Here is a 127,799-nt window from a genome sequence, read left to right as displayed (position 1 = left end):
GTTAGGACTTTCTCACTGCCTGGCTTCACTCACCAGGACTTTCCCACTGCCTGGCTTCACTCACCAGGACTTTCCACACTGCCTAACATCCCAGTTAGGACTTTCCCATTCACCTAGCTTCACTCACTAGGATTTTCACCTGGATTCACTCACCAGGATTTCCCGACTGCCTGGCTTCACTCACCAGGAATTTTCCCCGTGCCAAACTCCCTGTTTGGACTTTCCCCGTGCCAAGTCTCCATACTTGGACTTTTCAGGTCAACCAGGTCCACCTTGACCTAGGGTTGCACCCATAATCTCCCAACCATCTATTCTTGTCTCACATCAAGAATAGAACTCCCTCACGAGTGTCAAACATCAACATGCAACTCAACTAGGTCAACCTTGACCTAAAGTTGCATCAACAATCTTCCCAAGTCAAACATCAAAATACAACTCGAGTCAAGTCAACTCGAGTCGGGTCAACCAGGTCAACCTTGACCTAAGGTTGCACCAACAATCTCCCCCTTTTTGATGTTTGACAAAATCATAATCAAGTTAGGTTAACCCGATAACCTAACTTAGGTTTTCAATCATCTTCCAATGTCCAATGTTCTTTCCTTGAACATTCTCTGGACATTCTCCCCTTAGGTTAACCCGATAACCTAACTTGGGTTCTCTAATAATTCTCCCCCTTTTTGACACACATCAAAAAGTATTCCAATGTTCTTCCTCGAACATTCCTTGACAAACTTCCCCTAGCTTAGGTTAAACCGATAACCTAACTTGGGTTCTCCAATAATTCTCCAATGAACACTCTCCCCTTTTTGACACACATCAAAAAGAATAAGGAGGGTATCAAGGTCAAGAGTTTCTTCCTAATGAAAGTCCCATACCTTTCATTGAAACTCTTATTTTCCCCTTGATACTAAGCTCAACAGTCCACTTAGTGATAATCCCATATCACTAATCCTCAAGGAGTAAAAACTCCCCCTAAAAGTCAACTCCCCTTGACTAATAGTTAAAACTCCCCCTAAAGGCCAACTCCCCCTTGACCATTGCACCAACAATGTCTTGGAGAGTTTCAAACCTTTAGAAATCTAAAAACCAACTTTCAGCCGAAATTTCAGACATGCAGTCGAATTTCAGCACATTGGCACGCTATCAGACCTCACTGGATCGGTCACCAGACCGATCCACAGCACTCTGGATCGGTCCAGTGACCGATCCAGCCCTCCCTGGATCGGTCCAGCGACCGATCCAGACACTGATCAGGGATTTCTGATTTTTCCTCTCCCGAAATTCAGAAACCCCTAATAAATTCCAGAAAATTCGAAAAATTGTGAAATTTTGAGGATACATTCCTCATATCATACACTACCATGGAAAAATAATTTTCTATGAAAATAGTTTCCATTTTCAAATCTTGATACAAAGTTCAAAAACTTTGAAATAGTTCAAGTTTTAACTCAACTTTGTATCACAATGTTCAATGATGAATGCTATCACTAGGAAAGCTTCATCAAGGTTTTCCAAATCAATTTTAAAATGGTTTTAAAACCCTTTAATTTGGGACCACAATCTTAGGGCTATATGTACATGACTTGTACACAAGCTTTCCCTATGATCCCCCATATCTTGAATTAGGCTCATCTAGGTACAAGAGCTATACACCTTGATCCTAATTCATGATCCTAATATCTCACACACATCTAGAGTGTATCAAGCACATCCATGTCAATTTTGATGTGAGATATGGGTTTAGGTATCTTAGGCTAAGGTCTCATGCATTTTCTAAACACAAATTTGATCTCAATATCAAAATGTGTTTTTCATCCTTAAATCAATTCAATTGATTATTAATGCAAGAGATGATGACATGGCATATAATGATATCATAAGTAAAAACATGTGCCAATGTCATGATGTCATGGCATAAAGTTTGAAAACTTAAATAAAGCATGACATATAAACTAGCCTAGCACTATCATGACATTTCAAATGATGATAAAACTAAACATGATGTCATGACATGTCATATGGCAAACAACCATGGTAAGTTAACACAAATAAAATTCCTAGATTACCTATCTAAGTATCCTTAATCTCTTAGTTAACTTAAATTCTAATCCTAGATTGCCCATATATCCCTAAGAGAAACCAAAATCCCAATTATGGTTTTCTCTAGGTTTTCATAAATTGTGCCAAATAAGATTAAAATATTCTCACTTTGGCACACTTTACTCTTCCAAGGAGTGAATGATAAAGATTATCCCCTTTCATTTTCAAAGGTTCCCAAAACCTTGAAAATGCTCCTTGAGTGTCAATTTCCTCAAAGTTGGGTTAACTACCCTTCTTATTGGAGTTGACACTCTCTAACCCATCTATGGGGTAGAAAATGCTCCTAGGAACCCAATACCTACTTGAGCTCATTGGGTTCACTAAAAATTCACTAGGGATGACTTCCCTAGCAACCCTCCTAATGACCCTCTTAGGCTTTAAAGCCTTGGTCATTTGGGTCTCATCAAGATCAACTCTAGGGGTGACTCCCCTTGTGACCTTGGTGGTGATCTTCCTAGCCCTAGGTTTTATTCCATAATCGAATGGAACATTGTGGTAAGTGGGCTTGACCACTTGGGACTTAGGTTTGTGACCCAAACCTTTCTTGTCCTTGGGCTTTGGTTTTTGACCCTTAAACCCTAGAGATGACTTCTCCAAGTTCTTAAGAGCCTTTTCCAAAGTATCAAGTCTTGACCTCAAGACTTGATTCTCCTTCTCTAATACCTCAATTTTTGATTTGTCATTTTTCTTTGAGGTATTCCTAGGCATGTGTCTAGTTGTTTTGGGGTTTCTACCTAGGTTCTCCTTAGCCTTAGATGAGTTAATTCTAGGGTTAGCATTTCTAGAATTGTTCTTATCTAGGCTAACATGTTTGGCACCTAAGCATGTGTATCGATTTCTAATGTTATCATGCTTATCATTATTGACTAGTGCAATAAAATTTCTAGCATGCATCTTACTAGTATTGCACGAATGAGACTTAAATGGTACCTTAGGGTTTGCCTTAGCTCCCCCTATAGAAGTGCTCGGTCTCTTGCCCTTGTGATGTTGCCTCCCCCTCGGACAATGACTCCGATAATGTCCCCTTCGCTTGCATTGGAAGCATACCACGTGCTCCTTGCCTTTGCGTGTCGGGACTCCGGCTCCCTTGACTTTTGGTGCCGGTGGAGTCTTCCTAACCCTCCTTGGACACTTACTCTTGTAGTGCCCAAACTCCCTACACTCAAAGCATATTATATGTAACTTATTTGAAATTACGATGCTTGAGTTACCTAGGATTGAGGATGAATGGATGTTCTCTTCTTCATCCCTCCCGGAGGTAGAAGCTTCTTCTTCGTGCTCCGATCTTGAAGAAGAACTCACTTCCTCTTCTTCCTTGGATGTTGAGTAGCCCTCAACTCCCAACTCGCTTCCTCCATGATGTGAGCTACTTGGCTCACTAGGCTCCTCTTCATGGCTTGAAGTGGAACTCTCCTCATGGTACTTGGCCAAGTTATCCCACAACTCCTTGGCATTGTTGTATTCACCTATCTTACGCAAAATATTAGTAGGTAATGAAAATTCAATTGTTTTAGTTACCTCATTGTTGATCGTTGATTGATGGACTTGTTCCTTTGTCCACTTGTTCTTCTCTAGAGGCTCTCCTTCTTTATCCATTGGAGGAGTAAACCCTTCTTGTACACAAAACCAATTCCACATATTAGTCCTAAGAAAATACATCATCCTTACCTTCCAATATGCGAAGTTGTCGTTGTAGAAGGGTGGAATGGTGATGTCTTCTCCGAATTGATCCATCTCTAGCGCTTGTGCTCCCACGGGTGTGAATCCGATGAAGAGCGACCTCGCTCTGATACCACTTGTTAGGATCTTTCGTACGGCTAGAGAGGGGGGTGTGAATAGCCGCCCCAAATTCTCGCGTTCTTCCTACAGTTAGGGTTAGTCGCAGCGGAAATACAAGGAAGAAACTAAGGAGAAGAAAAACAAACCGATGTAACGAGGTTCGGAGATGAACTCCTACTCCTCGGCGTGTCCGTAAGGTGGACGAAGCCTACCAATCCGTCGGTGGATGAGTCCCCGGAGAACCGGCTAAATATGAGCTCCTTATGGGTGGAGAAACCTCGCCACAACTACTTCTTGCAACAGCAAGATAAGGAGTACAAATACAAGAGAAACAAGAAGTAAATACACAGCAAATGTAAACAACCCTTGCCTTCTTGTCGACTGTTGAAGAAGCAACAGCTTCTCAGACGCCAACCACAGCAGCAGCTCAGTCGGAGTCCCAGCCGAAGGAAGAAGCTCACGCGAAGCTTGCGAAGAAGAGCTCAACAAAGCTCAAGCACCAGAACAGCAGCTCTGTAGCAGAAGAGAAGAGGAAGAAGTAGATGCACAGAAGATGCCCTCGTCTCCTTTATACCTGCGAAGAAGAAACAGCGAAGAAACTAGCCGTTGCGTTGCAACGGCTAGAACCCTGATCGGTCTGTGGACCGATCAGGCCCTGCGCTGATCGGTCCCCAGACCGATCAGTCAGTGCACAGAGACATTCTGTGCGTACTCTGATCGGTCTGTGGACCGATCAGGCCACAGCTGGATCGGTCCACAGACCGATCCCCTTCCTTTCCTTCTCGCGATGCTCGTCTCTGATCGGTCCACAGACCGATCAGGACATGGCCTGATCGGTCTGTGGACCGATCAGCCTGCCTTTCTTTTCGCCTCTGTTCGCTTGCTGATCGGTCACCAGACCGATCAGTAACCGAACAGAGAGTTTCTGTTCGGTATCTGATCGGTCACCAGACCGATCAGAGCAAACAAGGTATCACTGGATCGGTCTGGTGACCGATCCAGAGCTTGGTTTTTGCCCAAACCAAGTCCCAAGACTTCCAAACCAATATCCGGTCAACCTTGACCTATTGGTACTTCATCCCTAGCATCTGGTCACTCCCTTGACCTGCTAGAACTCCCTGCCAAGTATCCGGTCAATCCCTTTGACCTACTTGGACTTTCCAACACCAGAAGTCCGATCATCCCTGATCCATCTGGATTTTCCCTTGCCTGGCTTCACTCACCAGGACTTTCACCTGGCTTCACTCACCAGGATTTCCACACTGCCTAACATCCCAGTTAGGACTTTCTCACTGCCTGGCTTCACTCACCAGGACTTTCCCACTGCCTGGCTTCACTCACCAGGACTTTCCACACTGCCTAACATCCCAGTTAGGACTTTCCCATTCACCTAGCTTCACTCACTAGGATTTTCACCTGGCTTCACTCACCAGGATTTCCCGACTGCCTGGCTTCACTCACCAGGACTTTTCCCCGTGCCAAACTCCCTGTTTGGACTTTCCCCGTGCCAAGTCTCCATACTTGGACTTTTCGCGTATCAGGTCAACCAGGTCAACCTTGACCTACGGTTGCACCAATAATCTCCCAAACATCTATTCTTGTCCCACATCAAGAATAGAACTCCCTCACGAGTGTCAAACATCAACATGCAACTCAACTAGGTCAACCTTGACCTAAAGTTGCATCAACAATCTTCCCAAGTCAAACATCAAAATACAACTCGAGTCAAGTCAACTCGAGTCGGGTCAACCAGGTCAACCTTGACCTAAGGTTGCACCAACACATTCAACGCTTCAATCAAGTGGCCATGGACATCCCCTCGGTCTCGTCCGAGACCATGATGAACGCCTTCACCTAGGGGCTCGCTGAGGGAGATTTTTTCTGGTCACTCATCAGGAAGCCACCCAGGGACTTCGACGACATGCTCAAAAAGGCCAACGAGTATATCAATGTAGAAGAAGCCCAGACGGCCAGAAGAAAGGAGGCGTCAACCGAGCATACGGTACCAACCGAACACTGACCGTCAAGCAGCCATCAGCCACCCAAGGGGTTAAGGGATGAAGGAGCACGATCACACCAAGAGACCAGAGCATATGTCGTACAGCATGTGGCGTCTGGTCGGCCTAAGGCATCGAAGGGCAAGGTATTGACACATATTTTTTTGTTCATTCCACCAGTCGAAGACTCACAACACGTGGAATTTCCGCAAACTAACACCAATCGTTAGCCGACCGGCCCCAAGAGGATACTGCCACCGATCACCTTCCCCCGATCGACAACAGAGCCATAGATCTGCTGAGCGACGAGAGGATGATAGGAGGGTGCCCGAACGCCATCACCAACATCAGCGGAGGGGGGACACCGATCACACCTGAGTCTCAGCCGAGCGAAATAGGACATCCGCTCAGGAAGAAGAAAACTGGAACAACGCTTCCCGAGGAGAGATAGGCATGATAGCCGGAGGGCCGATCGGCGGCAACTCCAACCGAGCCAGGAAGTCACATGCTCGGCGGTTGGAGATCCACGCCGTGGGATGCAGCAAGGAGAAGGCCAAAGGCCCCCAGATCATCTTCGACCCTAGAGACTTGAAGGGAGTAGAGATCCCTCATGATGATGCTCTGATCATCCAAGCGGTGATCGCCAACTACACCATTCACCAAACCTTCGTCAACACGGGGAGTTCGGTGAACATCATCTTCAAGAAGGCATTCGATCAACTGCAGATTGATCAAAGCGAGCTACTGCCCATGGCAACCCCGCATTACGGATTCACAGACAACGAAGTTTTGCTGATCGGCCAAGCAAGGTTGGCCATCTCGCTGGGACAAGAGTCGTTGAGAAGGACCCGGACCACGAACTTCGTAGTAGTCGACACACCATCGACCTATAACGTCATCTTGGGCTAACCGACCCTCAATGAGTTCTGGGCAGTGGTGTCAACTTACTGCCAGAAGATAAAGTTCCCAGTGGACGATCAGGTGGGCGAGGTCAAAGGCGACCAACTGGCCGCTCGGCGCTGCTATGTGGAGATAGTCAAGACCGAGGCAAAAGCCACTCGGAAGGCTCCGCCACTGGAGGTAAACACAATCACTGAGAAACCCCCTACCTTGGTATACGAAGAAAATGAGGAGGTTCAGATCCACCCCAGCCGAACGGAGGCAACAACCTTCATCGCCGCCGACCTGGAGGAGGAGAAGAAGGCAGAGTTGGTCGCCTGCCTTAAACAAAATCACGACGTATTCGCCTAGTCGACCCATGAGCTTCCTGACATCTCCCCGAGCATGGCTCAGCACGAGCTTCATGTCCGACCGGACGCTCGACCGGTAAATCAAAGGAAAAGGGATTTCAACGCAGAGCAGAAAGTGATCATCCGGGCGGAGATAGAGAAGCTACTGGAGGCCGACCATATAAGGGAAGTCCAATTCCCAAGTTGGCTAACAAATGTTGTGCTAGTCTCCAACCTGGGCAACAAATGGCAGGTCTACATAGACTTCTGTGATTTAAACAAGGTGTGCCTGAAGGACTTCTATCCACTACCTAGGATAGATCAAATGGTGGACTCAACGGCGGATTGCGAGCTGATCTGCATGCTCGACGTGTGTCAAGGGTACCACCAAGTGTCGCTCGCCCACGAGGACCAGGAAAAGGTCAGCCTCGTTACGACCGACGGAACATACTGCTACAACGTCATGCTGTTCGGACTAAAGAATGTCGGAGCCACCTACCAGAGGCTGATGAACAAAGTGTTCTGACGGCAAATCAACCGTAATATAGAGGTATACGTCGATGACATACTGATTAAATCCCTCCGAGCTGCTAACCTAAGCGTAGATATCAACAAGACTTGCCGGACACTGAGGACATATGGAATAAAGTTGAACCCGAGCAAATGTCTGTTCGGCGCGAAGAGTGGCCGCTTCCTATGCTACATAGTCACCAAGCGGGGCATCGAAGTCAATCCGAGCAAGGTCCAAGCTTTGCAAGACATGCCCCCGCCTCAGAACTTGAAGGAAGCTCAGAGGCTGACCGGTCGGATCACGGCGCTATCCAGATTCATATCCAAGTCGTCCGATCGAAGCCTGCCGTTCTTCAAGGTGCTTCACCGAGCCACGAAATTCCAATGGGACGCCGAGTGCGACCGGGCGCTGGAGGAGCTGAAGGAGTATCTGAACTCACTGTCTATATTGACCAAGCTGGTTGTGGGTAAGTCACTGTGGATTTATTTGTCATCCAACGAACATGTCGTTGGATCGGCTTTGGTTAGGCAGAACGATCAAGATCAGTAACCTATATATGAAGGCAGATCTAGAAATAAGAGAAGGATTGGACTAAATTTTGAGTGTGGAAAAATGAATTAAGTATAAATACAATTAAAAAAAATTAATTTTTTTTTTTTGTCAAATTATAGACTATAAAATATAATTTATTTTTTGGATAGGATCAGAGTACAGGACAATCTTATGTTTGCACTAAAATGAGTTGAATTTTTTTTTAATATACAGATATATATTTTATTTCACACCTAATGAGATTTATTTATTTTAATACATATGATTAATTTGACTTAATAAATTCTTCTTATTTATTCTTTTATATTATACTCATATTTTTTACCTATATTTTATATTCATTAAAATTTATTTTTGATAAATTTAATTGAGATTGATTAGATTATAGATAATATCGGATTACCTTAAAGATTGATTTATTTATATATTAGGATTTCTAAAAAGAAATCTTTTCATTAATATAATAAAAATATATAATTATAAAAAATCTATTTTAGTAACGTTCTAAATTAAAAATATTAATAATAAAAATACTTTATTAAATTTAAATAAGATATGAGGTAGGGATAGTTAATGCAAAATCTTTCTCATGTATGATTTGAACGGGGCAAATGAATGCAAGATTTTTTATTTCTTTTTATTTTCTGTGACACTTTTTGTGATTTGAAATAGATGATTATCATAGATGACTAAATATGTAAAATAAAATTTTTAGGCTAGGCTTATAGCCTAGGACGGGCCAAAGGTAAATCCGTCTTTGCTGTATATTTCTGAGTCATATATTGAAAGATGTTGAATATCGCTACACCGGTCTCGAAAAACTAACGTACGCTTTGATTCTAGCTGCTCGGAGGCTTCGTCCGTACTTCCTAGTGCACACGATCATCGTGCTGACTAACAATGCCCTGGGACGAGTTCTTCATAACCCAGAGGCATCGGGAAGGCTAATCAAATGGACGACCAAGCTGAGCGAGTTCGACATCAGTATCAACCCCGAGCTGCGATCAAGGCTCAAGCCTTGAGAAGTCTAGAATGGCGAGCCGGCAACAAAATGGAAGATATATGTGGATAGCTCGTCCACTCGGCAGGGTAGTGGGATCGACATATTGCTAATCTCACCGCGGGAGGACTGGATGCAGCTGTCCATTCTGCTGGACTATCGAGCCACTAATAACGAAGCAGAGTATGAGGCGCTAATAGTCGACCTACAGGCATCTCGGCACATGGGACAAGTGAAAGTCCTCATCCACTCAGACTCCCAACTCGCTGCCCAGCAGCTATCCGGGATATTCGAGATAAGCAATGCACGGTTGAGGCTCTATGCAGAGGCTTTCGAGAAACTGAAGGTCAACTTCCAAAAAGTCATTGTACAGAAGATCCCTCAGTCGGAGAACCAAGCGGCGGATAAGTTAGCGAAACTAGCCAGTTCATTGACACCGATCCTCATCGGTCAGCTGATCGAACAAGTCTCGCTTGTGGTGCACATTGACTGAACGGAGGGAATAACCTTCCCGAGCGACTAGAGGACAACTCTGATGGAGTTTTTGCGTTCGGGAGCTACACCCGCCGATCCGGAGGAAGCCAGCTTATTGAAAAAGAGGGTTGGGCGGTTTACCTTGATCAGCGATCGGCTTTACAAGAGAGCCTTCTCCAGACCCCTCCTCAAGTGTGTCATATCGGTGGACGTCAAGTACATTTTGAAGGAGGTGCACCAAGGCTCTTGCGGAGGTCATCTGGGGGGTCGTGAATTAGCCCGTAAGATGCTCTTGGCCGGATACTTTTGTCTGACCCTCCAAGAAGACGCCGCTCGGACGGTGGCCACTTGTTTGTCCTGCTAGAAGTATCACAACATGTCACACCGACTTACCGAGGAAATGAAAGCGTCCACGTTATCATGCCCGTTCGACCAATGGGGCATGGACATCATGTTGGTTGCTACCCGGAATATCGTACTGGTCCCCTTGTACAAAAATTTTGTACAAGCCCCGAACCATTCCTAATAACCTATTGTGTTATTTAGAAATTAAATTTGGAATCGCAAACAAAACTTAACATTTTTTATTCCAAATTCAACTTATCTGTTCTTAGAGATTTAGACTTGAATTGCAAACGATGCTTAACATTATTAATCCAAATCCACCCATGTTACAAAGTTGATTAAATATTTATTTTAGAAATCGGCTTACAGGTTAAACATGGTGAGGCACTAGGCCTTCTTGGGTATGAGATCATCCACCACTTCCTAGACAAAGCATTTCAACGAAATTCAATATTTAATCTCCTTACAGTAGCTCTAGGTTTAACCATTAAGAACAATCGAATCACAAGATCGAAAAACAAAAGAAACACAAAATCGAATCATAAATCCAAAACCTAGAATCGTTAGCCTCTTGTATTTGGTATTTCAAGATCTAAACAAAAGAATAAACTAGTTATGATGCGGAAACTAATAACTAGTTATACCTTTTATAGCTTATAGACCTCTTGATCTTCTGTCGTATTTCTCTTCTTATCTCGGACGTCGTGTGGGCGACGATCTACCAAGATGAGAATCCACCCAAGCCTCCTTCTTCTCCTTGCAAGTTTCGCCCACCAACAATCTCCTAGAGATGAAGAACTTCGGCCACCAACTAAGCTCCAAGGGATGCTAAGATACAATGCCTCCTATCTGTTAGGATCCTTCGTACGGCTAGAGAGGGGGTGTGAATAGCCGACCCCAATCTTTCGCGTTTCTTCCTACGATTCGTTAGCGCAGCGGAAAATACAAAGAAACGAAAGAGAAGAAAACCAAACCTTAACACGAGGATGTAACGAGGTTCGGAGATTAGGGCTCCTACTCCTCGGCGTGTCCGTAAGGTGGACGAGTCCAGTCAATCCGTCGGTGGATGAGTCCCCGGAGAACCGGCTAATACAATATACTCCTTGTGGGTGGAGAAACCTCGCCACAAACGTTTGCAACAGCAAACAAAGAGTACAAGAACAAAGAGTAAGCAAGAAATACAATAAGAATACACAAGCACTCTACCAATCTTGCTTTCTCGTCGACTGGAGTCCGGATGAAGCAGCAGCTTCAAAAACTCTAACAGCAGCAGCTGTTCCAGTCGGTGAAGCTCACGCGAAGCTTTGGACGAGCTCAACAAAACTCAAGCACAGCAGCACTTAGCAACAGGAAGGAGGAAGAAGAGTTGTCGCACAGAAGATGCCCTCGATCCTTTTATACCTGCGAAGAAGACAGCGAGAAAACTAGCCGTTGCAATGCAACGGCTAGAACCCTGATCGGTCTGCAGACCGATCAGGTGTCGCGATCGGAGCTCTGATCGGTCTGTGGACCGATCAGGCCCTGCGCTGATCGGTCCCCAGACCGATCAGCCAGTGCACAGAACCTTCTGTGCGTACTCTGATCGGTCTGTGGACCGATCTCTCGATCGGTCCCGGCATCGATCCCAGCCTCCGCTCTCTCACGCATGCAGAATCGCACTCGTCTCTTGATCGGTCGTGGAGACCGATCAGCATACCTGATCGGTCCGAGGACCGATCAGAGCTCTTTCTCCGCTTCGATCGTCTGCGTCTCGACCGATTCGATCGGTCACTGACCGATCGTGGCAAACGCAGATATCCGGATCGGTCACCAGACCGATCCAAACTTCTCAGCCCTAAACCTAAGGCTTCCACACCAACATACGGTCAACCTTGACCTGTTGGTATATCATACCTAGCATCCGGTCACTCCCTTGACCTGCTAGCACTCCCCGCTAAGTGTCCGGTCAATCCCTTTGACCCACTTAGACTTTTCCACACCAGACGTCCGATCATCCCTGATCCATCTGGATTTTCCTCTTCGTGCCAAGTATCCGATCACTCTCTTGACCTACTTGGACTTTCCAACACCAGAAGTCCGATCATCCCTGATCCATCTGGATTTTCCCTTGCCCGGTTTCACTCACCAGGACTTCCACACTGCCTAACATCCCAGTTAGGACTTTCTCACTGCCTGGCTTCACTCACCAGGACTTTCATCCCTGATCCATCTGGATTTTCCCTTGCCTGGTTTCACTCACCAGGACTTTCCAACTGCCTAACATCCCAGTTAGGACTTTCCCTCGTGCCAAGCTCCCTGCTTGGACTTTTCCAGTGCCAAGTCTCCATACTTGGACTTTTCCCGTGCCAAGTCTCCATACTTGGACTTTTTTAGTGCCAAGCTCCCTGCTTGGACTTTTCCGTTGCCAAGTCTCCATACTTGGACTTTTTCCCGAATCAGGTCAACCAGGTCAACCTTGACCTACGGTTGCACCAATAATCTCCCAAACATCTATTCTTGTCCCATATCAAGAATAGAACTCTCTCACAAGAGTCAAACATCAACATGCAACTCAACTAGGTCAATCTTGACCTAAGGTTGCATCAACAATCTTCCCAAGTCAAACATCAAAATACAACTCGAGTCAAGTCAACTCGAGTCGGGTCAACCAGGTCAACCTTGACCTAAGGTTGCACCAACACTATCTCTCCTTCTTCCTCTAACAAGATCAGGCCACCAACAACTCCTAGAGATGAGATGTCGCCGGCCACCAAGGAAGAAGAATAGGGGAAGAAGAGGGTCGGCCACCACCAAGGAAGAGAGGAGAGGAATAATAGATGTGTTATCTCATGGGCAACCCCTCCCTCTCTTTTATAATCCTTGGTCATGGCAAATAAGGAAAGTTTTAAACATAATTAAAACTTTCTTATTTTCCTTGCCAATGACTAAAAAGAAAATTTTAATTAAAACTTCCTTTTAATCTTTCAATGGTCGGCCACATCATGTGCACTAAACAAGGTAAGTTTTAAACATAAAATTAAAACTTCCTTATTTATTTCCGAAATTTTTAAAATAAAATTTTCTCTTTTAAATTCCCTTCAAGGTTGATTATAAAAGGAAACTTTTATAAATTAAAATTTCTCTTTTAAAACATGTGGATTACAATTAAAGAAAGTTTTCTCCAAAAATTAAAATCGTCCTTTTAACTACAAATAAGGAAAGATATCAAACCTTTCTCTTAATCCTTCGTAGAAACTATAAAAGGAAAGATTTAATTTTTAAAACTCTCTTTTAAAACCATGACTTCCACATAAGGAAACATTTTTAAAAATAAAGTCCCTTATATTTTTTATGTGGTCGGCCACCTAAGCTTGGGCTCCAAGCTAGGTCGGTCACATCTTAATCCCATTCAAGGCTTGGTTTGGCCGGCCCTTGCTTGGGCTCAAAGCTTGGCTTGGCCGGCCACCTAAGGATGGGTAAGAAGGTGGGCTTTAGGTGGATATAAGACTTTATAATTAAGAGGTTACGGCAGGGACCGAGAGGAGGAATTGGTTTTGGTCTCCCGATGAACTTGAGCTTCCCGTGTTCGTCCCGAACACCCAACTCGAGTTCATCAATAATAACTCATACCACTAAAAAATTATTATTGAACTACCGCACCAATCCCATATTACTATATGAGCTCCTTCTTATCATGAGTGTGTTAATCTCCCTGTATTTAAGATCGAATGCCCATTAATTAAATGAGTTATTAACAACTCACTTAATTAATATCTAACTCCAAGAGTAGTACCACTCAACCTTATTGTCATGTCGGACTAAGTCCACCTGCAGGATTTACATGACAATCCTTATGAGCTCCTCAAGGGGACATCATCAACCTAGATTACTAGGACACAGTTTTCTTCTATAACCAACAACACACCATATAAATAATATTATTTCTCAACCTATCGGGACTTTTGATTTAACGAGCTAAATCTCATCCATTGATAAGTCAAAGAAATAAATACTAAGTATACGTGCTTGTTGTTATATCGGAATTAAGAGGACACACTTCCATAATAACTGAGGTTCTGTTCTTTTATGCAGTCAGTATAAAAAGAACAACCTCAAATGGTCCTGCTCAATACACTCATAGTGTACTAGTGTAATTTTATAGTCTAGATAAACTAATACCAAATTACACTACAACCACTCCAATGGTTTGTCCATTCTATCTTGGTTGTAAGCTACTATTTCTAATTTATAAGGATTCGATAACATAATCTTCTGTGTGTCTCCTCACACTATGTTATCTACAATATAAATTAAATGGACAACTACACTTAGCATAAATGTAGACATTTGACCAATATGATTCTTATTTCTAAATAAATGTTTATACAAAAAACTAGGCTTTTAGTATACATTCCAACACATCGTTAGACCTTTCCCCATGGCGACCGGTCAGCGGAAGTTTCTACTCGTTGCGATGGACTACTTCTCGAAGTGGGTAGAAGTCGAGCCACTGGTAAGAATCACCGAGCAGATGGTCATCAAATTTATTTGTCAAAATATTATTGGTCGGTTCGAAATCCCACGCTGACTCGTATCTGACAACAAAAGACAGTTCGTCAGTCGGGAGCTTAGAGAATGGTGTGAAGACTATGACATCCAACAAGCTTTCACCTCGATGGCCTACCCTCAAGGCAACGGGCAAGCTGAAGTCGCCAATTGGGAGAACCTGAGAGTCTTAAGCGCTCGGCTCGACCACATGGGAGGCAGCTGGGTCGACGAACTCCCTAGTGTGCTATGGGCTATCCGCACGACTCCGAAGGAGGCGACCGACAAAACCCCATTCCAGTTGGTGTACGACAGCGAAGCAGTTGTCCCTGTGGAAGTCGGAGTAGAATCTGATCGGGTGCAGCTCTACGACGAAGGGAATGCCGAATGGAGATTGATGGAGCTCGACTTAGTGGACGAAACGCGAGCAAAAGTTGTAGTTTGGCTAACAGCGTACCGACAACGAATGAAATAGAATGACAATCGGCGAGTGATCCCGAGGTCCTTCTAGGTCGGCGATCTCATCTGGAAGAAAATGAAGTCAATCGGCGACGTCGCCAAGCTTGAGGCACCATGGACAGGATCGTTCAAGGTCGTGCAGAAGCTCCGTTCGGGCGCCTACTATCTGGAGGACGAAGAGGGAAGGCAGCTCGAGAGGCCATGGAGCGCGAACCATCTTCAACTCTACAGGGCTGGATGAGAGGTGCGCGAGTGAATACTATGTACTATATTTCTTGTGTGTCTCTCGAGCATAGGACAAAATTTAAATAAAAAAGCAGAGGCCTCTTGAAGTGCATCTTTCTCAACGATCGAGCGATGACCATAAACCTAGGATCATGTCAAACCGTTGAGCGGCGATGTTAAACGCGAGTCCACATCAAACCGTCAAGCGACGATGTTAAACACTTGTCTCCACCAATGGTCGAACGACGACCTTAAACCCGAGACCACATCAAATCTTCGAGCGACAACGTTAAAACCTTGTCTCCACCAGTGGTCGAGCGGCGACCTTAAAATCGAGTCTATGACAAACCATAGAGCGGCGACGTTAAACGTGAGTCCACATCAAATCGTCGAGCGGTGACGTTAAACTCTTGTCTCCACCAACGGTCGAGCGACGACCTTAAATCTAAGACCACATCAAATCGTCGAGTGGCAATGTTAAACGTGGGTCTATATCAAATCGTTGAGCTGCGACGTTAAACGCGGGTCTACATCAAATCGTCGAGCAGTGACGTTAAACTCGGGTCTACATCAAATCGTCGAGCAGTGATGTTAAACTCGGGTCTACATCAAATCGTCAAGCGACGACGTTAAAACCTTGTCTCCACCAGCGGTCGAGCGGCAACCTTAAACCTGAGTCTACGACAAACTGACGAGCACCGATGTTAAATGCGAGTCCACAACAAATCATCAAGCGGCAATGTTAAACCCCTGTCTCCGCCAACGGTCGAGCGACAACCTTAAACTCGAGTTTCGCACATTCTGCACCAACGGTCGACCGACGACCTTAAACACTTGGCTCAGTGAGAAGACAAGCATCAGTTACTCAAAGGCCTAAGTCCTCAAAATACAGTGATCGTTCGACACTGCTCTTCAAAGTGTCCCCAGGACCGATCGGCAGTGCATAGAATTAGTGTGTCACTGAATTCGAAATGGATCGATCGGCTGGGTGGACTAATGGTGGACGATCGGAGTCACGAGGCCACGAGTTCGTTCAAAACTCAGAAAAAAGGAGTCGAAAAAATCATGCAAGGAGACAAAACTCGTCCGAAAGGACGAGCATTCATTAAAACTTATATTACATTTTACAGGGCTCTGCCTCACTCAAGATAGTCCAAGATGTCGTCGGGCAATGCGGCAGTGAGCTTGTCCCGACTGATGATAGTGCTGGTCAGAGTGATCGGCAGGTGGCCTCCCTCGCGGAGCTGATCGATCGTCCCGTCGATCGCCAAGTCAAATAGTCAAAGGGCCTGGTCGGTGACTTTGTCGCAGAATGCGTCCGAGCGGATGTAGGCTTGCTTCATGGCATCAAACCTACTTGCCTCGACATCCTGCTAAATCCTCAAGGTCACTCGGGACCCCTCCAGTTCATCCTTTACAGTGGATAGCTCCTTATCTTTATCGGTGAGCTGGCCACGAAGAGCAGTCTCCTCAGCTGACCGGCTATGCCGCTCGGCGACTAGGAAGTCCTTAACTTCCTGAGTGAGGGCCCGAACCTCTTTATTCTTCTCGTCGAAGTCGACGATGGCCCGTTCTTCCGCGCGTTGGCCGACTCAATCTTATTATCAAAAGTGGCAACCTATTTGTTAAACCACTCCAGCATAGTGACCTGCCCGGCGCTCTTGGCCCGTTCGGCCTCAAGTAGTTTGTCGCTCTTCTCCAGAGCAACCCGCAGCTTGGCCACTTTAGCGTTTGTTTTCTCCTGAGCGGTGGAGGATTAGCCGCTCGACGCCTTCTGTTGCTTTACTTCCTCCTCCAAAAACGTAAGTCTGTGGCACATGACCAGACTCTCCACCCAGTACTAAGGACCACAAGAAAACATAAATGACAATCGGGAGTGAATTATGAAAACGTAAGCTGAAACTTACCCCAGTGGACATTTGGGTGTGGTTGTTCGCGAGCGCACCCGGAGGCATCATCGTCGCACAAGATCGGGCGTCCTCCCAGATCTTAGCGAGCAGCCCTTGGATAATGATCTGGTGCTTGGGGCCTTGAGACTCAGCGCTCGGCTCGCTATATTCTTCAATGGGCAGGTGGAGGATCGTCGTGATATGACGCTGGCCGCTCGGGGCCGATTGAGCCGAGGTTGCTCGGTCGGCTAGTTGGAAGAAGGGCGCAGGACGGATGCCAGACTTTTTTACTTTCGAGGGCTTCGAAGGTGGTGGCATGAAGGCCACTAGCGGAGTGGCGAGAGTCTCCTGCGGTAGATCAGTCGAGGAGGGCATCCGATCAGACGACACGAAGGCCGCCGTTTCTTGAATCGGAGTTGGGACTTCCGGCCGAGCGACTATCCCGCTCGGCCCGACAACAGACAATACGTGGACAATGGACTTCCGGTCAAGCGGTCATTCCACGCGACCAAGCAACATACACAGCAGGCTATCTTTCGACATCATTTTGAGAGCTAGTGTCGCTGATAGGCGGCATGGTCAGATGGAGGATCATACGGCGGAAGCTTCCACGGTCACTTCAGCGATATGCTCGGCCCGTTAAAGTACTATGTCAGGGACACTTTACTGACACGTCTTTTTAGGGAAAACTTTGAGATGCATGCTCGCCTTGGGAAGCGTGAACGTGTGCTACCAAAGCTCTATATAAAGGGGGGTCCAAACATCGACGGAGGTATGCGATATTTACTGTTGCGCTATAGTTTTCTTGTTGCTCTGCTACTTGTTTCTTCTTCTTCGCTGGAGACTGACTTGAGCGTCGGAGGGTCATTGTCGGGGACCCCTTCCCTGGCTCGGTACTGACGTCAGCTGTGTTGTAGATCAAAGCAAGGGCCACAGGAGGTCAGCAGGAGTGTCACATCCTCAGCATCTATTTCACCGACTTTCGGACAGGATCACCTATAATACTTAAATCAAAATATATAGAAGATACCTAAAGCTCTAATATGGATTAAACATCTCTTGTTTTCATGTATTCACTTTTGGTTCTAAATTAAAAACCTTTAGTTTCCTTTTTTTCTCTCCACAAATCAAATTTCAAATGCAATCACTTACAACTTTAACAATTAGCATAATATACTTAGTAAGTTATCATTATCTCTAAGCATTTGATTTCACAATGCTTAAATTATTTCCTAGAAGAATGATATGTTGTTCATCTTATGGTGTACATCTAATGTATTTTTTTCACTTCCTAAATCTTAAAAACTATATTCTAAATTATAAACTCTAAATCCTAAACCTTAATGTCTAAACCCTAAATCCTATTTTTTTTAAAAAAAAAATAAAATTACACTAGGTGCTTGGATGTACAACATAATATGGACACCATATCAAAGTCTTTCTTTCCTATACATGTTTTTTTTAAATGCTAAATTTATTAGATATATACTTTTGCCACTTAGTGACGAATGAGTATAGGGCAAAACGAAAGGTCTTTAGTTCAATGTAGAGTGAGAACATCAATTTGTCTATCTTTTATTGTTCTTTTCTTTCATATTTAGACTTAGATTCTCTCCATGATATATATAGACTTTTATACCAAACCATAATAAATTGTTCTTGTTTATTTTTGTGTGTCCGATAAGTTTCTGATATGAAAATAATAAATTAGAGAAATCTCTAGCGTTGTCCAATGATATCACTAGCAGTTGCAATCTCAAAAGTTGTTTTGGAATCAAGGTTGTTAGGTCTAGAGCTTAATAGTCAGTAAAAAACTCCACATAGATGACACAAATTCTCAAAATATGATAGAAAATTTAGTGAACATTATAGAATTTTCTATTCAGAGGTTTGATAGGGTCTAAAGTATGCTGGTTTTCTAGGTAAGGTGTTATTTAGGGTATGAGATTATTTCTCTTGATTTTTTTTTTCAATAATAATAATAATAATAGAAATAATGACAATAGAATTCTTTTCTTCCTTTATCTCGGAGGAGGCAATAAGACATTAACATTTTAACAATGTCATCTCATGACAAATTTCTAAAAAAAAACTTAAAAATTATTTTATATATATATAAAAATAATAAATCTAGTTAGCATCATTAACAAGCCCCTGGATGACCTGTCCGGCCTCATGAAAATTTTTCACCGATCACTAGGATAAATCGGGAAGTCCTAGTGGTGGGCAGCCAAGAAGCCCAGCATGTTGGTTATTATATCTAATTTTGGTGGGCTTAATTGTAAATTGTGCATATGAGTATCCATTAATGTAAGCGCTCGTGGTGGGCTTAATTGAACCCATTAATGTAATCTAACTTAGTTTTTTTTTTAGATTTTGATTGTTGAATGTAGACCTTGTATATGTAAAACATATAATCATGCATCTATTATTATCTATGGGCTGATAATAAATGTACACTATATATAGGGACCTATAGTCTCGCATCTATTATCATCTATGGGCTGATAATAGATGTCCACTATATATAGGGTTGGTCCCCAAGAGTTTAGGGAATCATCTTGACCTAGTTTCTGTTGGGGATCGGTGACCTGCTAGAAGGGGGTTGAATAACTAGGTCACCCCCAATTTTAAAATTATATATATATATATATATATATAAATGATAAACCCAGTTAGTTTCGTTGACTAGCCCTGGGGTAACATGTCCGATCTCACATAATTTTTCCACTAGCCACCAGGTAAATCTAAAAGCACTCGTGGTGGGTAGCCAAAAAGCCCAGCATGTTGGTTATTATCTCTAATTGCTTAATTGTAAATTGTGCATATGAGTATAAATTAAATCCATTAATGTGATCTAACTTAGTTTTTTTTTTTATTTCAGTTGTTGGAAGTAGAACTTGTATGTGTAGAATCTATAGTCCCGCATCTATTATTATCTATGGGTTGATAATAAATGTCCACTATATATATGGATTTATAGTCTCACATCTATTATCATCTATGGGCTGATAATAGATGTCCATTATATATAGGGTTGTTCCCCAAAGGTTTAGGGAATCATCTTAACCTAGTTTCTTGTTCCCCATTGACAAAAAGTTTTATGGTGTCGTTATCCCCTAAGCCACTTGAAAGATCTTCCTCATTTGCTTCCGCTTCTTTTTCCTCAAGATCTTCTAGACTACGCTAAAGGAGAAAGACATGGCTCTTGAATCAGGTTCTTGTCATTATGTTTATGTATTTACTTTCTTATGTCTATGAGTTCTTTATGTTTTAGAACTCATGCAGCTTAGGTTGCGGTGGTGGTTGTTCTCATATTCAAGAAGGTCATGTGCCTCGCCATGCAGTCCTGGAAGCCAATTTTGGAAATTAATATTTATGGAATTAATAACTTAGGTAGATTTGAATCAATAGTGTTAAGTTCCGCTTGCGATTCAAATCTAAATCATTAAGAACAGATAAGTTAAATTTGGAATCAATGATGTTAAGTTCCGTCTGCGATTCCTAATTTAACTTCTAAAGAACACAATAGGTTATTTAAGGAAAGGTTCGACACTTGTACAAAAAAATTTTGTACAGTGAAACCGGTACGTTTTCCTAGGATTAACCAACACTTAGCATAAAGTTTTACGGCTTTATTATAGTAGATCCTCAATGGTCTGTCAATGCCATCAACGATTTGTAATGCTATGATGAAGTTCCGCAGTCAAATCCCGTGATTGGATGCTTCATAGCATGCTACTAACTCTGTCTCTATGGTAGAAGTGGCTACTAGCGTCTACTTGACTCTCTTCCAAAATATAGCCCCTCTATCAAGCATGAAGATATAGCCCGAAGTGAACCTTCTGCTATCCCAGCATCTAGCAAAATCAAAGTCTGGATATTCAATTACCTCCAGGTGATCTGATCTTCAATACGTGAGCAAATGTCCTTTAGTTCTTTGTAAATATCGCATCACTCTCTTTATCATTTTCTAGTATGACGGTCCTAGGTTATTAACATATATGCCTAACATCCCCACTATAAATGTTATATCTAGTCGAGTGCATACTTGTGCATATATGAGACATCCCACTACTATGCATATGGAAACTGTTCCATCTCTTTTATTTCAAGTTCAAGCCGTGGGCACTGCTGCAAGATGAACTTGTCACCTCTACATGCTAAATCTTATAAGCACCTTTTCAATATAGGCTTATTGTAAAAGTCCAAGAATGCCTCTTGATGATCACGATAGATCAGTATGCTTCAAACAAAGGATGCTTCTTCAAGATCTTTCATTTCAAAATTACCAAATAGAAATGACTTGGTTTGATGCATCAAACCCTTATTATTGCTTGCAAGTAATATATCGTCTACGTACAAAAACAAGTATAACAAACTTGCTCCCACTAAACTTGCATATATGCACCGATCAACGGGGTTTTTTTAAACCATATGAGGTAACCACTTGATTAAATGCTTGATACCACTGACGGGATACCTATTTTAAATCATAAATAGACTTCTTTAACCTACATAGTAGGTGCTTTGAGTCATTAGACTCAAAGTTCTCTGGTTGCAACATATATATAGACTCCTTTGTCTTCATTGAGGAATGTAGTCTTTACGTCTATTTGATGTAGCTCTAAATCATAATGAGCTATAAGTACCTTGATTACCCTAAGGGAGCCTTTCGTCGACACAGTTGAGAAAATCTCCTTGTAATCAATGTCTTCTTTTTGAGTGAATCCCTTGGCAACAAGACAAGCCTTATACTTTTTGACATTGCCCCTTGAATCCTGCTTTGTTTTAAATATACATTTACAACCAACGAGCTTCCTATCTTCAGGCAATTCGACAAGTTCCTAAATGTCATTGTTTGACATAGACTTCAACTTTTCTTGCATGACGTTAATTCACCTTTTAGGGTTAGAGCATTTTTTGACTTCTTGGAAAGATGTAGGATCACTTTTCAACTCTATATTAAAATCATGCTCTTGGAGATAAACATAATCACGAGAATTCATAGTTCTCCGTTCCCTTATGGATCACCTTAAATGCACTTGTATTTGAGGTGGTTGAGATACTTGCTCATCAATATGATGCAATACTTCAATTTCAGTGGTAGACTCCTCCAATTACATTGGAGATGTCATGGGAATATCTTAGTTCATTACGCTCACTGAATGTGTGATACCCATAATGTGTGGTATGGTAACCACACCACTACTAGTGACTACAAGAGGATTGCCAATGCATTCCTCAAAAGATTCTTCCCTGACCACATCACTCTAAACTTGGTGTTTCTCTTTTAGAAGAAGGATATATTAGAGGGATCATAAAATTTATATCCTCTTAACTTCTCAGAGTAACCTATAAAATTACAGCTAACCATTCTTGAGTCCAGTTTCCTTTCATTATGCTTGTAAGGTCTAGCTTCAGCTGGACAACCCTAGATGTGTAAATGTCTAATGCTAGGCTTTCTACCCGTTCACATCTCAGATGACGTTTTAGTTACTACCTTACTAGGTACTCTATTGAATAGGTAAACTACAGTCTTGAGTGCTTCACCCACAAAGACTTTGATAGAGAAGTGAAAGTCATTTTACTTCTTAACATGTCTTTTAGGGTATGATTACGATATTCAGCTACACCATTATGACTACGCGTACCAGACATGATATACTGAGGCACAATCCCACACTCAGTAAAGTAGTTCGCAAAAGGTTTTAGACATTGTTCACCTAATCCATCATATCGACCGTAATATTCACCTCCACGGTCGAATCGGATGACTTTAATTTTCTTACCTATTTGAAGTTCAACTTCGGCTTTGAAAATTTTGAACATGTCCAAAGATTACAATTTCTCATGAATAAGGTATAGATAGTCAAATCTGGAATAGTCATCTATGAAGCTAATAAAATATGTGTGTCTATTCCATGATGCCTTAGGGAATGATCCATAAATGTTCGTATGTATTAGCTCCAAATGTCACAACAATGGCTAGCATCTTTGTTCCTTTTGTTAGTGGTCTTTCCCTTAACACACTCTATGCAGACATCCAAGTCTGACATGTCAAGGGAATATAGAATTCCATGTGACATTAATCTTTTTAGGCGTTGTTTGGATATATGTCTTAAATGTCTATGCTACAACATGGAAGAATTCTTATCGGTCAATTTATGTTTCGTATCTATACTATGCATTATTACATTGTTAACTATAGAAGTAAAGATGTTCAATTTATAGAGCTTATCAACCATGGAGTTATTGCCAATCAATACTGAATTAAAGAAAATACTAAAAATTCAATTTCTAAATAAACAAGAATAACCTGATTTATCCAAACAAAAAATTGAAATTAAATTTCGTTGAAAAGATGGTACAATAAATTCATTTTCTAAATATAGAAAGATATTAGTTCCTAAATAAAGCCTAAAAACATCAATTAACTCGACTTTAGTCTTCTTTCCATTTCCTGTATAAATGTATCTTTCACCATCAAGCGGAAGTCGGCTCTTGAGACAACCCTCATAGTGATACTTAGGTGAGTAGTAGCACCGACATCTATCCACCAAGTGTCAGTGGGTACAATAGCTAAATTGACTTTCGAACTAACAAAGTTGAGAAGTTTACCCTTCTTTGCACGCTAGTTGGTGTACTTGAGGTAGTCTTTCTTCATATGACCTTTTTTCTTGCAAAAGAAACAAGTGGACTCCTTATCCTGCTTCTTGTGCTCCTTATGGCCATTGCCTCCAGAATCTACAGTTTATTTTTCTTTTTCTTTGTTATTGATCCTCTTTCACTTCTTGCTCGTACTTTGAGAACTAGATGCTAAGTGAGCACTCCCAGATGTCTCAATCTTTAGTCTCCCCTTCTCTTCCACGCATTAAGCAATGAACTCATTCAATTTCTACTTTTCTTTTTGAGTATTATACGATATCTTAAAAGGAGTGAACCGTATAGGCAGAGACATCAAGGTGAAATACACTAACATACCCTCAGACATATCGAGTTTTAGTGCTTTCAGACTTGTCACTATATTAGGCATCTCCATAATGTACTCCTTTATGTTTCATTTACCATTACACCATATGGTTACCAACTTTATAAGAAATATGGTAGTCTCGACCTTTCATTTGAGGTGCATCGATCTACCAATTGGTACAGGAAACTCCTAGCATGTTCTCTTTATATTATTGAGCTATTTATTGGTACCAGTATCGAAAGTCTCATGATACTTAGACACATGCAATTTGACTTCTTCGACAGCTGAAATTCAACTCTCTGCTCTATGGTGCTGACACTAGTCAGAGGTACAGGGCGATCATTTCTTAATGCATTGTCTAAGTCTATGCAGCCTAAGACTACAATCAAGTATTCTTTCCATTCAACAAAATTTGAACTAGTTAATGTTGGGATATTATTAATACCGGTTGATACGGTAAAGAGAAGAGGGCATTTTGGACATTTTGCATTAAATAGGTTTTGGCTTTAAAGGTGGCACGGTTCACCAGGGGTGAGGGAGAGTTTTTCTCGTGGTTGAGGGGAGCGCCGCCAGGGAGGGGAGTTCTCTCCCGCCCATGCCCTTCGCCGGAGCCGAGTAAGCCGCAACATCACAGAGAGGAGAGGCTTCTGCCTCGTCCTCGCATCTCTCGTCAGCATGAAGGAAGGGAGGTCTTCTTCCTCCCCATCTTGCACTGTTTGCCGGGGCCATCGCCGACCGCCGCCGCTTAGCTTCCTCTCCTCCCCCTCGTGACGTAGGCACCGCGCCGTCGCTATTATTTCCTTCCGGATGCCGCCGCTGTTGCCACCAGTCGGAGCTCCCCATATGCGGCCTTTCCCTGCCACCGCCCACATCACGGGTGTCGCCACTCCTAGCCTTCATCCCTTTCGCCGCCGAGGTATTACGGGTGCCGGCGCCACTACTGCCAGCGAGGGGCTCCGGACGCTACCTACTTTGCTGCTGGCAGCAACATTTCCGCTGCTCCACCTCCTCGCAACGCCACTCATAGCCACAGCGTCCAGCCGCCGAGTCCGGCGGCCACCGCCGTCGTGTGTAGCGACCACCGCGGCCTCTCCCGCTGTCCAGCGCCACCTCCTCTTCCGGCGGCGTCTCCGGCAGCAGGTATTGTTTCTTCTAGCAGCGCCACAGTGCCTCCGACGGCCGGCGCCTCCAGCGTCCAGCGCCGTCACCTCCGGTAGCCACTGCCGCAGCCACCGACACCTCCGGGCAGCCGTCATCACCATCCGAGCAGCCGTCATCTGACGGGCTCAGGTTTATATATTCTGGCCTTCGCGCCAAGAATATGTTCGGCTTGTGAGCCGATGTGGATTCGGCCATCGTGCCGTTGTGTTTCATTCTTAGCACCATTATTATGCTTGCGAGTCATTTGTATTATCCGGCCTGCGGGCCGTGTGCCGGCCTATGAGTCGCTACCATATCCGGCCTACGAGCCGTCTCTTGGGACCCTTGCTGCATTAGATCCTATGTCACCATACGATGACTCGATCAGCACCACGACCAGCTCACCGATCCATCCGAGGGCGCCCCCCTGGGCCAGGGTATGTCATTGCACTCGTTTCATGCTTATTTTATTGTTATACTATTATGCGGTTACTTATATGTCTGTGGGATTCGCCTCGAGCACCGAGGTACCAGAGACCGGGGGAACCCGGTCGCTGGATACAGGTACAGTTGACCGGAGGAGGACTTCTGACGATCTGGTCAACGTAGAGGACAGCTCACCACCGGGTCAAAAGGATGCGGTCAACCCTCCAGACACGTCATATCGGCAGGTTCGTCTTCTCAGCTTCCCGACAGGAACACCGGTAATTACAGATTGCATTGAAATTAAAGGGAGAAATTTATTTAAGTTCATGATTTAATTAAAACCAAGAATATGTATAAGATTATGCAAATAAAATAAAATTTTGAATGAACATAAATGGACTCTTTATGAGATACCAAGTATAACATAATGTACCTTCCTTTGGACTGACACATTATTTGTTAACGATATTCTCTGATATAACTCAAATTTTAATTAGCCACACAATGTGTCTTCCTTTGAGCCAACCCATTGTGCGCATAGTATGACACTTTCTATGAGTTATAAATTGGTCTATAGCTTACAACAACTTTAATCAGCCACATAATATGTCTTCCTTTGGGCCAACATATTTTGTGCATGATCTAAACAAAACAATGATTTTGTACTATAGTTGTAGACTATTTTGAGCATATATCTGGCATAAAAGTAACATTCCTTTAGGTCAATTATCTTAGCATAGATATACGTCTACCAATACAAAATATACTAAACCTATCTAAGGTGTCTTCCTTTGAGATGATACATTAGTTCAACTTAGTAGCACGTTGTGCAAATAAATTCAAGAAAACCCTAGGAACTTTATTTGAACAGAAATTACTTAACCAACCTTAACAACATAAAATTAGACTTATTAATCGATTGCTACCTTATGGTAATCGATTAGTATGATCCAATCTGTTATCCTAATCGATCCGAAAGTCAACTATGTGTGACTATATAATTATATATAGAATATTCTCTTAAAAAACTAAAGTTTCTTTGAAGTTCTATAATTAAATAGTATTTTTTAAATACTATTTAATGTTTACCGTTCACATAATTTTTTTTAATGAAATATTTTTTTAATCGATTAACAGTAAGTTTAATCGAATCAATTAAAAAAAATAATCTCAATAAATTAAAAAATAATTCTAATCGATTGATAATTAACTTAGTTACGAGTTTTAGGCCGTTAATTAATTGAATTTCAATTATTTTCATTCAAAATTTTAGACTTGATAATCAATTGCTCAACCAAAATAATTGATTGAACTATCATAATTTTACCTAAAATTAGATTAGATAATTTTTGTCGTTCTTCATTTTTTTCACAGAAATATAAAAAAATCGAAAAACAAGTCTATCCTAGTTTTCTCTTACATAATTTTTGACGATTAAAAATAGTATTATAATAGAAAAACTTAATTTAACATACAAAACAATAAATTGACAAAAAAACTTAAACTTTATTACCAATGAAAATGATGAAACAGAAATCTCGCTCTAATACCAAAGGAAAGCTAATATTTATTTCCTTAAATAACTCTAGGTTAACCAAAAAGAACAATCGAATCACAAATTCGAAAAAGAAGAAAACACAAAATCGAAAAATAAATTCGATTAAACTAGATCTAATTGCCTCTTGTATTTAGAATTCTTACAAAAAGAAAAACTAGCATGATGCGGAAAATAATTTACTAATTATACCTTTTCTTTGTAAGCTAATGATCTCGAGATCTTCTGTCGTATTCCTCGCCTCGCCTTGGACGTCGTGTGGGCGACGCCAAGATGAACACCACCCAAAAGAATCCTTCCTCTTCCTCTAGAATTCGGCCACCACCACCACCAAGGAGAAGAGAGCAAAGGGAAAGGGAGAAAGAAGAGGGTCGGCCACCAAGAGATCACCCAAGCAAAAGAATAAGAGTTGTGTCTCATGAAGCCCCCTCACCCCTTCTTTTATATTACTTGCCCAAGGCAAATAAGGAAAAACTTTTTACAAAAAATAAAATCATCCAAGAGATTTTGCTTTTCCCTTTTAATTTTTCTTTTTCTTTCCTCTTGATTGAATCAGGTGGTCGGCCACCTCATCAAGGGGAAAAAGGAATTTTATTTTTATAAAATTTTATAAGAAAAACTCTTATAAAATTTTACAAGCTCTCTTTCCTAAAGTAGGAGTTAAAAAAGGAAAGTTTCTAAAAATTAAAATCATGTTTTAAAATTTAAAAACTCTCTTATAAAATTTCCTTTTTTAACCTGATGATAGAAAATTTTAATTTTAAAACTTATCTCCCTTTTTTCTTAAACCATGAGGATGGTTAAAAAAGGAAAGTTTTAAAACTTTTAAAACTCTCTATTAAAACATGTGGCCAAATTCAAATAAGGAAAGTTTTTAAAATTAAAATCTCTCTTTTAAAACTTATAGTTTTCTACAAAGAGAAGATTTTAAAAAATTCAAAACAACCCTCCTATTTGAATTAATATTGGTCGGCCCCTACAAGCTTGGTCACCCAGCAATAGGGTCGGCCCCTATAAGAGGATGTGGCCGGTCATTGCTTAGTCACCAAGCAATGGTCCGGCCCCCTTCTTGGACACCAAGAAGAGCCTTACATTTGGATGGACTTGAGACTATAATGAGGCTACGATAGGGACCTAGAGGAGAAATTGGTTTTGGCCTTCCGATGAGCTTGAGTATCCCGTGTTCTCCCCGAACACACAACTCAAGTTCATCGATAATAACTCATTCCACTAGAGAGTTATTACCGCACTACCGCACCAATCCCAAATTACATTATGGGCTCCTTCTTATCATGAGTGTGTTAGTCTCCCTGTGTTTAAGATTAGAAATGTCCACTAATTAAGTAAGTTACTGACAACTCACTTAATTAATATCTAGCTCCAAGAGTAGTACCACTCAACTTTATTGCCATGTCGGACTAGGTCCACCTGTAGGGTTTAACATGGCAATCCTTATGAGCTCCTCTTGGGGACATTCTCAACCTAGATAACTAGGACACAAATTCTTTCTATAATTAACAACACACACTATAAGTAATATCATTTCCCAACTTATCAAACATATTGATTTATCGAGCTAAACCTCACCCTTTGATAAGTCAAAGAAATAAATATTAAATATATGTGCTTATTATTATATTAGGATTAAGAGCACATACTTCCATAATAACTAAGGTCTAGTTCTTTTACTAAGTCAGTACAAAAAGAACATACCTAAATGATCCTACTCAATACACTTAAAGTGTATCAGTGTAATTTATTAGTCAAGATAAACTAATACTTAATTACACTACGACTATACTGATAGTTTGTTCCTTTCTATCTTAGTCGCGAGCAACTATTTATAATTTATAGAGAACCGACAACATGATCTTCTGAGTGTGACACCACACTCCATGTTGTCTACTATATAAATTAATTGAACAATTATATTTAATAAATAAATGCAGATATTGACCAATGTGATTCTTTTATTTTAACAAATAAATGTTTACAAAAGCTAGACTTTTATAGTGGGGATGTTAGGCATATATGTTAATAACCTAGGACCATCATACTAGAAAATGATAAAGAGAGTGATGCGATATTTACAAAGAACTAAAGGACATTTGCTCACGTATTGAAGATCAGATCACCTGGAGGTAATTGAATATCCAAACTTTGATTTTGCTAGATGCTTGGATAGCAGAAGGTTCACTTCGGGCTATATCTTTATGCTTGATAGAGGGGCTATATTTTGGAAGAGAGTCAAGTAGACGCTAGTAGCCACTTCTACCATAGAGGCAGAGTTAGTAGCATGCTATGAAGCATCTAATCACGGGATTTGACTGCGGAACTTCATCATAACATTACAAATCGTTGATGACATTGACAGACCATTGAGGATCTACTATAATAAAGCCGTAAAACTTTATGCTAAGAACAACCGCAGTTCGTCACAGTCCAAGCACATCGACATCAAGTTTCTAACGGTTAAAGAAAAAGTTTAGAGTTGTTAGATCATGGTAGAGCACATTAGCACAGATTCCATGTTGGTCAATCCACTCACCAAAGGATTGGTGCCTAAGGTGTTTCATACGCATGTTGTGGATATGAGAGTCCTACTCATTGAAGAAAAACTCAGCTAGTGGGCGTTTGTATTTATTTATTCTATATTTGATAATAAAGGCAAACATTTTATTTTGATTATTATACGTACTTAAAGTTCAAAATATTAATGAAAATTTATATGTTTATTTGACACTCTGACTGTAATATCATCATTTACTACTGCTGTTTAGTATTTGGTGTTTATAAATATAATACAGATTCCTTTTGGAAACATAAAGTTGATCATGATTTGCTATTACAGTGTAGCATAAAGTATTTTGCATATATGATCTGACCTCTTTTGAGGTCATCTTAAGATCAGTTGAAAATTGACATGTACTGTTCACATTTCATGTAATTTTCATTCTATACATCTACATCTTGATCTATGTCGTTAATGACATGCATTGATATTGTAGTTACTATTAGGGCTTGTTACAATCATATGCAGTAGTTATAACCTCTTTAGTCCTATACCAATAAAGTTATAACCTCTTCATATAGGTGTTGCCTCAAAACAAAAACAAAAACAAAAATAAAAACAAAAAAAAAGCTAATCACACAAATGAAAAAAAAAACACTCATTCATCATAATCAAGACTTTACATTATCAATTAAAAAGTTTACTACAATGGAATGACAAATTTAAGAACATTTGTCATTTCAAATGGGCCATTACGAGTACTTTTGAATTTATCTTGACGATCAATGAGGAATTAGAATGTTGGTCATCTTCACGAATACTTCTCAATTTATCATGATGATTAGTAAAAAAATTTCGTAAGATTAGACTGGTCATCTTAAAGATTAATTGATTTGATTACAAAAATAATAATAATATACAAATAAATAATCGGGACTTTGCATGAGTAAACAAGTCCCAAAGTTGAAATGTCAAATTGAATTAGGAAAGCACATAAGGCAATAGCATAGATTCTTTTCAACCTTCAAAACTATTTTTATTCTTGAGTCGAACTTTCACCGGCTTGATGCTTTCTTTGCATTCATTAGTAGCCTTTTCATTGAGGCTAATGGCCACAATGTGAGGTTAGTAAGAGTTTGATCAACTTTGGAACACCTTGTCATATTCGCTCATACACAACGGTATGGATAAAATTTAAAGATGATTCTTCCTAGAGTGTGGATAAAACTTAAAGATGATTAGATTTATTACTCATTCGTTAGGTTCAAAAAAGGTTTGGTACTTTTGAGTTGCCTTGTACTAGTGCTAAAGGCATTTAAATAATGGGATTAGGGTTTTGATTGATCATAAAGTTTTTCTCCTAATTCATCTGTTGAGTAATGGATCTTAATCTAATGCAACCAAATTTAGCACTATAAAATTATTTCACATGGAACAAAATCATGATAATAACTCAGGGTTAAGGTATCACTAAAAAAAATTCAGAATCTCATCGAATCTTGTACCTTTAGACTTACTTATAGAACGATACTTCTGTGTAATTTATATACAGACGATTAAAATTATACACAGTAACAACTTGATCTACTATAAAATCTTTTGCATAAAAATATTTACAAAATAATTTCATGTTGCCCATTACCTACAAATTCGGCTTGCTTACTGAGTTGTGAATTAGAAAAATTGGAATGAGAAGTTAGAACCATGGGTGCCATGTTGGATCCATCATGCAAAGGTTCCTCGGTTCCAAGGCTGCTTCTACTAAATCAGTGACGCCTCTTTGTACAGACTGCGGGGGGTCAGTTGTGTTGTCGTCCTACAAAAGAGTGCAGTTCGTCGTGAAATGAAGTCATTAAGTTGAGGTCAAAGGCTAAAGACCTCAACTTAAAATGACAGACTTAAAATGTATACCTCTTCGGGGAAACATTGTGGTGCTATTGATTTAATACGTGAAACAGCATTCTCTACGTTGGTAGCCACTTTCTGCTCGAAGTCCAGTGGGTTGATTCCTCCTGCAGCAACTGGTGCAGGTGGAATTCCAAGCGGCCTTCTCCATGACCAAGAAAGCAGCTCATCTCTAAAGAACATAGCAAGATGATGCCATATATGTTGGGTTTGCTGCACAACGAAAATTAACAAATTTATAGAATTGAGACAAAGAGAGAGGAATCCATCTATATATATGCAAAGCATTGGGATGAAAGGAGCTAGCTACCTTTGGTGAAATTACTGACTGTGCAGCCGCACAAATTGCAGATATGATAGGACCCTCCACCCCAAACTGAGAGAAGAAAGTTTGCATGTTTCTGGTCAGTCTGAAGGGTACTGGCTCATTGAACTCGATCATCCCATTCACATCGTAAGCTTCAAGGCCATGAAGTGGAAAACAAATCAGTTCAAGCAATATTGAGGTTTAGCCATTTCTGTAAAAGTTGAATGACTTGAATCTTACCAGGATGAAAATCAATTTGAAAAATCTTGCCAGTGTTTTTAGCAAAGAGAATCTTATTGGGAGATCTGCCCCCAATCTGTAACATGTATGATATAAAGCATGAGAGCGCCAGCTGGACAGCAAATTGTTTCTTGAATGTCCAAAGATGGTTGCCACTTGGGAGGGTTTTGTACATGTATTGAGAAAATATGTTATCATTCACCACATTTTTGGTAATTTCATGATAAGCCTGTAAACGCAACTCGAGAACTGCTTCAGGTGTGAGTTGCCCAGAAATGGCTTGGTTAAGATGTTCCTTAAAAAGAGTGATGGGGATATCAGCCTCCCTATTATGGCGTGCACAATTAATCTCATAGACCTCGAGAAATGTACTGTACATCAAATCATCCTCCACCATCCTTACCTGAAAAGCAAGAGTCAGTTCTTGTACATGTATGCTGCAACTTGTTTGTATGCAAGATAACGCAAAAAAATCACATAATAACATGAGAAGTTTGATCAAAACAAGTACCAAAAGTCATGTAACTGTATCACTTTAATTGTTCAAGGAAAGTAAGAAATGAAGTGCAGAACTAGCTGTTTCACCTGTGACCAAACAGGTATTATTATTGGCGTATGGAGAGTGAGATGGCGGCGTCTTGATTCCTTGTGCTTGTCAAACATCCGATTAAACACGCGAAATAGCTGAAGCATGCGCTCATCACTCCGAGCGTTTGGAGTCAGTGATGTCTGAACAATGAAATGGCGTTGGAAACCATCAGATCCTATTAGAGTCAAGCGACGGCAACTGCTACCATGCCTACGCACAATTGGAATATCTGCTCCAACCCTGTCTAACTTAACTGTATGATCAGGTGCAACTTCCTGTAACAGAAAACAATATTTAAATATATGCTGCAAAAGATAGGTGATCTACAAACTGAGTTAATAAACGTTAAAGTAAATCTTAGCAAATTCATACAAACCTGGTCCGTGAAATACTGGCCTGGCATTTCAACATCAATGACATGGTAGTCATGCAATACTTTGCTTTCTTCTTCAAGTTTCAAGGCAGCAGGAAATCTGTCTTCAACATTACTCTGAAGAATATTCTTCCAATGCTTCAAGCGTTCTGTTAATTCAGAGAGAGTAGAGGGAAAGGTTGCCGCTCTCTCTGGATCAAGATCCCGCTCAAATTCCTGTTTATACTCTTTTACAAATTCAACATGTTTGTTAACAGCATCTGCTGAAAAACAGGCTCTACATACACCAGAAAGCTCCTTCTTCAAAGACTGTGGCACCTCACCAGTGGTAGCAGTAGGATATTTGTAACAACGATGAAGCAATGCATTAACCACTGCAAGAAGCCGCTCTTCAGGAAGCGTGACAAATCTTGAACCAATTTCAGAGAGTAAAACCTGAACAAAATGCCATAATCAGAATAAGCCAAATCATATTAGTCCAACCTGTTTAAATCTTAGTAAAATAAACTTAGGTAATCATCTCAAAACTGTGATAGACACACCTTTCCATCAAAATAATCAAAGGATTATCTTTAAGGAAGTGGATAATGATTCCCAAAAACACATGGTGCTTGGTAATGTAAGAAGTATATCAGTTTCATACATTGCAAAAAGTCAATAGCTAATATATTGCATGCCATTCTAAGAGCATCCAGATTAGATTCTGTATCCAAAATTTAAAATTTAGGGTAGAATTACTTTATTAATTTAGATATCCATTTTTCACTACACAGTACATCAACTTCCCTATAATTTACCCTATCTTTATTTTTTATTATTTTTTCTCTGTCCCTAATGTAATATCTACTTTTCATTACCCAATTCATTCCCTTTATTTTTTCTCTCTCAAATTAAATGATATTTTAATATTAAAGGAATGTATTTCATTCCCTAAATTTAGAGAAGTACTATTCATGAAATCTAAATTTAGGGAATAGATAGGGTAGCTGATGCAAAGGTTTTTTTTTAAGTAAAATGTAAAATTTAAGGTCAATTTTGTGTTTAGGGAAGTTGATGTGGGCATACCAAGTTGCTACTAAAATTGATAGCTTAACAAGCAGGTGAGCATGTGGAGTAAAAATTAAAGAGTTCAGACTGCCTTGATGACCATTGCTAACTAAAATCCACAATGTAACATAACAGAGCTTCTAAAAATAAGAATAGAAATGGCTAACCAAAAACAACTGTGATAAGGTTCTGAAAATCAGATTCATTGCTCACTGCAACAAAATATAGCATGGTTCTCAAATCAAATTCTCATGGCCTGCCAAATGTAGGTAATCTTGCATCAGTACAACAAGTCTTTTTTACTTGACTATATTAAAGAGGACTTGACATCGAAGAGACCTTTAAGCTGTGTTTTCTTTGAGAGAGAAATAGGAAAGAAAGAAAGAATGGTAGAGCTGGAAAATGAGAAGTTAAGAAAACAAGAGAGTTCTTTCTTGTTTTTTCCCCACGACGAAAGAGAAATATGAAAAGAAATGCTTCATAACAAAAAGGTCAGAAATAATTATGACAATGTAGAGGCTGAAAAGAAAGAATGAATGTGGAAGTTCTATGTCGAGCAGGGGTAAAATGGACATTGGTTCACATGAGGTCATTTTTCACTCAATTTGAACAGATTGGTCAGGAGAGAACAAAGCGGTCAAATTTCTTTCACTGCCTAATTTCATCCAAATAAATAGAATCTCCATACAACGAGATCCCTTCTGTTTTGAACCCCCTCCCAAACCTCTCCATTCCCATGCAAAGAAGGTTTTCTTTAGTGTTCATTTTATAATGCATTGGGTTTCATTTACAATGGAATGGTGTTAGGGACAAAGTTTTCAATTGGTTGCATTTATTTCATGGGCCAGCTTTGATTAAATGTGTTTTTTCTTTCTTTTCTCAAAATCTTTAAATTATAATGTATCAAAGCTATTAAATAAAATTGAGCATCATCCTTCCTTTAAATTACGATTTAAATATAACACTACAAATTGGGTCCAACTGTCACTGTCATTCCATCACGGATATGACATACTTGAGAAGAAAAGGTGGAAGAAAAACATAGAGCATGCTTTAAGAATGATCAGAGTTATCTCTTACCTCTAGTTCACTAGCCAAATTTTGATGTTTGTTCCTAAGAGTCTCCATTATATCTTTTGCTGCATCAAAAGCACTTGCAACGGAAGCCACCCAGCCAAGTCCACCATTGCGTCTTAAAGGAATATGAGCACCTTCAGCAGAAGTTGGATTTTGTGGAGGTTGGTCCTGCACACTGTTGGCATTACCTTCCATCGTTCCAGATCTTTCAGATTCTTGTCCTTGAGAATTTGCACCTTCATGTGAACCAACACTAGCAGCCGACTGGGAACCTTGATGCACCTGAGTTTCTGAAGTAACACCAAGGTGAGAGGCTCCTCGTTGACTTCCATCAACCAAGTTATGGGAACAAGCATTATTTGCTGTTGCAGCTTGTTGCACACGCTGCTGAGCTAATTGTAGCCTTCCATAATCAGATTTATTAGCAACATCACGACGCTCCATAAGATAGGTACGTAACCAGTAATACAAGGCCTTCAAAAGATTTCAAGACAAAATTACAAAAAAAAAATGTAATATTGATCAAGGAAAAATTATCAATGCCAAAAACTGTGCATTTCATTTGGAGTCAACCTGAGGATAAACTTGAGCAACTTTAAGAAGAACTAGCTTGCAATGCGGAGCTTCACTTCTTTGTAAAGAAAGCAAAAGTTGTGGTATCCAAGAAAGCCAAACCCAATGTGGTAACTGGTCCAAATACTTATCCAATACCTTCCCAACAGATTCATTTGGTGTATCAAAACTAAGAAGGTATAGAACACGCGCCAAATGACTCCTCGAATTGGAAACACCATATCTTATGCCTTGAAAGAAGCAGCTCACAGCATATTCTAACCACAACTCGTCATGTGTCTCTTTGTAAACCTGAAGAAGGCAAGACTGTAACTATTCTCACAATATCTATGCATAAATAAAACACACAAAGTTGACATACCATGTCACAGTGGTTTCCCCAACTTATCCAACCTTTTGGCAAATGCTTAAATAGACTTATTGCATTAGAATATGCAAGATTGGCGTTTTCACAGTCATTCATTTTCGATAAGAAATCACCTTTGATGCGAAATATTTCTGCTTTGTGTTTTACAGGAAAATATTCAAGGTTAGTATTGTTGATCAAATTAAGGCCACTGATTAGTTCCCCTTTCATTTCCAAGTAAGCCTTTGCTTGCTCTCTTATTTTAACAAATGCTTCCTGAAAAATTTGAAAAGACAGTTTGACACTAGAAGTGATTGTAAAAATATCATAACAATCATTTCAGAAAATTACCTGCACTTCCATTGTAGAATGTCCGTACATCTTCTCCAATATTTTTACACAAACATCATATAGGCCTTGCTTGCGAGCTACATGAGCGAGTTTATTAACATTCCAAGCCTTATCACGATAACCAAGATGATGAAGTTGTGGATTGGTTTGAGCATAATCTTTAAATGCATCTATGACAACATTGTACATCTCATTTCTCCACTGCTGTAGATCATACCAAACAGACATATTATCCCATTCATTGGGAGTACGTAGTCTCCAAGTCTCAACGATGTCTTTGAGCTCACCATATGCATTTACATTCCCACCTGAGCTACCTGAGGGTTGTTTGTTCCCATTTGCAATGTCCAACAGTATTCTTGCAGATTCTTGAACCTCTACCAATTGATGAAATTGCTGCAACAGAGGTGTTCGAGATTGAACAGAAAATTCAGGCAACTGCCACCATTGCTCCAATGCAAGCTCAACTCCTTTGGCCACGATGTTTTCAGCTTCACTGGCACCATTAGCATTGCGGTCATGGAGAGCAAAGAAGGCTTGAGCTAGGCGATACTTAGGAGTCTCCTCTACTTGAGCCTTAGAGATAACACTCTCTTTCAAATAAGTCCAGTCAGGAACCTTCCACAGGCAATCAAGAAGAATTTCATAATTCTCTATGCTCTTGCCAAAATCGGCCAAGGCATCCCATTGACTTAGCTGACTTGCACAGTAAAGCCATTGCTCTTCCCAAAGACACATCTCTGCCTTAGGAACTGTATTGTTGTATGTACCTTGTGTTGCTTTGATCATTGCCTGATGAAAAAGATTTTGGGCCCGCTGCCAATAACCATGTTGAACCAGTGATAATCCTGCTCTTGTTTCAGAAGTAATTGATCTTCTTTTCCACAATCCACACCTCATATCTTCTTCATTAAGAAGTCGATAAAGCTCTGCCAGTGATTCAGAGCATTTAGCTTCATTCATGAACAGCATGACATGACTCTCTAGTAAATTAAGTGAAATATGCCACGCATTGTAAGTTTTGCCAATATATTTGATAAGCTCACTTGGCATCCGTGGTTGTGGGTGGCTCAGATGCAGCCCTTCAAGTAAGGCTTGCACAACATTAGGTCTGCTACCTTGTTGCTTTTTGTGGTAATCTTTTGACAACAGAGTAATCATTGGCTTGGCAAGAGCAACTTGTTCATCTTTCTGTAAAGTCACCCAGACAATGGGGAAAATTAAGACCCACATGTGATATGCAACATTAGCATCTGCATACGATAATTCTCTTAGGGGGATGACAAGATCAGCCACCTACACAAGAAAGTTACAGATGAAACAAATATAGAACAAGGGGGTCCAAATAAGTATTATAGTGCCTTACAAAGTCGAAGGTACAAAACATCAACAAACAAATAAGCAAAATGTGAAGTTGCCCATGATCAAAACAAACCTGAAGTCTACACATTTCAGACAAAAATTGTGCATGTCTACACACAAGAGAATCAAAAGTAAGGGAACCCCCATCCGTATAATCTGATAGATCAGATGTGTGCTGAACTGCATATGTCTCGGGAAAACTTCCTGATGCCATTACTGGTGGCACTCGTGCAGAATTTGGGGCTAGCATGATAGGCTCTTTCTCTACTAAGATAGCTAACAGAAGGTCAAGTCCCTGTTTTAGCCAAAAAACATCACTTGCAGCTTCCCAATCCTGATTTTGGATGATAAAGTGTAATCTGCTAAACAGTGTTTTAGGAAGTGATTCATGGTATAACATGAAAAAATTTTGTCTGATTTCTGGATCTTTTGCTCTTAAACCCAACATGAACTGTCTTTCAACCTTCTGGAAAACTTCCTGGCAAAGGGGCAAAGGATATCTGCTAAGAATCAAAAAATTAGCCAACAACAAATGCATAATGGATATGGACAAGTGAAGAAATTGTGAGTCCATACTTGTTCGAGTCTGCACAAAGTTCATAGAGAAGTTGTAAATATTTCCTATCCCATTCTTCTTGTGCAACTGCAGGAAAGTTTTTCCATTCAACTAATGATAGCTTTTGCAGATAGGACACTATCTCCTTCTGAGTTAGAGCAGAACTTGATGCACCAGAGGAAGAATATCTGTAATCATCTTCAATCCACACCTTTACCGTGTCAAGAACACACAAAAGCACACTGAAATCTGTAGACTTCTCAGAAAGCAGAGCTTGCAAAATTTGTCCTATTAACCTTTTCCATTCATGTGACTGCATGACTCTTTCTGTTACAAGGTTCAAGACACATTTTATATTTGAAATGACAGAAGACGAGTCAGGTGTTGAACGTGCATTGATTAATGGGTCAACATCTGTCCGCTGTCCCTGAAAAATAGGCCACATTCTTTTTTATCACGATCAGTAAGGTCAGAAGAATCGACTCTAATCAATTCATTCTTATCCAAGGGATCATCACACATTCAAGTAATATAGCACTTTCTAATCAAGTAATGAGGGAAATCTAATATGATTTGATAGCCTAACCTCTTTGCTTTCTCTAGCAATTTCTACAGAAGCTAAACAGCAGCACAGTAACCCTTTAGATGTGGAATACCATAAGAACAGAGCCAACACTTAAAGGGGGTATAAATCAAATGTAAAGTAGTTAATTAAATGTAAATTCTTAAAATAAGAGCCACAATCTTCAGGCTGCATCGACTGTTTAAGGTACATTGCAAGTAACAACAAATTCAGGAAGTGGAGGCTACTGGTCAGTTTCAGGTCCATCATTGTCTCATAGGTCATTCTTAAGATAAAAGGTAAGTAAACCATTATTGAGAACTACAGTACAATAGCAACCACAAACCTTAAAGCAGCTTTTTGACTGAGAAACATATTTTAGATTATACAAATTCCAGTCTAGCTAAAAAGGGCTTAATAAACTAGTCAAGAGTTACACAAGTTATAATGAACTGAAGCTCAGTGAAAAAGCTGTTATGCATGTCAATAATTAACCAAGAAAAAGTTAGCGAGTAAGCTACATAACACATGTACATTATCTAAGGAAAATGATTGACTATACACAATCTCTAAATTCGAGATGCAATGATACTTAAGATTGTTAATGCAAATGCATACCTTTTACAAAAAAAATTTAAGTTTATATGCAATGATACTTAAGATCGTTAATGCATACCTTTTACAAAAAAATTTAAGTTTATTAAAGTTCTCATTAACTATTCATGCAGAGAGCCAAGGAATTGGTAATGCATGAATTGCCATGAAATGAGTTTCCAGCATTTCATAAGGAAAGATAATTGCCTTTACAACCATGTAAATTAACATAAATTCCTTGAAGTTAACTATGCATAAGTTCCTTAACGTGACCATGACTGTGAGCATACTTGAAATAAACAAATTCCAAGCTCTAAAAGCAGATTAGAGATCATGAACGCCACCCTTCAACATAATTTGGAAGATAGAAAATCATGATGAGAAGCAACACAGCCAATTCTTCCAGACCAAAATCTATCAATTTTCTTGTATTTCTAAATATATAGTAAGGCAGGGTTTTCTAACACAATAGGTTATTTAAGGAAAGGTTCGACACTTGTACAAAAATTTTGCATGTTGAAACCGGCACGTTTTCCTAGGATTAACCAACACTTAGCATAGTTTTACGGCTTTTTATAGTAGATCCTCAATGGTCTCATCAATGCCATCAACGATTTGTAATGCTATGATGAAGTTCCATGCATCAAATCCGTGATTGGATGCTTCAGCATGCTACTAACTCCTGTCTCTATGGTAGAAGTGGCTACTAGCGCCTACTTGACTCTCTTCCAAAATATAGCCCTCTATCAAGCATGAAGATATAGCCCGAAGTGAACCTTCTGCTATCCCAGCATCTAGCAAAATCAAAGTCTGGATATTCAATTACCTCCAGGTGATCTGATCTTCAATACGTGAGCAAATGTCCTTTAGTTCTTTGTAAATATCGCATCACTCTCTTTATCATTTTCTAGTATGACGGTCCTAGGTTATTAACATATATGCCTAACATCCCCACTATAAATGTTATATCTAGTCGAGTGCATACTTGTGCATATATGAGACATCCCACTACTATGCATATGGAAACTGTTCCATCTCTTTTATTTCAAGTTCAAGCCGTGGGCACTGCTGCAAGATGAACTTGTCACCTCTACATGCTAAATCTTATAAGCACCTTTTCAATATAGGCTTATTGTAAAAGTCCAAGAATGCCTCTTGATGATCACGATAGATCAGTATGCTTCAAACAAAGGATGCTTCTTCAAGATCTTTCATTTCAAAATTACCAAATAGAAATGACTTGGTTTGATGCATCAAACCCTTATTATTGCTTGCAAGTAATATATCGTCTACGTACAAAAACAAGTATAACAAACTTGCTCCCACTAAACTTGCATATATGCACTGATCAACGGGGTTTTTTTTTAAACCATATGAGGTAACCACTTGATTAAATGCTTGATACCACTGACGGGATACCTATTTTAAATCATAAATAGACTTCTTTAACCTACATAGTAGGTGCTTTGAGTCATTAGACTCAAAGTTCTCTGGTTGCAACATATATATAGACTCCTTTGTCTTCATTGAGGAATGTAGTCTTTACGTCTATTTGATGTAGCTCTAAATCATAATGAGCTATAAGTACCTTGATTACCCTAAGGGAGCCTTTCGTCGACACAGTTGAGAAAATCTCCTTGTAATCAATGTCTTCTTTTTGAGTGAATCCCTTGGCAACAAGACAAGCCTTATACTTTTTGACATTGCCCCTTGAATCCTGCTTTGTTTTAAATATACATTTACAACCAACGAGCTTCCTATCTTCAGGCAATTCGACAAGTTCCTAAATGTCATTGTTTGACATAGACTTCAACTTTTCTTGCATGACGTTAATTCACCTTTTAGGGTTAGAGCATTTTTTGACTTCTTGGAAAGATGTAGGATCACTTTTCAACTCTATATTAAAATCATGCTCTTGGAGATAAACATAATCACGAGAATTCATAGTTCTCCGTTCCCTTATGGATCACCTTAAATGCACTTGTATTTGAGGTGGTTGAGATACTTGCTCATCAATATGATGCAATACTTCAATTTCAGTGGTAGACTCCTCCAATTACATTGGAGATGTCATGGGAATATCTTAGTTCATTACGCTCACTGAATGTGTGATACCCATAATGTGTGGTATGGTAACCACACCACTACTAGTGACTACAAGAGGATTGCCAATGCATTCCTCAAAAGATTCTTCCCTGACCACATCACTCTAAACTTGGTGTTTCTCTTTTAGAAGAAGGATATATTAGAGGGATCATAAAATTTATATCCTCTTAACTTCTCAGAGTAACCTATAAAATTACAGCTAACCATTCTTGAGTCCAGTTTCCTTTCATTATGCTTGTAAGGTCTAGCTTCAGCTGGACAACCCTAGATGTGTAAATGTCTAATGCTAGGCTTTCTACCCGTTCACATCTCAGATGACGTTTTAGTTACTACCTTACTAGGTACTCTATTGAATAGGTAAACTACAGTCTTGAGTGCTTCACCCACAAAGACTTTGATAGAGAAGTGAAAGTCATTTTACTTCTTAACATGTCTTTTAGGGTATGATTACGATATTCAGCTACACCATTATGACTACGCGTACCAGACATGATATACTGAGGCACAATCCCACACTCAGTAAAGTAGTTCGCAAAAGGTTTTAGACATTGTTCACCTAATCCATCATATCGACCGTAATATTCACCTCCACGGTCGAATCAGATGACTTTAATTTTCTTACCTATTTGAAGTTCAACTTCGGCTTTGAAAATTTTGAACATGTCCAAAGATTACAATTTCTCATGAATAAGGTATAGATAGTCAAATCTGGAATAGTCATCTATGAAGCTAATAAAATATGTGTGTCTATTCCATGATGCCTTAGGGAATGATCCATAAATGTTCGTATGTATTAGCTCCAAATGTCACAACAATGGCTAGCATCTTTGTTCCTTTTGTTAGTGGTCTTTCCCTTAACACACTCTATGCAGACATCCAAGTCTGACATGTCAAGGGAATATAGAATTCCATGTGACATTAATCTTTTTAGGCGTTGTTTGGATATATGTCTTAAATGTCTATGCTACAACATGGAAGAATTCTTATCGGTCAATTTATGTTTCGTATCTATACTATGCATTATTACATTGTTAACTATAGAAGTAAAGATGTTCAATTTATAGAGCTTATCAACCATGGAGTTATTGCCAATCAATACTGAATTAAAGAAAATACTAAAAATTCAATTTCTAAATAAACAAGAATAACCTGATTTATCCAAACAAAAAATTGAAATTAAATTTCGTTGAAAAGATGGTACAATAAATTCATTTTCTAAATATAGAAAGATATTAGTTCCTAAATAAAGCCTAAAAACATCAATTAACTCGACTTTAGTCTTCTTTCCATTTCCTGTATAAATGTATCTTTCACCATCAAGCGGAAGTCGGCTCTTGAGACAACCCTCATAGTGATACTTAGGTGAGTAGTAGCACCGACATCTATCCACCAAGTGTCAGTGGGTACAATAGCTAAATTGACTTTCGAACTAACAAAGTTGAGAAGTTTACCCTTCTTTGCACGCTAGTTGGTGTACTTGAGGTAGTCTTTCTTCATATGACCTTTTTTCTTGCAAAAGAAACAAGTGGACTCCTTATCCTGCTTCTTGTGCTCCTTATGGCCATTGCCTCCAGAATCTACAGTTTATTTTTCTTTTTCTTTGTTATTGATCCTCTTTCACTTCTTGCTCGTACTTTGAGAACTAGATGCTAAGTGAGCACTCCCAGATGTCTCAATCTTTAGTCTCCCCTTCTCTTCCACGCATTAAGCAATGAACTCATTCAATTTCTACTTTTCTTTTTGAGTATTATACGATATCTTAAAAGGAGTGAACCGTATAGGCAGAGACATCAAGGTGAAATACACTAACATACCCTCAGACATATCGAGTTTTAGTGCTTTCAGACTTGTCACTATATTAGGCATCTCCATAATGTACTCCTTTATGTTTCATTTACCATTACACCATATGGTTACCAACTTTATAAGAAATATGGTAGTCTCGACCTTTCATTTGAGGTGCATCGATCTACCAATTGGTACAGGAAACTCCTAGCATGTTCTCTTTATATTATTGAGCTATTTATTGGTACCAGTATCGAAAGTCTCATGATACTTAGACACATGCAATTTGACTTCTTCGACAGCTGAAATTCAACTCTCTGCTCTATGGTGCTGACACTAGTCAGAGGTACAGGCGATCATTTCTTAATGCATTGTCTAAGTCTATGCAGCCTAAGACTACAATCAAGTATTCTTTCCATTCAACAAAATTTGAACTAGTTAATGTTGGGATATTATTAATACCGGTTGATACGGTAAAGAGAAGAGGGCATTTTGGACATTTTGCATTAAATAGGTTTTGGCTTTAAAGGTGGCACGGTTCACCAGGGGTGAGGGAGAGTTTTCTCGTGGTTGAGGGGAGCGCCGCCTGGGAGGGAGTTCTCTCCCGCCCATGCCCTTCGCCGGAGCCGAGTAAGCCGCAACATCCAGAGAGGAGAGGCTCTGCCTCGTCCTCGCATCTCTCGTCAGCATGAAGGAAGGGAGGTCTTCTTCCTCCCCATCTTGCACTGTTTGCCGGGGCCATCGCCGACCGCCGCCGCTTAGCTTCCTCTCCTCCCCCTCGTGACGTAGGCACCGCGCCGTCGCTATTATTTCCTTCCGGATGCCGCCGCTGTTGCCACCAGTCGGAGCTCCCCATATGCGGCCTTTCCCTGCCACCGCCCACATCACGGGTGTCGCCACTCCTAGCCTTCATCCCTTTCGCCGCCGAGGTATTACGGGTGCCGGCGCCACTACTGCCGGCGAGGGGCTCCGGACGCTGCCTACTTTGCTGCTGGCAGCAACGGTTTCGCTGATCCACCTCCTCGCAACGCCCCTCATAGCCACATCGTCCCGCCGCCGAGTCCGGCGGCCACCGCCGTCGTGTGTAGCGACCACCGCGGCCTCTCCCGCTGTCCGGCGCCACCTCCTCTTCCGGTGGCGTCTCCGGCAGCAGGTATTGTTTCTTCTAGCAGCGCCACAGCGCCTCCGACGGCCAGCACCTCCGGCGTCTAGCGCCGTCACCTCCGGTAGCCACTGCCGCAGCCACCGACACCTCCGGGCAGCCGTCATCACCATCCGAGCAGCCGTCATCTGACGGGCTCAGGTTTATATATTCCGGCCTTCGCGCCAAGATTATGTTCGGCTTGTGAGCCGATGTGGATTCGGCCATCGTGCCGTTGTGTTTCATTCTTAGCACCATTATTATGCTTGCGAGTCATTTGTATTATCCGGCTGCGGGCCGTGTGCGGCCTATGAGTCGCTACCATATCCGGCCTACGAGCCGTCTCTTGGGACCCTTGCTGCATTAGATCCTATGTCACCATACGATGACTCGATCAGCACCACGACCAGCTCACCGATCCATCCGAGGGCGCCCCCCTGGGCCAGGGTATGTCATTGCACTCGTTTCATGCTTATTTTATTGTTATACTATTATGCGGTTACTTATATGTCTGTGGGATTCGCCTCGAGCACCGAGGTACCAGAGACCGGGGGAACCCGGTCGCTGGATACAGGTACAGTTGACCGGAGGAGGACTTCTGACGATCTGGTCAACGTAGAGGACAGCTCACCACCGGGTCAAAAGGATGCGGTCAACCCTCCAGACACGTCATATCGGCAGGTTCGTCTTCTCAGCTTCCCGACAGGAACACCGGTAATTACAGATTGCATTGAAATTAAAGGGAGAAATTTATTTAAGTTCATGATTTAATTAAAACCAAGAATATGTATAAGATTATGCAAATAAAATAAAATTTTGAATGAACATAAATGGACTCTTTATGAGATACCAAGTATAACATAATGTACCTTCCTTTGGACTGACACATTATTTGTTAACGATATTCTCTGATATAACTCAAATTTTAATTAGCCACACAATGTGTCTTCCTTTGAGCCAACCCATTGTGCGCATAGTATGACACTTTCTATGAGTTATAAATTGGTCTATAGCTTACAACAACTTTAATCAGCCACATAATATGTCTTCCTTTGGGCCAACATATTTTGTGCATGATCTAAACAAAACAATGATTTTGTACTATAGTTGTAGACTATTTTGAGCATATATCTGGCATAAAAGTAACATTCCTTTAGGTCAATTATCTTAGCATAGATATACGTCTACCAATACAAAATATACTAAACCTATCTAAGGTGTCTTCCTTTGAGATGATACATTAGTTCAACTTAGTAGCACGTTGTGCAAATAAATTCAAGAAAACCCTAGGAACTTTATTTGAACAGAAATTACTTAACCAACCTTAACAACATAAAATTAGACTTATTAATCGATTGCTACCTTATGGTAATCGATTAGTATGATCCAATCTGTTATCCTAATCGATCCGAAAGTCAACTATGTGTGACTATATAATTATATATAGAATATTCTCTTAAAAAACTAAAGTTTCTTTGAAGTTCTATAATTAAATAGTATTTTTTAAATACTATTTAATGTTTACCGTTCACATAATTTTTTTTAATGAAATATTTTTTTAATCGATTAACAGTAAGTTTAATCGAATCAATTAAAAAAAATAATCTCAATAAATTAAAAAATAATTCTAATCGATTGATAATTAACTTAGTTACGAGTTTTAGGCCGTTAATTAATTGAATTTCAATTATTTTCATTCAAAATTTTAGACTTGATAATCAATTGCTCAACCAAAATAATTGATTGAACTATCATAATTTTACCTAAAATTAGATTAGATAATTTTTGTCGTTCTTCATTTTTTTCACAGAAATATAAAAAAATCGAAAAACAAGTCTATCCTAGTTTTCTCTTACATAATTTTTGACGATTAAAAATAGTATTATAATAGAAAAACTTAATTTAACATACAAAACAATAAATTGACAAAAAAACTTAAACTTTATTACCAATGAAAATGATGAAACAGAAATCTCGCTCTAATACCAAAGGAAAGCTAATATTTATTTCCTTAAATAACTCTAGGTTAACCAAAAAGAACAATCGAATCACAAATTCGAAAAAGAAGAAAACACAAAATCGAAAAATAAATTCGATTAAACTAGATCTAATTGCCTCTTGTATTTAGAATTCTTACAAAAAGAAAAACTAGCATGATGCGGAAAATAATTTACTAATTATACCTTTTCTTTGTAAGCTAATGATCTCGAGATCTTCTGTCGTATTCCTCGCCTCGCCTTGGACGTCGTGTGGGCGACGCCAAGATGAACACCACCCAAAAGAATCCTTCCTCTTCCTCTAGAATTCGGCCACCACCACCACCAAGGAGAAGAGAGCAAAGGGAAAGGGAGAAAGAAGAGGGTCGGCCACCAAGAGATCACCCAAGCAAAAGAATAAGAGTTGTGTCTCATGAAGCCCCCTCACCCCTTCTTTTATATTACTTGCCCAAGGCAAATAAGGAAAAACTTTTTACAAAAAATAAAATCATCCAAGAGATTTTGCTTTTCCCTTTTAATTTTTCTTTTTCTTTCCTCTTGATTGAATCAGGTGGTCGGCCACCTCATCAAGGGGAAAAAGGAATTTTATTTTTATAAAATTTTATAAGAAAAACTCTTATAAAATTTTACAAGCTCTCTTTCCTAAAGTAGGAGTTAAAAAAGGAAAGTTTCTAAAAATTAAAATCATGTTTTAAAATTTAAAAACTCTCTTATAAAATTTCCTTTTTTAACCTGATGATAGAAAATTTTAATTTTAAAACTTATCTCCTTTTTCTTAAACCATGAGGATGGTTAAAAAAGGAAAGTTTTAAAACTTTTAAAACTCTCTATTAAAACATGTGGCCAAATTCAAATAAGGAAAGTTTTTAAAATTAAAATCTCTCTTTTAAAACTTATAGTTTTCTACAAAGAGAAGATTTTAAAAAATTCAAAACAACCCTCCTATTTGAATTAATATTGGTCGGCCCCTACAAGCTTGGTCACCAAACAATAGGGTCGGCCCCTATAAGAGGATGTGGCGGTCATTGCTTAGTCACCAAGCAATGGTCCGCCCCTTCTTGGACACCAAGAAGAGCCTTACATTTGGATGGACTTGAGGCTATAATGAGGCTACGACAAGGACCTAGAGGAGAAATTGATTTTGGCTTTCCGATGAGCTTGAGTATCCCGTGTTCGCCCCGAACACACAACTCAAGTTCATCGATAATAACTCATTCCACTAGAGAGTTATTATCGCACTACCGCACCAATCCCAAATTACATTATGGGCTCCTTCTTATCATGAGTGTGTTAGTCTCCCTGTGTTTAAGATTACGAATGTCCACTAATTAAGTAAGTTACTGACAACTGATCACTTAATTAATATCTAGCTCCAAGAGTAGTACCACTCAACTTCATTGTCATGTTGGACTAAGTCCACCTGCAGGGTTTAACATGGCAATCCTTATGAGCTCCTCTTGGAGACATTCTCAACCTAGATAACTAGGATACATATTCCTTCTATAATCAACAACACACACTATAAGTAATATCATTTCCCAACTTATCAAACATATTGATTTATCGAGCTAAACCTCACCCTTTGATAAGTCAAAGAAATAAATATTAAATATATGTGCTTATTATTATATTAGGATTAAGAGCACATACTTCCATAATAACTAAGGTCTAGTTCTTTTACTAAGTCAGTACAAAAGAACATACCTAAATGATCCTACTCAATACACTTAAAGTGTATCGGTGTAATTTATTAGTCAAGATAAACTAATACTTAATTACACTACGACTATTCTGATAGTTTGTTCCTTTCTATCTTAGTCGTGAGCAACTATTTATAATTTATAGAGAACCGACAACATGATCTTCTGAGTGTGACACCACACTCCATGTTGTCTACTATATAAATTAATTGAACAATTATATTTAATAAATAAATGCAGATATTGACCAATGTGATTCTTTTATTTTAACAAATAAATGTTTACAAAAGCTAGACTTTTATAGTGGGGATGTTAGGCATATATGTTAATAACCTAGGACCATCATACTAGAAAATGATAAAGAGAGTGATGCGATATTTACAAAGAACTAAAGGACATTTGCTCACGTATTGAAGATCAGATCACCTGGAGGTAATTGAATATCCAAACTTTGATTTTGCTAGATGCTTGGATAGCAGAAGGTTCACTTCGGGCTATATCTTTATGCTTGATAGAGGGGCTATATTTTGGAAGAGAGTCAAGTAGACGCTAGTAGCCACTTCTACCATAGAGGCAGAGTTAGTAGCATGCTATGAAGCATCTAATCACGGGATTTGACTGCGGAACTTCATCATAACATTACAAATCGTTGATGACATTGACAGACCATTGAGGATCTACTATAATAAAGCCGTAAAACTTTATGCTAAGAACAACCGCAGTTCGTCACAGTCCAAGCACATCGACATCAAGTTTCTAACGGTTAAAGAAAAAGTTTAGAGTTGTTAGATCATGGTAGAGCACATTAGCACAGATTCCATGTTGGTCAATCCACTCACCAAAGGATTGGTGCCTAAGGTGTTTCATATGCATGTTGTGGATATGAGAGCCCTACTCATTGAAGAAAAACTCAGCTAGTGGGAGTTTGTATTTATTTATTCTATATTTGATAATAAAGACAAACATTTTATTTTGATTATTATACGTATTTAAAGTTCAAAATATTAATGAAAATTTATATGTTTATTTGACACTTTGACTGTGATATCATCATTTACTACTGTTGTTTATTATTTGGTGTTTATAAATATAATACAGATTCCTTTTGGAAACATAAAGTTGATCATGATTTGCTATTACAGTGTAGCATAAAGTATTTTGCATATATGATATGACCTCTTTTGAGGTCATCTTAAGATCAGTTGAAAATTGACATGTACTGTTCACATTTCATGTAATTTTCATTCTACAGATCTACATCTTGATCTATGTCGTTAATGACATGCATTGGTATTGTAATTACTATTAGGGCTTGTTACAATCATATACAGTAGTTATGACCTCTTTAGTCCTATACCAATAAAGTTATAACCTCTTCATATAGGTGTTGCCTCAAAACAAAAACAAAAACAAAAATAAAAACAAAAAAAAAGCTAATCACACAAATGAAAAAAAAAACACTCATTCATCATAATCAAGACTTTACATTATCAATTAAAAAGTTTACTACAATGGAATGACAAATTTAAGAACATTTGTCATTTCAAATGGGCCATTACGAGTACTTTTGAATTTATCTTGACGATCAATGAGGAATTAGAATGTTGGTCATCTTCACGAATACTTCTCAATTTATCATGATGATTAGTAAAAAAATTTCGTAAGATTAGACTGGTCATCTTAAAGATTAATTGATTTGATTACAAAAATAATAATAATATACAAATAAATAATCGGGACTTTGCATGAGTAAACAAGTCCCAAAGTTGAAATGTCAAATTGAATTAGGAAAGCACATAAGGCAATAGCATAGATTCTTTTCAACCTTCAAAACTATTTTTATTCTTGAGTCGAACTTTCACCGGCTTGATGCTTTCTTTGCATTCATTAGTAGCCTTTTCATTGAGGCTAATGGCCACAATGTGAGGTTAGTAAGAGTTTGATCAACTTTGGAACACCTTGTCATATTCGCTCATACACAACGGTATGGATAAAATTTAAAGATGATTCTTCCTAGAGTGTGGATAAAACTTAAAGATGATTAGATTTATTACTCATTCGTTAGGTTCAAAAAAGGTTTGGTACTTTTGAGTTGCCTTGTACTAGTGCTAAAGGCATTTAAATAATGGGATTAGGGTTTTGATTGATCATAAAGTTTTTCTCCTAATTCATCTGTTGAGTAATGGATCTTAATCTAATGCAACCAAATTTAGCACTATAAAATTATTTCACATGGAACAAAATCATGATAATAACTCAGGGTTAAGGTATCACTAAAAAAAATTCAGAATCTCATCGAATCTTGTACCTTTAGACTTACTTATAGAACGATACTTCTGTGTAATTTATATACAGACGATTAAAATTATACACAGTAACAACTTGATCTACTATAAAATCTTTTGCATAAAAATATTTACAAAATAATTTCATGTTGCCCATTACCTACAAATTCGGCTTGCTTACTGAGTTGTGAATTAGAAAAATTGGAATGAGAAGTTAGAACCATGGGTGCCATGTTGGATCCATCATGCAAAGGTTCCTCGGTTCCAAGGCTGCTTCTACTAAATCAGTGACGCCTCTTTGTACAGACTGCGGGGGGTCAGTTGTGTTGTCGTCCTACAAAAGAGTGCAGTTCGTCGTGAAATGAAGTCATTAAGTTGAGGTCAAAGGCTAAAGACCTCAACTTAAAATGACAGACTTAAAATGTATACCTCTTCGGGGAAACATTGTGGTGCTATTGATTTAATACGTGAAACAGCATTCTCTACGTTGGTAGCCACTTTCTGCTCGAAGTCCAGTGGGTTGATTCCTCCTGCAGCAACTGGTGCAGGTGGAATTCCAAGCGGCCTTCTCCATGACCAAGAAAGCAGCTCATCTCTAAAGAACATAGCAAGATGATGCCATATATGTTGGGTTTGCTGCACAACGAAAATTAACAAATTTATAGAATTGAGACAAAGAGAGAGGAATCCATCTATATATATGCAAAGCATTGGGATGAAAGGAGCTAGCTACCTTTGGTGAAATTACTGACTGTGCAGCCGCACAAATTGCAGATATGATAGGACCCTCCACCCCAAACTGAGAGAAGAAAGTTTGCATGTTTCTGGTCAGTCTGAAGGGTACTGGCTCATTGAACTCGATCATCCCATTCACATCGTAAGCTTCAAGGCCATGAAGTGGAAAACAAATCAGTTCAAGCAATATTGAGGTTTAGCCATTTCTGTAAAAGTTGAATGACTTGAATCTTACCAGGATGAAAATCAATTTGAAAAATCTTGCCAGTGTTTTTAGCAAAGAGAATCTTATTGGGAGATCTGCCCCCAATCTGTAACATGTATGATATAAAGCATGAGAGCGCCAGCTGGACAGCAAATTGTTTCTTGAATGTCCAAAGATGGTTGCCACTTGGGAGGGTTTTGTACATGTATTGAGAAAATATGTTATCATTCACCACATTTTTGGTAATTTCATGATAAGCCTGTAAACGCAACTCGAGAACTGCTTCAGGTGTGAGTTGCCCAGAAATGGCTTGGTTAAGATGTTCCTTAAAAAGAGTGATGGGGATATCAGCCTCCCTATTATGGCGTGCACAATTAATCTCATAGACCTCGAGAAATGTACTGTACATCAAATCATCCTCCACCATCCTTACCTGAAAAGCAAGAGTCAGTTCTTGTACATGTATGCTGCAACTTGTTTGTATGCAAGATAACGCAAAAAAATCACATAATAACATGAGAAGTTTGATCAAAACAAGTACCAAAAGTCATGTAACTGTATCACTTTAATTGTTCAAGGAAAGTAAGAAATGAAGTGCAGAACTAGCTGTTTCACCTGTGACCAAACAGGTATTATTATTGGCGTATGGAGAGTGAGATGGCGGCGTCTTGATTCCTTGTGCTTGTCAAACATCCGATTAAACACGCGAAATAGCTGAAGCATGCGCTCATCACTCCGAGCGTTTGGAGTCAGTGATGTCTGAACAATGAAATGGCGTTGGAAACCATCAGATCCTATTAGAGTCAAGCGACGGCAACTGCTACCATGCCTACGCACAATTGGAATATCTGCTCCAACCCTGTCTAACTTAACTGTATGATCAGGTGCAACTTCCTGTAACAGAAAACAATATTTAAATATATGCTGCAAAAGATAGGTGATCTACAAACTGAGTTAATAAACGTTAAAGTAAATCTTAGCAAATTCATACAAACCTGGTCCGTGAAATACTGGCCTGGCATTTCAACATCAATGACATGGTAGTCATGCAATACTTTGCTTTCTTCTTCAAGTTTCAAGGCAGCAGGAAATCTGTCTTCAACATTACTCTGAAGAATATTCTTCCAATGCTTCAAGCGTTCTGTTAATTCAGAGAGAGTAGAGGGAAAGGTTGCCGCTCTCTCTGGATCAAGATCCCGCTCAAATTCCTGTTTATACTCTTTTACAAATTCAACATGTTTGTTAACAGCATCTGCTGAAAAACAGGCTCTACATACACCAGAAAGCTCCTTCTTCAAAGACTGTGGCACCTCACCAGTGGTAGCAGTAGGATATTTGTAACAACGATGAAGCAATGCATTAACCACTGCAAGAAGCCGCTCTTCAGGAAGCGTGACAAATCTTGAACCAATTTCAGAGAGTAAAACCTGAACAAAATGCCATAATCAGAATAAGCCAAATCATATTAGTCCAACCTGTTTAAATCTTAGTAAAATAAACTTAGGTAATCATCTCAAAACTGTGATAGACACACCTTTCCATCAAAATAATCAAAGGATTATCTTTAAGGAAGTGGATAATGATTCCCAAAAACACATGGTGCTTGGTAATGTAAGAAGTATATCAGTTTCATACATTGCAAAAAGTCAATAGCTAATATATTGCATGCCATTCTAAGAGCATCCAGATTAGATTCTGTATCCAAAATTTAAAATTTAGGGTAGAATTACTTTATTAATTTAGATATCCATTTTTCACTACACAGTACATCAACTTCCCTATAATTTACCCTATCTTTATTTTTTATTATTTTTTCTCTGTCCCTAATGTAATATCTACTTTTCATTACCCAATTCATTCCCTTTATTTTTTCTCTCTCAAATTAAATGATATTTTAATATTAAAGGAATGTATTTCATTCCCTAAATTTAGAGAAGTACTATTCATGAAATCTAAATTTAGGGAATAGATAGGGTAGCTGATGCAAAGGTTTTTTTTTAAGTAAAATGTAAAATTTAAGGTCAATTTTGTGTTTAGGGAAGTTGATGTGGGCATACCAAGTTGCTACTAAAATTGATAGCTTAACAAGCAGGTGAGCATGTGGAGTAAAAATTAAAGAGTTCAGACTGCCTTGATGACCATTGCTAACTAAAATCCACAATGTAACATAACAGAGCTTCTAAAAATAAGAATAGAAATGGCTAACCAAAAACAACTGTGATAAGGTTCTGAAAATCAGATTCATTGCTCACTGCAACAAAATATAGCATGGTTCTCAAATCAAATTCTCATGGCCTGCCAAATGTAGGTAATCTTGCATCAGTACAACAAGTCTTTTTTACTTGACTATATTAAAGAGGACTTGACATCGAAGAGACCTTTAAGCTGTGTTTTCTTTGAGAGAGAAATAGGAAAGAAAGAAAGAATGGTAGAGCTGGAAAATGAGAAGTTAAGAAAACAAGAGAGTTCTTTCTTGTTTTTTCCCCACGACGAAAGAGAAATATGAAAAGAAATGCTTCATAACAAAAAGGTCAGAAATAATTATGACAATGTAGAGGCTGAAAAAGAAAGAATGAATGTGGAAGTTCTATGTCGAGCAGGGGTAAAATGGACATTGGTTCACATGAGGTCATTTTTCACTCAATTTGAACAGATTGGTCAGGAGAGAACAAAGCGGTCAAATTTCTTTCACTGCCTAATTTCATCCAAATAAATAGAATCTCCATACAACGAGATCCCTTCTGTTTTGAACCCCCTCCCAAACCTCTCCATTCCCATGCAAAGAAGGTTTTCTTTAGTGTTCATTTTATAATGCATTGGGTTTCATTTACAATGGAATGGTGTTAGGGACAAAGTTTTCAATTGGTTGCATTTATTTCATGGGCCAGCTTTGATTAAATGTGTTTTTTCTTTCTTTTCTCAAAATCTTTAAATTATAATGTATCAAAGCTATTAAATAAAATTGAGCATCATCCTTCCTTTAAATTACGATTTAAATATAACACTACAAATTGGGTCCAACTGTCACTGTCATTCCATCACGGATATGACATACTTGAGAAGAAAAGGTGGAAGAAAAACATAGAGCATGCTTTAAGAATGATCAGAGTTATCTCTTACCTCTAGTTCACTAGCCAAATTTTGATGTTTGTTCCTAAGAGTCTCCATTATATCTTTTGCTGCATCAAAAGCACTTGCAACGGAAGCCACCCAGCCAAGTCCACCATTGCGTCTTAAAGGAATATGAGCACCTTCAGCAGAAGTTGGATTTTGTGGAGGTTGGTCCTGCACACTGTTGGCATTACCTTCCATCGTTCCAGATCTTTCAGATTCTTGTCCTTGAGAATTTGCACCTTCATGTGAACCAACACTAGCAGCCGACTGGGAACCTTGATGCACCTGAGTTTCTGAAGTAACACCAAGGTGAGAGGCTCCTCGTTGATTTCCATCAACCAAGTTATGGGAACAAGCATTATTTGCTGTTGCAGCTTGTTGCACACGCTGCTGAGCTAATTGTAGCCTTCCATAATCAGATTTATTAGCAACATCACGACGCTCCATAAGATAGGTACGTAACCAGTAATACAAGGCCTTCAAAAGATTTCAAGACAAAATTACAAAAAAAAAATGTAATATTGATCAAGGAAAAATTATCAATGCCAAAAACTGTGCATTTCATTTGGAGTCAACCTGAGGATAAACTTGAGCAACTTTAAGAAGAACTAGCTTGCAATGCGGAGCTTCACTTCTTTGTAAAGAAAGCAAAAGTTGTGGTATCCAAGAAAGCCAAACCCAATGTGGTAACTGGTCCAAATACTTATCCAATACCTTCCCAACAGATTCATTTGGTGTATCAAAACTAAGAAGGTATAGAACACGCGCCAAATGACTCCTCGAATTGGAAACACCATATCTTATGCCTTGAAAGAAGCAGCTCACAGCATATTCTAACCACAACTCGTCATGTGTCTCTTTGTAAACCTGAAGAAGGCAAGACTGTAACTATTCTCACAATATCTATGCATAAATAAAACACACAAAGTTGACATACCATGTCACAGTGGTTTCCCCAACTTATCCAACCTTTTGGCAAATGCTTAAATAGACTTATTGCATTAGAATATGCAAGATTGGCGTTTTCACAGTCATTCATTTTCGATAAGAAATCACCTTTGATGCGAAATATTTCTGCTTTGTGTTTTACAGGAAAATATTCAAGGTTAGTATTGTTGATCAAATTAAGGCCACTGATTAGTTCCCCTTTCATTTCCAAGTAAGCCTTTGCTTGCTCTCTTATTTTAACAAATGCTTCCTGAAAAATTTGAAAAGACAGTTTGACACTAGAAGTGATTGTAAAAATATCATAACAATCATTTCAGAAAATTACCTGCACTTCCATTGTAGAATGTCCGTACATCTTCTCCAATATTTTTACACAAACATCATATAGGCCTTGCTTGCGAGCTACATGAGCGAGTTTATTAACATTCCAAGCCTTATCACGATAACCAAGATGATGAAGTTGTGGATTGGTTTGAGCATAATCTTTAAATGCATCTATGACAACATTGTACATCTCATTTCTCCACTGCTGTAGATCATACCAAACAGACATATTATCCCATTCATTGGGAGTACGTAGTCTCCAAGTCTCAACGATGTCTTTGAGCTCACCATATGCATTTACATTCCCACCTGAGCTACCTGAGGGTTGTTTGTTCCCATTTGCAATGTCCAACAGTATTCTTGCAGATTCTTGAACCTCTACCAATTGATGAAATTGCTGCAACAGAGGTGTTCGAGATTGAACAGAAAATTCAGGCAACTGCCACCATTGCTCCAATGCAAGCTCAACTCCTTTGGCCACGATGTTTTCAGCTTCACTGGCACCATTAGCATTGCGGTCATGGAGAGCAAAGAAGGCTTGAGCTAGGCGATACTTAGGAGTCTCCTCTACTTGAGCCTTAGAGATAACACTCTCTTTCAAATAAGTCCAGTCAGGAACCTTCCACAGGCAATCAAGAAGAATTTCATAATTCTCTATGCTCTTGCCAAAATCGGCCAAGGCATCCCATTGACTTAGCTGACTTGCACAGTAAAGCCATTGCTCTTCCCAAAGACACATCTCTGCCTTAGGAACTGTATTGTTGTATGTACCTTGTGTTGCTTTGATCATTGCCTGATGAAAAAGATTTTGGGCCCGCTGCCAATAACCATGTTGAACCAGTGATAATCCTGCTCTTGTTTCAGAAGTAATTGATCTTCTTTTCCACAATCCACACCTCATATCTTCTTCATTAAGAAGTCGATAAAGCTCTGCCAGTGATTCAGAGCATTTAGCTTCATTCATGAACAGCATGACATGACTCTCTAGTAAATTAAGTGAAATATGCCATGCATTGTAAGTTTTGCCAATATATTTGATAAGCTCACTTGGCATCCGTGGTTGTGGGTGGCTCAGATGCAGCCCTTCAAGTAAGGCTTGCACAACATTAGGTCTGCTACCTTGTTGCTTTTTGTGGTAATCTTTTGACAACAGAGTAATCATTGGCTTGGCAAGAGCAACTTGTTCATCTTTCTGTAAAGTCACCCAGACAATGGGGAAAATTAAGACCCACATGTGATATGCAACATTAGCATCTGCATACGATAATTCTCTTAGGGGGATGACAAGATCAGCCACCTACACAAGAAAGTTACAGATGAAACAAATATAGAACAAGGGGGTCCAAATAAGTATTATAGTGCCTTACAAAGTCGAAGGTACAAAACATCAACAAACAAATAAGCAAAATGTGAAGTTGCCCATGATCAAAACAAACCTGAAGTCTACACATTTCAGACAAAAATTGTGCATGTCTACACACAAGAGAATCAAAAGTAAGGGAACCCCCATCCGTATAATCTGATAGATCAGATGTGTGCTGAACTGCATATGTCTCGGGAAAACTTCCTGATGCCATTACTGGTGGCACTCGTGCAGAATTTGGGGCTAGCATGATAGGCTCTTTCTCTACTAAGATAGCTAACAGAAGGTCAAGTCCCTGTTTTAGCCAAAAAACATCACTTGCAGCTTCCCAATCCTGATTTTGGATGATAAAGTGTAATCTGCTAAACAGTGTTTTAGGAAGTGATTCATGGTATAACATGAAAAAATTTTGTCTGATTTCTGGATCTTTTGCTCTTAAACCCAACATGAACTGTCTTTCAACCTTCTGGAAAACTTCCTGGCAAAGGGGCAAAGGATATCTGCTAAGAATCAAAAAATTAGGCAACAACAAATGCATAATGGATATGGACAAGTGAAGAAATTGTGAGTCCATACTTGTTCGAGTCTGCACAAAGTTCATAGAGAAGTTGTAAATATTTCCTATCCCATTCTTCTTGTGCAACTGCAGGAAAGTTTTTCCATTCAACTAATGATAGCTTTTGCAGATAGGACACTATCTCCTTCTGAGTTAGAGCAGAACTTGATGCACCAGAGGAAGAATATCTGTAATCATCTTCAATCCACACCTTTACCGTGTCAAGAACACACAAAAGCACACTGAAATCTGTAGACTTCTCAGAAAGCAGAGCTTGCAAAATTTGTCCTATTAACCTTTTCCATTCATGTGACTGCATGACTCTTTCTGTTACAAGGTTCAAGACACATTTTATATTTGAAATGACAGAAGACGAGTCAGGTGTTGAACGTGCATTGATTAATGGGTCAACATCTGTCCGCTGTCCCTGAAAAATAGGCCACATTCTTTTTTATCACGATCAGTAAGGTCAGAAGAATCGACTCTAATCAATTCATTCTTATCCAAGGGATCATCACACATTCAAGTAATATAGCACTTTCTAATCAAGTAATGAGGGAAATCTAATATGATTTGATAGCCTAACCTCTTTGCTTTCTCTAGCAATTTCTACAGAAGCTAAACAGCAGCACAGTAACCCTTTAGATGTGGAATACCATAAGAACAGAGCCAACACTTAAAGGGGGTATAAATCAAATGTAAAGTAGTTAATTAAATGTAAATTCTTAAAATAAGAGCCACAATCTTCAGGCTGCATCGACTGTTTAAGGTACATTGCAAGTAACAACAAATTCAGGAAGTGGAGGCTACTGGTCAGTTTCAGGTCCATCATTGTCTCATAGGTCATTCTTAAGATAAAAGGTAAGTAAACCATTATTGAGAACTACAGTACAATAGCAACCACAAACCTTAAAGCAGCTTTTTGACTGAGAAACATATTTTAGATTATACAAATTCCAGTCTAGCTAAAAAGGGCTTAATAAACTAGTCAAGAGTTACACAAGTTATAATGAACTGAAGCTCAGTGAAAAAGCTGTTATGCATGTCAATAATTAACCAAGAAAAAGTTAGCGAGTAAGCTACATAACACATGTACATTATCTAAGGAAAATGATTGACTATACACAATCTCTAAATTCGAGATGCAATGATACTTAAGATTGTTAATGCAAATGCATACCTTTTACAAAAAAAATTTAAGTTTATATGCAATGATACTTAAGATCGTTAATGCATACCTTTTACAAAAAAATTTAAGTTTATTAAAGTTCTCATTAACTATTCATGCAGAGAGCCAAGGAATTGGTAATGCATGAATTGCCATGAAATGAGTTTCCAGCATTTCATAAGGAAAGATAATTGCCTTTACAACCATGTAAATTAACATAAATTCCTTGAAGTTAACTATGCATAAGTTCCTTAACGTGACCATGACTGTGAGCATACTTGAAATAAACAAATTCCAAGCTCTAAAAGCAGATTAGAGATCATGAACGCCACCCTTCAACATAATTTGGAAGATAGAAAATCATGATGAGAAGCAACACAGCCAATTCTTCCAGACCAAAATCTATCAATTTTCTTGTATTTCTAAATATATAGTAAGGCAGGGTTTTCTAACAGCAGAGAAGTTACAAGTACAACGATCAGTTTCTACCAGCCCGTGGCTTATCAGGCAAAAAATATGGCATTAAATGAAAGATTTGAAGAGGAATAGGCAAAATCCACAAGCTGGCCGGAAAGTAACCATATCTTGCATTACTGATTCTCTTCCAACACTGCCTAGCAGAGCAGGAAACAGTGAAGGCATCATCATTCGATTATGGGCAGCCAAAGCATTTACAATGGCATGTGCAGAATCTACTGCACAGTGCTGTGATGCGAATCGACTGGACGGGTGTTAAGAGTGGCATAAAAAAAAGAGATTGAGATGTACCAGTCAATACAAATAGAGACAGATATATGGCAAAAAGAATGATAAAAAGCATTTTGGTTTAGTAAAAAATGATTAAATCAAACTGTGCAAATGGAATAGCCCCACTGAAAATAATAAACCTACCAAATATGAGTTCCATTTCTAAGCTTGAAAAGAATGACATCTGGTATCGGTTAAATAAGATATAGTCCAACATAAAGATGCTATAATGAGTAAATCAGAAAATGCTACTAAAGTATTAGCAAATCACTTTCACAAATGGCATACTTGTCTAATATGTGAACCGGAAGTGCTTCCCATATCTCGTGCTAGACGCTGAAGTACACGAAGTAACAATGGAATAAAGGGATCAATAAAGTTCTTCTGAACTTCAGTCAATGACTTAACAACAAGTAGAGCAAAGGTAATCATTGAGTTAGCATTGCTGGTCTCTAGAGATATTTGAGGAGCTGTAGCAGCAGCAAGATGTTTGTGCAGAATCTCTCCAACCCTTTGATATAGTAATTTCACCTCTTGTGGTGTGCCAGCCGCTTCAAGTGGAAATGTAGTAAATACCATTTTCAGCAAAGAACAAAGAGATTTTCCAGCATCCAATGTTTTGCTGTTGAAGCAAGGCTCCAGAATCTGTAAGACAAATTGAATAAGTTTAGTCTAACAAGTTTAATTTCAACTTAAATATTACAGCAGTGACATACCTGTGAAATGTGATTTATGTTGTTACGAATGAATAGGCGCGGCTGCTTCTCCAAGACCTTGTTCATGACATCAAGACCCTGTGCAAGAGCTGCTGCAGGGTCTTTGGATTGAGGAGCCTGAGGCGGAAGTTGACCAAGCAACTTCTCTAAATAGTTGAACTTGACATTCGCATTTGACCATACCTCCAAAGCTTGAGTCAGTAATTCCAGAGCTTGTTTATACATAGATGTCGATTCTTTATCCTTAGATTCTATCACCAAGGCAACCTATTTATAGATAAAATGGATAAAAAATTGAGTTTAAAAATGAGAGCATCTGTAGTGGACATGTTTTGCGGCTACCCTACAACTTAATACTATTAGTACAACAACCTTGTATTTGAAAAACAGCCATGTGGTCAATCCTACACATTCATTAATTTATCATACACATTGGAAGGCAAGATTGGAATCAATTGCATCACAAAATATTACAGTTCAACTGCTTGATAATATTTGTCAATTCTTCAACTAGAGTTACACAAATTGTAGAATGCATTGATTTCTTGATACACTTCATTTTCTTTTCTAGATGCACCTCTCAACTGACAGCATTAGCAAAATAAATTGTTCTCTCGCTTCATATCAAAGTCTAGTGTACAAAAGTCAAAACACTAATCAACCAAGCATATGTGAGACGACACAAACATGTACTTAAATTTTTTGAATATATTTACGTAGCTGTCGGTTAATAATCCATATATTAACTATCAATAAATACTCACTACCATAAGACACTGGAACAATAGCAAATTCAATAGCTAGATTCAATAAACAAAAGAGTATACTCTGCACGTGGTAAAAAAAGATTAGTATCTGATAGACCAATGAATACATAAAAGAGCCTTAAAAAAAACTAAGAGAAGCAACATGAGGACACTTCAAAGAAAAACCAGAGAGATATTTTTGCCATATACTGCTTAAATTATGCCAAAGAGAAGAATTGTCAACAACTTGCTCTGTTTAGAAACGATGTAATATGAACAGGTGTGTCCTGGTACACAAGAATAATGTTAGAATGGACTTGTCTAGACAGAAGTAGTTGGAGAGTTTTTATAATGGAATGGCGAGCCAAGAGAAGAAGGATGATTATAACCATAAGGATTTGCTCATCAAATTGAACATCAAAAGTACATTGGTGGTTGAAAGGAGTATATAAAGATTATATGAAGATAGGCAAGTCACATCAGAGGAAAATTGTTACAAACAAAAAAATACATGAAAATCTAGGACCGCGGTTGGTTGCTCCATAACTTAATTAGCAATGAAGTTCAAATTTGAAAAACTCTAAGATATTGAGCATATTAGATATGGAAAGAAAAAAAAGAAGAAAATATCCTCACCCTGATAAGAAATGTGATTATCATCTCTTCCATTGCTGCATTTGGCTTATACTCCTCATCAGGTTGGCCAGCAGCTCCAGGTGTCTCAATGTTTGGTATGGATGCTCCACCAGGTGACACAACATAAAGAGACTGGAGTCCTGGTTCAACCTTCACTCGCTTGGTTATATCATCAGGAAATACAGAAGTATCTGAAGAGCGCTTTGAGTCAGCACCTATAGCAACTGGATTCAATGAATCACTTATCTGATTATAGCCCTCAGAACCTGGTGCAACTTTCATTTCGTTTTGTCTTTGCCTTTCCCAAGCAACAACTAAGCCAGCAAGTTCAATAGCAAGGCGCCTGTTTTCTGGAGGAGTGTTAAATGGCAGACCTAGCCGACTTAAAGAGTTTACCATCTGAGGAACAAATTGTGCTCGGCAGCTATAAAAGAGATCAGCATGTCGTACAATCAGCTGAAAAATGTGTATCATATTAGGAATTGAATGACCTTCCTCGACAAGTATTTTCTTAGTATAACGGATCCATATCGGTACACGACTTTCTCCAGGAGGTAGCCTCCGAGGAAGTGCAGGCATCAGTATGTCAAGGGCTTGTTTAACTAGAAGCTTATTTTCTGGTTGGCAAGTTCGCAACAAGGCAATGAAAACCTGAAAGAAGAAAAGTTTCAGATAATTAATGTTTGGAATAGTGATTTAGCTTATACCAGAATTCACTTAAGTTTCAGATTAAAAGGTTCCATCATGTATAAACACAACAAAAACATACTTGTCACAAAAACATCAAAAGTAAGATACATTGAATGGTTTAGTAGGATAGAAAGTCTTTATCTAGGATTCATCACTTAAAGTAGCATCTAATAGAGACTATTCAAGTCAAAACGCCATTTTTATTGACAAATACTAGTCCTTTTATTGCATCTGATATCACTTTGAACAATGATTTCTAATTATCATGCTGATAACCATCATACAGGACAATACAAGCACCAAAGATAGGTGGGAACGTTGGAGAGCTTTATATATACAATTATGTGAGAAACTCATCGACAACTTTTGCTGTCACTACTAATCCTATATGACATACAATTAGGTATGAGCATTTTGTATCAAGCAGTGCAAAATTTTAAACTGAACTCAGAGGAACCAAGCACACACCTCCATGCATGCATTCAAACAATCTAATACACAACAGCATGGAATAAGATCTGTAGGTTTGAGCCTTATCAGAAGCTCCAATTATACCTTCTGAATTGCAAATTTTCTTTATCAAGATTCAAATGAAAGCAAACTCCACTCAAGTATATTAAAAAAGGAACAGAAATAACAGGATTAAGATTGCCTTGATAAGAAGAAAAATGTCTACCTGAAGGATGATTTTTTCAGGAGCTTGATAGGCTTCTAGGAAGTGGCATACATTCACAAACGCCCACTGTTTACTGGAATTATCTTCACGCTTAAGATGATTCCAACCAAACTTAATAAGCTCTTTGCGATGTTGAACAAGATCAATCTGCAGGTACTTCAACAGCAATGTAGCAAGCTGTAGAAGTTCTATCCTCAAAGGCTCATCGTATTCAGCAGTAATCTGTCGGTTTAATTAGAATGAAAGTCAATCCAAAACTAACATTGGTTCACAGAAAAATGAATAATCAGAAATGATCAAACACATGAAATTGTCACCTCTTCAGGAGGGTCAAGAAGTTTGTCGACAATTGTTTTTATTATTGACTGGTCAACAACTTCCCAACTCTGACCATTTTGAAAAGAGTGCGCCAACATGGGAAGGATAAGAATTTGCATGGTGATGACCAAGTGATCTTGACCAAATTGTTTTGACTGGAAGATATTCAAGAAATGCAGAAGAATTGCTTTTTTTAAGTTGGGAGCATATCCTTCTGCAACCTAGTTTGCGAAGTGGATTGGTTAGAACATCACTAACAAGTAGTGTCGATATGCCAAGATGGACAGAAGAATTTGCTTACCTCAATTATATAAAACTCCTTCAAAAACATATAATCAATGCGAGTTCGGAATAAGAAAATTGACAGCATATCAAAGAGCACACCAACTTCAGATTTATCATGCCTCAAGTAATTCAGAAAACACTTAACAAGCTGCTTGCTTTCCTTTACCTGCAGATCAAGAAGATTGATGCCCTTAAATATTATGAAAAACTTATGACAAGTTCCATGTCTACCAAGACTCTAGGATGTAAAAATAAAAAGATAAGCTCCCTGTCTTCTGTAATTCAAAGATGGAGTAAACCATCTTCAATATCAGAATAAAATCTGTGATTGTTATAGTAAACTGAAATCAAGGTACACCATGAACTCTCGAGAGTAGCATGAATCAAGAAAACAATCAAAAAATCTTTTAGAAGTCCTCCAACTGAGAACAAAAGCCAGGTATTCTAATAATGATCTTTTATTATACCAAGGCACTAAGTGCTGTTACAATCTGCATCTGTAGCTACTTCTAGAAATAACTCTACCCTGCAAATATACAAAATAATTGAAGAAACATAGGCCGATCTAAGACAAACAATATAGAAGATAGCTTTCAATAATGTAATCCCTTGGTAACTTCGAAGATTAGAAATAATGCACTAGCCTCCTGCCAATCTTAGAAGTACAAGAAACACAGGATTAATAAAATTAAAATTTGCATACTGAGAAAAATCAGAGAGAAAAATAGGAAATAAAAAACAATTTTTCCAGTGGATACGTATGTTTAACAGAAATGAAAAGTTAAATGAGAGGGAAGTTCATATGCAATAAATGGGGCATTGAAAATCTAGTGCAGGCCATGGTAATCCCAATTACTTTTTGCTGGCAACCAGATATATCTTACACCCTCCATTGAACTCTATGCAATGCCAAATCACTAGAGAAGATATCAAGATGCAAATTAAAAAGGATAACTTGCTACCAACAAAGGAGTGTATAATGCATGAAGCAGTACTTGAACCAAGATAAGAATTTAGTATAAGAAATAAAGAGCATGCATAAAACAATGTCAATGGAGAAAAAATAATGTACTAATACCAAAGAAACAATTATCAACTACAAAGTAGGATAACCAGCCTCAGACCTAAACAAATGTACCATAACTTAGCGATATGCAAAATAAAAATGGGCAAACAATTAGGAGCTACTACAGAAAATAACACAAGAAACTTAGCTTTAGTATAACAGCATTAATTAATAAAAGAAAGAAAACAAACCTGGAGTAAGCTCAATACTTGTTCATTTTGCAAGCGGTCAAGCCTTGCTGGTGATTTCCAAACAAGTAATAATGTATCAAATACAATTGGATTTGCATGCAACCAGTCTGGCATCAACTTGACTAGAGTGGAAATAAGCTCCAGCCCATGAAAATAGCCATCAGAGCACACAGATAAAGACGGATCAGTAGAGCTGTCTGAAGTAAGACTTTCATCAGCAATTGAAGAGGTTAAAGATTGAATATTAGTCCCATCCGAATGCTGAATGAATTGAGGAAAGGCATTTGCAAGTATTTTATGTGGTGACTTTGCAAGTTCTTCTCTTAAAGGTTGCCCGATATCGGAACAGATTATGTACATAAACCTAAAAGATAAGATCTGATCAGGAGTTCATCATCTAATAAAGTCAAGCAAAGGAACATCTTAATTTATTAAATTACCAGCATTTGCTAACCTTCTGAAATATTTTGGATTGCTTAATTTGTCAAGGAAATAATCCACAGCTTCTGTTGCATAACGGTTTAAATACTTAGTGAGGGGAAGCCGATATGGACTATTAATTTCACTATAAAATTGCCCTGGAGGAAGTGCCCCTTCCAAATCAATAATTATAGTTACAAGTTCGTCTAAAAATTTCCCAGCAGCCTGAGGAAGTAGATGGAAGAGCTCAATCATGGCTGCAAAATGAAGTTCTGTAGTTAGTCAATCCAGGATCAGAGCATGAGAAATCCCAAAAACTACAGTTCGTAGTGTACCTGCTGCAACCTTCGGCTCATCTCCAGCTTTCCAGGATTTTTGAGTTTGAGGAAGCTTTTCTGGTTCAAGCCATTTCCTTAAGTGATCCAACAACTTCACACCCAACTGGACATTGAACCAATTCGACAAAAGTTCAAGAAGGCGAGCAAGTCCTTGTAATAAAGGCATAGTAAGGCTTTTTGTATGTGCCAAGTTAACCAGTATAGGTCTCAGGCTGCCCTGAAGAAGTTCCTTCGGCAATCTTTGCTGTTGAACAACCTAAAACCAAAGTTTGCAGAGGCAACATTGTGACCCCATACAACGGAAATAGACATACGTTTCTTGATTTCCTTATCTTTAGAAGAATCAATTCCAAACCACTTAACCAAAATATGGATAAAGCAATTAGAATTGAAGTACCTGACGAAGCCCTTCCTTTGCGACGGAGACAATCTCCGGTGTTCGACAAGTCAGAGACTTGAAAAACATAGAAATGATTTTAGCACGCAACTCTGTATGATTAGGTGTTTTGAGATCTGCCCAAGCCATTGCAGTGCAAAGAAGTTCAATGCATGCTGTACGAAGCTTGTTTAATGTGGTGACCACCTTAGGATTCATTAATTTTGTGACCCACACAGTCTCATCAGCCTCAGCAATTTGTAATGCTTCTTGCAAAAAGTTAACTAACTCGGGGGATAATTTGAGAAGAGGAGGTCTCAATGCAAGGCAAAAGTTCAAAGCAGAAACAGTTCCAACCTACCAGAGGAGGTAAGAGATCAATACAATAATCAAAAAAGAAAATATTGCAGTTAGCAATCTTACACTAATACTCAACCTGTTGCTCAACATTTTTGGTACGAAGTGGCCTCATTATGAGAGGCTGGAGAAGAGGTAGATATAGAGGCTCAAGCAACTCAGAAACCTCACTGCCAGTCCTGCTAGCTAAAAGAGCCAAGCATGATTGCACAGCCTTTCTAACAACAATGGATGCATTTGGATTGAAAAGCTCCAAAGCAAGAAATTCAACCACTCCCTGGAAACTCTGTCGACGGTTGTCATTATTTGCCTCATCAACATTATTTACTGCACGTAGAACTTGATTGAGGACCTGGCTAGTCTCTTCCTGCTCTTTATTAGCATGAACAGGTAAGCTTTTGAGAACATATATAAGGCCCCTCACAATTTTCACTTGGAAAATGCATAAAGTCTCGACAGAAACTTTGCCAACTAAAGACCCAAGTCCCATGACACCTCCAATTTGAGCTTGCCATGTGCTTCCATAACAACAATGCAAAAGGCGAGGCAAAAGCTGCTCAAATACAGGTACTCGAACACTCGGAGGTGGTGAATACACAGGATTCAAGGATGGACTTGAGACCATCATTGGAGTACCAGGACCACCTCTTGAATTTGGTACAGCATTATGCTGGGCACATGCAAGAAAAAGAAGTGTTTCAGCGAACACACTTAAGGCATTTAGAGCAGCCTTGGCATGGAGCCTGTTTTCACTAGAAAGAACTTCCACCAGCGAATCCAAAAAGATTAGAGGATCCAGCTCCTTTAGATTGGAATTACTAACTCTTGATCTTGAACTCATGCTATTGCTTGATGATATCATGGAACCAACATGCTGCCCTGATGCCACAGACAAATTGGACGAAGAACTCTCCACATGGAAAAGCAATGCAAAATGATGACAAATATTACCAAGGAATTCATTTTTCTCATCATTAAGATCAGGATCCGCACTAGCAGCAATGATTGTCATAAGTAATGTCTTAAAAATAGATTTCTCAGCCATAAGCTGAGTCTTTGTCTTCACACCAAGATCAACCTGAAGATGAAGAATCCTTAGTTGGGAAGAAACAGTATATAGTTAATCACATGAAAAGGAAGGAGTATAGTCTACACTTTTAATTTACTTCTAACTTTAGCAAAATCCTTCAGAGAACCAAAACCTCATTAAAAAAACTATCAGAAAATCCTCAAATTTCATCATAGTTAAGCTAAGCTTAGTGATTGTGTACTTAAATAATATAAATTCATGAGACTCTATCATGAATTATCCCTCCATTAAGATCCATGCAAAATTATCTTAAAATTAAGATATCTTAAATCGTCTTTAACTTTTTACCATGTTAATTGGGTTCTTTGTCTCTCTTCTCTCATTCACACCTTCAACTTTAATGGATCTTAAACATGTTCATACAATCACAATTTATTGTATATTAGAGCTGCTCCTAATTTCTTCAAGAAGAAAGTATTTTTCCTTCTAACTCCACAGATTCATATTAAACATCTTTGTAAGCTATTACTTCCTAACTGCCCAAAAGTCTAATTCAGAAAGTAGGATGGATCGTATGGTTGAATTATAAGATTTCCTCTTAGACTTAAGGGTGCACGATAATCATACAAGACTTTAAAAGATTCTTCCAATTCAATGTCCATTTATATGTTATCAATAACATCTTTATAATATCTAAGCAACTCTCGCAACAATTTCATGTCCATTCATTTTAAGTTAAATAATATTCCAGCAATTCTTTTCTATTTACTGAAAACTGCATCATATAGATTGAGTTTAATTCTACCTGACTTAAAACCTTTAGTTTTGAAAGTATCAATCACAAATCAAACTTTTATAGGTTTCATGCTTTGATCAATTAACTTCATAACATGAACAAGTAATATAAATGAAAAGTTTATTCAAAGAAAAGCATCAGATTAATTTTCCTTATGTTAAAGCATCGAGAAGTAGATTAAAATAAGAAAAAAAAATAAAGAATTACTAGGGAATGCAGGAAACATCAAGCTAACCTTGATCTCTGAACTCTCAGTACGACGCCTAGAAGGATCCACTGAAGATACCAACTGTGTTCCAAGGAGACCAGCAGAAACTCCCTCACCTGGCACATTTCCTCGGAAGTTCAGAAGTGATGCTAAGCATGCTTGAAGAAATTTCAAAGCCTGTTTCCTGTAAAAAGCTTCCATGCCACCATTGTTTTGTGTAACAGCAGCAACAGCAAGATGTATGCACCGATCCAAAGGTACTAAAAATGGTGTAGAAGGCTCAAATGTAAGAATCAGGCGGAGACCATGTTCAGGATTCTCTTTGCATTCAAGAGCAAGGGGTTCCCTAAGAAAACGCCTATTTCTACCACCTAACTTACCAAGAAGTTGTAATGCTTTCGTCCCCCATGGATAAGGTAGGGGTCTTAAGTGAGACCATAAAGCAAGTATAACCTCTGACAGAACATTTGCCATGCTAGGCTCCAAGAAATCAGGATTCAAACTGTCAATCCAAAATTCAAGAGTCCGGAGCCCTAAGCTTACAAGATCGTCACTTCCTTTAAGAGCAAGAACAAGAGGTTTTGTAAGACGAGGAATGTGTGGAAGCAAAGAACTTAAACGTGCAGGTAATGTTAAACAGAGTTCTAAGATAAGATCCCTCATATCCTCAGCAGTAGGTCCTTCAAGCATCAATAGCAACATATTTAAGCAAGGTTGCAAACAAGGAATAAGATCTCGTAGAAGGGTATCAAATTTTGCACCATTCATTGACCGAAAAATATAACGAAGAAGATGCATGTAGCCAAGAGGTTTGTCACTTTCAGTAGCATTCTTCATGCAAACTTCCATTATGACAGGTATATGAGGCTGAAGTATTCGTTCACTATCTGCAGGAGCCTTTGCAGCGGCCATAAACAAAAATCGGAAGAGTTGCAAAACAAGCTTAGCTGCAGGAGTATCTGGTTGCTTTAGAGCATCAAGTTTGCTATTAACAAGGAAATGAATCAAGACATCCATAAAGGGGCGGAGTACTTTAGGATTTTGCAAGAGTGTAGAAAATATGTGAAGCAACTGAGTGTTGTTTATCATGCATTCAAAAAGTTCAGGCATACAAAGAGAAAATATGTCCATGAGGTCTCTAGGTTCAATTATAACTAGAATCTGTGAAAAATGCTGAAGCATTTCCCTTTCCTCATCCTTTTCCTTATACAGTGCCAAGCAGTGAACTCCACTCTTCAGAACCCCAGTTGCCTTCCTAACCTATTTCAACAGAAAATCAGGATAAAAGACATGAAGCCAAAAAGAAAAGACAACCTGAAATACCTCATCTTCTCGCATCCCTTTAAATGTTTGAGGAAGTGGAACATTAGTTGATGGGGAGGCCTGCATTTGCTGTTGAGCACCATGTGATGATGATGACACCTATGTGAAGAAATTGAGATCAGAAAATCATTACAAATATCCTATTGGGTTCCACAGTTAAAATAAAAATATCTAAACCTGTGAGCGTGGCATATGAGCATTTGTAATGCTCCAAATTATAGTCTTCATTCCTGTGTAATTATCAGCAAATCAATATTATAAAACACAATGGAGTACTGACATCCAAAGTTTGAGAAAGGAAATAAACCTCACTAGCGCATCATGATTGAAAGGCTTAAAAAAAGATGCCTAATGACAGATAATAGATCACAGCTGATAAGGATATGGTCCATGGATCCTTTTCAGATATATTCAGATCTGATTTTAGTGAAAGATCACTACTAGAACTATACAGTATATACAGCCAAATGTTCTTTTATACTTTCCTAATCAAGGTCTTGTATTTAAAATTTCGACCAGTGTTAGAGTTTTGGTCCCAGAGCACCTGTGATGGGCCGCCATGACCTCACGACACCCTTTGTGACCTCACGAAGGGCCGCTGCAAGATCAGGGCACCATCAGCAACCTCGCAACGGCCTCGCGATCATGACGCTGATTCCATGCCAGAATGGTAAATACCATCCGAATGCATAGTCCACAACACAGACATAATTGCCAAAAAGTGATTTACATAGGTCAGTTTAAAATATCGTGTCGTTTCGTCAAGTACGAACGAAATATTTCATTCCACCCACGACCGAAACTAACATGCCTCGGATGCCAACACGCTTTGAGGCCCTACGGATATGTCATGTGGGACCACGGAGACTACGGACGCTTAGCGCAGGCCCGCATACACGTTAAAGAGGCCCGCAGTCGCCGCGACACGCGCGACCCTGCACGGAACAGCAACAAAGTGTATAACTTAGTTTAATTAAAGCCTAATAAAACTATCCCATTAATTATATATATATATATATATATATATAGATTAAATTTTTATTTTTAGTTAATATATTTTATATTTAAAAAATACCAAAATCATATCAACATAATACGATATACCAAAACCGTATCGTTCCAGTCCGAGAAGGAAACCTCAGCACGGGTCAAGATTTTAAACCATGCATAGGTCTCTTTTGGGCATTACAAACAATACTCATAGACTTGACCAATTCAACACTTAGCTAACTCTTACAATAAAAGCAAATGTTAGCATTTATAATAACCCCTTACATCTATCCAACAACTTGTCAGCAATATTTTTAGGAAACAATGATTCATAATCACTGAAATACTGGACTGTGTATTGTACAAAATTTACATATGAGGGTCAAACTATGTGCCCCCAAACTCAACTATGCATCTAAAGGTATCATCTAAACATGTCTAAAACATCCTAAATGGCTTTATGTCCTTCAACTGTTCAACATTCAATTGGAATATTATCACGATCACAAATTTTAATTTGCCATAACTTTGGAATCCAAGAAATTCACAACAATATTCAAAGCTTAAAACTAACAATTAATTAATAGGCTGACAATAGTGCTAACATTTTTCATAATTACATCAGTCGAAGTCGCTGTGTCATGTAACATTAATTCAGAAAACATGTAAGATTTGTCTTTAACAGCCTAGTTGTTTCACATAGGTATATTCTGTATAATGTACTTTCCATGGTTTATAGAGGAGATTTTGTGTTTGAATGGAGAGGAAAATATTCTCCCTCTTCTCTGACAAACTGACAAGGGAGGATTGTGGAGAGTATGCAGATGAGGACAGTAGGCAGAGGAGGGGTTTGTCGCTGATCAAAGGGGCACTCACCGATCAAGGCAGAAGGCTTGCAAATGGATGGGGGCAGATAACTTTCACTCATTTTGGGAGGTCATTTTCCTCCAAAATGTCTATAACTTCCATTGTAGGTCCTTTCACAGACTTAATATTAAAATTTTCTTCAAGCCTAACTTTACATTGCACCAGAGATCATAGGAAAAATATTTCACAAGAAACAAGATAGCACACAAAGACAACACAATAGCCTGAAATTCTCTTCATTGTAATTTTGTTTGTCATTGTGGAATCCATCAAAATTGTTTTACAGTATCTTCTTGATCTTAATTGAGTTGATTGTGCCAATTACATATATTAGGAGATCATCTTTGTTCATCTATTTAGATTTGCATACAGGGCCCAAGTGAAGGATATGATCATCAAACACAGGACTCTCACAACAAGACCCAAGAAAAGAAAGACCACAAACAAACTGGTCTTTAGACAAATCGTAATTGCAAAATTATGATCCATAAGTTTCTTCAGATGGGAAAAAGGACAAAATAACTGCAGTGCATTAGATAAATAATATTAAATTCAAGGGTCTAGTAGTAGAGTCAGTACCAATCACCAATGTTTTAATTAAATTTTTGTAATCACCGACTTCTTTGGCATATTCCAATGGAGTCTGAAAGTTAAGAACAGCCTACAGGAAGAGTGAAAAAAAAAAAAAAAACAGATTAATAAAGCACAAGAATACCGATTAAACTTCTACGAATGTACTGAACAATTCTAAACTACAACAAAGCATGAATCAAGAATGAAAAGATAGGTATGCAATGTAATATGACAAAGCAGAAACAAAAAGTAGAAACTGTTGTTTTTGGAGCAGCCAGAAATATATAGATAAGTGTTATTGGTAATTTTGGTATTTTTTACTTCAGAGCTTTTTGGGCTAACTTTCAGAAAAATGTTCCTTGGTATATGATGGAAGTGAATGAAACAAAATGAAGTCAACAACACCAAGATAACACAACTACAGAAAAAAAACGTCGAAGGAAGAAAATGGAGCAAAGACCCAACAGACGCTGAGTATTAGTTAAACATCAAGGAAGTTCTCAGACGAGCACCAGGAAGTTTTAGAGGAACAAATGTATTTCAGTACCTGAATGGGAACTTCAAGTTTTGACCTCAAGGAAGAATATTCTCTTCCTTCCTCTCCATCTTCCAAGAGCTGCAGCAGTGTGCAAAATGTAGTAAGAAGATAGATGCTAAACAAGACAAACACAATCTAGACACACCTGATGAGAAAGTAAATTGCAAAACTAAGAACATGCACATGTAATAACAATTAACACAGACAAAAAAATGCTCCAATGTGTATGTGAAATATAACCAGAAGATTTAACTATGCCAGAACAAATGAATCATCGGAGAGAGAACCTAACCGGGCTGCAGAAGTGGAACAAACTATGAAAACAAAAAAAAAAAATTAGCTCCTCTGTCCTGACTTATTGGAGATTACCTAGGTTTTGTACATCATTAGGATTCAGTGATCCCATATTATTTTAATCTCCTTCAAAGTTACGTAGAGTTTCCTTCACACCCCTTACCCACACACACTTTCCAATACAGTACTGCACCAATTTATTAGGGGACAAGAAATTTGAAATTCCAACACAAGTATAGCAAACCTCCACTATAAACACTCAGCTGCATTACTGCAGAACCGTGGCCATGTTTGTGCCACATATACACCTTGCCCCGATAGAACTCCAGTATGAGCACAACCGCAGTGGTAAGAAGAAAATCTCACAAGTGCAACAATATAGAGAATCAAAATTATCAAAAGGATTGCAATTTCCTAACTCTGCCCTTGTTCAGTTATTATTTTACTTGTGAATCAAGCATATAATCTTGCATCATTGCAGTCTTGATTGAAAGTTGCTGTACGTATGAAACAACAAGTAATAAAACAGATGCAATACATTACAAGACGCAACAAATTTCACGAGGACCTAGTCTTGACAACTTGCTGATACATGCATAAACAAGGACAAAAAGTATATGCACATTTTATATATTGTGGTTCAGTAATTACTAAATCAGTGCTTATTTGGAACTAAATAATCCTTCCATTTGCAAGCACCAGGAAGAGATTCCACGACTGTACCAAACTATTACTTATCACCTATAACAACAAACTACGATAGATTTTATCAATAGGTAACAGAAGCAAACATAAAAGGAAATATAGAAAACTACAGCTTAACTATTATACAAAGTTACATATATTGATATAACCATATGTAACACAGTAGAGGTAGGTTTGAATCAACAGAGAGTCAAAGTACCTGAGGTACAATGCGTTTGAAGGATCCAAATTTTCCAACAAAAGTGTCCAGAATGCGACCCTAAACATGAAAAACAATAAGAACCCAAAAAAACGTGTGAAAAATATTTTTTTTATGGACAAAATAACCTAGATCAAAAACATAACAATTTGTACCAATAAAACTCGTGCTTCATCCATGCTCTGAAGGTCGACTCCCTTGTCATATATTGGCTCCACCTAAGGCCCAAAATAGTCAGTCAGTGATAAAATATATGTATTAGAAAAATTATTTTCAGATTATTCAAAAATAGTATGTAAGAATTTAAGTTGATTCAACTTTCTTCAGGGAAACAAAGTTTCAAACCAGATTAAGCATCAGGCGGGCACAGGTTGTGTGAATGACCAGGGTTAAAGATGAGTCATGCATATTTCTTGAGAACAGATAGATAATCCGCGACAACTGCATGAAAGAAATATCAAGCAGTATTGATTGCAAATGCAAAAGAAAATAACAATATACTTGGCTAGTCAAACAACTTGAAGAGATAAAACTGATGCTCAATAATCCCTTACTGTAAATATGTAGCAACAAAGTTCTTAGTGGATTTCATGTCAAATCAAATTGGCCTAACACTCATAACAAAAAAATCACATAAATTAACATTCCAAAACGAAAATCTATTGGTTAACAAGACATATGCCAAGTATTCCTTGCACAAAACCAAATATTTTAACTCTACCCAAGCATCTAATGAGAACAACAATGAATATGGTAACTAAAAAAATGATCTAGTACATGTGTGTGGTTTTGTGCTAAAAATTTTTATATTAACAAATTTGTTCTAACATATACATTATAAATCATGCTTAACACCCATGTGTTATGTGAATGTATATTAATTGTGGAGGCAAAAACAGAATTGTGTGGCAAAGTTTAAATAACATATACTACTACTACAACAACCAAACCTTATCCCACTAGGTGGGGTTGGCATTGTTGTTGTTGTTTAATGGATCCATTTGAACATTTGTCTTAGTTTAACGCTAGCTGGCAATTATACAACCCTCCTCCTTTATCCGGACTTGAGACCGGCTAAGAGTGAACTCATCCAAAGTTTAAATAACATGTACCATCTGGAAATTGGATCAACTATCAAACAAGGAAAGAAAAGATCAAAATGAAAAAAAAAAAAAAAAAAATTAACTAACATCATTTTCTCAGGAAGATTATGCATGTACTTATTCTGTTGCATATAGCAATATCTTCCAAAGTGAATGAAGATTGCAGAACTAAAAATCTTAAACAGGTTTGCTCAAGACTAGGCGTAGTCAAAGTATTTTGAGATTATGATCAACTATCAAACAAGGAAAGAAAAGATCAAAATGAAAAAAAAAAAAAATTAACTAACATCATTTTCTCAGGAAGATTATGCATGTACTTATTCTGTTGCATATAGCAATATCTTCCAAAGTGAATGAAGATTGCAGAACTAAAAATCTTAAACAGGTTTGCTCAAGACTAGGCGTAGTCAAAGTATTTTGAGATTATGATCTTGATTTTCTGACTAAATACCAATTGCCAATGTTTTGAATGATCAAATTTACTTGAATTTTCTTGTCTTGTATAATGCTACTTTTATCTATCCTACACACCTGTGCAATATATTGCATCTTTACTTTTTTTAGAATTTAACAGAATAAAGTGGCAATTGCCAGATTAAAATTAAGAATGTGATTTCAAGTTCAAGGTTTGTAGATTTACCCTGAATTAATATAAATAATTTAAAATATCTTCTCTAATATATATTACCTAGGTAAGCTCAACCAGATAGATGTCCAGGTCGTCATGTATTCCAACATGGACCCACTGACCACTGGTCCAATAAACTAATAATATAGAGCATTATTTGGGTTGATGTCAGTAGGGATGGCAATTTTCCCTACGGGGCCCTCCCGTAGGAAAAACCCGAAACGGGGGAGGGTTCGGGGAGTTGTTTCGGGTATGGGTTCAGGTTCGAGGATTTTTAAAATCCCCGAAGTTAAACCAGGGCGAGTATGGGGATGTTATCCCCATCCTCGAATCCGTCCCGATTTTAATAATAATAATAATAATAAAAGTTGGATAAAAATCCCTCTGTCGTTCTACTCTTCGCTCACGTCGATCTCCGCCGACGCCACTCCCTTCGACGCCTCTCTAGTCTCCCGTCGTCGCTCCCTTCCAAGTTCGATCTTTGCCCTGCGCCTCTCTAGTCTCCCATCATCGGCATTAGCCTACACATCCTCGTATGTCATCGATCACTGGATCTGCATCTCCCATCGGCTCTTGCATGTCGTATCCATCGTCGCTCATCACATCCCCACTCAATTTCCACTGCAGTTTAACATTTCAAAGGTTGCTTCGATCAATGAGATGAGCCATATTTCAAGTTTTTGTTTGTGTCAATTTCTCTCTTCTCTTTCTCTTCCTGGATTCATGAATTCTACTTCGCTTCCTCTGCTGGGGAGATGGTGGAGCTTGCTCTTTGATTGCTTGAGCCTGGTTGGATGGCTGGCTGGCTGGCTAGCTCTGGTGGACTACTGAAGTATTCTCATTCAAGGCTTCACTTGATTGCTTTGGTGGAGGTCCTAGTTGAAGTGGAATGGATGACCTAGCCCCTAGATTGGTCTTTCCTTTAGTATGGGAGGGCAACTCTCTTCTAGTGGAGAACTTGTCTGATGGGGACTCGTGAACCTCCCCTCCCTTCTCTTTAAGCTCGGTCGATCGGGGGTAGCTATTGATGATGCAATCTCATTCTAGTAGTGGATGTCGTAGGAACGAATTTGCTTCAGACAGGTCTTCTGTCATTATTTGTCTGTTCTTCTGCCTTGCTATAGTTTTTAAATTAATACTTTTATTTCTATCTGAGTTCAGTCCATTAACACACGCTTACCTTAAAATAATTCAACTTTTTGCTTTACAAGTTCTTGTTAATGTAGGGATTATTTGGATGAGTAGAATATGATTTTTTTGATATTATGATATATCATTTCAGATGGAAATTAATGATAAAGAGGTTGAGGGTGTTAGGCAAACTACTCCAACTGTGGGAAGTCAAGTTCTTGCATCGACAGCATCGCATTCGCAAAATGAGGGTGTTCCAATCCAGGAAAACGAAGCAACTCTAAATAAGATTTTGGATGTTGAAATTGTGGATACAGATGGTGGAAAGAAAAGCAAATTTAGATCTATTCATGGGATCATTTTGAGAAAAAGCTAATTGGAGGAAAATGGAAAGTGGTCTGCAATGATTGTAAGAAGACCTTACGTGGTGATACTAAGAATGGTACCAAGCATTTACTTGACCACATAAAAACATGCTTGCACAAAAAATAGAAGACTATAAAACAATCCCTATTACAGCCAACAAAATCCAATGATGGAACAATGCAACTTGGGGCATACCATTTCAACCAAGATCAAGCGAGGGCAGAGCTTGCAAATATGACTATATTGCATGAGTATCCGTTATCTATGGTTGATCATCTGGGCTTTAGAATGTACTCTCATGCCTTGCAACCAATATTTAAAGTTGTTTCCCAAAACACAATCAAGACTGGCATCATGAAGATATTCTAGTATGAAAGAAATAAAACAATGAAATTATTAGACTCTAAGGCTAGTCGAATTGCGTTGACAACTGATATGTGGACGTCAAGTAATCAGAGAAAAGAGGATTCATGGTCATCACTTCACACTTCATCGATGTTTCATGGAAATTACAAAGTCATCTCGTCAGGTAAATTTTTTTCTCTTTAACTTTATACTTGTATTTACCATTAATAGTATTACTATTATCATTAAAATTTATTATATTTCTTTTTTTTTTGCTAGGTTTATATATGTGTCATGTCCACATACTGAGGTCCTCACAAATGCACTTGTTGATTGCCTCTTAGATTGGAACTTGGATCATAAGTTATCTACTTTAATTGTTGATAATTGCACAACTAATGATGCTATGATTGAGCTTATTCTGTACAAGCTTCCTCCAAGTTCACTTATCTTGGAAAGAAAATTATTTCACATGCGGTGTTGTGCCCATAATTTGTAGAATCGTGATCCTACGTAGAATCGATTTAAGGTCAGGATCGGATCGGTCGGGATCGGATCGTAGAATCGTACGATCCTACCAAAAACCCTTAAAATCTTATCATACATGATTAATAATTAGAAAAAATAGCTAAAAAAACTTATTTACATATAAATAGATAACTAATTTTGCATATATATACAATCATTTACACTCAACACCTCAGAGTAAATTACTACATGTACAAATTTAAATTAACTAGTAATTTAACTACCATTCTCACATAGTAATAACATTTATATTTTCATATCATAAAATAAAATAATATAAAATTTCTATTAAAACAATAATAATAACACATTCAACGTCAAAAATATTTCCTTAGTTTATAAGATGATCCAATTTAAAGGTCAACAAAACACCTAACGTACATATCAAAAGATATTGAATCCTTTGATTCAAATATAAATGCCGGAAATAATCTTATTGATTGATGTCACACAATACTAGACAATAGGCATCCAAAAACTCATCATTTTGGGGAAAAGAAATGATAGAATATTATTGATAAAAACTAACTCAAAAATAATTAAACATATGTTTAAATAATGTAAAACCCTAACAAGAAAAAGAAAAGAAAAAAAAGATTAAATCTCCTGGGCATCTGAAAAAGATTTAAATGATATTTTTTTGGTTTTGAAATAAGGTGGTTAAGGATAAACTTTGAAATTTATTAAAGATCTCTGAACAAGCTTTGATTTGATATATTAGAGGCCCCGCAGTTCAATCCGAGTCAAAAGTTATGACCTCTCAAAGCTTCCACCGATCCTGCTCCGATTCTACTCCGATCCTGTTATGATCCTACCGATTCTATTCTGATCCTACCGATCCTGCTACGATCCTACTGCAAAACTCGATTCTGCACGATCCTGGATCGATTTTAGGTTTCCAGATCGTAGGATCGTACGATCCTACCATCCGGATCGCGATTTTGCAAACCTTAGCTGTGCCCATATTTTGAATTTGATTGTGAGGGATGGACTAGAATTAATCAATGATAGCATTGAAACAATTCATTATAGTGTCGCATTTTGGACATCAACTCCAAAAAGAGATGAAAAATTTATTGAAACAACTCGACAATTGAAGGTTCCAAACACAAAGAAACTGGAACTTGATTGCAAAACACGACAGAATTCTACATATTTAATGCTTAACATTGCATTGGAATATGAAGTTGTGTTTGCTCGTTTGAAACAACGTGAGACTTTATATAAAAGAGTTCCCACACAAGAAGATTGGTCAAAAGTGAGAGATTTCTTCTAAATTGGAGATGTTTTTTGATGCCACAGAGTTGTTTTCCGATACGAAGTATCCCACTATAAATCTTTTATTCTCAACTATTTGTGATATTAAGTTGGCAATTGGTGATTAACTTCTCTCGGATGAAAATGTGGGGAAAACAATGGCAACAAACATGAAAGTAATGTTTGAAAAGTATTGAGAAGCGATGAATTGTTTATTGACAATTAGGAGTATTTTAGATCCGAGGTATAAGATGAAGACCGTTCAATTCTATTATCCTCTTGTTTACGGTGATGTCTTCATATGAGATTGAAAAACTAAAGAAAAAGTTGTGTGATGTGATTGAAGAGTATGAGAAGAAATCCAAACAATCACAGGAGTGAAAAATTCACAATCTTCTTCTTCTTAAAGGCCTCCATTTCCTAAGCATGGACCGCATGGTAGTTACGCTTATAAATTTGAGATGTTCATGGATTCTAATACTAGTACTGAACATGAGAAGTCGGACTTGGATTATTATTTAGAAGAGTCCCTTTTGCCAAGAACAAGTGAGTTTGATATCTTATGTTGGTGGAAGACAAATGGGATCAAATATCCCATTTTGCATGATATTGCTAAGGATGTGCTGGCCATTCCCGTGACGACCATTGCTTCCAAATCAACATTCAGTACTAGTGGGAGGGTTTTAAGTGCTCACCATAGTAAACTTTATTATAAAACTGTCAAGGCTTTGATGTGTGCTCAAGATTGGTTATGGAGTGAAATTCAAGGTATTAAATTAGCTTTCAAATGAAATTATTTCTAATACTTTCTATATTGTTTTTCATTATAATATTTGTTATTTATTTTGTCTTATTAGATTCTACAATTTCAAATGATCAAAAGTTTGACAATGATTATAGGTAAGCTATTTTTATTATTGTATTAAAGTGTTTTAAATTTAATTAATCTTTTTTTCTATATGTCTTATTATTTTGTAGGAGTCGGAGTCTTACTCACGCACAATCACCGACAATAATTCCATAGAATGTTAGAAGTAACTCTGATGTCATTTGGTTTCTAATTATAATTCAAATCTCAATTGGTTTCTAATTAGAATTCAAATTTGTCATTTTCTTGAAATAACTTACTTGCATTTTTGTGCCTCTTTGATTGGAAGAATTGGGGAAAAAATGATGAGCTAACTTTGTGACATGAGAAAAATATATAGGCCTATGGGTTTTAGAATATAGTGAAAAAGATTGGTGCAAGACAAGAGGTAGAGTTAGGTTGAGTTGATTAATTACTAGTTTGTGTCATATGAATGTTAAGGATGCTAAAAACTTTAGTCTTGTTTATGCTACTACACTTATGGTTAAAGGTTTTGCAAATGTGACATTCTTCAAGTTTCTTATGGTTAGAATAAGTTGGTTGTTTTTTCAATCAAGTTGCAGAATTGCACTATAAAAATAGTGTATGATTTTTGTCTCACACTTTCCACTTATATTATTCACATTTTGTGTTCAAATTCACTCTAAATTCTACATTATCAATCAAACATATTTTAATTTTATGGGATAATATTTAATTTCTTTAAATTTAAGCATGGTTTAAAGTGTCGTGCCGAAACGGTCGAAACGGCGAAACGTCTCGTTCCGCTCGGCGACCGGCACCGGCACAACCCCGGCACCAGACCCACAACAGGTGCGACGTGTTGCACGACCCTGTGGCCACAACGAAGGGGTAGCTCGACCCTGCAACAATAGAGGGGTCGCATAACCTTTCTGTTGTCGCCGCGGAGGCATCGTGCGACCCTGCGGTCACTGCAAAGAGGTCGCATGGCCAACGTGTTTGTGTCAAAGGAGTCACGCAATCCCCGCGGTCATGGCTGGTCGCGCAACCCCGCAACTGTGCCGAAGTCGTGTGGGCTCGCGAGTGGTGTCGGATTTTAGATTTTTTTTAATTAAACTTAGGTTAATTATTTTAATCAACTCCTAGCTATGATCGAGATAATCTAAAGAAACTTTATTAAACTCTAATAAAATTATCTAATTAATTTTATATTTCATTTATTTTAATTTAAAAATTATAATAAATTTTTTATTTATTTATCTATTTTCATATCTTTTCCTTTTTTAAAAGATTATTTTTTATTTTGTTTATTTTTTAAATATTTATGTTAAATATTTTAGTTTTTAATTAATATATTTTATATTTAAAAAATACCGAAACTATATCGGCACGACACGATACGATACCGAAACTGTATCGTTCCGGTCTAGGACCGAAATCTCGACATGGATCGAAATTTTAAATCTTAAATTTAAGCACAGTTATCTCACCAATAAGTCATTAATAAATGTTTGTTCTTATGTATACTATCTTGTTTTCCAACTTGTCTATTACACTGTCAAATATGCTTACCATAATATCTGTCTAGGAATACACAACTTTTTCTGTTTACTTCATTCTTTCATTGTTCCATTGTCTTAATGAATTGTTGTTGAACATTCAGGATTCACCACCCAATCGAATTCGCTTAGTTACAATTCATCAAATGCTTTATCCCATCACAGTGGAGGTGTTGCAGCAAGTTTTTTCTCCATGTGGATACGTGGAGATAATTGTGACATTCCAGAAGTCAGCTGATCAGCATCTATAATTTCCTTGCTGATTTGGTCCTTATGATTTTAATATGTATTCTCCAGATATTTTTAGTCATCTATAATTCCCCTTGTTGGTTCCCCTCTTTGTTTTTGTTCCTTGTTGGTTTATTTCATTTTCAAAAGCAATTGCCTTTCTTGTTGTTTATGTTGGTAGAACACACTTTGAGTTATTAACATTTTTATCATGGCATAAGCTTTTTGAAACATAACATATCATTTTTTATCATGGCAGAAGTAATTGTCATTCTTGAATGTAATGTTTTATTTGTTCGTGAGGTTAGCTTTGGTTTCGGGGCTTCTTTTTCTCCCTCAAATCAAGGATTAGAAAAAATTGTCATTCTTTTTCTCCCTAAACAATGTTCACAAGTTGGGGTTTCCTCGATCAAAAAAAATTGGGGTGGGATTCCCCGATCAAAAAAATTGGGGATGAGGACAGGGACGGGGGCGAGGATAAGGATTTAATGGTCGGGGCCGGGGATTCCCCGATTCGAAAAAATCAGGTTTGGGGGCGAGGTTGGGGATGGGGGCAGGGATATAATTCGGGGGCAGGATGGGATGACAAACCCGCCCTCACCCTGCCCCATTGTCATCCTTAGATATCTTTTCCATCCTTAAAATAATATCAATATTAGTTTTCTTAACAATAAGTATTGCTCCGGTTTAAAATCTCGAATCGTATCGGAGTTTTGATTTATGACACATGTCAATATGGTTTTAGTATTTTTAAAATATAAATATATTAGTAAAAATAAATAATTTAATTTAAATATTAAAAAATAAAAATAAAAAAATATTTTAAAAAATCATTGCATCACTATATACTAAATAAAAAATTATTATATACTTTTGAAATTAAAATAAATAAATAAAATATATATTAAATTAATGAGATAATTTTATTAGGCTTTGATGAAGTTTTTTTTTGGATAACCCATATGTCCAGTTCTTACGATCCAACTAATCCTAGAAACAAACCGCCTAACCCCACATATGTTTCCCGCAAATTCCCAGTCTAAATCACAGAAGTGCATCATCAGGTCGTCAGCAGCCAACCCTCGCAGCCTTCGACATCCCTATAAGACCATCTAACGCTGAATCAGTTCTCAACTTGTGAAGACAAACTCATGGGCCTTTTCCACCCATGTGTACTTAGGTACACGGCCGCCTAGCCCAAGTTTTCCACTAAATTCAGCATCAAACATGTCCCAACAAAGGATTGAACCACGACACTTTGAGAATCCTCATTACGCCTTAACCACTACACCATACCCATGGGGGCTTTAATGAAGCCTATTTAGATTATCATATTCATAACTAGGAGTTGATTGAAATTATTAACTTAAGTTCTAATTTATTTATTTTTTTCTTTTGTGGGCATCGTGTGAGCATCCCCGCCACCACCCGCAAAGGTCGCAGCACTTCGTGCCCCTGCAGAGGGCCTCTGCGAAGGCACAGTGTCCCTGTGCCCCTCGCAGAGGGCCGCCGCCCGACGCAGCACCCTTCGCCTCAATGGAGGGAAGCTGTAGGGTCGCGGCACCCTCGTAGCGGAAGGCCTCCTTGAGGTTGCAACACCCTCTGCAACCTCGCTACGACCTCACAAGGTTGTCATGACCTCGCGACAGCTTCGCGGTCGTGGTGCCGGTATGTACCATTCCCAATCCCGCGTTGGAACAATAAATACCACATGTTCTGGGCGCCATGGCTCAATATTTCAATCCATGGTATCGCTCAAGTTAATAGTTAATAACTTCACTTCTTGAGCATTTTAGTGTAGCTTGAGTGTTGTCTTACATATCAGTATAATCTCCAGGCATCCCCTCTCCTCTGTCAGCTACTTATTAGCCTTCACCTTGGCTTCAAACCCTATTGCGTTCCCCAAAATGCCATAGTACAACTGTAATTCTGGGCATATATTACTAGTTGACTGGTCCACTCAAATTGCTTTAATTATCAGCAGTTTTTTGGTTGCCTTCAAATGAATTTCACATGATTATCAATCTCACAATGGAATTCTACGTGATTTCAGAGAGTTTTCCAAATTATTGGCAAATTCAGACTGTTCATCAATCCCAATCCCATTAGACATCCAGATCAAGAAATGTCCATTTTGAAATTGATGAATAAATATTTAGCAATTTGACAATACTTTCCAGGAATTTACAAGCATTGGCTTTCTCAGTTTTAGTCAGATCAGCATAAATCAGTGTCAATGAGGATTTTATGTTGCTTTACTAAATTGACAGAATCAGTTATTCTTTTGAATAATCGATAGACCTAGTTAAATCAAAATTGCTCAAAAATAAGTTTGCATGGTAAGAAAGAGATCAGCAGTAAGCCAAGTTAATCAATATCAATTTGATTTCAAAGGCTGCAAATTTGTCTGTTCAAATGAAAATTTAGTGATGGAACTTCCCTATACGAAAAAATTCAGATGATTTTCTTTGTAAGAGGATTATGAACTATCATATGGGGGTAGCAAGTGCCAGAAATATTTTGTGAACAAATGGTTGTAAAAGCTCATGTAAAAAAACATCATTTACTAGATAATTGAATTCTGATATAGTTATTGGGATAGTCATATATGTCATATGAGACACAGCAAGAAGACGAGACAAAAATCTACAAAACTATTCACTGAAATGATACAAGGAAGATTGAGATTTATAATCTTCATGGGTTCAGAATGTGAGACACTCTATCAAGTCGAATCTTCTGTTTTTCTCAGTAGCTCGGTGACAGAGTGGTCTGCTATTAACTGACTGATTGCAGGTTTCAATCCAACTTGTGCAGATTAGATTTCATTCTTACTAAAAGAATGTACAACGGAATTAGGTAAACAGTTAGGAGTAGGTAAACCGTTTGCTCGACTATGCTGCTAGTGGCTCTCAGGAAATCAGAATAAGAGAGCACTAAATCAGTGCTAATGAATCAATACGTACACCAACTTTCGAGAAATATCCTTAAAGAAAATTAAAGTTTAAATTTGAAACAAATTTGGGGGAAAAAAAAAGATCTGAAGCTGGTATAGTTCTCTATACAGAAGTATGTCATTGTACTAAACTAACTGTACAGGAATATAGGATGAACATCTTGAAGAAATGGAAATATCAAAAAAGGTAATCTTTTTATTAAATGCTTCCTTATATTGTTTACATATGAAGGATTAGTAATTTTTTATATGATGAGATGAGATACACCACATAAAATAACAACAATCTAGCTCCTGACTTTATTAAAAAAAAAGGAATATCCATTACATTGCCAACTTGCTGGCTTTATAATGGGATTATCAGTATATCTCATTGAATTTCTTCAGAACATTTTTTCTAGGATCAGATTCATACGAGCAAGAGCAAAAGTTAGGGAAAGAAATGAGACAGGGAAAAGAGATTGGAAAATTGCATAGGGAAGTATTTTCCTAATCTGTAATTCCTTAGCAGGAAAGAGAAAGGAAAATTTTTATTTTCTGAAATTGAATGCTTTAAAACACCCAAAAAAGTGTTTGGCGATATAAAATTGAGGCAAAGCCTGTCAAACACACATGATTAACATTTCAGACCTGATTGGGGCAGAAGCAAAAAGGAATGTAACTGAGGTAATAACTTCCCAATGGCTTCCCTGCATCCTGTGATTTCCACTCCAGGAAATGCCAGTAAATAGCATCTTGGATAGCTTTTATCTAGGCCATTTTCCTTTTATATAGAAAGCTAGTCACTAAATTTCAATGAATAATTTATGAATTATAACTAGAGCTCCCATCGTGGTTTTGGCCAAATACTACTAGGGACGACAAACAAAACTAGCAGAATTGGTTTGGATGCCATGGCACAATTGCTTCTCATCATGATAAAACTACTCATTATCAATTAGTAAAGGGTTGTGGATTTATTCCCCTCGCCAATTGGGTATCTCTCCTCGCATGAGAAATATTGTGATAAATAAAACATTAGCGAGTATGCAAAGGTAATACAAGTTGAACAGACTAACAAACCTGAGCAAGAGAAAGCTCCCCCCGAACATAGTGTACCATTTCTGCAAGAAGGCTATAAGCTAATGGTCTCAATGTCTCAATACAAACCCGTCCAGTCCCAATTAAAACTCTAGCAATTACAAAGTCAAAGTAAATAGTCAGAATCATTTCCTAAGAGTATAATGAAGAACATTGCAAATCTCATAAACAGAGTTCACGATAAAAGCACCAGCAACGACGATGACAATGAAAATACCATGAAAATAGCATCTCTAAGATTTTCTTACCATGAAAATATTGACAAATATTTTGCATCATAAAAATATCTAAATATTTATAGGATATTTCTAAATGTGTAATGTATACCATAAGATCAAATTGATCCTAACTCTATTTAGGAGGAAGATGCCTATAACTACCGCCCTTCACTTGTAAATCATCCTCAAGAATTAAAAGTACTCTTTAATTACTAATCACTCAAGCCCTATTGATCCCTCTTAGCTTCTCTTGTGTAGGTCACTAGCGAGTTAGGCTTACTTAGCAACTTTGCGGAAATAAGTTATCAAAGTGTCGTACTAGCGAATGCTGCTAAAATTAAATTAGGCCAGTGACAAATGGTATCAAAGTTAGGTTCCCATCATTTTGCAGCTAATTATTATGTTTAAGAGAAATGGTGTTGGACACTGAAACTTTGAGAAATCAATCTTGTGCACTAGAGAAGTAGCACATACAAGGAAGATGTAACAAGGCTAAGGCAACAGAGGTGGATGTAGTGAAGCACGAGTTGCTACCTTAAAGAAAGTTATCTACAAGGCAGGTTGCTTCTAGGTAAAGTTCATTATTGGGATTTCACCAATTGTAGAGACGAAGTGTGGAGACTTAGGTGTTGCCACCAAGAAAGTCATGCACGATTGGAAGAATACTTACCATGTGGAGTTGCAAGCTGCCAGTCAAGAGCTTGTCAAACTTAAGCATTTATGCAGTAGAAATTACAAACATATAGGCAAAAATGAACACGGGCACACACAAGGAGAATGATAGGCACACATGTGGGACTAGCTCAACGTATTAAGTGTGAGGAACCACAACTCTATCCCAATGTCAATAATAGCCATCTATAAGATGACTTCAATGCCAAAGAGGTTGATAGTTTCTTGTACAACCTTGAGAATTTTTTTTTTTTTTACTTTAAGTGCAAATAGGATGACGCTTCGAAGATTAATGGTGCATCCATCTATTTAAAAGATGTTGTGCAAATGTAGTTCCGTTGTAAGTTTCACGATAGGAATAAGGGTCTTCACTCAATAGACACTTAGGAGGACTTCAAGAGGGAACCCAAAAGGCAATGATACCCAACCAAACACCAAGATTCTCTCTCCGAAACACTATTCGACCTTCTCTTGTGTTCTTGACAAAGTTCTTATCCACCATTATTCCATGTGACATCAAGCTTCTATTGATTTGGCATTTCATTTCCGTGGTCGTTCTTCTCTATTCTCATTTCCAGGTCACTTAGTTTATTTCTTGCATCATGAAGATTTGTTCCTTTCATTGTGACTGAGTTATTCCTTCCACAACATTTTTATTGAATTTCGATGAAACTTTCAAGTTGAGTAATCCTTTCATGTTACCCTTTCAAGTTGAGATGCACATGAAACATTTCAACTAGTGTATTATAAATTTATAAGTATTTTGGTATTTTACTTCTTTATGTCAATTATAAAAAAAAAATAATATCAAAATAAATTGAATTGTAGAAGAATAGAATTGTACAATTGTTGACTGCCTAGGCACTATGCATCCGGCCAATCATCTACCAACTAGGACCATTTTTAACACATTATCCATATAGTATTAGGCTACTAGCATTATGCTTCAATAATATAATGAGAAAATTATCCATAAATTAAATATCAATTATCTAGATGACAGTTTATTAACTTAAATAAGACAAGTGTCTTTCCCTACTGCCATAATAATGAAAATATCCACTTTTTGCATATGATATTGTATAGTGCTCCATTGCTTTCATGTAGCTGGCAACTTTATAACTTAAGCCTAATTGGTAAACTCAAATGTTTATTACATGGAAGGTGTTGGACTATAAATATCCCTTGTGTTGAATCTCAGATAAGAACAAAGTTAAGATTACATGGCTACATAATTATCAGAGGCAAGTTTTGTTTTTTCCAACTACAAAATAACACAAGCAAAAATATAATTGCACCTTATCATAGTACAAGGGAGGAAACCAAATCATCCCCAGACTGAAAGCAAGCTACATGAGAGAAAACAAAGAGAGAAATTGAACTCCAAGAGAAATATAAGATGCTGGCACCTTTCATCTAAAAGTGTGTCGATAAGAGGGAACAATCCTCTCCTAATGTCAGAGCTGAGAACATGCTTTAAAGCAATCAACATTTCCTGGAAAATGGGAGAGAACGTACCTTTGAAACAAGATAAGCCAAAATTAACAAAAATGTGTTCTTACTCAGCAGACAACCCACCTTTCTAATGGAGACAGAATCTGGACAAGTTACAAGCAAATTCACTATACTCTTGCAAATACTCTCCTCATGAGGTTTTATATAATCAGCATGGGTCTTCAACAGATAAGTTAGGAATGACAAAGTCTGGATCACAAGGAAATAAAGTATGATATCAAATCGACAAGCTGATTAGAATTACAATGATAGAGGGAGAAAGACAGAGGGGAAGACCTTGACTTGTGCTCCTTTTAGTTCCACAAACTGGGGCTTCTGATTGTTGGAGACCTTCTCTGGCCCAGTGATGGAGATGGAAGAAACCAAAAGTGGCAAAAGGTAAGGGATATTCGTCTGCACGAGCTTCGGGTAGAGCTGGAACAGAAACATCACTACCAGGGGGCTCTCCGTGACTATCTTGAACGACCTCGTGCTAGGGTTCAACTGCCCGGTCCCTGAGTAGGGCGACACCACCCCGCCAATGCCACCGTGCCCAGGTGGCGCATCGAGTCCACTGCCATCATCTCCCCTGCTTCCCAATAGATGGGAAGATGGAGGTGGCGGTGGGGAAGGGGAGGCGACAGCAGGCCCGGTGGAAGAAGATGTGCTGGGGCTGCTGTTGGAGTTGAAAATGTGGGATACGGTGGCAGGGAAGTTACGGTAGATGGAGCAGACAAAATCGATGAAGGGCTGGACCTCAGCCTCGACGGTGGGGCGGAAGTTGCGAAGTAAATCGAAGATGATGCGAACAGAAATGAAAGCGTTATCCTCGTTATCGTTCGTGAGCACGGACAGAGAAAGCTTGAGAAGGTCCTGGACGAAGGGGCGGAGCACCTCGCTGTGAGGAAGGCGGTTGAGGATCTCCACCACTACGTTGCGAAGCTTGTGCTCAACGCTCTCGGTGGTCTGAGGCGACGTCAGCTGTGTGAGGATCACCGTGAAGGCGCGGAAGTAGCACCTGAGGAAGTTCAGATACTCCGCAGTGTGCGCGATCTCTAGGCTATCCCTCACCTCCATCACCATCTGCAGCCGCATCTGAACCGCTGCGGAAGCCAAGAAACAGCAGAAACCTCCATGAACAAACCATCTTTTTCCTCTCCGACCACACCGAAATCGAAGTAAGGGAAAAAAAACACAAAGAAAATACGTACACAAATCGGGCTCAATGAGGCGCTGCGCGTGCTGCTCGTAGTTGAGAATGGGCGCCATCTTCGTCGTTTCGAAACCCTAGAGAGGAAGGGCTAGTAGGGTTTAAACGGAAGGGGGAGGGGACTTCGGAGGTTTCTTCGATCTTCCGGAGACGACGAGTTCAGGCGAGAGAGGTTCGGGGCAATGCTGGTCATGGATTTGGACCCAAAATGCTGCCTTCTTCGGCCCGAAACCCAAATTGTTAAATAGGTCTTCCGTTCGACTAAAGGTTCTTCGGGCTCAATTTAGAATTTACCTGATTGGATTTCTCTGAGAGATAACTAAAGGATTTAATATTTGGATTTCAACATTGTGTATTATCAGATTGTTTTTTAAATTAAAAATGAGCATAAGAACGTTGACCTGACCGTTAAAGCTATAAATCAATCAAGAATAAGTTTAGAATTAGAGTTTATTTATACTCATTTAAAATATATACGATCAATTAAATAAATAAATTCGAACAACTAATTAAATTAAATAAATAAATAAATACATATATAAGAATTATAGTGAAGGACTAATTTAATAAAATATATATATATATATATAATAAAAAAATATTTACAATATATTATTCAACAGGGTTATCTTACAAAATTTTGAAACATAAAATTTATCAATAATAGAATCTATATCCTTTGTTAAATCTTGTCCAATATAGAGTGTCAAGTAATTTTCAAGAAAGGCATCCTACATTTTATTGTAAAGTATCGTCTTTCTTGGTGCAATATCCCTAGGTTAAGGTTGACCTGGTTAATTAAATTTGAGTTGGTTCAAGCTTGAGTCTTGATATTTGGGTTTCGATGTTTGGTAATACTTGGAGATTGCAGATGCAATCGTCCATTTGGGAAGATTGTTGATATAATTCCCCTTTGGTCAAGGTTAACCAGTTAGATATGAAGAAGAGTCAAGTAGGTCAAAGGGTTGACCAGATACTTGACTGGGAAAGTCCTAATTGGAGGTTAGGCAGTTGAAAGTCCTGGTGAGTGAAGTCAGGCAGTTGAGAAATCTCGGTGAGTGAAGTCAGGTGAAAGACCTAGTGAGTAAAGCTAGACAGTTGGAAAATCCTAGTGAATAAAACTATGTGAAAGTCCTGGTGAGTGAAGCAAGGTGAAAATCCTAATGAGTGAAGCTAGGTGAAAGTCCTTATGAGTGAAGTCAGGTGAAAGTCCTTATGAGTGAAACCAGGCAGATAGGAAGTCCTAGTGAGTGAAACTAAACAAATGGAAAGACCTGGTGAGTGAAGCCAAACACGTGGAAATCCAGGTGGGTCAAGGTTGACCAAACACTTCGTATTAAGAAGTCCAAATAGGTCAAAGGATTGACAGGATATTTGGCATAAGGAAATTCATATGAGTTAAGGCCGACCGGACATCTAGTGAAAGAAAGTCCAAGTGGGTCATGGTGGACCTGACACTTGGCACGAGATGGTAAATCTAAGTGAGTCAAGGAGGACCGCACTTGGTGATCAGAAGTTCAACGAGAAGTTAGCAAAGAGAAAGTCTATATGGGTCAAAAGCTGACCGAACACTTTGTAATCGTAAGTCCAATAGGGAGTTGGCATGGAACTAGTAAGTTCGGACGTAGTAAACTTCCGAAGGCCATAAATTTTGACTCAGATATCGGAATGAGGTGATCTTGGATGCGAAACGAAGCTCGTTTCAAGGTCTACACTTTTTATACTTGTCAATCAATTGACCAATCAATTGGAGGGGTCAATAGATCAGCCAATCGATTGGTTGATGCGATTTGGTGCAGAAATTATCTTGATCGATTGGGTAATCGATCAAAACTTCCACAATCGATTGGTCAATCAATTTAGAGAGTTTCTAAGCGAACGATGAGCTTCTGAATTGATCAGTTGATTTATTGAAAGCTACCAATCAATTAGCCGATCGATTAGGCTCAGTTTTGCTCGCGAGAACACAAGGCAGACGGAATCAATTGGTCAATCGATTCTGAATTTTCTGCAAAGAGCATAGAGGTGCTCTGAATCGATCGGTCGATTGATTCAAGCCTCCTCAATCGATCGATCGATCGATCTATTGGGATGTGACCGTTGCACAGGTAACAAGCGATGGACGGTTGGGATGGCGCAGATCTGACGTGACAATCGATTGGGAGCATGCTCAATCCATTGGGAGCCCTAGGAGTGCAAAGTATATAGTCGTTCGTGAGCTTCTTCTTTGCATCTCTTCTCCCGACCTACACACGACTTCTCCAACTACTTGCCGCCAGTTCTTGGAAGCTCTTGGAGACAAATGTTGTTGCACTTCCAAGGTTCAAGAGGCATCTACAAGCATCAAGTGAGCAAGAAGAAAGGTTTTTCAGTTGTATTCTTTGTATTTTCTTCTTGTGTTGAGTTGTATGCTTGGGTGAGTCTTGTACGAGGTTTCTCCACCTCCGGTAGATACCGAGAAAGAGTGTTTTCGTTTGTGGAGTGTGTGTCGCATGTGGATCCTTGGATTAGTCACCTCTTCTTGAGGTGGATACCAAGTAAATCCTATTTGTTAGCTTTGTATTGTGTTTCGTGTTCTTTCTGCCGCACCTCATCGTCAAGAAGCAAGCAACGAACATGCAACGAGCTATTCACCCCCCCCCCCCTCTAGCACCAAACGACCCTAACAGTCTCCATATATTTCATTGCTGAAAAGGTTCTCTTAGTAGTGGCAATAAAAACAAATAATATTAAAACAAGATGAATCAATCTATTTAATATAACATAAACTTTTGACTGTCCATTCTTAGTCAATTGCTAATATAACTCAACAAGTGTAGAAACCTTCAAATTATTCATCACATCAAGTTTATAATGTACTAAGTAATACTAAAAAAATGATGCCTTGATATGTGAAATCTTCAAGATAAAATTTCTTTACAAGTTTACAAATATCATCACTGTTAATTGATTCAAATGAATTTTTCAAATCTAAAGCTGCACTAAGAGAAAGAAGTTCCACTGATGACTCATTGAACCGAGTATTTAACTCCATTAAGATGAAATCTATTGCTACATTAAAAACAACAAAGTAGTAATGATGTTCAATTGTAGTTTGCTGACGAAAATGACCGATCTTATATGGACAATCAAGGTTAACTACATCAATTTCATTTCTCGAACAAAAAACTTTTACTTCATAAAAATATTCTTCCCATCTATATTTTCTAAGTTCTTGAAGGATAGTTTTGGTAGTAGAGACAAATGCAATAGCAGTCAAAATATCTTGAGATTTTCTTTGAAGAAATTGACAAAGAGTATATGTTGTTCTCATAATTTTATGCATTAAGTGTAAAATGAACACAAATTCAAAGCTTGTCATGTTTCTGTAAATCCCCTGAACTTTAGTCTTAGCTCTTCCATTTGGAGAATGTTCACTAAGAATTTCAAAAATTTTACAAGTTGCAGCATACATACCTATCAAGCTTTTTACTAAGTTATAGTGAGAACTCCAACGAGTAGTTCCTACTGTTGGACCGTTGGCGGCTGGATAAATGAGGGGGTTGGATAGCCTGCAAACACAAAAACAAAAACCAACCCTTCTTGAACTCTCAACAGAACACTTGCATAAATAAATTAAACAAATAAACTAAAAGTAAGAGACAAAAGAGATTTACTTGGTTACAACCGGGGAGGCTGTTAATCCAAGGAAGATGAAGCGCACTAGAATATCTCCTTCAGGCGGAGAAGCCTCTTACAGCATTTAAGCACAGAAATAGAAGCTCAACTCTAAACTTAAAGTACACAAGCGTTGAAATTACAATTATTGAGTTCGTTCTAGTTGTTGAAAAAATTTCTGGACCAAGGCTATATTTATAACCTTGATCGGGGAGCCCTGAGGGTTCTGAGCTCCCTGGGGGGATAAACTTTATTCCCCAACGTTCAGATCAAGTCAAAACTCGATCTGGTCAAAAAGTCAACTCCGGATGCCCGGAAGGGTTCCAGGTGCCCCGGAAGGAAAAGTCAACCCCGTTGACTTTTTCCAGCCTGGGTCTTATGCTCCGGCTCCGTTCGCCTCAGACCGAGTCTTCCGCTTACTTGGGTGATCTCTGTCATCCAGAATATGGCTCACCCGAACCCAACTTCCGGTCTTCTCGAGCAGACTTCTGCTCTGGCTTCTCGTCCCTCGGAATCACCGCGTGCTTCCTTTTCGTCCGCCAGCGTACTCATCCGCAGTCTTCGTCCCTCGGTCGCACCCCGTGTCGATCTTCTCGCTAGCTGCATCTCTTGCTCCTCGAGTAGTCTTCTGTTCTAGCTTCTTGTCCTTCGGAACCACCGCACACTTCCTTCTCGTCCGTCGGTGTACTCTTCCGCAACGCCTCGTCCCTCGGACGCACCGCGTGCCGTCCTTCTCTCTAGCTGCGTCTTTCGCTCGACTACCTGTGATCCTAAGTTCCTGCACACTTAGACACAAGGTTAAAAATACACAAGACCTAACTTAATTTGTTGATCACATCAAAACAACCTTGGGATTCCAACACTCTCCCCCTTTTTGATGTGAGCAACCCAAGTTAAGCTAGGGTAAAAATAGACATAAAAATAAACTAAGTAATTTTGCAATTAAGTGCCAGAAGATAACAAATTTTGTCTACCTCCCCTAGACTTATACTTTTCCTTCTCCCCCTTTGATCACATAAAAAAATGGGGTTGCAAAAAAACATCTAAGGGTTAAGACTTAGAAAATTTTGAGAACTTTGAAAATTTTTGTAATAATTTTCACAGAAGTAGTCTAAAAAAAAAATTCTAAGTATCGCTTTAGGTAAAAATAATTTTGACTTAGGCAATTTTGTAAAAATATTTTTGAAAATTCTAAGTAAAAATTTAAGCAGAAATTTTCAATTTCAAAAAAAAATTTAATTTAGGCACAAATATTTATTTATTTATTTAAACAAAATTCGTTCTCAAGTTATTGTCATTTCTTTAATATCATTATGATATCTAAATTTCCATTTTAATCTATCATAATTTCTCAAATCATAATTTTTCAGATTTAAAATAAAAAATATTAAGCATGTAGAAAATTCTTTCGACAACATAATTGGTAAAAAATCTTTCTAGAATGTTTCTAGTTTGCAAGATTCGTTCGACAAAGTATTTTGTAACTTACAAGAATCTTTTGGTAATGTTTCTAATTTGCAAAATTCTTTCAACAAAATGATTGGTAAACAATCTTTTGGCAATGTTTCTAATTTGTAAGATTCATTCGACGAAGTATTTTGTAACTCACAAGAATCTTTTGGAAATGCTTCTAATTTGCTAAATTCTTTCAACAAAAGATTTTCTAATCTGAAAAACTCTTTCGACGATTCAATTTTGAATTTGTAAAAATCTTCAGGCAACTTTCAATTGATTTAACCAATTGTTCAGAAGGTAGAGACCATATCTGACTTACCTTGTCAGTTGTTGATTCTCCCCTTGTTGTGTTGCTTTCTTCCGAAGTCTCTCCCCCTTCATTGATGCTCATCTAGGATAAGCTTTCTGTGTACTCGAGATGGAGTTCGACTATCTTGACAGTTTTTTCATTCTCGGACTGTTCTGATGGTGACTTGGTGTCCATCGAAGAATTATATTCGACTTCGGTTGGTTCTTCGTAGATCTTTAAGAACTTTTCCCAAAAAAATTTTGCGCTTTTGTATTCTCTGTCGATATCTTCATCTGGTATTACGCTTAGAAGATGAAATTCAGCCCGAGTGTTTGCCATCGATTCGTTACGTTGCTTCTCGTTCCAGAGATATTTCTTGATTTCTTCTCTATTCGTTGTCTTTGGTGCTTCATAACCAAATTTCATAATTAATGAAATACCAAAATCTGTGTTTAGATATACCTTCATGCGTTGCTTCCATAAAGCAAACTCCCCCTCAAATGTTGGTGGGTAGATGCTTGGTCCGACCATTATCTTTGCTTCGATTGGCGGTTAATCCTCCTGAAGTGCCTCGGCTCTGATACCACTTGTTGGATCGCGACGGCCGGCTAGAAGGGGGGTTGAATATCCTGAAAAAATAAAAGCAAAACCCTTCTCGATCTTTCAACAAAACACTTGCATAAATTATAACTTAAACAGTAAAACAGAAAGGATGAGGCACACCGTGATTTACTTGGTTACAACCGGGGAGGTTGTTAATCCAAGGAAAATAAAGCGTACTAGAATATCTCCTTCAGACGGAGAAGCCTCTTACAGCGTTTAAGCATAGAAACAGAAGCTCAACTCTAAACTTAAAGCACACAAGCGTTGGAATTACAATTCTTGAGTTCGTTCTAGTTGTTGAAAAAACTTCTGGACCAAGACTATATTTATAGCCTTGGTCGGGGCGCCCTAAGGGTTCCGGACGCTCTTGGTGGGATAAACTTTATCCCCCAACGTTCAGATCGAGTCAAAACTCGATTCGGTCAAAAAGTCAACTCCGGGCGTCCGGAAGGGTTCCAGGCGCCCCGGAGGGGTCCGGGCACCCCGGACAGCTCCAGGCGCCCCGGAGGGAAAAGTCAACCCCGTTGACTTTGTTAGCTAGAGCCCTAGAGTCAATCATTTGATGATTGTATTATGAACTTATTGTATCATATTCTATATAAATAAAGGTATTTGGTTTTTGGTTATTATACTTACTTGTATTGGTGCCAAATAAACTAAGTATAATAACGCCCTTGAGTAGAAGGTTCTTACCTATATCAATCGATTGGTTGAATCGATAGTGAGATGATATAGGGAACACTACTCTTAATCATTCTTAGTCGAGTATTAACATTCAGGGACAATGTTAATGCAATAAGACTAGCATGTAGGTCAACTCGATGACTTGATCTCACAAGTCATGGATATAGAGATATCAAGTTGACACATGGGTATGCATTAGAGAATGCATACTGAATGACCCGCCATGAGAAAGTATCATGGATCGTTATATGAATGTCATATACTTTCTCATGTGGCTATTAGTATGACTATTAGTCCTTAGACCTGAAGTCACCATGGTTCCCTACATAAGGAGTTATGTACTTTAGTTTCGTTAAACGTCACCCATAACTGGGTGGACTATAAAGGCGATTACTGGGTATGTAACAAATTATGCAGAGGGATGTAGTGATGTAGATGGGATCTATCCCTCCTATATGACGGGAGAGACATCGATATTCTTAATAGAGTGAGACCACAAAGTGCATGGTCATGCCCAAATGAGTCAATATGAGATATTGAGCTCATTTGATTGAGTGAGTCTACTTGGAGTTCAAGATTTAGATTGATTAGAGGATGACACGGTCTATGTCTCACATTGATCAATCTAGATGTCTAGGATAGAAGGACACTTGTCATATATTGTGAGGAGTCACAAGGTGATGTTAGATCTCAACATTCTTGTGACTTGGGTAGTAATGATGTGTTGCTTGATACCGCTCATTACTTATGCTCCTAAATGGGTTTAGGGCATTACCAACGTTACAAGAACCTATAGGGTCACACATTAAGGACAATTAGATGAAGATTAGGTTCATATGATGAACCAATAGGATTAGATTCATTTGATGAATCAAATTGGATTAAGAGTAATCCTAATTGGACTAATTGAGTTGGACTCAAGTTGATTCATGTGTTCAATGAGTCTAATTTAGCATATGACTCATTGAATCAATTTAATTAAATGAATTAGATTCATTATATTAAATTGGCTTGAATTAAATGGTTGGATTAGATCAACCATGAGAGAGATTAAGTCAAGTTTGACTTGATTTGAGAAGAAGAGGAAAAGTCAAGTTTGACTTGACTTTTTGCCACATCATTAGTGAGTTGGCAAGATGTGGACCAATGATGATGTTCCACATCATCATGGTTACTTAAGTGAGATGCCACCTCATAGAGGTTACAATTCTTCACTTTAATGGCTCCCACTTTAATTGCACTTAATGTGGAAATGGGGGTTACACTTTTTTGAAAGTGGCCGGCCACTATTGTGAGGGGATGGAATGAATTTTTCATTCAAGGCACATTCACTTCATCCTCTTTCTCAAGCTCTCCCTCTCCCTCTCCTCCTCTACCATTACCGAGACCCTTTGGAGTGCTAGCACACTCTAAGGCTCTCTCTCCATTGAGTTATTTGTGTGGATACATATAGAGAGTTGTCTACGTTGACAACTTCGAGATCCGACACCATTTGGACGAGCAGGAACGCGAAGGGCTTCGCTTCAAAGGTATAACCTTTTTCCTTTGTAGATCTAAGTGTAGATTTAGGTAAACTCGTACTCGTAGTTTTTCGAAAAATTTTATTCTTCGCACGGATCCATTGGCTAGGGAGATTCGGGGTTTCCACGACGCGAAAAGTGGTTTTCGCGGCCCGAAAATCCCAACAGTTTCTAGCCCGAGTCTTCTGCTCCGACTTCGTTCGCCTTAAACCGAGTCTTCCGCTCGCTTAGGTGATCCCTGTCATCTGGAATAGGGCTCACCCGAACCCAACTTCCGGTCTTCTCGAACAAGCTTTCGCTCCGGCTTCTTGTCCCTTGGAATCACTGCATGCTTCATTCTCGTCCGCCAGCCTACTCATCCGCAGTCTTTGCCTCTCGATCGCATCCCGTGACGACCTTCTCGCTAGCTGCGTCTCTTGCTCCTCGAGCAGTCTTCCGCTCCGACTTCTCGTCCCTCAGAACCACCGCATGCTTCCTTCTCGTTCGCCAGCCTTCTCGCTAGATGCGTCTTCCTCTCGACTACTTGTGCCTGCACACTTAGACATAAGGTTAAAACACACACAGGATCTAACTTAACTTGTTAATCACACCAAAATAACCTTGGGGTTCCAACACCTACTCGTTGCAAATTACCAATTTGATTGGCCCGACTTCCAGAAGCACATTCTCCAATTGCCAACATATACTCAATTTCATTTCTCTGTGCAGCATGTAACTCAACAATGTGCTTAGTAGCGAAGTGACAATATTAATAATATTATCCAAATGAGAAAAGAATGTTGGTACGGGAAGCATCCGACGATCGAACCTGAGTTTTGATAATGGCAAAGGATTTAAAGTTAAGGTGTGTTGTGATCTAACAAGTCTGTTGAGTGTTTCAAGAAAAGACCTAATTGTGGTTAGGCAGGTAAAAACCCTAGGGGGTGGTAACCCTAGGCCATAGGGGGTGATAACCCTATGCGGAAAGTCTTGGTGGGTCGAGTGCTTCAAGCAAAAGTCCTAGGGGGTAACCCTAGGTGGAAAGTCCTGGTGTCGCGAACCAGGTGAAAGACTGGATCAGCCGGGAGCGGAAGTCCAGCAGAAAGTCCGAAAGCATCAAGCACCGAGCAAAAGTCCAGTCGATCTGGAGGATCACACTGGCATCAGGTAAATCTCCTGAGTGGAGTAGGTAAGGACGCGTTCCCCGTGGAGGGAACAGTAGGCGTCGGGTCGACCTAGGGTTTCCGGTTGGAAATCCGAAGTCAGACCCGGACAGTCCGGAGACTGTCATTATATTCTGTTATCATATTTACTGTTGTTTTGTGCTAACTTTGGTTTGCAGGATATGTGTTTGGGACTAACACTTTTGCAGGACCAAAGGAGCATAAGTTAACCTCGGATGAACAGTGTTCGAGGTGCCTCCATGGGGCTTGGAGGCCCCTCGGGTGCGAGCCGAAGCCAGTTGTCCAGAATGGTTGGAGGCGCCTTGAAGGAAGCTCAAGGCGCCTTGAACAGGTGGTTTAAGGTGCCTTGGACAGTGATGAAGGCGCCTTGATATGGATAAAGGGTAGCGGTCAAAGCTTTATCGCAGAATAATTTTCGGGATAAAACTTAGGGATTCAAGGCGCCTTGGAGCTTGATGAAGGCGCCTTGAACACCCTTTATAAGAGGGTCTCGACCAGCAGCTCTCAATAACTCACTCCAAGCAATCCTTCTGCGACTAGCTGCTAACGACACGATCCCGAAGTGCTGCAACGACCCCCCGACGACCCGGAGCTCCGAATCTTCAGTTATTGATATTGTCGTCGGTATAATTTAATTATTTCTTATTGATTATTGTACTTCACTTGTAATTCTATTCGAGCTTATAGTTGTTGCCCACGGAAAGCGATTAAGAATTGCGGGCCTTTGAGTAGGAGTCGATCTAGGCTCCGAACGAAGTAAATTCCCCCGTGTCTCTGTGTTTGTGTTTCTTTATCCACTGCGTGTTTTTAACTCCGATAGTTTTACGAATCGAACGAAATAGCCGCGAGCGCTATTCACCCCCCTCTAATGCTTCTCGATCCAACAAAGAATTCCAAAATAATACTGACATCCTTAGGTGCAGAAACCAATGTTAGTTGTAATAGATGGGCAAAACAGTAAATATAATATGCATATAGACAATCTCTGAGAAATAATGTCTGAAGTTAATTTCATGTGCCATGCATATTACTAGCACCATCATATCCTTAGTCTCTAATTTTTTTAACATGAAGGTCATGATGAACAAGAACATTTAGTATCTTTTTTTTCAGATTCAATGAGATAGTGTCACTAACACTTTTGATGGCAAAAATCTTTTTGTTAAAATCCCATGATTGTTCACAAACCTCAAGATAATGGGCATTTGCTCTCATTTAGATATATCTCGTGCTTCATCAACAATAATACATAAGCATTTATCTTCAACTTCTTCACAAACCATCTTTCGTACTCTATTGGCCATAATATGTAAAATTTCTTTTTAAATTTCTGAAGCGATATATTGGGCATTTTTGGAGCATTCTCAAGTATAACTTTATCAATTTGTGTACTTATTTTTGCAAAAGCCTTCACCAATTCAAAATTTTTTTCATGATTAGATGAAGATAGAGATTCATCGTTACCTTTAAAAGCATAACCTCGAAGTGCTAGCCAACGAACAGTTATAATTGACGTCTTTAAACGCAAACGATTTTTCTCCTTTTCCTCTTAAGATTGGGCATGCATCACACTATCAATATGTTGCGAGGACTTCATCAAATTTTCAACCCTTCTCTCACACATAGTATGAGGTCAAGAGCTTGTAGAACCAATATGAGCAAGAAATGCACATGTTTTTTCTTGATTTACCCTTTTATAATTGTCAAATCTTTCATTGACCAATGCCGAGATATTAGACGAAATAACATCATTCAAAAAAAGAAAACAATAAAAGCAATATGCCTTATTTGTTGAAGGTGAATATTCTAACCAATAAAATTTCTAGAACAATTTTTTTTGAAATTGACGATTTTGACTTCCAAATTTTATAGCCATATACTCTAACATATCGGGTTGATAAGGCCTCATCTTTAGATACAAGCGTCTTATCTCATCTCATACATTAACATTATATTCACATATCTGCTTTCTTTTTCCTGGATCTCGTTCAATACAAATAGAATATGACTAATGGTCGTTAATGGGAGAGGAAATAGTAGGAATTTGGATACTAGAAATTGGAAGACTTTCACTATATTGAAGTTGCATTGTAGGGATGATTGAAATTGAAGTGTTTTCACTAGTTTGACAATCTCTCCTCTTAAAAAAAAGAGGTTATCTTTCCTTTCTCTGCAACAGATTGATGTTCTATTTTAAAATAATTCAAGTTATATCCCCAAATAAGTAATAAAATAATAATCATATAAATAAACAAATAATAAATCAAAGTACAATGAATTGTATACGCATATCTTGAGATAAATTATAAATTACAATTTTTACATAAATAAAACCCTAAAGTAATAGAGATAAAAAAATAACATAATCTACCAAGAGAACAACTTTAAAATAATAATTGATTACGACTCATACTAGAAAATAACAAAATTACAAAAATGAATGAAAAAGATAAAAGAACTTGCTTTATCGAGGTTAACATCTAAAGTAAGAATATCTCGATGCCAAATTAAGATCACACCAATGTTTATAATTTTAAATCTACAATACAAGAGACAAAGATGAGTGCAAGAAACAAAAATTCAAGTAGACAATAAGGCATACTAATAATTTCAATTTAGTTTTTTCTTGTTAACAACTCCACCAAGTACAGTAAAAAAAAGTGTAGTGTCTCTTATTCATTTAATAGATTACCCCGACAATGAGAGTAGAGTTTTAGGGTTTAATTGGTAAAACAAACTCTATAATAATCATGCTCTTTAATAATATGTTCTAGGAATTAATAGTTGATTAGTTAATTAGTCAAAAGTGAATAGAAGCAAACATATGAAAATAAAAGATAGGCAATCTGACATCAAATAGAAAAGGTGAAGTTTTTTTGTATAAAAAAAAGAAAATATGAAGCTTTCTGAGTTATATTTCTAGTCTGGAAAAACAACAAGCAAAGCAGCCAATCGAAATTTAAAACCATCATTAAAATGATACTAGTTCGGGCCTTTGGCAGTTTCGTAATTTGGCAATTGGCAACTAACTATTCTTTTCGCAAGAGCCGTCCATCCGCGGGAGAGGCTAAGAGGGCAGAGGTGAATGGTGATCTACTGATACATGATTTTAAGTCTTAACAGAACAACTAAGAACAGAAGAAAACTATAGTCTAGAGAGAATCGAAGAACTACCTTAGATCTAGATTCATCGTCATCAACTCGCTGTGGAGATCGTTGTCGTTGCTCGCTTGTTGTCACCCTTTATCATCGGCACGCCGTGGAGAGTAAGCAACGAAGGGAAAAAAAAACCTAAAACATTATTAAGAAAATGGATTGGGTAACAGAGTTGGCTAGGCAACTGGGCTGGGCTACAACCTAGTATAGCCCAGCACAACCCTTATGATGATTCGTCTATGCAAACTAAAGGATCGAAAGATGCGATAGAGGGAGGGGATGAATATCGTTTTTTAAAAACTTTTCTTTTGAAGCGTTTAAGACACGAGTAGTGCATCAAAAAAAAAAAAAATTAGTTTCGGTTACTTGATTCAGAGCCTAGGCCAACTCCTACTTTAAGACCCGCGATCCTTTATCGCACAGTTGGGCAATTCACTAAACCCTTTTTTTCCGAAATCTAAAAAAAGAAGCAATTCGTACAATGAAATATGTAAGATAGTAACAACCCACTATCTTACTTGAAATTAAGTACAAAGCAGGCTAAATAAAAAATATACCGAACAATTTAAGAAGTGTTGCAGATCGTCAACACTTGATCGAAGTAGTAGCTTGCTTGAAGAATTGCAGAGCAGTTGCACGGACAAGGATTTAGCACAGAGGTGAACTGGAAAACTGATGATCAGCCTTAGATCTTGAGCTCTTCTTTTATAAGCATCATTACCGTTCGGTCGACCGATCCTCGGGTTTGGTCAACTGAACACGCTCCCTTCCTTCTTCACTGAGATTCTATCTACGAGCATTTATGATATTTAATGGTTCGATCAATTGATAACCTTGTTCGATCGACCAAACGGTGCACTTTCTTCGTTCGTCGAGATCCTTCATTAATACGCCTTTAATGTGATGATCGTTCAGTCGACCGATCTGCCAGGTTTCCTTCTCTGCTTTGGCTTAGTCTGATTTATGCCACATCATCAAATTTCAATCAACAGATCATCTGGTTTAGTCGACCGATCAAGTTTCGATCGGACTCTGCTTTGCTTTGGTTTGAACTAGTCCGAGTTAGCCTTGTTCGATTGACCAATCCCTATGTTCGATCGACTGATAAGGCAGTTCCCTATAAAATAGAGTTAAATAATATTTTTCTACAAAACAAAGGTTAGCACAGTAATATAGTAAGATGCATGAGTAGTAACAGACAGTAACATTGTCTTGATCTCAGCTTGGAAATCTTCCTGATTTCTTCAGTTGGATCAGTGACTTAGGGTTTGCTCCTTTCCGGAACACGATCTCACTGTCGCTCCATCTAGTTGTTTATCTCAATATACCTGTCAAACATTAGTCCTCCAGACCTGTTTAAACTTTACAGCTTAACATTGGATCAGCTCACCAGGACTTTTCCTCGATCTACAGTCCTCCAGACCTATCGAGCTTCCTTGGCAAGTGTTGGATACTCGCGACCCACTTGGACTTTCTGCCTAGATTTCACGATCTGCTAAGACTTTCTCCAGGTTGAGTAAATAGTCTGCACACTCAGTCAACTTGTTAGATCATAACAAGACTTAACTTGAACCTTTGACAACATCAAAACTCAGGTTTAATTCTGGCACACTCTGCACCAATAACTTCTCCCTTTTTGATATTTAGCAATCAAGGTTCACAGTTAAATTAATAATATATGCAAAATTAAGTAAACAAGCATTCTTAATTTAACCCTCCTCCTGAGTTAAACAATTCCTCTTGAATTCACTATCTCTCCTCCCTTTGACATACATAAAAAATAAGGGAAACATTGACAACAAGTAATGAACTTTTAGAAACAAAATAGCTTGAAAAGTTTGAATTTGAAACTTTTAAAAGATATGGGATTTTGCAATCTTAGTAAGTTTGTGAAAGATCATTTGTTCAAAAAATATGGATTGATTTAAAAAGGCTTTGCAAGCAGATGGTTTTGAAGAAATATAAGTTTTGAATTGAAGTTTGTAAAACAAGAAAAAGTTTTAAGATAAGTTTAAATTTTTGAAAGTACAAGATAAATTTTTGTAATATATTTAAAAGTTATGAAAAAAATATGATAGAGATAAATGAAAAAGATAAATTTGAAAAGAGATAAATTTTGTAAATTGGATACAGAGAATTTGAAAAAGATAAAGTTGAAAATAATAATTTAAAAATAATTTTGAAAATTTAAAAGTTACATTTGAAAAAGATAAAGTCAAAAAGAATACTCGAAAATAATTTTAAAAAATAAGTTTGGAAATTTTTGAAAGGTAAAATTAAAGAATAAATTTAAAAATTTTGAAAAGAAAATTTGCTAAAAAAAAAAATCGCATAAGGATAAATTTTGGAAAAATAAGTTTGAAGTTCCTCCTAAAATTGACAAGTACCTAAAAGTTTAATCATGATTTTTTAAAAACTAGAAAAATATCCTTATGATGAAATGTCCAACCTTCATACCTAGCTGACTACTACAAGATAGTAGCTGGTGATTCAGGTTGATCAATTTGAGCATTTGATTCTAACTAGTTTGTTACTAGCTAGATTACTTAAATTGATCAATGTAATTTATTTAAAGTCCAGATTTATAGCGATACACTGACATAAACATTTGAAATCTTAGGCTAAGTCCTAAGCATCCTACATTGTTCTATGTTTCAAAATACATAAGCAAAGTATCCTACTGTTTTTGTGAAATGCTGGCTGCTAAAATTATAGGAACATTCAATTCTACGGTAAAACCTAGGCTACTCCAAAAGATAAAATATTTTGAAAACAAATTTTGAAAGAAGAATTTTAAAAAACTGCTAAGTAATATTTTTTAAAAATGTGTTAAGAGATAAAGAACACTATTCTATAAAACACATGCCTAAATCAATTAAAATGTAAAGTAAAAGTCACAACCAAAAAGTTCTCATAACTAGAAAGTATAAAATCTAATTATATAGTCAAAGTGTCTGAATAGCAAATACATCATATTGAGGTTGATGGATTGTGTATAGATAAAAAATAATCAAACATCTTAGCCTGCTGTGCCTTCAAAGTGTCGACTCGTTTAGGTATGTCCTGACGGAATTCAGCTAGCTATCCTTGAAACATGGTCTATAATTAATCGAATCAGCCAAATATGTTGTCACGCAGAAAGGTTGTAGATGGTGAAATAGGCGAAGAAAGAGAAGAAAGGAAGAAGATGCTTGGATGAGACTCGGCTTCTGCCCGAGTGTTCGTTTTATAGACCTCGATCGGTCCACTGATAATTGGTTCAGTTGATCGATCCCTTAAAAATGCCGCGTTTTCGACCAATTAGATGTAGTGGTTGGTTTTTGGTCGATCGAACTGATTTTTCGATCGACCGATAAATTGATTAGGACAAAATTTTTTGCACAGTAGATGATGTTGAATTTAGGTTTTTAGTCGACTGAACCAACGCTCGATCGACCGAATAATTGAATATGACTCAATTTTCGACGATGAACTTATATTTTCGATAGACCGAATCAATATTGAGTCGACCGAACAAATAATTGTTCGACTTATTCAATTCGGGTTGTAAGTCAGAGTAAATGCTATATTCGATCAACCGAATCGTTCGTTCGGTCGACTAAATCGATTTTTTTTAAAGTTAGATTTAGTCTAAATTAAGTTTTGTTAATTTTTAGCTTTAATAAATTTTAAAAATTTTAAGTAATGGTTTCTAAGTTTTAATTGATAATTTTACTTAAATTTTTAAGTAATAGTTTGTCAAGTTAATAGTTTTAGTTTAAGGTAAGTTTATTTTAAGTTTGAATTTTAATAATTTTTAAGTTAAAGTTTTAATTTAAGTATTAATTAATTTTAGATTTTTTAAAAGTTTTTAATTAGTTTTTTTTAAATTTAAGTTTTAATTAGTTTTAAAATAATTTAATTAAAATTTAAAAACTTAATTAAAATTATTTTAAAATTTAATTATTTTAATGGGCTACTCCATATTGATTTTATAGGACATGACAGTCGCCCAGCTAAAAGGTCAAAAATAGATTTAATCAGATTAATCGATCAATTAAAAAAATTAATCCAGTTAATTTAAAATTTTAATTTTTAAAAAATATGATAATGAAAAATATCAAATTAGTTATTTTAATTTTCGAGTGAACTAATCTATATTTTATATTATAATTTTTATTAAAAAATTCAGTTCAGTTAGATTAACGGTAAATTAGAGAAAAATTCCCAATGATAATCATAACTTTGCATGCAATCCCCATCCTAAAAAACTTTGTTTCCACTCCCTACATGCAAAATATTACTTGTTTCAACTCCCTCATGCATATATTGATACCTAAATTGCCCCTCAGATTTTTTAGGTACAAAAAGTCTAAAATTGAGTACAAAAAGTCTGAAAACGAGTATAATTCTTCTTAAAGTCAGTACTTTATATTATAAATCGAGTATATTTTCTATCAAAATTATCCCTTTTATTTTTTAGGTATAAAAAGTCTAAAAATAAGTATAATTCCTGTTAAATTCAGCACTTTACACTATAATCTAGTATTCTATACTAGGATCGAGTATATTTTCTATTGAAATTAATCCATATTTTTTAGGTACAAAAAGTCAAAAATTGAGTATAAAAAGTTCGAAAATGAATATAATTCTTCTTAAAATCAGTACTTTATATTAAAAATCGAGTATATTTTCTATTAAATTCAGCACATTAAACTAAAATCGAGTATATTTTGAGGTGAAAAAAGAATCGTACTCAATTTAATAAAAAATATACTAGATTCTAATTTAATATACTAAATTTAAAAGGATTTATATTAATTTTTGGACTTTTTGTATCTAAAAATATCATGAGCAATTAGATAAATATTTTTGACTGGGGAGTGAAAAAAAAATTTTTCATGGATAAAAACTACATGTAAAATTATATTTATCAATAGGGAGTGCATGTAAATTTACCCTTACCCTTAGATTAAACCCAGCTCTGTTTGAATAGTTTTCTCCGTGCCAATTTTTGCGGCGGTTTTGGCAATTTTCTTTGACCGCTGTATCTCAATGCAAATCCATGTGCCACGAAATCTCTTATATTCGGAACACACAACCCAATCCAAATCCAAATCCAAATCGAAAGCGGGCTCTGAATTCCGAAAAGACGAAACAAGTACGTTGAGTTTAATTGCCGCAGGCAGACTCGCCTCCTCGAATGCAAGTCAACCACCAACTCGGCCGAAGTAAACGCATCGCAGACTCCAAGGTTTTGCCACACTGCACGACGACATCAAATATCCTCCCCGCGACCCTTCTTTTCACACGTCCCGCTGCTGCTGGAGCCATGAGAAAGGCCCTCGCCTTCTCTCTAATGCTGCTGGCGCTGCTCCAGTCGCTGCTCTGCGGCGCTTGTGCTCGCGACTTTGGAAGACTCAGTGAGCATCAAAATGGAGTACTACGCCCAGGGGCAGACCACCACCACCACCACCACGAGCAGCAGAGCAGGGCTGGAGCTCTGGGCGAGGAGAAGAGGAAGGTGCGCACGGGGTCGAATCCCCTCCACAACAGATAGAGAAACCATTCAATCTTTTGGTGTTCTTTTGCAGTAATGTCTTGGTAAAAGGAAGAGTTCTTGTTGCTTAGCATGACAAACTATCTACTCAAATTTTCGATCGTGTTTTCTTCATTTTTTATTATTATTATTATTATTATTATTTTACCTCCGATCCGTAGGGCCTGCCCTGCGAGAACAGCACGTTAATGAGCCTTGGAGAAAGGAGAGCAGGCAAAGGACGTAGAAGAGGCCCTGAGCCTAAAGAGTTCTCGAGGGCCTTAACGGGTCTGACAAGTCCTCTCAAAAGAATGGCATTCTTCCAAGAAGACTGTGGCACATTTATTGCCTGTTGCGTCATCGATTGGGTTGTTGTAGAGCGATTTGTGCGTTATTACTAAAAAAACTAACGGGATGCGATTTTCTTTACGGATCGGACGTGGTAGTCAAAGAACGGATCGTCTCCAAACGGATCAGGCTCACTCGACTTGTTAAGTTGCGCGTGACCTTTGATAGGGTGGAGTTTATGAAACTATTTTTAATCCAATTAAATTAGGATGTTTTAAAATTTAAAATTTTGATTTGAATTTTTAATTACAATTATTTATTATTGTTGTATTTTAGATAGGAAAATTGATATGAGTGCTCTTACAATGACTACTTCTACCTATCTTGAGCTCCTTCCTCTCCCATTTTATCTCTTCACTAATTTCATTGTTGGGGGAGTAGCCAACAACGTAACCCCTAAGTGACATTTATTGATCTTCGGTCTAGAAGACATCATGCCACCACCAATAAAAGAAAGGAGGAAATAAAGAAGGGATCCGAACAGGTGAAAAGATATACAATTGGATGGTCAAATGTGAAGTCTTCAAATCTTAAGGTGTCCTCACATATTGGAAGGGAATGAATCAGGAACACTTATTCAACTTTAATTGAACAATCTTCCTAGATAGGGAGCAGGGTATAATACCAGGTAGTATTAGATTATTATTATTTTTTATTTTTTTCTCAATAAATTTAGAAATAAAGAAACTTTTGTAAAAAATAGATATAGAAAAATCATTGTTATGAATACATTTAATTTTTACACGAGTCGTTCCATCTTTGTGAAAAAAAGACAATAAAAAAATGGTTGGGATAAGTGGAAAAAAAATTATGCAGCAAGCTTTTAATAAAAGATTGGAGTGGAGATGCGCAGAATCGAACTCCGTGTCTCTCATATGCAAAACAAATGTTCTACCAGATAAGCTACAATCCCTGTTGCATGTAAAATTTATAAATTAATTAATATATATGTATATATTATGTTATTTAATTTTAATTTTAAAATTAAAATTGGAGACGCGGGGAATCGAACCCCGTGCCTCTCGCATGCGAAGCGAGCGCTCTACCATATGAGCTACATCCCCTAACAATTTTATCCTTATATATATATATATAAATATTATATTATATAATTTACAAATTAAAATTGGAGATGCGGGGAATCGAACCCCGTGCCTCTCGCATGCGAAGCGAGCGCTCTACCATATGAGCTACATCCCCTAACGATTTTATTTTTATAATTATAAATATATATATATAAATTATGTTATATAATTTACAAATTAAAATTGGAGATGCGGGGAATCGAACCCCGTGCCTCTCGCATGCAAAGCGAGCGCTCTACCATATGAGCTACATCCCCTAACGATTTTATTTTTATAATTATAAATATATATATATAAATTATGTTATATAATTTACAAATTAAAATTGGAGATGCGGGGAATCGAACCCCGTGCCTCTCGCATGCAAAGCGAGCGCTCTACCATATGAGCTACATCCCCTGACGCTTTTATGTAAAATTTAATTATATATGTATAATTTATATTATTTAATTTATAGGTTGGAGATGCGGGGAATCAAACCCCGTGCCTCACACATGCAAAACAAACACTCTATCATACGAGCTACATCCCCTAACATTTATATCTAAATTTTCTATTTTTATATATATGTATAAATTATGTTATTTAACAAATTAAAGTTGGAGATATGTGTTATCGAACTCTAGGCCTCTCACATGCGTAGTCTACCATATGAGTCAGTCCCCTAAAGTTGGAGATACGTGTTATCGAATCCCAGGCCTCTCACATGTGCAGTCTACCATGTGAGTCTTTACAAATTAAAGTTGGAGATACGTGTAATCGAACTCCAGGCCTCTCACATGCGCAGTCTACCATATGAGTCAGACCTCCAAAGTTGGAGATGCGTATTATCGAACCCCAGGCTTCTCACATGCATAATCTATCATGTGAGTCACACCCCCAAACTCTGCATAATCTTCCATGTATTTATTGTTGATCTATTATTTACAACTACTATCTTCCAAATCTTGATATGCCTTGGTGAAGTCCTCTCGGGATGATCTAGTGGTTAATGTATGAGGTGTTGCCATCATGAGGTCTGGATTTTAATCTTGGTATAGCCGAGACAATGTCTACCTTATATGTCAGTTACTATTCCAATGGCTAACAATCATCCATAATTTACCTCCTCTATGTTAATCTTGGGACGAATTAATGGAAGCACTAGGGGTAAGCCTAGTCGTTTTTTGTCAACTTGATTTGCCTTGGTGAAACAGAATGCAAAGACTTTAATTTCTGTGTTGTTTTATAATTCAATCAAATTCTCTTTGATTCAACAAACAAATTATCAAGTGTCTTTGCAAGTTATCAAATTTCTTGATTACAATTTGCAATGTCCAGTGTCGAACAAGCACTATTTATTTTGGGAAGAATAATGCTAAGCCATAAGACAACTAGGAGAAACAATTACAACAAGCCTACAAACCGATCGATCTTGTGGTTAGTTTTTCCCAGAAGCAAGGATGATGTCACACAGCAATACAGATTCTGTGTTGATATTACATTAGATTTCTTTAGCCAACTCAACTATCTTGATGTAACTGACTGTGGTTTCACTCCAATCTTCTTCCATGAAACAGTGGGCATTATCTGAGTTGTGTCGACTCGATCCTTATATTTAATGGCAAAGTTTAGCAATGAATCCAAAAGTGAATCAGAAAGCAAGTGCGGCTGAAGGCCTAGCTCAATCAGCTTAGTGTGCTTGGCATTGTAGTAGTGTTCTTCTGCCTCCACCCGAGGGTTTGGTACATTCATTGTCTGCACATCCAGTCCCAGCTTCTTTCCCACAGTTGTGACCAAGTTGGCAAGATCGTTGACCGAGAATTGCTCAGTGAACTGGTTAAACACTCGGAATTCACCTTGCTTGGCTGGATTTGCAATCGCCAATTCAACACACTGTACTGTGTCCCTGATATCCAGATATCCTCGTGTCTGCAAAGTGATATTCAAATGGGAGTTACACAAGAAAAAATTGTATATGACTTACAATGATAGAATTGTCATTTGACCTGACCACCCTTGCCATATACAGTAAGAGGGTGTCCCACTGCGGCTTGTACACAAAACCGATTCAGTGCTGTCCCGAACACCCCATCATAATCGAATCTGTTGTATAGCTCTTCGTGCATCTCAGTTTCATCCGTTCGAACTCCATAAACAACGCCTTGGTTCAAATCTGTAGCCTGGATCCCCCAAGCCTTGCAAGTAAAAGCTATATTATGAGAATCATGCACCTTGCTTAGATGGTAAAAGGAGCTGGCTTGCTTGGGATAAGGTAATGTGTCAGTTCTTCCATTGTGAGTTATGGTAATATAACCTTCCTCAATATCGATATTAGGAGTTCCATATTCTCCCATTGTCCCAAGCTTTACTAGATGACACTCCGGGCTAAATTCCTTGATAGCAAAGAGAACATTAAGAGTTCCAATCACATTGTTATGTTGTGTATACACAGCTCTCGACCGGTCAATCATAGAATAAGGTGCAGATCTTTGCTCACCAAAATGAACAACAGATTCAGGTTCAAAAGCTTTAAAAGCTTCAGCAAGGAACTCAAACTCACATATATCACCAATATAGAGTTGGATGTTTTTGCCTGTGATTGATTTCCAACGTTGAATACGATTCTGGATGGAAGATATCGGTGTAAGGGAGTCAATACCAAGCTGGTGATCAAATAGGCGACGGACAAGATTATCAACTATAGCAACCTCATAACCTTTATTTGAGAGGTGCAGGGCAGTTGCCCAACCACAATAACCATCTCCACCAATAATCATAACCTTTTTGGATTTGGAGAATGGATCACTTTGAAGGGACCCAGACAACAAACTTTTCTCAACTTCTTGGTTCATGGGGGCAGCAGTAGCTCGTACAATTGATAGATTTTGTTGCCTAACTTTACGGGACCTAAGGATCTTTCTTGAACAACTGTCAATTTGGAATGGAAGAGAGTAGCGGCAGATTGCAGAACATGAACCAGTACTTCTAACAAAGGTTTTGGTTGCTGGGAAAGAGTTCATGTTGCAGTGGGCTATGGCAAAATGAGCCATGGAAACTCTGTAGCTTCCTTTTTTCACAGGAAGCAGATTATTTTAATCAGAAAACCTGCAAATACAAGTTCAATTTCTATACAAAGATTAAAAAAGATGATCATGCACAACACTTTGTTGTGAGACAACAAATAACTAGGGATAGAATACATGGCTTAAAGAAATCAACGTAAGTTTCATACTCCATAATTTGGAAGGGATAACATACATTGATGGAGAAATAACAATCACAAATACAAAAGCATGCAGACTGTTTTCTGAGTTCATTTAATTAATATGGAAACATATACTATGAATTTAGAACACTGAAACAAACTAACTTCCTACCTACCATTAGATACAACATCATGAAATGAAAAACAAAGGTATGCTACCTATTTCAGCTCTCTTTTAAGAAGCGACACTTGAAGGGTGAATTTGATATAAAGACACAGAAAATCCAAAACTGTTTTGGGAGAAAACATTTAGTATTATTTAGGATACCTATTACATGGGTAATTATATCAGAATGCTGACACAAAGAAGGCGGAAGAGATTGCAGCTTATCTATTTATATGAATAAATAAGCACTTCTAATATGTTACAGCAATAATATTTAAGTAGAGTAACCATGAAATGTATTGTTTGGATCCTTAACAAACTCAAAGAAAATGCATCCCAAAAAAAGTGGGAAAACAAAATGCCACATGAATTAGTTTTTAAAAATCTATCAACTATAGAAGATTAACCACAACATACTGTCTCAAGCTAAAGTCACCAAAATTTCAGGCACCAACTCCTGCTGCTAGGACACAGTTTCATATTCTAGTGTCTACGGAATCAGCAAGTAACTATCTATTAATCAATATTTTGTAAATTGTTTTGGTGAACAATAAAATCTTTCAAAGATCGAAGCTTACTCGATCCTTTGAAAAAACCCTCCCATCAAATAACTAAGCACACAAACTCTCGTCTTTCTCACAGTATACCCACAAATTCGCAGCTTAGCTCAGGTAAAGAGAAAGGCTTTCACGACAAAAAATAAAGGGAAAAGAAGACCATGAGTCGAGGGAAATCTTAATGCAGCTTCTCGTCAAAATGGAGTCAAACTTACAGTTCTACTCATACTCAATCAAACAAAAAGGTAAAGAGCAAAAATAAAAGAGCAAAGATCTGACCTTTTTTCTCTGGAGGGAACAGATAACAGTCCGCCGTGATCTAAGTTTCGTTTAAACCGACAAACAGGGATCTGTGATAGAAGAGAAGCGAGTAGGCTAGAGATTTCGAAGCCTGGAACGTGAAGGCATGGAGATCTGGGTAGGGTTGTGCGGAATGGGTGAAATCAGATATGCAGGAGGATATTCTTCGAATATCATCAAAAACATCGATATCATAACAACGTTACGTTCTAAATCGGACAAGCCGGTACGTTATAACGCTGTTATCTCGGACAGATAAATTCTGCCTCTTCTGTAACGGTCTCTACTGACCTCTCATTGCTGTTCGTACAAGAGAGTGCAGGTTCAGGTCTGCTCCAGCCTCTTTTCTTCGATACCTCAGCAACACCAGCCCTGTGGAATTCATCTGATGAACTGTTTGATATGCTCAGTGTTTTGCTCGTTTGTCGCAGCGATGCGTATGCTGCATTTTTATTTTCATTTTCATTCATTAAGACTGTGCTCTATGGATGGGGTTGCCAGTCGATATGCTCTTTTTCATTTTGTTGTTGCATGAAATTTCAGACGAGACGATCCTTTTGCGCAACAATTCATTCTTAAATACAGTGAATGAATAGGAATGTTTGAATAGAACCAACCCTCGAAATGAATGCTAAAGACACTCAAGTCGAATCTGAAAGGTTACTGAGTAAATTAAGAAGAGGGGGCCAGGAGAGGAGAGGCGTTTAGATGCCTAATCTCAGGTTCAAGACGGCGTTCGGGCTTCGGTCGTCGGTGCTTTCGGGCGGCGGCGGCAAGTTGAGATCGAGTATGTAGCTCCTCGTAGAGGAACAGTCCGGCGCAGGTTCCTCTAGTTCTTGGTAATCCTTCTCCCGGTGATTCCTCTTGTGCCCGCCAACTGCTTGATCGGAGGAGAAGCCTTTGGAGCAGACGTTGTTCCGATTCCAACTGCTTCCCAACGCATCCATGGCAGAAAGGGGAGTGGCGTCTCTGGGAGTGCCGCGGGAGAGCAAGAGGAGGACTGAGGCGACCTCGTGCTCCTCGGCAGTGAAGCACTGGTCGTGTGGGGGCGGGCGGCGGAGGTGGAGCGGTGGGTTGATGCCGCGCCACTGCCGCTCTGGGTGGCAGCGCATGTGGCCGAACAGGGCCTTACAGGACGAGAAGCGCTTGCCGCACTCGGTGCATGGCGGGGTGGCAGTGGCGGAGGAGGAGGTGAGCTCTGGCTTTCTGCGTGGCGCCTTGGACCTCGGCGGCAAGGTGCTGGCGGCGAAAGAGCTGGCGGAGGAATGGTGGAAACGCGAGAACCCATGGGGGATCTTGTAGCGAGGCAGAGTTATGTGGCTGCTCCGAGCAAAGGCAAGTGAAGGAGGAGTGAAGCAAGGAGGAGGAGGAGGACGCGGCGGCGGGGGGCGGCTGAAGGTGGAGGAGGAGGACACTGATGCGAAAGCCATGGATTCAGAAAAGTGGAAAGCATGGGAGAGAATGTGACTTTGAACCGCAGGTAGTTTGGGCGGTTACTGATCATCCAAAACTTATGATGAGAATCGTTGGCTGGTTATTTTCAGGTTCTTTTAGGTTTATAAAAATTGTATAAATAATGCATCACCTGCATTAATTTATATTAAATTAAATAAACTACGTGATGAATTAAAAACCTTTTTTCTTTTCTTTTTTAATTCTTTATTTTTTTATTTATCCTAGTATCTATATAATAAAATTGCAAACCCAATTCCATGCCTATTATTTGGAAGCAGCGTGGCAGCGAACTGATCACCGGCACCAGCCCAGAAGGGGACAAGGTGCGCGCCTGCGAGCTTCTTGTCTACTGAGGACAACAATACTAATCTCATAACAGCATCTTTATTCACTACTACTGCAGCTCCAACACAAGGAAAGCTTACAACACCTACGATCCATGCCACATGAAATCCAAACTACAAATTTTCACACTAAGCAGTCATTTTGTAGCATCAATACAATAAATGTGTTTCATAAGTGCTTCCAATGAGATGATAAGGAACATTTACTTGAGATACTTGTGAAACCAATCCATTAAATCCTTGTGTGCTTCTTCAGCTTTTGCGACTGCTGCTTCATTGTTGGTGTCATATCGAACAGTCCATCCATGAGCAGCACCAGCAAAAATCTTCACGAAACTGTCCACCTGAGAACAATACCATGAAATAGTGATACGAGTAATTGTTGTCTAACCAGTTCATCGCATGTAAAGTTTAGATCTCCAAATTAAAGGTACTAGTTTATAATATATAGCTACTTTCAATTCAAATTCACTTCTACTCGATTCTTTTAACTTAGAGAGTGGGGGAAGCAGAGTAAATCCGGAGCACAACTTAGACACATTCAGAAATTAACCTCTAATATTCATCCCATTTGGAATTCCACGAGACCCAGTATTGAGTGAAAGGGAACATGCTTCATAGAAGGGGATGTATTGAGTGAAAGGGAATATGTTTCAGATAAAGGGATATTCGTCCCATTTGGGAAGTGCAAATTTGATCTCCAAAGTGGACTATTGAAACACTTCTAGTAAAGGAGACATACCTCAGTTTTTGTGGATAGGATTTCCTCAAATTGCTTTACTAGTTCAGCTGGAGTTATGCTGTCAGTCTCAGCTGCTAGTATTGACGTGGGGCGTTTTATCTCTGGAGGCAATTTCAGTGATAATTTCCATTACAATATTAGTTGCAAGTAAAATTCATATAAAGTGCAGCAGATGATGCAGATGACACTTCAGTCACTCTTACAAGTTGCAAATTGACTAACTAGTACTATTGCAAGCAGCAGATTAGTTACCAGTTATATCATCTAGTTTAACCATTGATGGGTGTAGCATTACCACGGCCTTGACATAATCAGTCTTTGCGAGTTCAGTGACCACTTTACCTGATGAGTGATAAGATATCCGAAAAAAGTTGAACCGAGGATTTGTAGCATTTAAGGAAATAAGTAGAGGTAAAGAACTTACCACCCCAGCAAAATCCAGCAGCCCCAATTGCCTCTATGCCTTTACTTTTCAAATATTCAATTACAGATTTTGCATCTTCAAAACCTTTGTCCTATACGACTTAAAAGTTGATTATAGCTACATTAAAGATAAGCTATCTAATTAAGATAGTAGACATGAAACCAAAAAGCTAGCGCACAGAAATACTGATAAATGTTCAAAAAAAAAAAAAAAAAATAGTAGACACAGAATCAAAAAGCTATCGTACAGAAAATAATAATAAATGTTCAAGAAATTTGAATATTTTAACCTAAAGTGCTTAAGAGAATGACAACGAAACTTACATCCTTAGCAAAGGCAAGAAAAAAATGCTATCAAATGGAGAGGCCATGATAAGTGTGTTAAGAGAAATTAATCATCCAAATTTTTAACTCAAGCAATAAAGATGAAAGTTGCTTCCACATAATATGCACATATGATGGACTATCAAACTCTTGAATCAGATAAGAATTTCACCATGTAACAAATACAGACCAATAGTCAGCAAATTTCTTCGTATAATAAATCATATAGCCATCTTGTTAGTAATCAAACCAAGGTGTTTCTAAATAGAATATGTGCATTTATCCAATAACCATATATCTTCTATTATGTAATCACTATTGTTTAAGCCTATGAGCTCCAAACACACAAAAATGGAAATATGTTGTACACTAAATATACAATGGAGAGATTGTCATGGATCCCATCTCACTTGTAAAAGAAAAGTTACAGATATTTTTTTTTCGCCAAAAGGAGTAACAACATACCGTCCCATGATTTTCCAACCACATCATTACAGGTTTCTCAGGATTTGGTGCATAGGGATCCCCATAGAAAAAGTCAGGAACTACCACAAAGAATCCAGCAGCTGCAACTTTATCAGCTAGTTTCCTTCAATCAGAAGTAGATGTATGTCAACTTGAACAAACTAAATTTGCAAAGTTTAGAGCATTGACAATAATGTGGAACCTTTTATTCATGAACAGAGCAGCAAATCATCATCAATAATTAACGATGAACAAGAAAATGCTGTTGGTCAACAAACAATGCCAATTCTAGACAAGTTAATTCCTGCTAAATCATCATCTACACTAATGCTAAATCACCTATCAGGCAACAACATTTCCAAGTGGTGGACTTGTTGACGTGCAACATTCAAGTCCATAGAGACAAGTTCACATTTTGGATCATCCTGATTGAGTAATGGGTAGGCTCTATAGAGTACAGAAATCTTTATGGATTGAATGAATTAGAAAGCCGTTGCGATGATAATGGTCCATGATTGGCAGAGAATTCAGAGACAGGTCAAGATGGACTGATAATGTTGCAGGTGTAAAAATGCTCCTTTTAGAAAAAGTATATTTATGATGCTAAGGTACAACTATAAATTTAAACACTAAATGAAACAAAATCTCTTCCATTTTTTTCATCTTCACCACAAAAGGTTCCCTAAGTGATATTGGATGTGCCCATTTGGGAAGGAGCTATAAGGTTAACCCTCTACAAAAAGTGTCATTACATGGATTTGAACTCGAACACATTGGCAAAAAGTGCAAAAATCTTCAGGATCTAACTCACTTCTATTAGAGAAAGCAATTGTTAGTAACAAAATCCTCTTTAACTGTTATTAGCTTGCTGGTAACACAAATTTTTGCTACATACCTCAAGTTCGGTGCTTCATACCCTGCAAAAAGATGAAATTTTTCAGGGAAGGCATTCTAATACAAGACAAACGTAGTGAAAACATTATAGCAACGAAGCTCATATAAGGCATACGTATGTACAAATGAGGTCACCTCCTCTCAATGATCCGTTTACCTACCTATCAGTCTACCACGTTATAAATTAGTTCACATTAGGGGTTTTAACGAAATGTCGTGCTTACAATATAGGGTAGAGACTATGAGTTGACCTCCTAATCTTCTACATGTTGGAGTCTTAATTAACACATGAGAATCTGACAGATTCAACAAAAAAAGCTTTCCTAAAAACGAGAAGACGAGAGAGAGAAAGGGGCGAAGACATACCGTAAACATCGGAGACCAGAACGACGGCGGCCTTGCTATTGGAAGAGCCGGCAGTGTAAGCCTTGAGGCCGCCGATGCTCTCCACGACGGATCCTTGGCCAGAGGCAGAGCTCAACGCCGGGGGGTTCTCGCAGCACTGTGCGCCTGCCATGGCCGATCCAGAGGAGAATTGGGAGGGAATGCTAGTTGTGATTCGCGAATGTCGCCCAATCCTAAGGAGCACTCAAATACTGGATCGGAATTCGGAATCGGATTATCCAAAGCCAAAAGGATTCGTTGCATTTGTATTTACATAGCAAATCGTGCAATTCTTGTAATCGCCGTCAATCGATAAATACAAGGCGGATGAAATCAGAGAAGCGAGATCTCATGAACTCATTTCCAAACTCGAAGTTGGGTCATTTTTGTTTTTTGTTTTTGCAAATGACGCACCTTATTTGCCATAATAAAAATAAATTGGAAAAAGGATAAAAATAAAAAACAGTCCTGTTTCTGTTATTGTCAAAAGATATCTAATTTAAAAAAATAATAAAAGACGTCTGTTTTTTTTATTTTAAAATATTTTTATTTTAAGTTGCTAAGGGTATCTCCAACTGTGGAAATAAAATTTTAAAAAAAAATCATACCCATCTCTCACGATAAAAAAAAAATCCGAATCCAACACTTTTACCATTCCTTTAATTTTAATTATTTTAATAAAAATTAGAATTCAAAAAATATAGAGCAATGAGCCGGACATATTTACATCCTATTTGGAAACAATTTAAGTAAAGAAATTGAATTGAATTTCATTAGGAATTGAATTTCAGCAGGAATTCAATTCAATTCCTATGTTTGGAATGAATTAGTGAATAAGAATTGAATTGAATTCCTTAATTTGGAATCTATTTGAATTGAATTCCATTCTTATACATTTATCATTTTATCCTCATAACTAACCATTTAATAACAAAGAGAGTGTTAGCATACCACTCTTGATCAATCCAGCGTACGGGAAGAAGTTGGCACACGGCGCACAGGAGCAAGCAGTCGGCAAATGAAAAAAAAGGAGTTTTAAAAGGAGCATTTAAGTAATTCTAGTTCTTCAGGGTAAATTCCCTATCCAAATCAGATGGATTTTGATCTGATTTACTTTTGCACTATTTCATGAAATTAGAATTCAATTCTTGAGTGATTCCATATCAAAATTTTATATCAAATAATGGAATTGAATTCCAATTCTATTAAGAATTTAATTCTTAGTCTTTTCAAATAGACGGTTAGAGGGCTACTCCTAAAAAATAAAAAAAATATATAAATACATAAAAAAAACTTCCTCCCACTAATTATGAGAAGAAGCTTCTCTACTATTGTCATATTAGCAATAAGAGCTCTCACATTAGCAAAGAAATTTTTTCCGAGAACTCCCACAATGTCACACCAAAATTAAAAATAATCCCTAAAAACAAAATCTCTCAATAAGACTGTTGTGTTTCGCATTTTCTTACAACTCCTTTATTTTTAATATTTTTAAAATTAAAAGTTAAAAAATTTATTTTAATTTTTTAAAAAGGAAAGAAAGTAAGGAGCGACTCCCAAAATAAAGAGCCACAGCTCATGAAAAAGTAAAGGAACTCCTTCGTAGTATAAGAGGGAGCTTGCTTACCACGCATGTTGCATGTTGCATGTTGCATGTTGCATGTTGCATGTTATTAACGCAATATAACTAATACGGCCTGTAGTCGAGAAAGTAATATAGAGTTAATAATAAAGGTGATGTAATAATTAAAGTTGAAAGTGATATGATGGTTAAAATCATGATGAGATCGTGGTTAAAGTCAAAGTATATGTATTTAGATAAATTATCTTTCAAAAGCAACCCTCAGTATAAATTCGAATAGACCTAAATCTGGCCTAAGCTATGAAGCGTAGCTCCTCATATCATATGGACTATCTTATAAGTATAACTCTTAATATAATCTTAGACAGACAAAGTGTTGGATATATATGAATGAAGAAATAATGAGAGAGAAAATAAACTTTCAATTATGAATGAGATTTTAGTCTCATATTAAAAATTTCAAGACATATTAGTTTGTTTATGATTTACATGTATTGATGATGTAAATAAATACATATGGAGAGATTATCTCTCATGTGCAGGTACATTGGGGGTGTTAGAGGAGGACAGATCCTCTGGTCCGCAATTTGCGGACCAGGGGATGGTCCATTATTGTAGGCCCTTGATTTGGATAGACCCTACCAACTTAAAACTTAAAGGTGGACTCCATCCAAATCAATGGTCCTCGAACAGTGGACCATCTCCTGGTCCACAAATTACGGACCAGAAGATCCGGCCCGGTGTTAAGAGTGTATACTAAAAGCATAGTTTTTTGTAAATATTTATTTTAGAAATAAAGAATCACATTGGTCAAATGTCTACATTTATATGCTTAGTGTAGTTGTTCAATTAATTTATATTGTAGATAACATGGTGTGTGGTGTCACACACAGAAGATCATATTATCAGTTCCTTATAAATTATAAACAGTAGCTCGCGACTAGGATGGAAAGGAACAAACCATTGGAATAGTCGTAGTGTAATTAGGTATTAGTTTATCTTGACTGATAAATTACACTAGTACACTCTGAGTGTATTGAGTAGGACCATTTAAGGTAAGTTCTTTTTATACTGATTTAATAAAAGAACAAGACCTTAGTTATTATGGAAGCGTGTGCTCTTAATCCTAATATAATAACAAACACATATATTTAGTATTTATTTCTTTGACTTATCAAAGGGTGAGATTTAGCTCGATAAATCATAGGCCCGATAAGTTGGGAAATGATATTACTTATAGTGTGTGTTGTTGATTATAGAAGGAAACTGTGTCCTAGTAATCTAGGTTGATAATGTCCCCAAGAGGAGCTCATAAGGATTGTCATGTTAAACCCTGCAGGTAGACTTAGTCCGACATGACGATAAGGTTGAGTGGTACTACTCTTGGACTAAGAAATTAATTAAAATGAGTTGTCAGTAACTCAATTAATTAGTGGACATCCGACATCTTAAACACAGGGAGACTAACACACTCATAATAAGAAGGAGCTCAAAACGTAATTTGGGATTGGTGCGGTAGTTCAATAATAATTTTTTAGTGGTATGAATTATTATTGATGAAATTAAGTTGGGTGTTCGGGGCAAACACGGGAAGCTTAATTTCATCGGGAGACCAAAACCAATTCCTCCTCTCGGTCCCTATCGTAGCCTCTTATTTATAAAGTATTATACCCACCTATACCCACCTTTATACCCATCCTAAGGTGGCCGACCAAGTTAGCTTGGAGCTCAAGCTAGGGCCGGCCAAGACCAATAGGATGAGCCAAGTAGGTGGCCAGCTAATGCTTGGAGCCCAAGCATGGTGTGGCCGACCCTAAGCAAATTAAAAGGATTTTTATTTTAAAATTTTTCTTATGTGGATTCCATGGTTTTAAAAGAGAGTTTAAAATTTAAATCTTTCATTTTATATCCTTCTACAAAAGATTAAGAAAAGATTTGATATCTTTCCTTATTTGTAAATTGAAAGGAAGATTTTAATTTTGATAAAACTTTCCTTTTTTTTGTAACAATGTTCATGATTTAAAAAGAGAGTTTTAAAATTAAATATTCCTTTTTATAAGTTTATACAAAAGATTAAGAAAAGATTTGATATCTTTCCTTATTTGTAAATTGAAAGGAAGATTTTAATTTTAGAGAAAACTTTCCTTTTTGGAAATCATCCACATGTTTAAAAGAAAGATTTTAATTTATAAAATTTCCTTTTATAACCAACCATGAAGGGAAAAAGTGTTAGAAATTTTTATTAAAATTTCTGTAAACAGATTAGGAAGTTTTAATTATTGTGCTATTAAAACTTTCCTTGTTTGGAGCTTGAAGGTGGCCAACCACTTGATTCATGAAAAGGAAATTGTTTTTAATCTTTTAAATTTTCCTTTTCACGGCAAAGAAATTAAGGAAGTTTTTATTTAAATTTTCCTTATTTGCCAAGACCAAGAATTATAAAAGAGGGGGTAGGGGTGCCTTCATGAGAAAGAACTCTATTCTATTCTCCTCCTCTCTTCCTTGGTATGGCCGACCCTTCTAGTTCTTCCTTCTCCTTGGTCGAACCTCTTCATCCTTTGGAGCTTGGAAGGTGGCCGGATCTTGCTTGGAGAAGAAGGAGGAAAAGGAGGCTTTGTTTCTAGCATCCCTTGGAGCTTGGTGGTGGTGGCCGGACCTCTACATCTCTTGGAGACTTGGTGGTGGCCGAAACTAGCTTGGAGAAGAAGGAGCTTGGGTAGTTCTCATCTCGGTAGATCGTTGCCCACACAACGTTCGAGATAAGAAGAGGAATACGGTAGAAGATCAAGAGGTCGTTGCATACAAAGAAATGTATAATTAGTAATTAGTTTCCGCATCATACTAGTTTTTCTTTGTATGAATTCCAAACACAAGAGGCATATGATTCTAGATTTTCGAATTTGTGATTCGAGTTTGTGTTTTTTTTTTGTTTTTCGAATTTGTGATTCGATTGTTCTTTTTGGTTAAACCTAGAGTTATATAAGGAAATTAAATATTAGATTTCATTGAAAGGCTTTGTCTAGGAAGTGGTGGTTGCTCATATATCCAAGAAGGCCTAGTGCCTCTCCATGTTTAATCTGGAAGTCGATTTCTAAAATTAATATTTAATTGAATTTATAACATAGGTGGATTTGGATCAATAATGTTAAGCATCGTTTGCGATCCAAGTCTAAACCATTAAGAACAAATAAGTTAAATTTGGAATCAATAATGTAAAGTTCCGTTTGCGATTCCAAATTTAATTTCTAAAGAACACAATAGGTTATTAGGAAAGGTTCGACACTTGTACAAAATTTTTGTACAGTGGAACCAGTACGATATTCCTAGGATCAACCAACAGGGGGATGTAAATCCAGGACTTGGATTGCACTAAACCATATTGACTGATGTGCGAGCACAACCTGTACGCGCTGAATGCCGGACCGGTCGAGGCAAAATTTGCCCAAGTGAAACCACCAACATTTTACCACATGGATTCTTTTTGCTACTCAAGAAGGTAACATAAGTATTAACCATTGTTAATGGCGATTTCATAACCTCCCGGATAGTAATGGTCGGACATTGATGGTCGTCGGCTATCATTAATCCTTGGATATTGAATGACTATTACTTGAGACTATGGTCTTGAGCAACACATAAAAAAGAAGCAGAAGCTCTTCACCTACGTTCCCTAGGGGTGTAATCGAGCCGAACCAAGCCGAACTCTTAAATGTTTGAGTTTGACTTGTTTATAATCGAGTCAAGCTTGAGCTTTATTTAACAAATATATTCATGACTCACGAGCTTATTCGAACTTTTATCGAACTTAAACGAGCTTAATAAATATAAATTATAAATTATAATATTAATTAAAAACTAAATTATATATTTAGAGAAAATTAAAATATTCTTATTAAAATTTATAATTTTATTCTAATAAATAAATTTAATATATTTACCTATATGTTAAAGCAGAGTGTAAAATCTATAAATTTAATATCAAAACTATTATTTTTTTATTTAAAAGTTGATTCATGAGCTTAATAAACATATTCACGAGCTAACGAGCCAAATATTGTGAAGCTTGAACTTGGTTTGTTTATCTTAACGAGCCTCATTAAACGAGCTCAAGCGAGTTTTTATCGAATTAAACTTCGAATAGCTCATGAGCGGCTTGGTTCATTTACACCCCTAACGTTCCCCTCTTCCTCTGTCAGCAATTCTTACTCGGTGAAGTGCCCGTGATAGTAGTCGGGTACAACTCAGTTCGCCATGACCACTTATGCTTGGTGGGAATCACGGTTAGTCGTTGTATCTTGGGAAATAGACGACCCAAGAAAAACCTCGAAGCACAGTCGGAGGTGGGGTGAATCCGTTTCAAGGAAACTGCGACCGTTGCAGGCCTTGGTCCATTCACCCGCTCAGATTCTTCGTCTGCGCTGCTTGTTCTATCGCTCAAGCTACACTACTCTCCCCGGTCAATCGCTTGTCCTGCTCAGCTAGTGTGCTCTACCCACTCGGTTGCACGCCCGCTTGGCCACTCGCTCACTCGGTCGCTCGGTAGCTCGGTCGCTCGCTCGGCCGCTCGCTCGCTCGGATAGGGGATTTATTCGACCTAGTGTTTCTCCGTGGGGTTCTCCTGTATTATTTGTCAAGAAAAATGATGGTACTCTGAGGTTATGCATCGATTACAGACACCTGAATGCAGTGACCGTCAGGAATAAGTACCCCTTACCATGGATCGAGGATTTATTTGATCAGCTCAGAGGTACATCAGTATATTCTAAGATTGATCTGCGGTCCGGATATCATCAGCTGAGAGTTAAAGAATCTGATGTTCAGAAGACAGCATTCCGCACTAGATACGGACATTATGAATTTTTGATAATGTCATTTGGGCTTACCAATGCTCTAGCGATGTTTATGGATTTGATGAACCACATCTTTCTGGAGTATCTAGACCAGTTTGTTGTTGTCTTCATCGACGACATTTTGATCTACTCGTGTTCTGAGGAGGAGAATGCACAGTATCTTCGCATAGTCTTGGAGACTCTTCAATGACATCGACTATATGCGAAGTTCAGCAAGTGTGCGTTTTGGCTATCCTCAATCAGTTTTTTAGGACACGTGGTGTTTAGCCGAGGTATTTCCATAGACCCTCAGAAGATCGAGGTTGTCACCAGTTGGGAGTAGCCAAAAATCAGTGCAGGAGATCCGCATTTTCCTGGGACTGGTCGGATATTATAGATAGTTTGTCGAGGGTTTTTCTCGCATACCTATGCCATTGACACGCCTGACCAGGAAAGGCATAAAATTCACTTGGTCAGAAGCATGTGAGACCAGCTTTCAGGAGATGAAGCGGAGATTAGTGTCAGCACCACTTTTAATTTTACATTCTGGAGAGGACGGATTCATACTTTACACCGACGCTTCTCTATAGGGTTTGAGCACTGTTTTGATGCAGCATGACAGGGTAGTCTGTTATGCTTCTCGTCAGTGAAGGAGAATGAGAAGAACTACCCAGTACATGATTTGGAGCTAGCCGCCATTATATTTGCTTTGAAGATTTGACAGCATCACCTTTATGGTATTACATTTGAGATTCTCACTGATCATAAGAGTCTCAAATACCTATTCACTCAGAAAGAACTTAATCTCTAATAAAGGAGATGGATAGAGTTCCTGAGGATTATGACTGTACTATTAGCTACCACCCAGGGAAAGCTAATGTGGTTGCCGATGCGCTTAGTAGGAAGTCCAGAGGGACTTTAGCTTGCCACCGAGTTGTGGTCATGGACTTGATTCAGGGTTTTTCTAAGTTGGGCCTTGAGGAGCAGGGATGGACAGAGCAGGGATTTTAGTTACCATGGTTGCTCAGTCGTCGATAAGGACGAGGATCCGAGAGGCCCAGGCCGGTGATAAGCACTTACAGTCCATTGGCAGCTAAATAGCTTCCGGGCAGCAGATAGAGTTCGCCCGAGATAACGCGGGTATTATATATTTCTGAGGCCGATTATGCGTACCACCATCTCACCTGGTCAGGGAGGAGTTACTTAAGGAGGCTCATCGCTCTCAATTTGTTATCCACCCAGGCGGGACCCATATGTATCGAGACTTGAGGCGTTCCTATTGGTGGAACGACATGAAGAAAGACAGCACGAAATTTATTGCTAGATGTCTTGTCTATCAACAGGTGAAGGCTGAACACCAGAGACCTGCCAGATTACTTCAGAGGATTCCGATTCCAGAGTGGAAATGGGAGCACATCACTATGGATTTTATGGTGGGATTGCCTAGGACATGACGAGGCCATGACGCGATTTGGGTAGTCGTTGATCGATTAACCAAATCCGCGCACTTCTTTGTGATTCGAAAGACCGATTCTCTGGATCGATTGGCAGAGCTGTATTTTCGAGAGATCATCAGATTACATGGTGTCCCATTGAGTATTATATCGGATAGAGACCCACGGTTTACGTCCCAGTTCTGGCAAAGTCTACAGCAGGCCTTGGGCACACAGCTCCGATTCAGTACAACATTCTATCCATAGACAGATGGACAGTCAGAGCGGACCATTCAGACTCTAGAGAACTTGCTGAGGTTTTATGTTATAGATTTTGGAGGCAGTTGGGAGGACCACTTGCCATTGGTAGAGTTCGCCTACAACAACAGCTATCATTCGGCTATCCAGATGGCACCGTTTGAACCGTTGTATGGTAGACCTTGTCGGACTCCCCATCTTTTCACTTAAGGTATGTGGATTAAATTTCCGTTCATCATTTATACTGTTTAGCTTTTGCTAGTACTTGCTGATGGTAGATAACGAAAATTTGGGGGCCAAATTTTTATTGGTGGGGGAGAATGTAAAATATGGCAACAAATATTAATTTAATAATAAGGTTAAATAGAGGAATAACCTTAAAGGAATTTTCTGAAATTTTTAAAATTTTTTTGGGAATTTTTCGGAGGTTGTATGGTATAGGTTACGGGGATAAATATTGAGACTAAGGGAAGCTTGTTTAGGCTACTCTATTGAACAAGAAAAAGTTTTATTTTTCTTTTTCTTTTCATTTTCTTTTTCTTCTCCTCCATTTCTCACCCGACGCCACACCTTTTTCTTCTCCTCTCTTCTCTCCTTCACCTCTTCGGCTCCTCCACCCGACAACGCCGTCACGACGCCTTCTCTTCCTCCCTCACGTACAAAATCAAGGAACGCCCGAGCCACTTCCCTTCTCCTCCGTCTGTCGAAGCTTGATCCACCGCCGGCCGGGAGTCGCAGCTTTTCTTCTTCCTTCTGCCCTAGCGCCGGTGGCCCGGTTTCTCTTTTCTTCCTTGGCCATCTCCACATGGACGCACTCCCGCTGTCTCTGCATCTTCACCGCGAGTCGCCAACCGAACCCTAGATCCGTCTGACTAGCGTTGTCGCCACCGTGTACTGACAGCTGACGTCGCCATTCATCCACACGAGCAGCCGATACCAAGGTCCCTTCTTTTCCTTTTCTTTCTTCTCCTTTCTTCCTCACTGTGGTCTCGTCTTTGTTGTTACCGTGCCCTAGCTGTGGATTTCGGGCATTAGATCTCTGTGTAGTGTTGATCTGGGTGTTGGTTGGGAGGCAGTAGGTGTGATTGGTTCCGATCACCTCTGTCATCAACAGGGGATAATCTCCTTCGCTGGATCCGTGATCAACACCGGCGATTGAAGAGGAAGAGGTAAAGGAAGCTATTTTTGTTGCTCGATTGTAGTGGTGAAAAGATTTCTTCGTTGACTTCTTGATCTCTTTGATCTGGACAGTGAAACGCAAGGTATTTCTTGGTTTCCAGCAGCTACCCT

At 38.2% G+C, this 127,799-nt stretch overlaps 5 protein-coding genes and 4 non-coding genes across 10 annotated transcripts; all 9 read right to left on the bottom strand.

Annotated features, from left to right (window-relative positions):
• Nucleotides 1–31,179: 31,179 nt before the first annotated feature.
• On the bottom strand, nucleotides 31,180–38,880 carry LOC121975357 (transcription-associated protein 1-like). Its single transcript, XM_042526958.1, has 12 exons — nucleotides 38,437–38,880; nucleotides 37,934–38,360; nucleotides 36,499–37,794; nucleotides 36,163–36,423; nucleotides 35,802–36,092; nucleotides 35,232–35,702; nucleotides 33,108–33,539; nucleotides 32,728–33,006; nucleotides 32,143–32,545; nucleotides 31,906–32,054; nucleotides 31,602–31,808; nucleotides 31,180–31,506 (listed from the first exon to the last, which is right to left on the bottom strand). The coding sequence occupies exons 1-12, from the start codon at nucleotides 38,859–38,861 to the stop codon at nucleotides 31,387–31,389; spliced, it is 4,761 nt and encodes a 1,586-aa protein (XP_042382892.1). The 5' UTR covers nucleotides 38,862–38,880; the 3' UTR covers nucleotides 31,180–31,386.
• Nucleotides 38,881–50,593: 11,713 nt separating this feature from the next.
• LOC121975355 (transformation/transcription domain-associated protein-like) lies at nucleotides 50,594–89,898 on the bottom strand. The gene is made up of 36 exons (XM_042526956.1): nucleotides 89,690–89,898; nucleotides 88,776–89,581; nucleotides 88,563–88,688; nucleotides 88,394–88,479; nucleotides 86,077–86,185; nucleotides 74,430–74,525; nucleotides 74,240–74,302; nucleotides 74,085–74,144; nucleotides 72,896–72,964; nucleotides 72,355–72,436; nucleotides 70,096–70,148; nucleotides 69,919–70,017; nucleotides 68,623–69,855; nucleotides 66,641–67,639; nucleotides 66,226–66,561; nucleotides 65,826–66,084; nucleotides 65,525–65,747; nucleotides 65,071–65,434; nucleotides 63,830–63,979; nucleotides 63,528–63,749; nucleotides 63,211–63,432; nucleotides 61,845–62,495; nucleotides 60,463–60,729; nucleotides 60,035–60,391; nucleotides 57,852–58,258; nucleotides 57,349–57,775; nucleotides 55,914–57,209; nucleotides 55,578–55,838; nucleotides 55,217–55,507; nucleotides 54,647–55,117; nucleotides 52,522–52,953; nucleotides 52,142–52,420; nucleotides 51,557–51,959; nucleotides 51,320–51,468; nucleotides 51,016–51,222; nucleotides 50,594–50,920 (listed from the first exon to the last, which is right to left on the bottom strand). Exons 1-36 carry the CDS (start codon nucleotides 89,745–89,747, stop codon nucleotides 50,801–50,803), a joined length of 11,733 nt encoding a protein of 3,910 aa, XP_042382890.1. The 5' UTR covers nucleotides 89,748–89,898; the 3' UTR covers nucleotides 50,594–50,800.
• Nucleotides 89,899–109,072: 19,174 nt separating this feature from the next.
• TRNAA-CGC lies at nucleotides 109,073–109,145 on the bottom strand. The gene has a single exon. It is a non-coding gene; the product is annotated as a tRNA-Ala (tRNA).
• A 63-nt stretch (nucleotides 109,146–109,208) lies between these two features.
• On the bottom strand, nucleotides 109,209–109,281 carry TRNAA-CGC. The gene has a single exon. It is a non-coding gene; the product is annotated as a tRNA-Ala (tRNA).
• A 69-nt stretch (nucleotides 109,282–109,350) lies between these two features.
• On the bottom strand, nucleotides 109,351–109,423 carry TRNAA-UGC. Its single transcript has one exon. It is a non-coding gene; the product is annotated as a tRNA-Ala (tRNA).
• Nucleotides 109,424–109,492: 69 nt separating this feature from the next.
• On the bottom strand, nucleotides 109,493–109,565 carry TRNAA-UGC. Its single transcript has one exon. It is a non-coding gene; the product is annotated as a tRNA-Ala (tRNA).
• An 873-nt stretch (nucleotides 109,566–110,438) lies between these two features.
• On the bottom strand, nucleotides 110,439–113,539 carry LOC121975354 (UDP-sulfoquinovose synthase, chloroplastic-like). 2 transcript variants are annotated; one of them, XM_042526955.1, is made up of 3 exons: nucleotides 113,357–113,539; nucleotides 111,155–112,255; nucleotides 110,439–111,077 (listed from the first exon to the last, which is right to left on the bottom strand). In XM_042526955.1, the coding sequence occupies exons 2-3, from the start codon at nucleotides 112,196–112,198 to the stop codon at nucleotides 110,673–110,675; spliced, it is 1,449 nt and encodes a 482-aa protein (XP_042382889.1). In that variant the 5' UTR covers nucleotides 112,199–112,255; nucleotides 113,357–113,539; the 3' UTR covers nucleotides 110,439–110,672. The 2 variants fall into 2 exon arrangements, with proteins under 2 accessions (XP_042382889.1, XP_042382888.1); XM_042526954.1 differs by lacking the exon at nucleotides 113,357–113,539 and having other exon boundaries at nucleotides 111,155–112,274.
• Nucleotides 113,540–113,934: 395 nt separating this feature from the next.
• LOC121977662 (zinc finger protein ZAT3-like) lies at nucleotides 113,935–114,850 on the bottom strand. The gene has a single exon (XM_042530118.1). It carries the CDS (start codon nucleotides 114,804–114,806, stop codon nucleotides 114,081–114,083), a length of 726 nt encoding a protein of 241 aa, XP_042386052.1. The 5' UTR covers nucleotides 114,807–114,850; the 3' UTR covers nucleotides 113,935–114,080.
• Nucleotides 114,851–115,196: 346 nt separating this feature from the next.
• LOC121975353 (endo-1,3;1,4-beta-D-glucanase-like) lies at nucleotides 115,197–118,609 on the bottom strand. The gene is made up of 7 exons (XM_042526953.1): nucleotides 118,390–118,609; nucleotides 118,025–118,046; nucleotides 117,130–117,253; nucleotides 116,342–116,432; nucleotides 116,170–116,259; nucleotides 115,918–116,018; nucleotides 115,197–115,519 (listed from the first exon to the last, which is right to left on the bottom strand). The coding sequence occupies exons 1-7, from the start codon at nucleotides 118,538–118,540 to the stop codon at nucleotides 115,379–115,381; spliced, it is 720 nt and encodes a 239-aa protein (XP_042382887.1). The 5' UTR covers nucleotides 118,541–118,609; the 3' UTR covers nucleotides 115,197–115,378.
• Nucleotides 118,610–127,799: the final 9,190 nt, after the last annotated feature.

The sequence above is a fragment of the Zingiber officinale genome, chromosome 4B, assembly GCF_018446385.1.
Source record: "Zingiber officinale cultivar Zhangliang chromosome 4B, Zo_v1.1, whole genome shotgun sequence".
Classification (NCBI taxonomy): Eukaryota; Viridiplantae; Streptophyta; class Magnoliopsida; order Zingiberales; family Zingiberaceae; genus Zingiber; species Zingiber officinale.
This window is presented reverse-complemented; position numbering and strand designations above follow the sequence as displayed.

Bases quoted from the DNA above. Each gene is read 5' to 3' on its own strand.
- LOC121975357 (XM_042526958.1), bottom strand. From the start codon at position 38,861: ATGTGGCCTATTTTTCAGGGACAGCGGACAGATGTTGACCCATTAATC. The intron at 35,703-35,801 runs GTTGACTCCAAA...AATCTTTTGAAG, and splicing joins TTGCTCAAGTTTATCCTCAG to GCCTTGTATTACTGGTTACG. The intron at 31,507-31,601 runs GTATACATTTTA...ACTCTTTTGTAG, and splicing joins CACAATGTTTCCCCGAAGAG to GACGACAACACAACTGACCC.
- LOC121975355 (XM_042526956.1), bottom strand. From the start codon at position 89,747: ATGGCGCCCATTCTCAACTACGAGCAGCACGCGCAGCGCCTCATTGAG. The intron at 66,562-66,640 runs GTTGAGTATTAG...CTCCTCTGGTAG, and splicing joins CCAAAAATGTTGAGCAACAG to GTTGGAACTGTTTCTGCTTT. The intron at 60,392-60,462 runs GTATGTCACTGC...TTTGTCTTACAG, and splicing joins ACATAAATCACATTTCACAG to ATTCTGGAGCCTTGCTTCAA.
- LOC121975354 (XM_042526955.1), bottom strand. From the start codon at position 112,198: ATGGCTCATTTTGCCATAGCCCACTGCAACATGAACTCTTTCCCAGCA. The intron at 111,078-111,154 runs GTCAAATGACAA...ATCACTTTGCAG, and splicing joins TATATGGCAAGGGTGGTCAG to ACACGAGGATATCTGGATAT.
- LOC121977662 (XM_042530118.1), bottom strand. From the start codon at position 114,806: ATGGCTTTCGCATCAGTGTCCTCCTCCTCCACCTTCAGCCGCCCCCCG.
- LOC121975353 (XM_042526953.1), bottom strand. From the start codon at position 118,540: ATGGCAGGCGCACAGTGCTGCGAGAACCCCCCGGCGTTGAGCTCTGCC. The intron at 118,047-118,389 runs GTATGTCTTCGC...ATCTTTTTGCAG, and splicing joins TCTGGTCTCCGATGTTTACG to GGTATGAAGCACCGAACTTG. The intron at 115,520-115,917 runs GTATGTCTCCTT...TATTGTTCTCAG, and splicing joins TCCTATCCACAAAAACTGAG to GTGGACAGTTTCGTGAAGAT.